At 48.5% G+C, this 123,476-nt stretch overlaps 18 protein-coding genes, 1 long non-coding RNA gene, 8 other non-coding genes and 2 pseudogenes across 35 annotated transcripts in view; 21 read left to right on the top strand and 8 right to left on the bottom strand.

Moving 5' to 3' along the window:
- Positions 1 to 2,340: 2,340 nt before the first annotated feature.
- Positions 2,341 to 6,262, bottom strand: LOC117835347 (phytosulfokine receptor 1). Its single transcript, XM_034714738.1, has one exon. It carries the CDS (start codon positions 5,791 to 5,793, stop codon positions 2,566 to 2,568), a length of 3,228 nt encoding a protein of 1,075 aa, XP_034570629.1. The 5' UTR covers positions 5,794 to 6,262; the 3' UTR covers positions 2,341 to 2,565.
- A 4,964-nt stretch (positions 6,263 to 11,226) lies between these two features.
- On the top strand, positions 11,227 to 14,000 carry LOC117849301 (transcription factor ILR3). Its single transcript, XM_034730859.2, has 5 exons — positions 11,227 to 11,577; positions 12,318 to 12,380; positions 12,765 to 12,845; positions 12,947 to 13,109; positions 13,478 to 14,000. The coding sequence occupies exons 1-5, from the start codon at positions 11,462 to 11,464 to the stop codon at positions 13,769 to 13,771; spliced, it is 717 nt and encodes a 238-aa protein (XP_034586750.1). The 5' UTR covers positions 11,227 to 11,461; the 3' UTR covers positions 13,772 to 14,000.
- Positions 14,001 to 14,345: 345 nt separating this feature from the next.
- Positions 14,346 to 17,908, bottom strand: LOC117849292 (dehydrogenase/reductase SDR family member FEY). The gene is made up of 8 exons (XM_034730852.2): positions 17,444 to 17,908; positions 16,662 to 16,782; positions 16,153 to 16,270; positions 15,913 to 16,049; positions 15,636 to 15,731; positions 15,376 to 15,468; positions 15,010 to 15,082; positions 14,346 to 14,915 (listed from the first exon to the last, which is right to left on the bottom strand). Exons 1-8 carry the CDS (start codon positions 17,746 to 17,748, stop codon positions 14,650 to 14,652), a joined length of 1,209 nt encoding a protein of 402 aa, XP_034586743.1. The 5' UTR covers positions 17,749 to 17,908; the 3' UTR covers positions 14,346 to 14,649.
- A 2,303-nt stretch (positions 17,909 to 20,211) lies between these two features.
- LOC117846342 (protein SPA, chloroplastic) lies at positions 20,212 to 22,247 on the top strand. The gene is made up of 5 exons (XM_034727487.2): positions 20,212 to 20,428; positions 20,511 to 20,594; positions 20,785 to 20,836; positions 21,213 to 21,369; positions 21,879 to 22,247. Exons 1-5 carry the CDS (start codon positions 20,279 to 20,281, stop codon positions 21,898 to 21,900), a joined length of 465 nt encoding a protein of 154 aa, XP_034583378.1. The 5' UTR covers positions 20,212 to 20,278; the 3' UTR covers positions 21,901 to 22,247.
- Positions 22,248 to 22,403: 156 nt separating this feature from the next.
- Positions 22,404 to 25,692, top strand: LOC117846254 (probable metal-nicotianamine transporter YSL8). The gene is made up of 2 exons (XM_034727384.2): positions 22,404 to 23,792; positions 23,881 to 25,692. The coding sequence occupies exons 1-2, from the start codon at positions 23,450 to 23,452 to the stop codon at positions 25,596 to 25,598; spliced, it is 2,061 nt and encodes a 686-aa protein (XP_034583275.1). The 5' UTR covers positions 22,404 to 23,449; the 3' UTR covers positions 25,599 to 25,692.
- A 310-nt stretch (positions 25,693 to 26,002) lies between these two features.
- LOC117846261 (probable metal-nicotianamine transporter YSL7) lies at positions 26,003 to 32,688 on the bottom strand. Its single transcript, XM_072292512.1, has 6 exons — positions 32,370 to 32,688; positions 29,630 to 29,831; positions 28,201 to 29,504; positions 27,855 to 28,105; positions 27,622 to 27,752; positions 26,003 to 27,550 (listed from the first exon to the last, which is right to left on the bottom strand). The coding sequence occupies exons 3-6, from the start codon at positions 28,532 to 28,534 to the stop codon at positions 26,212 to 26,214; spliced, it is 2,055 nt and encodes a 684-aa protein (XP_072148613.1). The 5' UTR covers positions 28,535 to 29,504; positions 29,630 to 29,831; positions 32,370 to 32,688; the 3' UTR covers positions 26,003 to 26,211.
- LOC117853813 (probable metal-nicotianamine transporter YSL18) lies at positions 29,621 to 32,000 on the top strand. The gene is made up of 4 exons (XM_034736103.1): positions 29,621 to 29,815; positions 30,159 to 30,232; positions 30,569 to 30,758; positions 30,885 to 32,000. The coding sequence occupies exons 1-4, from the start codon at positions 29,621 to 29,623 to the stop codon at positions 31,998 to 32,000; spliced, it is 1,575 nt and encodes a 524-aa protein (XP_034591994.1).
- On the top strand, positions 32,609 to 38,770 carry LOC117846324 (transcription factor IIIA). Of its 2 annotated transcripts, XM_072292516.1 has the most exons (8): positions 32,630 to 32,753; positions 33,001 to 34,385; positions 35,130 to 35,273; positions 35,495 to 35,635; positions 37,162 to 37,441; positions 37,593 to 37,828; positions 37,938 to 38,081; positions 38,273 to 38,770. In XM_072292516.1, the coding sequence occupies exons 2-8, from the start codon at positions 33,072 to 33,074 to the stop codon at positions 38,462 to 38,464; spliced, it is 2,451 nt and encodes an 816-aa protein (XP_072148617.1). In that variant the 5' UTR covers positions 32,630 to 32,753; positions 33,001 to 33,071; the 3' UTR covers positions 38,465 to 38,770. The 2 variants fall into 2 exon arrangements, with proteins under 2 accessions (XP_034583370.1, XP_072148617.1); XM_034727479.1 differs by lacking the exon at positions 33,001 to 34,385 and having other exon boundaries at positions 32,609 to 32,753.
- Positions 38,771 to 38,903: 133 nt separating this feature from the next.
- Positions 38,904 to 40,638, top strand: LOC140221591 (putative F-box protein At1g12855; annotated as a pseudogene).
- Positions 40,639 to 42,240: 1,602 nt separating this feature from the next.
- Positions 42,241 to 46,154, top strand: LOC117841548 (luminal-binding protein 3). Its single transcript, XM_034721960.2, has 8 exons — positions 42,241 to 42,401; positions 43,150 to 43,417; positions 43,503 to 43,717; positions 43,798 to 44,040; positions 44,397 to 44,876; positions 44,977 to 45,131; positions 45,238 to 45,320; positions 45,415 to 46,154. Exons 1-8 carry the CDS (start codon positions 42,353 to 42,355, stop codon positions 45,917 to 45,919), a joined length of 1,998 nt encoding a protein of 665 aa, XP_034577851.1. The 5' UTR covers positions 42,241 to 42,352; the 3' UTR covers positions 45,920 to 46,154.
- Positions 46,155 to 48,814: 2,660 nt separating this feature from the next.
- Positions 48,815 to 51,057, top strand: LOC117841557 (catalase isozyme 3). The gene is made up of 3 exons (XM_034721972.2): positions 48,815 to 48,974; positions 49,182 to 50,588; positions 50,713 to 51,057. The coding sequence occupies exons 1-3, from the start codon at positions 48,960 to 48,962 to the stop codon at positions 50,770 to 50,772; spliced, it is 1,482 nt and encodes a 493-aa protein (XP_034577863.1). The 5' UTR covers positions 48,815 to 48,959; the 3' UTR covers positions 50,773 to 51,057.
- A 2,274-nt stretch (positions 51,058 to 53,331) lies between these two features.
- Positions 53,332 to 58,652, bottom strand: LOC117858206 (uncharacterized). The gene is made up of 15 exons (XM_034741232.2): positions 58,377 to 58,652; positions 57,373 to 58,105; positions 57,225 to 57,293; positions 57,027 to 57,150; positions 56,389 to 56,500; positions 56,138 to 56,236; positions 55,748 to 56,047; positions 55,565 to 55,672; positions 55,162 to 55,233; positions 55,004 to 55,090; positions 54,653 to 54,724; positions 54,463 to 54,552; positions 53,883 to 53,990; positions 53,736 to 53,804; positions 53,332 to 53,604 (listed from the first exon to the last, which is right to left on the bottom strand). Exons 1-15 carry the CDS (start codon positions 58,635 to 58,637, stop codon positions 53,530 to 53,532), a joined length of 2,379 nt encoding a protein of 792 aa, XP_034597123.1. The 5' UTR covers positions 58,638 to 58,652; the 3' UTR covers positions 53,332 to 53,529.
- A 4,889-nt stretch (positions 58,653 to 63,541) lies between these two features.
- Positions 63,542 to 65,701, top strand: LOC140222321 (WD repeat-containing protein RUP1-like). The gene has a single exon (XM_072292508.1). It carries the CDS (start codon positions 64,034 to 64,036, stop codon positions 65,375 to 65,377), a length of 1,344 nt encoding a protein of 447 aa, XP_072148609.1. The 5' UTR covers positions 63,542 to 64,033; the 3' UTR covers positions 65,378 to 65,701.
- Positions 65,702 to 66,778: 1,077 nt separating this feature from the next.
- LOC117841507 (large ribosomal subunit protein uL30x) lies at positions 66,779 to 69,096 on the top strand. The gene is made up of 6 exons (XM_034721900.2): positions 66,779 to 66,936; positions 67,017 to 67,199; positions 67,490 to 67,587; positions 67,664 to 67,801; positions 68,477 to 68,579; positions 68,694 to 69,096. Exons 2-6 carry the CDS (start codon positions 67,017 to 67,019, stop codon positions 68,907 to 68,909), a joined length of 738 nt encoding a protein of 245 aa, XP_034577791.1. The 5' UTR covers positions 66,779 to 66,936; the 3' UTR covers positions 68,910 to 69,096.
- A 4,150-nt stretch (positions 69,097 to 73,246) lies between these two features.
- Positions 73,247 to 74,994, top strand: LOC117841506 (transcription factor LAF1). Its single transcript, XM_034721899.2, has 3 exons — positions 73,247 to 73,585; positions 73,881 to 74,010; positions 74,136 to 74,994. The coding sequence occupies exons 1-3, from the start codon at positions 73,450 to 73,452 to the stop codon at positions 74,785 to 74,787; spliced, it is 918 nt and encodes a 305-aa protein (XP_034577790.1). The 5' UTR covers positions 73,247 to 73,449; the 3' UTR covers positions 74,788 to 74,994.
- Positions 74,995 to 75,171: 177 nt separating this feature from the next.
- LOC117841503 (RNA-binding NOB1-like protein) lies at positions 75,172 to 78,300 on the bottom strand. Its single transcript, XM_034721897.2, has 5 exons — positions 77,856 to 78,300; positions 76,534 to 77,464; positions 76,250 to 76,418; positions 75,762 to 75,878; positions 75,172 to 75,529 (listed from the first exon to the last, which is right to left on the bottom strand). Exons 1-5 carry the CDS (start codon positions 78,244 to 78,246, stop codon positions 75,383 to 75,385), a joined length of 1,755 nt encoding a protein of 584 aa, XP_034577788.1. The 5' UTR covers positions 78,247 to 78,300; the 3' UTR covers positions 75,172 to 75,382.
- Positions 78,301 to 78,927: 627 nt separating this feature from the next.
- LOC117841831 (small nucleolar RNA Z118/Z121/Z120) lies at positions 78,928 to 79,022 on the top strand. The gene has a single exon (XR_004637410.1). It is a non-coding gene; the product is annotated as a small nucleolar RNA Z118/Z121/Z120 (small nucleolar RNA).
- Positions 79,023 to 79,077: 55 nt separating this feature from the next.
- LOC117841829 (small nucleolar RNA Z118/Z121/Z120) lies at positions 79,078 to 79,183 on the top strand. Its single transcript, XR_004637408.1, has one exon. It is a non-coding gene; the product is annotated as a small nucleolar RNA Z118/Z121/Z120 (small nucleolar RNA).
- A 164-nt stretch (positions 79,184 to 79,347) lies between these two features.
- On the top strand, positions 79,348 to 79,455 carry LOC117841830 (small nucleolar RNA Z118/Z121/Z120). Its single transcript, XR_004637409.1, has one exon. It is a non-coding gene; the product is annotated as a small nucleolar RNA Z118/Z121/Z120 (small nucleolar RNA).
- Positions 79,456 to 79,615: 160 nt separating this feature from the next.
- On the top strand, positions 79,616 to 79,714 carry LOC117841836 (small nucleolar RNA Z118/Z121/Z120). Its single transcript, XR_004637415.1, has one exon. It is a non-coding gene; the product is annotated as a small nucleolar RNA Z118/Z121/Z120 (small nucleolar RNA).
- Positions 79,715 to 79,814: 100 nt separating this feature from the next.
- LOC117841832 (small nucleolar RNA Z118/Z121/Z120) lies at positions 79,815 to 79,916 on the top strand. The gene has a single exon (XR_004637411.1). It is a non-coding gene; the product is annotated as a small nucleolar RNA Z118/Z121/Z120 (small nucleolar RNA).
- A 160-nt stretch (positions 79,917 to 80,076) lies between these two features.
- On the top strand, positions 80,077 to 80,180 carry LOC117841833 (small nucleolar RNA Z118/Z121/Z120). The gene has a single exon (XR_004637412.1). It is a non-coding gene; the product is annotated as a small nucleolar RNA Z118/Z121/Z120 (small nucleolar RNA).
- Positions 80,181 to 80,325: 145 nt separating this feature from the next.
- On the top strand, positions 80,326 to 80,427 carry LOC117841834 (small nucleolar RNA Z118/Z121/Z120). The gene has a single exon (XR_004637413.1). It is a non-coding gene; the product is annotated as a small nucleolar RNA Z118/Z121/Z120 (small nucleolar RNA).
- An 857-nt stretch (positions 80,428 to 81,284) lies between these two features.
- LOC117841504 (F-box/kelch-repeat protein SKIP4-like) lies at positions 81,285 to 82,841 on the top strand (annotated as a pseudogene).
- A 475-nt stretch (positions 82,842 to 83,316) lies between these two features.
- Positions 83,317 to 83,388, bottom strand: TRNAM-CAU (transfer RNA methionine (anticodon CAU)). The gene has a single exon. It is a non-coding gene; the product is annotated as a tRNA-Met (tRNA).
- A 7,689-nt stretch (positions 83,389 to 91,077) lies between these two features.
- On the top strand, positions 91,078 to 93,670 carry LOC117841463 (glycerol-3-phosphate 2-O-acyltransferase 6). The gene is made up of 2 exons (XM_034721854.2): positions 91,078 to 92,285; positions 92,568 to 93,670. Exons 1-2 carry the CDS (start codon positions 91,617 to 91,619, stop codon positions 93,483 to 93,485), a joined length of 1,587 nt encoding a protein of 528 aa, XP_034577745.1. The 5' UTR covers positions 91,078 to 91,616; the 3' UTR covers positions 93,486 to 93,670.
- A 14,616-nt stretch (positions 93,671 to 108,286) lies between these two features.
- Positions 108,287 to 112,987, top strand: LOC117849626 (uncharacterized). Its single transcript, XR_004639064.2, has 2 exons — positions 108,287 to 108,617; positions 109,634 to 112,987. It is a non-coding gene; the product is annotated as an uncharacterized lncRNA (long non-coding RNA).
- A 761-nt stretch (positions 112,988 to 113,748) lies between these two features.
- On the bottom strand, positions 113,749 to 120,186 carry LOC117849575 (WAT1-related protein At5g64700). 8 transcript variants are annotated; one of them, XM_034731200.2, is made up of 5 exons: positions 119,382 to 120,183; positions 118,317 to 119,259; positions 118,096 to 118,218; positions 116,321 to 117,976; positions 113,749 to 115,009 (listed from the first exon to the last, which is right to left on the bottom strand). In XM_034731200.2, the coding sequence occupies exons 4-5, from the start codon at positions 116,716 to 116,718 to the stop codon at positions 114,130 to 114,132; spliced, it is 1,278 nt and encodes a 425-aa protein (XP_034587091.1). In that variant the 5' UTR covers positions 116,719 to 117,976; positions 118,096 to 118,218; positions 118,317 to 119,259; positions 119,382 to 120,183; the 3' UTR covers positions 113,749 to 114,129. The 8 variants fall into 8 exon arrangements, with proteins under 8 accessions (XP_034587091.1, XP_034587075.1, XP_034587108.1 ...); XM_034731184.2 differs by having other exon boundaries at positions 116,321 to 118,218; positions 118,317 to 118,441; positions 118,966 to 119,259; positions 119,382 to 120,182; XM_034731217.2 differs by having other exon boundaries at positions 116,321 to 116,685; positions 119,382 to 120,179.
- Positions 120,187 to 121,990: 1,804 nt separating this feature from the next.
- Positions 121,991 to 123,476, bottom strand: part of LOC117861945 (protein WALLS ARE THIN 1) — a 1,648-nt gene continuing 162 nt past the window's right edge. Inside the window, exons 1-2 of the mRNA XM_034745460.2 lie at positions 122,424 to 123,476; positions 121,991 to 122,343 (exon numbers count right to left, since the gene is read on the bottom strand). The exon at positions 122,424 to 123,476 is cut by the window's right edge and continues 162 nt beyond it. Coding sequence (XP_034601351.2) covers positions 122,160 to 122,343; positions 122,424 to 123,476 — 1,237 coding nt within the window. The 3' untranslated portion in view covers positions 121,991 to 122,159. The remainder of the gene's footprint in view (positions 122,344 to 122,423) is intronic.

Raw genomic sequence — 123,476 nt, 5'->3', positions numbered from 1 at the left:
CAACCAAGAGGTGTATTCAATCATTTAGGTGATAAAGATGGAAACATGAACACGTTTCGTGACCATCTTGCTGATGCTTTGTTTGCCATGAGAGAGTGAGTGTAATAGACTATTTGTATGGACTGTGGACATATTATAATTAGTTTGAATATCCATGAACTATGAACATTTATCTTGTATTGTATGTCTTTAGCCTTTGAAATCATCCTCTATTTTTTCTGTGTACTCTATGCGAGATACATAGCAAGAGCAGCTCGTGGTGTTATTGGCGATCAACAAAACAAAGCAACAGTAGCTCCTAGCATGTACAGGAAAAGAAACAGAGCAGCAGAACGTTTTGGCGCCAGCTAAAAATTAACAGAACTTGGTCCTTGGTGCCATAAATCTGCAATTAATGAAGAGTAGCATGGGAACTTATTTTTAACAACTAACATTTAGCATTTTAGCTAGTGGATCCAAACACCCCTTGCTAAACTTTAGTTAGCTTCAGGATCACGGATCATGGGCGGAGGAAGAAAAAGAGGACCGCCCATGGGGCTGACCGTGGTCCCACAAGAACAGATTATTCAGATTTTAGATCCATCTGATGATGGTCTTTCTTGCAACCCGAAACCTTGTCCACAATATGAATGGCGTCTGATCCAATCTGCATGTCTCTTGGTTAAGCTGAGCTTCAGCAGCAGGCAGCAGCGCAACGAACAAGGTGGAAACAATTGCCCTCGGTGTGTCTCGGCATTAGCTAGTGACGCAAAGTAACCCGGTGGCTCTTATCAATGGTTAGCCTGCTGTGATAGAAATGGAGTATACATGCCATTCTGTCTATTTTGGTCCCAAATCATGGCCACTTTCTGCTGCTCGGACCTTTTGGATTTCACTATCGCCACTGTTTTTCTCGTAACAAAAAAGAAACGATTTGACGCAAAGTGAATACCCCTCGTTACAAATTTCTCTAACTACTCTTTTTTCCACAAATTGCAATAAAAAGAAAAGAAAAAAGAAAACACAACAGACTATACTCGAACAGGCCTACCACTGCAGGTAGAGTCGGCCCAATAAAGAAAGCCCAACAAGCATGCGGTCAAAATTGTCTATAAACTATTTTCTGCTCCCCTTCACTAAAGAGGACCGCCCGCGAAGGGGAGCAGAAAGTAGTTTGCTAAACTAATAACAAACAAACTATTGTCAAGCCAATCGTTGTACTACAAGTCTACATCCCATGAGCAAGCCATTTATAATCAGTTAAGCTCACGTAGCTCATTCCTTATCATTTGAGTGAGTAGTATTTCCAAATTTTTTATGCATATACCCCCTATTTTGTGTAAATTCATGAATCCAAATAAGTTTGATACGAAAACAAACTTTAAAAAGCTGCAGAGCAAATAACAACCTGATATGTATCGTTGTATCTGACATTGACTTTACGGCTAATTTAACCACCTCGCTCCTCATAATGGGCAGTGCATTTCTATCAAGCCACATGACATATTGGTATGTTATTGGGTATTTGCTTGGTAATGGGATATGAGTTAATTGGATATGTGCCATTGCAACTGTGACAATTCAAAGATATGCCATTAATATTCACGATATTAGAAATATGCCATTATAATTTCATGGGTCTTTGAGATGTACTGTTACCTACCCTTTCGATGCATTTCAAAAACTTTCCTGACCAAATTAACCCTATCTTCCTCCCCCTTAGTCCCTCCACGGCGCCGCTCCCCTCTCTCATGTCCATCTAGTGGCACCGCTCTTGTTGGGAGGCCACCTCGATGAACTCGTCTCCCATGACGGCTGTCGCTAATACACCATCACGAGTGGATACGCAGCAGGTCCCTCCCTCCTCCCATCCTAGGTATTAGGTACGGCGGCGCGGCTAGCACCCGCGTGCATGCAGGGCTGCAGGCAAGCCTCCCATGTCCTCCCTCAGCTGGCACAATGGTGGTTAAATCAATGGCATCCGGCCAAACTACGAGGCCTTCCTACTTCCCTGCGGTGTAGAATTGGATACAACTTTGGTGAAAATGCTACAAAAATGCTGGAGCAGTAAAAATTCATTAAAAATGTATTTTGAAGTAAAAAAAATTAAAATTTAGCACATTCATTGTTCATCTACAGAGTAATTTGTCACAAAAGTTGAGATCTAAATTTTTTTAGGAAAGTTCTTACGAAAATAATAAATTTCTCGTGACGAATTTCGTTACATTGTTGTACGAATATACCGATTACCGAACAGGATTTCACAAGAACCACCACTCTGAATTATTCAAACTAAATGTACCATTGTTAGTGTTGAGTTTTAGCATTTTTTAGTTATGCACCATTGTTGGAAGAGTTCCCTTATCATACAACTGTGGTTTCAACATTCAATCACACTATATATAAGCTATACATGTATATACACGCACTGATGTTACAGTGTCAGCAGTTACTGCATGAGCACGATCAGTGTGTTAAAATGGTCAATACACTTGTTATGTACCTCAAAACTTCAATTTTAGAAGAAGCCTTGTTCAATCTCGAATTGCATTACAACTTTCATCTCGGCTAGTTACAACCATCTATCTACGTTGTGGCTGGTCGGTGTGGGTGGACGAGCTCGGCCGAGGCGGCGATGGCGTCGAGCCACTCCACCACCTGCTGCGCCGTCGGTCGCGCCTTGGGGTTCTCGCTGACGCAGGCGCACGCCACGCCCAGCACCTTCGCCGCCTCCTCCCGGTGCCTCCCCTCGCCGACGCTGGCGTCGATCACCTCCTCGCCCCTCCCCTCCCGCCGCATCCGCACCGCCCACGACGTCACGTCCCGGCCGACGCCCACCGGCCGCGCCATGTCCACGGGCCGCCGCCCCGTGACGAGCTCCAGCAGGACCACGCCGAGGCTGTACACGTCGCCGCGGTAGGTGGCCACCGACGAGTGCCCGTACTCCGGCGGGATGTACCCGAGCGTGCCGACGAGGTCGGTGGTCACGTGCGTGTCCGCCGGGAGCACGAGCCTGGCGAGGCCGAAGTCGGCGAGCCGCGGCTCCATGCGCGCGTCCAGGAGGATGTTGCTCGACTTGATGTCGCGGTGGAGCACGCGCGGCTCCGACGAGGCGTGCAGGTGCGCCAGCCCGCGCGCCGCGCCGCGCGCCACGCCGAGCCGCGCCGGCCACGGCAGTGCGGCGGCGGCGCCGGGGCCCGGCTGCCGCACGTGGAGCCAGTGGTCCAGGCTGCCGTTCTCCATGTAGGGGTAGATGAGCAGGCGGTCCTTGCCGGCGCGGCAGTAGCCCTGCAGCGGCACCAGGTTGCGGTGGCGCACGCGCGACAGCGTCTCCACCTCGGCGCGGAACTCGCGCTCCACCTGCCAAAACTCGCCGGAGAGGCGCTTCACCGCCGCCTCGCGCCCGTCGGGGAGCGTCGCGCGGTACACCATCCCGAAGCCGCCGCAACCCACGATGCGGGACTCGTCGAAGTTGCGCGTCGCCTTCATCACGTCCTCCACCGTCATCGTCCGCTCGCCGCCGTCGCCGTCGCCGTCATCGTCCGGGAAGAGCAGCACCAGCGTCGACTTCGCCGCCGACTCGAGGCTGCCGCTGCCGTCGTCGGCCGCCACCCTGGCGTTGTCCTCCTGCCGCTTCGACCACACCCGCCACGTCACCGCCGCGGCCACGGCGAGGAGCAACGCCGTGCCCACGCTGATCGCCGCCACGACGCCGGCACTGGTGGCGCTCCGCTCCTTGCCGCCGCCGCCATCCGCCTGCGGCGGGTCCTTCCGCGCACACCGCGCCACGTGGATTCCGCAGAGAAACGGGTTCCCCTCAAAGTCCGCGCGCGAGAACGTGGAGAACTGCCCGCCGACGGGGACCTCGCCGGAGAGGTTGTTGTGCGAGACGTCGAAGTGGGAGATGAAGCTGAGCTGCGTGAGCGACGCCGGGATGACGCCGTAGAGCGAGTTGTGCGACAGGTCCAGCGACTCGAGGCTCGTCATTCCCGACAGCTCCGGCGGGATGGAGCCCGACAGCTTGTTCCAGCTCAGGTCAACGATGTGCAGCTTGGTCAGCGCCCCCAGCGCGGCCGGCACGCCGCCGGTGAGGTTGTTGTGGCTCAGAAACAGAGACGGCGGGAAGCTGTCCACCTGGTTGTACTGCCGCCCCTGCACCGACGTGTTCCGCCGCATGAAGAACGGGAAGTCCTGCACCCTCGCGTCTTCGTCGTCGCCGCCGCCGTGGGTGCCGGCGGCGATGAACCCCGGCATCCGCGTCAGGCTGCCCGGTATCTCTCCCTGGAGGGAATTGTTCGATATGTCGAGGTAGAAAAGGCGGTCCAATTGCCCAATCCACGGTGGGATCGGGCCGGCGAGCCGGTTCCACGACAGGTCTAGCACTCTGAGCTTCCGAAGTCCGGCGATCCACGACGGGATCGCGCCGTGGAGCTCGCAGTTGGCGATGACGAGCACCTGGATGCTGGGGAAACCGGCGATGCCGGCGTCGTCCGACGGCATCTCCTCGCCGCCGTGGAAGTTCTTAGTGAGCACCAGGCTCGTCAGGTTGGGGAGGCTCTGCAGCGTCCGGAGCGCCGACGACACGTTGGAGAAGGTGTTGCCGGTGAGCGAGAGGAAGGACAGCGAGGTGAAGTTGGCGAAGGACGCCGGTATCTCTCCGGTGAGCTTGTTCCGGCCGAGGTTGAGCGCGGTCATGCCCCTGCACTTAGGGAGGCTCGCCGGGATGGGGCCCGTGAAGCTGTTGACGCCGAGGTCGAGGTAGGCAAGGCTCCTGAGCGAGCGGAAGTCGAGGCCGATGTCGCCGGCGAACGAGTTGTTCCGGAGGTTGAGCACGCGGAGGCGGCGGCACCGCGAGAGCGTGGGGAGCTCGCCGGAGAGCTTGTTGGAGGGCGCAGAGAGCTCCTGGAGATCGGCGAACGCGTCGAACACGTCGGGGAGCGGGCCGGAGAAGGCGTTGAAGGAGAGGTCGAGGCGGACGATGCTGCTGAGGTTGCGCAGGCGAGGCGACAGCTCGCCGGAGATGGCGTTGGTGTGGAGACTGAGGAACTGCAGCGACGCCGCGCCGAAGAGGTCGTCGGGGAGGGTGCCGCCGATGCCGTTCCCGTCGAGGGAGAGCTCGGCGAGCGACCGGCATTGCCCGAACCCCACGGGGAACGCACCGGAGAGCCTATTCATGGAGAGCCGCAGGACGCGCAGCGCCGGCGACTCGCCGCACAGGGCGACAGCATCGACGGGGCCCACGAAGCTGTTGCCCGACACGTCGTACTCCGTCAGGTTAGCGGCGCCGGCGAGCACCGGGTGGCTGCCGTTGAACGCGTTTCCCGAGACGTTGAACACGCGCACCGCCGGGAGCTCGATCTCCACCCCGGCGGCGGCGCCCAGCCCACCGGCGAGCGCGTTGGCGCTGACGTCGAGCACCTCGAGGCTCCGGAGCCTGAGCAACGCCGCTGGGATCGCGCCCCGGAGCGCGTTGCTGGAGAGGTTCAGCACCCGGAGCGCGGCGAGGCCGGCGAGCGACGCGGACACCTCCCCCTGCAGCGTCCGGTTGGGCAGCACCAGCCCGACGACGGCGGCCGTGCCTCCCCCCGCCGCCGCATCGCACGCAACTCCGGGCCAGTCGCAGCACCCGTCGTCCGACGCGTTGGCGATTGGCCAGCCGTCCACCGCGGCGTCGAGGCCGGCCGAGAACCCCCGCAGCGCGGCGAGGTCGCCGGCGCCGCAGCGCCGCGCGGCGGCGTTCTCGGACCGCGACAAGAGGATCACACACAGCACGAGCAGTGGTATCACCGCTCTGCTCCTGCTCCCCCAGGCCATGCCTCGAGACAGGACAAGGTGGTGGTTGGCGATCGATCGATCAGCCGGTTGCAGCTAGCTCATGATCATATAATAAAGAAGCTCCAAGAATTCACATCTTGGGATCATGGTCCAATCTAAGCTCTGTCTGCTCCTGTTCTTCAATCTTGCTTGCTCTTCCTGTTCCCTTGCAGGAAGGAGAGAGGAACAGAGCAGCTAGAGGACTGCAAGACAAAGGGAGTGAGAAGGAGAGGAGAGAGAAGAGGGAGGAGAGGTGGTTAATCACTCTAGGTTTGACTCTGCAGCTCAAGTTTAATACTTGTCCTAATTCTTCAGGTGAGTGATTATAAAGTAGTAGATGTCATGATTTGTGACCCATCTCTGGAAGAAAAAAAAATAGTATATTTTGTTGGATGCATTTGGACGCTGCAGCTAATTACAAATGCAAGAACAACTGATCTTTCAGTGTGCCATCATCTTCCACTTTGCTTGCACTGTCTCATGCTGTTAACGTTGTTAGTTTATTTAATGGCAGCTGGAGGAGACCTCCTGTAGCCGCTGATTAAGGGGGGGCTAATTGAGGTCAACGGCTGCCTGAGAGTGACACGTGGCGGTCAAGCCTACAGCTGGAGAAGGCATCTTGTCTTGCCTGGGCTTTGGACTGGAGAAGCATCAGCCGTTGATCACGAAACGGAGGGCTTTGACCGGGGGACAGGGTTGACAAAGTTAACACTGAGATGAGCAGATGAGGACAGGCAAGTCAGCAAGTCTACCGCGCATCCCGGCGCCAAATAGAAAGTCGTTAGCTAACAAAATTACCAGTACAATAACAGTGGTAGTTTAGCAGTAAACTACTGCCCACTGGTTATACTGTTTGAAATCATTTGACTTAAAAACGGAGAAACGTTACCGTCATGCTGATTCTGTGAAACAAACAATCGTAGGCAAATTTCATCTTAATTTGAAAATCAACTTGAAAATTTGAATTTGCCTTTTTTTTAAATCGAGTTTGGAAAGTTTACCGGTGCGATGGCAACCCACTCTAACAGAGAACAACTGGCAGAGATGACATTCTCAGATTACACAAGGTTAGTTAGCAGCCTTTGTCATTGCGTGCATATGATTATAAATCTGCAAGAAGTCAGATCAGATGGCATGATCTTGATAGAACTTTATCTGCAATCTAGCGTGTTTCCATGTCGGCTTATAATTGTTTGTGGTACAAGCCAGGAGCTTTCGGTTCAGGTGAAACCTAAGAATAGTTTAGCTTATGGTTGACCTCTGAATAAACAGCAATGGAACATGTAGTAGTAGGTGCAATGAACTGTTCATAATTAATCACGTTTCTGATTATTTTTTTGTAAAAAAATCAGCAATGTTATCACTAGAAACATCAGCTCCTTTTCAATTTGTTCTAGAGATTGTATGATTTTCATGTTCACGGAGCAGAAACCCTTTGACGTGATTGAAAATAATCTAGAATGGTGAATGGTCAGAAACTCAGAAGTCCAGACCCCATGTCTGGGTAGAAGGTCGCTTCCTGAAGCAACCAAGAGGTCCTTGCTTGCAATTCAAAGACTATCACAATGGACTTTCGGTGCTTGAAGAACTGTGGCCGGGCAATTGTTCCATTTCTATTCAAATGATAAACAAAAAATGAACGAATTTCAAAGTCATAAGTCTTGAGATACACGTTACTTGTTGATTGACCAAAATCAATTTATTTTTTAAGCTTAGGAATGAAATGTGTACAATCCAGTCATCACAATAGAAACTCTTACGCATGAATATTTTTCTATGTTCAAATGATGTGTTGCGTGGCCTGTGAGAGCCGACCCACCATTTGCAAAAAAAAAATAAAATAAAAACGGGTCAAGGTAAAAGAGTTTATAAATGGACTGCCAATTCAAAAATAAAACATGAATGAAGTGTATGGCAACATGTAAAATAGTTTAAGACCAAATTTGTATTGTGTAGTCTATCAAAATCCACGAGCAGCGCTTCAATTGCACTTCAGGTTCCGTCTGTACCAGCAACAAGATCAATAAGCGTTTCGCCAAAAGAAAAAAAAATCGATGAGCAGCCAAAAAAGCAGCATGTTCTAGTGCTGCACAAGTAAGTTTCAGTGTTCTTGGATCACAAGGCCAAAAGGCATGCTTCACGACTACTCTGGAAATAAAAAAGGCATGATTTGCAGCTGACCAACTCACCTCAGTAAAGTGGCGGTTAGTTATCACCATTTGGCCTCAAGATAGCTGCACTTATTGTTAACCTTTAGGTAAAACCCCTGCTTTTAACTATCTGCTGCAGCTTTATTTTCCACTCGACAGATAATTTCCAGCCACCTTTCTAATAATTTAATGAATGACCACCCATGGATTTGCAAAAGTCATCATCATCATATCAGACGGCCGAGTGCAAGGCACCACTGCAAAAAGATGCTTTTTTTTTCAAGGATATGGTTAAAAATAGCATGATTTTTCAGGGTCAGCCACATCACTGTTGCCATGTAGGGATGAGGTATATATGGTGTTCCTTTTTTGTGTGTGTTTAACAACATCTCTGTGGTGGTGTTTTCTTTTTGGGCTCATTAGGAGGTGAGATGGTGGTGTCTTTTGCTTTGCATCCAGGGATTAGCTTTCTTTAATCTCATGATGAGCATTGGATCAGAAGCAACGGCTCACAGCATGTCAACCATTTGTACAGGCATAAAATATGTAGGTGGTGGAATCCACTTGTTGTCAAGGCTTGCTTGAGAAGCAGAGATATCAGAGGATGTTGCAAATCTTCTTGGTCACTTCACAATCTCCTGTCCATGCCTAGCTCCCGTTCCACTCAAAAAATTGGGCCAGCACTTGCCCTTTTATTTCTCTTCTTCTAATAAAACTCGTGGCAAAGCTTTTGTTGTCCTCTCGAAGAAAAAAAATGTCTGGAATTTTGTTTCAAAGTTGCCAATTGCTTTATGAAATATACATCTATAATTCCACTGTATGATTCTGAAAAAAGCCTACTCGTGTATATTTACATATTCGTCTATATCTCTTTTCCAATAGCACAATGGTATAGGTGCATCATAAGGTTAGTATACAATTAGGGAAAAATATTTGGGAAATAAATAAAAGCACTAAATTAGTATAGAAGATCAGAGCTAGCTCTTCATTAGCCTTGAAGTGGACTATCTTTTAATTGATTAAAGAAAAAAAAGTAAAATTTCGCTGCGATGACGAGACGCAATTAGGCGGTGCTAGTGGATCATGCATCTAGTGAGTAGCACCCAGCAATAGATAAAATTGCCCGGCACATTTCCAGGTGTTTGCAAGCCCTTGCACTCTTGTAGTTGGTGATAAAAAGGAGAGGGGAATCCATCAATTCCATTCCATCCATCCATAGAACAATTTGCTTTGTGGAATGGGGAAGGGTATAAAGCAGAGGCATGCAGAGAAAGGAATCTGCAGGAAGCACTTGGACTGATGGCAATTTCATTTTCTTTGAGGGTGAGTGGAGCTGGATGCCTCTCAGCCTCTGTGATCTCTCATGTGTGTGTGTAGTGCATGTAGACAGGCATCATGATCAAGTGGAGGGGCAATGCAAAACACATTTGGTTTGGAGGACCGAAAGTCCAAGGCCAGGAAGTTGCTCCCCTTTTTACCAGCCGAATAATCATGGGTCCCTGCAGATTAGGCCCCACTGCTGCTGCCATTCTCTGAGGATTCGGGCCTGTTCGGTTGGACTTATAAGCCGGCTGAAAAGTTGAAACGGCTGATTTGTTAAGAGAGAAAAATATTGTTCGGTGGCTGATAAGCTGAAACGAACAGAGCCAAATATAGATTGTGCAGGCTGAAGGGCTAAGCATCTTCTAGTGGAAATTCAAACCATATCGCTGTGGTTTTATATTCAACCATGTGTTTATGCTTGTGCCCTTTGTGAACCCAACAAATATATATAGGTGAATCTAGAACCAAATTCAATAAATACAAACTTGATAGATACGCAAAATGAAAAATCACTGGAGAGTTAAATTGCAAATTGCAAGATCACTTTTTTTTGTGCATCCAAATTCCGAAACAGTTTGAGATTTTGAATCTCTATATGGAATGCACAAAAAAAAATGTAAACATACGATCGCTGTGAGAAAAGTCAGCTCCATTTTTTCAGCTAGTCTCATGATCTGCTGAAAGGGCATCTGTTCCCTCAGGGAAAAAAAAAGGGGGGGAAAGGTAAAATGAAGGCACCAGGTAGTTTGCATGTCATGTCACACCTGATTTCACTGCAAGAAGTAACAGCCCAAAGCAACCGAAGATAATGGGCTCTAGTAAACAGCCCAACGAAGTCCAGGAAAGGCTATCGAATCCATCAGACAGGACCAGCCCACCACAGGATATCACTGTCAAGTCAGTGTTGACTCCACGTGCTGTGTGTCTGGTCGCCACAGGGCCAATCCTCCTGCATCTTTTGTGTCCCTTGTAGTTTATTATCTTAGCCATGCCACGTTCGGAGCGCGTGTTTCTTCCACACGCAGAGCCCAAGTGGGGAGTCACGTAACTTTCCTATTTTACCATCTTTACTTTATTCTATATAAAATCAAAAGGTATAGAGTATTAACTTGGTGATGATATCTTTTTTTTTCATTTTTAGATGTAATATCAATTGAGATAAACATACAACAATGATGTAAAACCATCGTAATGATAAGTCGTACTACATTGCCATATTTTCTTTGGTAACTTCGTGGCTCAATTTGATCACGCGAAATAAGAAGGTGGCAAATAATGAGCAATATCTCATTGCACCAAACACATAAGATATACTGTTTGAATATTCGTGATGTAGTTTTATTTTTATTATTTATTGTACCACGTTATCGTATCTTCCCTATTGATGAGAGGTGGAACATATTTTTGAATTTTAGTTTTCGATGCAATTTATTATATTATTTATGGATCCATGTTCCACCGTCATATCTTCTTTAGCAACCTTTAAGAAGATAATTTGATCACGCAAAATACAAAAAGCTAGCCAAGAACAATGAGCAGGATCATTTAGCACCGAACACAAACTATCCATCTGCATAGAGAGATCAAAGGAATTTTGAAATTTTAGTTTATCATTTATATCTTTATTTCATTTTATAAAAATAAATTAGGGTTATAACTATATATAAATTTACGTTGTGCCTACATTTCATTCGTTTAATTTGCTATTTAGATACAGTAGCAATTGATAATATATAATGTTGATACAAAATATCACAAAGATAAATCATACCACATTATCATATATCTATTAACGATATCTGTAAATCGGAGCCGATTTGATCACGTGAAACCAGAAGACAGCCGGAAGCCATTAGCAGAGCCGAGTGGCGTCCAACGTAGGCCATCCATCCACGGTCCAACCTTGTTCTTCACGTGATCATATCTCATCACTCTTTCCTCCATTCCAACCTCTTCCCAAACCCACGAGCTCTCCACCTACTCTGCCGAATCAGGTCCTCTAAGTTCCCAAAATTGCAAGCACACCCCTGTCCCTTACCCAAAGGAGGACCTGTTAACCAGAGAGGCCGCATCCAGGGTGCATTCTGCAAAGCGTGAGGCCCCCAATTCGTTCTCGACCTCTCGCTCGCCCGACCCGCGGAACCCTAGCCGTGACCGCAGATTCCTCCGGCGCCGGACCCACGGCCGCGGCGGCGATGGACGGCTGCGTTGGCGGAGACCCCGTGGAAGATTTCCTCCTCGGTGGCGCCGGCGACGACGGAGATCTCGCCCTCTTCTGTGATGGCGTGCCCAACCTGGCCGGCGACGGAGGGTACGGCGATAGCAACCGGAACGATTCTTTCTTGTAGGTGTAGTACTAGATTGCTGTCGGTTTATGGTGTGGTTCGTAGATTTTATACTATCGCGGTCGTTGTCGCTGCGGATGGTTTTTTAATTTTGTGGGCGGTGTTAAATTATATGCTAATTGATTTGGGTGATGTAGTCTCAAAAAGAAAGGAGGCTTATGATATGGCAGGAAACAGTTTTGAGTCTCCGCAATTCTGTAACCTAATCTGCGGTCTTGGTTTATGCGAATTTGGGGAATTTCTCTTGTCCTTGTGCCTGGGGGTAGATTGAATTTGATATGTGCATTTGATGCTTAGGTAACTGCGGTGCTAGTTGGTTCATAGGTGCATCTAAGCAAATCCTGTGATACTACATGTGAATGGTGATATTCTACATTACTTGTTAATTCTTGTTACAAGTCCGTAGATTTTACTGCTTATCTGCGTGCTGTTGCTGTCATCATTACAAGTCTTGCTAGCTACCTTGAAGCAAGCAATCGATGTTTGTGTGCTAGTTTGATAGGCTCTTACGATGTTCATCATGCATTATATGATATATGGAAGTGATTTGCATAATTATGAACCTAGATGTGTGTCCCCTATCTTTCAATTGAAATATGAGCAGCAGAATCTTTTATCAGATACTTGAGCAGCCGCACTGCACTTGCACATGTTCTGTATGTATTCTCTGCTGTTGTATCCGGTACTTACCTTGTGATTGTGGCAGACTTGGGATTGATGGTGTCAGTGGAGATGCTTGTGGGTTTGAACAATCTAATTTGGGGAAAAGGTATGGTTTCTTATCCTTACTCTGAAGGATTTTTCTTGCACATATCTGAATTGTGGGAAGTCTCTATCCCTTTTTTTTGTGTATGTATTTGGGCCTCATGCCCATCCATTTCATGGGTTCAATCTCCAAATGGGTAACCAGAAACTTTAGGGTTTCTAAATTGTTCAGAATGCGACTTTGGAACATTAAGCATGCAAATCTAACCAGATACTCGAGTAGTGACCCTATAGCATAAAGCTACAAAGTTTTTTCAATCTTAAAGTCCATGCAGCACAGTTTGTTTAATTTCTCATGAGTGGTATAAGTAGCACTACCAACATAGCATCGGACTTGTATTATTTTCTTGATCCACTTGTTTAACATAACCATTTCGATTTTGTGCAGGGCTAGAGATGAACCATCTTCATCTGGTCCAAAATCCAAAGCTTGTCGTGAGAAAATGAGGAGGGACAGGCTGAATGACAGGTACAGTGAAAGTGAAACTACACATCTCGGCCATTGCTCTAGGAAGAAAGGGTGCACGTACTTGCATATATCTTAGTTCTGATCTATTATTTGACTTGCAGGTTTCTGGAATTAAGTTCAGTTATGAATCCTGGTAAGCAAGCTAAGTTGGATAAAGCAAATATCTTGAGTGATGCAGCTCGTATGGTGGCACAACTTAGAGGTGAGGCAGAAAAGCTTAAAGAATCAAACGAGAAGCTGCGAGAGAATATCAAGGACCTGAAGGTATCTTGTTCATACAACTTATGCTTCTTACAAATGTTCCTCTGGATTTCAGAACCTTTGATGCTCTCCACATACTTCTTCATGTCTCTTAAAATTGTGTTGTGTGTTGAAAATGTATGATATTTTTGTTCTGCTTATACACACGAGTGTCCATGCAGGCAAGCTTAGTTCCACTGAATTCATAGGCATGCCCACTTTGTGTATCCTGCAGCCAGCCATTGCTTAGTCCACGAATTAGTTTCTAGATATGCTATAATTAATATGCAAGTTTAGTGATCACTGGTCTAACCTCCTCTACATCTATATAGAGCCTACCAGCGAACCAATTTGTAGGTTTTAATTTACGGAATGCTATATTGTTTTTCCAGGAGGAGAAGAATGAGCTCCGAGAAGAGAAAGTGAGACTGAAGGCAGAAAAGGAGAGGCTGGAGCAGCAAGTTAAAGCAATCAGTACAGCTCCTACAGGATATGTTCCCCATCTCCCTCATCCAGCTGCATACCATCCTGCTGCTTTTGCTCCATTCGCACCACCACAGCAAGCTCCAACCAACAAAGGCGCCCCAATCCCTGCAGCATTCCCTGGGATGGCGATGTGGCAGTGGATGCCTCCTACCGTGGTGGACACAACTCAAGATCCAAAGCTCTGGCCGCCAAATGCTTAGGTGCAGCTACTGCATAATGCTGACTCATGGCGCCGTTTCATCCATTGGCAGCAAATCAGAGTGTCCGTTAGGTCCCTGGAGAGGAAAGAAGTTTGCAACTCCGGTCGTGTTTTTGCTGTTACTGTTATTCCCAGCAGCTGTTATAAACTCTTACTTGTTCCATTGAAGGGCGATGTCTGTAATTAATATGGATCTTAACCCTCTAGTTGCAAATGTTCCATTGTGACCTTGTCTCTGTCTCATCATCTGTGAGCATGATCTGCTGAAGCCTGAAGCTGTCTGGCTGATCTTGGTTTTCCAAGGTTCTGCTTTGAGCATCAGCAATTTTTGTATTGGCCTGCTAGTACTCGTCAGAGTTAGCATGTGAGCACATGCCCAGCGGAATAATAAATGTGACAAGTTAAATCATCCCTGGATCCCCATCTATGCACATACAGCTGATCAATGAGTTGGCTGTGTCTCCGATACTACAAATCAAGTTGTTCCCCCAAGGAAACATATCTGAACTTGGAGTGAGCTCACCGCAAAAAAATATATATATTGCTATGTTAACTCCGAATAGGTATCTCTTCAATTCTTGTTTCAAGTATAGCACTATCATTGATCAGTGATCACAAATAACAGGGGAAATGTATTTCTACAACTCTTTACAATATCCTTTTTGCGCAAATTAAAAAAAATCCTCCCCATTACCTCAAACTAGAACAAAGATGCATAACTTTTAACAAACTCAGTTTTCTTCTCTCTCTTCCTCAGTGTGTTTTCCCCCTTCAAATTCAGGATCAGAAAGATACAACAAAGGTGCTCTAATCAAGAACAGGAACAAACCACCACTAACTGCAAACTAAAAGCGGTATGATTTGACTCTGTGTGATATTCTATTCTGCCTCCTGTTGACCATAACAACACTGAACTGATTCCCCAGCGATGAGCTTCTCCAGGGCATCTGGCGGAAGGCCAATCATCTCAAGTGTCTTCTCCCAAACCAGCTCCGACGTTTCAAGGTTGTGTGCCTCTTCAGATGCATTCATTGGATTGCAATCGTATGAGATGCAAGCACAGACAGGCCAGTTTTCAGACTTAAGCATCTCACAGTATTCTGGAACTTGGGGGTCAGATGCTGCAAATAGTGTACTCCTAGAACCTGAATTGCATACAAAACGTAATATTTATGTATATCAGAAGATGTACATGTTGTTAAATGACAGAAGGCGGCAGCAGAAGTTCAATAACTTCACCTTCTTGAGCATTAAATATGAAGTAGGGAATCAAATGATAGGCAGCTACAACAACCTTAGGAAGATCTCTCGCCTGTGTCGCATACAATGAGTGTCAACATTTTGCGAAGAAACAGACAAAAGAAAAGAAGAATGGTTTGATACGTTGTACATGTGAACCACTTATCCAGTAATATATGCACCTTTTAAATAAGGTTTTTCTTCATCTGTCATTGTGTTCAATTAATCAAAAGGGATAATTCCAAGCCTTTATATATTTCTCAAATGTGAATGTTGGGTATGCAGATATGTTATAAGAATTCACCTCATGAAACAGCACAAACGATTGGAGGATTAGAGAAAAAACGAATTGGAAGTTGAACTCACAACATTCGTGTCGACGATCCCAGGGGAAGCACAAACAACATTGATGCCAGCTTCTGCAGGGATTCTCTTATGAAGCATGCTACTAAATTTTACCTGAGAGTGAAACAAAGAATAGTTCAGACCTAACCAACATGAAATAGTATGCATACATGTATAGGTTAAAGCACTGTTATGATAGAACGGATCAAGAGAAGAAAAAACAGTTGGAGAACAAAAGGGGAACGGCATTTTATTAGCAATCTATAAAAAAAATATGATACCTGCGCTAACTTGCTATTTGAATATCCCAACCAACTTCTATATTTCCGCTTTCTCAAGTTCATATCTTCAGCGTCAACAAAACCTACAGTGTGCATCTGTAATAGGAGGCATACATGTGGGATGCTGTTAGTGTACAAAAGAAAAACTGTAGAATTACAAGTTAGTTGAATTCAAATTGACATCAGAATTCAAAATGTTTGGGCTTGGATAAATATTCGATTGCATTCATGGTAGAAAACTGCACACTAGAGCAGAATTGGTGACAGAAGAACTCACAATTGAATTAACATTAACAATTCTGCTGGGAGAACCACGGAGAAGGGAGGGTATAAGCAACATCGCCAGTAATGCAGGTGCAAGATGGTTTACTTGCATGTGTTCTTCATGACCATCCTTTGAAAAACGCTGAGGTTCTACATGAAAGCGAAAGAGCTGGTTATCTCTGATACAACTCATCATCATAAACGAATCCTAGAAGGTCAACATCCAAAGGATTGTGTTAATGATGAAACATACCTCCTATAGCGAAGATTCCAGCATTGTTGATCAACACATGTAGGGGTGCCATACGAGCATTCCAAGCATCAGCAAATTTTACAACCGAATCAAGGGAAAGCAGGTCAAGCTCCATCACCTTAAAGAGTAATATTTAAGAAACATCAAATACCTTGTAGCTAAACCAAATCAATAGTTATGACAAACAAAGTTATAAGCATGCCTTTCGTCTACACCAATAAAGGTATGCATATTTTGTGATTGATTATAGATGTCGAGTGTGAGCATAAATATAGGCAACAAAAGTAGTCCCCCCCCCCCCCCACCCCATTGGACAACATAAATGGTTAAGGGCATACATCTTGATACGATAAAATCAGAAGCTCAAATCAATGGCAGTGCATCAAATTGGAAAAGAAATGCCAGGAGGCAACAAAACAATCAGGTCACACTGTATAAAATATACTTAGCATGTTAAAAGCCCTCATCCATCAACCAGGACCCTATAGCAAGCACCTTTTCAAAATTACCTCAGCATTTAGTGGTGTTCCTGTTTCTGAATTTTCATTCTGCCATTTCTGAATCAACTCTTGCGCCACTTTGGGTCTCCTAACTGCCATAACAACATGTGCCCCAGCCTGTGCAAGTTGTCTGTTACGATCATGAAGGTAAAAAGATCCTGATTAGTATCACCTTCAGAACAAGATGCAATGCAAGCCTCTCACACTTGGAGCCTGCTTGCTGATTTACAGATTAGTACAGTGTTTCGTGCAAGCACGATTTCATGTAAAAACTTCCACAGATTAAAGGAAAATGGAAGCTGGCAAGAAGACTAGTTCTCCAGTATGAAATGGAGGTGAGTAAATGGAGACACATTGCAGTTGAAAGATTGTTTTTTTCCTAATTGACTGAATGCATGAAAACAAGGTTTTAGATCAACACAACACAACAGAGAATTTTAAGCTACTACATAGCCAGATGCAGAGTAGACAAGTTGAGCGCAGTCAGATTGTGAAGTATTTGTTGCCAGGTGTCGTACCATCCTTTGTAGAGGTACCAAGAGTGTACCATCATGAAAACTACCTCGCACTTGTATTAATTTTTGGTGTACCAAGAGACTAGCATGTGCATAAAAGAGGAGACATGCGTGTACTAAAACTAGTGCACTTGTATTAATTTTTGGTTGGCACATAAGTGAATTAACGCTATTTTAAAGCCATGCAGTGCTGCTTGTTTTCCACATACATCAACAAATAAGCAACTTTTAGCACATAAGAAGAAGATACAAAAAGGTAAAATGACGGAAGGGGACCTCGCGATCTCGAGGCCGATGCCGCTGGTGGCGCCTGTGACGACGATGGAGACGCCGTCGAGCGGGGGCAGCTCGAGCGGGTTGGCGAGGTGGCTGGCGGCGATGCGCTGGAAGAGGAACTCCCCCACGATGGCCATCCAGCCGCGGCCCCACTCGAGCCACCCGAGCGCCTCCCTCTTCCCATTCCGCTCTCCCGCCCCCTCCTTGCCGTTATCGACGGCGGCGGCCGACTCCTCGGCGGGGGAGGCGCCCTCGTCCCCGTCCTCCGGCGGCGGCGCGCGGCGGTGGCGCAGGTCGCCGGCCATGAGGGGAGGAGGAGGAGGAGGGAGGGGCGACGGGAATCGAATCTTTGCGGAGAGAGGATGGCGGCGTGGCGAGGTGTGGGGGTGGACTGTGCAGTGGTGGGTCGAGATGGCGATCTCATCTGTGTGTGCTGCCGGCTGCCGCCACGGACACAGCTACGCCAGCTGTGCCGTTCGTGTCGGACCTGCCTCGTGGAGGATTGTTATATCATCTGACAGCAGGCTATTCATAAATTAATTTTTAGTTGGGCCTGGTTTAGTTGCCCGGGTGCTAAAATTATTATAGCAACACTGTAGCGTTTCGTTTGTATTTGTGAATTATTATCCAAATATTGACTAATTAAGCTCAAAAGATTCGTCTCGCAAAGTACAACAAATCTGTGCAATTAGTTTTTGATTTCGTCTACATTCAATACTCCATGCATGTACCGCAAGTTTGATGTGATGGGGAATCTTCTTTTTGCATAGTGCTAAAGTTGGGATTTTGGAGTGAACTAAACATGACCTTGGTCACATCAAATGCTAGAATAGTCTACGTTTGCTAATGATGAATTAATTAGGCTTAATAGATTCGTCTCGCCTCCATCTATATAATAGGTTTTTGTAAATAGTCTACGTTTAATACTCCTAATTAGTATCTAAACATTCGATGTGACACGTGCTAAAAATAAGCAAAAACCAAACAGCCCCTATGATTCATGGAAAGCATGTTAGCGGTCAAGTTCACCAGCTGCAGCATACTGATCAGGACAAGAAGCTGGGCATGTAAGGGGTGATCAGCTGCTGCACCAAGAATCTTCATGATCGATGTTCCCTTGCCGCATGGGCTCAGCTGAAGCAGAGCACAGCGCGAAACTCCCTGTCTGTATCGGCATTGGGCCTGTTCGCTTCAGCTTATAAGCCGGCTGAAAAGCTGAAACGGCTGATTTGTTGTGAGAGGAAAATACTGTTTGGTGGCTGATAAGCCGGCTGAATAAGCTGAAGCGAACATGCCGAATATTGTTGGTCTGGGGACTGGGGACTGGGGAGAAGGTACTTTGCTCAGCTGCTGCATCTTCGCTAGGTTTATCACCGTGCGATTTGGTTGTTCTTGTGAACTGAAAGTATGCCGCAACGGACATGTTCATACTGTTCCCTGAACCCTGCTCGATAAGAACAGACATCTCTTTCTGTATGCGTGTTTTTTCGATTCCCTGCAACTATCCAAGAACCATGTCAAAAGATGTACGCCACGAACGGCTGGTAAATATAGGAAGTCCCTGGAGTTGACGTGACGTCCACTGTGTCTACTCGTCGCAGGCTGGTGACTGGAGCTTGAGAACCCAGCTGGCCATGGGCGGGTGGCAGTTCTTCTTGCTCACGACGGCCTCCATCGCGGGCAATGACGTGGACGGACCCAGGGGCTCTGGGCGCCAACGCCGCGGGCAGGGAGTTCAGCAGAGCCAAGGGAACGGAGGCCATGGCGGCCGTACGCTAGCTGCAACGCCGGAGAGAGCTCAAGGACGTACGCAAAGTGAACGGCCGGAACGCGGCGGCGCTCCGGCGAGCCGCGGCGTGGCGATCCCGAGGGTGGACGGCCTTTGCTGCCGCGAGCGAGCTCCGCGCTGGCCGTGCGTTCTCGATCATCTCCCGTCGTTGACCGCCCCGCCCCGTTGGCCATGAAATCACCACCTGAGGGGAGGTAGGAGGATCTGGACTCTGGAGGGCCTCCTCGGCCATGGCGTCGTCGTTTCCATGGCTCCATGCTGCGGCTCCGTCGGCCCCGGGGGGATCCTGGCAGGCGGGGCGTCGGGCGGAGGCGGCCCGAGCACACGGAGATGGGCGCGGGGTCGGCAGACTCGGACGCTGGCGGCGTTCAACGTTTCTGCGAAAAGCCCCGTCGCGATCCACCCCGATCAATAGTCGCGATCCAATTATTTACGTAAACACCCCTACATATTTGCAGAATGGTCCCTCCGCCATGGCCGCCGGAGGTCTCCCCTCCCGGCGCGGCTCCGGCGACCCGCCACGCCGCCTCGCCGTCGCGTGAGGATCCACCCTCTTCCTCCTCCGGATTCCTACCCCCCCCCCCCCCTCCCGCTGAATATCTCTCGCCTCGTCCGCCTCCCCCCGCCATTGCCATCGTCGGGGCGGCGCGCGTCGCGGCGCACGGGGCGGCCGTGGTTTGGCTGATGGATTCCAATGTTGTTGACATGGTCGTTGACTAGAACAATGATTAGTTAGTTGAGAGAAGGAAGCGGGAGCACTGCGCACCGCCCCTTCCGCCGGTCCTCCGGCCGCCCTCTGCTCAGAAAGGACACGGCGGCGGCGGCGGCGAAGGCGCGGGCCCCCACTCGCGAGCCGGTGCGCATTCCGCCATTCCCCGTGAAGCCACGTCGCCCACCAAAGCACGCATGCCCCTCGTCATCCACAGCCACAGGAAAGCAAAAAACATGCGGTGCAAAACTGTCCTGGCCCCTCCGCTCGGGATGTCCTCCGGACCCAAAACCAACCAGAAGCGGAGCGCCGCGCCGCAGCCAGCGCAGGCGCAGCCATGGCCACCTCTTCCTCCTCGCCGCTCACCACGCTCCACTCCTCCTTCCTCTCCCCCACTCCTCCTCCCTCGCCATGCAGCGTGGCGGCGCTGCCCCGCCGGCGGAGGCGGTGCGCCCGCATCCGGGCCATCGACCTCGACCAGAACACGGTAAAGACACGGAGCAACCGCGTCCTTGGTTCTCTTCTCCCCTCGCGGGGTCTGATTGATTTCTCTTTCTTGGTGGCTCCAGATTGTGGCCATATCGGTGGGCGTCGTCAGCATCGCCGTCGGGATAGGCGTTCCCGTCTTCTACGAGACCCAAATCGACAATGCCGTCAGTTCTCTTCCCATCTCGCTCTTCAATTAACTAGACTCTTTGCTTCACAAGCTCTTGTTCAACAAACGACTATGAATAGTGAAGCAAAATTTAGCTAGGAGACGATTGGCATAATTACTTGACTGTATATTCAATTTAATTCAATGAAAAAGTCAGTTTTTGATGCCTTGTTCTTCTATGCATGCAGTCAAAGAGGGAGAATACACAGCCGTGCTTCCCCTGCAGCGGCTCTGGCGCGCGTATGTCCTGATTATGCCCCAACCTTACAATTGATGCCTCGACTTTGCCCCTTCTGTTTTCCATTTCAAACATACTATATGGTTAGTGTAATTGGCATTATGCATGCAGCTGAGTGTTGCAACACAATGTTGTGGTGGTGGTTACTTGAGGTCATGTGCCTACTTGGTTAAAAAAAACCTAGTCATGGATTACATTCAGATTCAGTGAACTAGCCATGATGCATGAGAATAGATGATGCCTTGGGCATGGATTGATTGTGCAATACAACAGTACTGCCTTTTTGTAGCTATGCTGATTCTCTTTTTTTTTATTACTATTTTTATTAGCATCCACCAGCAGTCCAGAATATTGAACAGAAAATCGTTGATTTTCCAGAGGTATGCAGGTTTTGCACTGGGAAGGGCATTGTTACGGTAGTACTTGGCGCAGGCGAGACTGAAGAATCAAAGTGTGTCAACTGCGATGGCATCGGCTCTTTGACATGCACCACGTGCCAAGGCTCAGGGATCCAACCACGCTATCTTGACCGCAGGTAATATGCTCTTATCCAATGGTTTTTTGATGTAATTAAGCATCTGTGTTTCCTTTTATAAATTGGTGACCTTATTGTTCGTGTTAACAAAAATGTGGGCACCATTTTTGAAATACCAAAATTAAAATCATGTTTCACACGTCCAAATTATGAAACCATACATCTCCATCACAAAAAGATGAAATTGTGCATGAGATGAGGCCCTCCGTGTAGTAGAGGTGGAAAAATTTCATCTCTCAGATTAGCCCATATTGTTTGAGTGAATGGTGCGGAACTTGTCACTTCGTAGAGAAAATAAAAGCAGCTGCTGGATATTCAATTGTGGTTCATTTCCCTTTTTCCTTTGAAATGTGTCCATAAAAATTGAAGGATCCTTTATGTTCTTTCTTCTATGGCTAAAGTTTTGGTTAATAAATGATGTTCCAAATGAAAGTAGTTAAGTAGACAGTATGATGAAACTTTGATAAAGGAGATGTGTAAAGGTTTTTCACTCTTGACTGGCTGATCAGGGAGTTCAAGGATGACGATTGATTGAAGGTTTTGCTTAGTCTTGTGGTGGTGTGCCGAAGATGTTGACATCACTGCCTGATTTGAGGATGGCGTTGCTTATTCAGAAGAGGGTGTACTCATGAGGATCCATGTGCATCTGATTGTTTTGTGTTGTCTTATATTTGTCCCAGTTTGGTAAATATGTATGGCAGTTAACCCTCCAGCGGCACAGATGACGCGAATACGAGTGTTGGACATTTTCCATCAGATGCAACATACCGTGCTCTTTTAACTTTTGGAGTTAATTAGCATTATGCTTGTGCTCGTGCTTATAGTTATATACTTATATGTAATGTGCATACAAATTCGAGTGACCAATATTGCCGTAATCTGTAAGTGCATGCTGGATTGCTGACAGAGAATGCTTTTACCGATCGTTTGTCAGTACGTGAAGCTTGCATTTGGGAAAAGGCATGTGTCTCAAAAAAAAATGGCTTTGCGTGGAAATGAAGTTTGTTTTGTAGGTTCTCAAGTTGAGTGACTAAACTTCTGTTCTACGGGGTGTTGGTTATGGCTGCCTGACAACTTTGTGCCAACTGGTGCTGGTCTCATTCCAATTCATATTATTCAGGATAAAGGAGCTTCAACCATGTTCTTGTATCCTTTTTGCATTCCACTCTACTTTTTTTGTCTTCGTGTTTCTATTTTTTTTTACTTTGGTTTGTCATTTTGTTTGACAAACATGTCATATAACATTAGGTATCTAATCTTGGTATCCATGGCTGCGTGCAGCTAATTCTGCAGGAGAGTCACTGGAACCGTGTCAGAGAAATTGCAAGTGTAACAAGGCAAGAATAGGTATTGTTCGATGAAAGGGAAAAATGTAGTAGATACAGTAGACATTCGTTCAAAAAGTATAATGGCTGACAAAACAGAAGGTATTAGGAAAAAAAAATAGAAAAAAACTGGCTTCGCCCGGACTTGAACCGGAGACCTTCAGTGTGTTAGACTGACGTGATAACCAAATACCACGAAACCCTCTTGATAGGATACTTTAAGAGGTTGATTAATTATTATACTATTAAAATTTTCGTCGCTAAGAAGGCAGCACGTACGCAGCCATGACCCTGCCAAAATTAGCAGCTTCACCACTGAACTGTAGGCATGCAGTGGACGAGATTGCATGACGACCATCCGCTTACTCGCCCTGGAAAGTGGCCACAAGAAACTCTTCATATTATTAGTTTATTGTAAAAATAAAATTACAAGGGAAAAAAATCAGCACTGTTCCTTGCAACATCTGGCTCTCAGTGCCTTGTTATGTTAACCAATGCCATTACCTTTTATTTCTTTGTTATCATTAGGGAAAGAAGTTAGAGAGACCTCTCAGCCACTAATTAACTCGATCCACTGCTAATCGTCGAATCCCCCTTCTGCATGCACTGCTTTCTCTCCTCCTCGATCAGCTCCTCCGGTTTCTTCGATCGTCCGGTCCGGCCGGCCGGGGGAATCGAATCGGACCCAATCCAATCATCCAGCAACGACACTGTTGCATTGCCGATCCAGCAACGAGGGACTAGGTGGGCGATCGATGGCGGAGGGGTCGTCGGAGGCGGCGGCGCGCGAGGCGCTGTCGACGGAGAAGGCGTTCGAGCGGGAGAAGCTCCCGGCGTGGTCTGAGCAGATCACGGTGCGCTCGGTGGTGGTGAGCACGGCGCTGGGGCTGTTCCTGAGCTTCATCGTCATGAAGCTGAACCTGACGTCGGGGATCGTGCCGTCGCTCAACATGTCGGCGGGCCTTCTGGCCTTCTTCCTCATGAAGACGTGGACCAGCGCGCTGGAGCGCTGCGGCATCTTCCCCAAGCCCTTCACCCGCCAGGAGAACACCGTCGTGCAGACGTGCGTCATCTCCTGCTCCAGCATCGCCTTCAGCGGTCGGTGCCGGCGCCGGTGGTTTTTTATCAGCATGCAGTTACATGTATGTATATTTACACATATGTATATATGCAACCATTGATGCAGGTGGGTTCGGCACGTACATCCTTGGCATGAGCAAGAAGATCGCCGAGGGCTTCGACGAGGCCAAGACGAGCATCAACGTGGAGGAGCCGTCGCTGGGGCGGATCATCGCCTTCCTCTTCCTCGTCAGCTTCGTGGGCCTCTTCTCCATCGTGCCGCTGCGCAAGATCATGATCATCAGCTACAAGCTCACGTACCCGAGCGGTTCCGCGACGGCGCACCTGATCAACAGCTTCCACACGCCGCAGGGCGCGATCCAGGCGAAGCAGCAGGTGTCCATCCTCTTCAAGTCCTTCGCCGGCAGCTTCCTTTGGTCGCTCTTCCAGTGGTTCTACTCCGCGGGGCCCGGGTGCGGCTTCAGCTCCTTCCCCACCTTCGGCATGGAGGCCTACCGGCGGCGCTTCTTCTTCGACTTCTCGGCGACGTACGTCGGCGTGGGGATGATCTGCCCCTACATCATCAACTTCTCGCTGCTGCTCGGGTCCGTCGTGTCGTGGGGCCTCATGTGGCCCTACATCGAGAGCAAGCGTGGGCTCTGGTACGACGCCGAGCTGCCACGGAGCAGCCTCCACGGCCTCAACGGCTACCAGATCTTCATCTCCATCGCCATGATCATCGGCGACGGCCTCTTCAACTTCCTCTCCATCCTGGTCCGGACGTCCTACGACATGTACCTCAAGCGGACCAAGCCCGCCGAGGCCGCCGCCAAGCCCTTCGCCGGCGTCGACATCAGCGAGCGCCAGGCGCTCAGCTTCGACGACCGCCGCCGGACGCAGGTGTTCCTCAAGGACCAGATCCCGACGTCGATCGCCGCCGGCGCGTACATCCTCCTCGCCGCCATCTCGGTGGTGGCCATCCCGCACATCTTCCGGCAGCTCAAGCCCAAACACGTGGTGTGGGCGTACGTGGTGGCGCCGGTGTTCGCCTTCTGCAACGCCTACGGCACGGGGCTCACCGACTGGTCCCTCTCCAGCAGCTACGGCAAGCTGGCCATCTTCATATTCGGCGCCAGCATCGGGTCCCAGGACGGCGGCGTGGTGGCCGGCCTCGCCGCGTGCGGGCTCATGATGGGCATCGTCTCCACCGCCTCCGACCTCATCCAGGACTTCAAGACCGGGTACCTGACCCTGACCTCGCCGCGGTCCATGTTCGTGAGCCAGGTCATGGGCACGGGGCTCGGCTGCATCATCAGCCCGGTGGTGTTCTGGATCTTCTACAAGGCGTACGACGTCGGCCTCGAGGAAGGATACCCGGCGCCGTACGCCAAGATCTACCGCGGCATCGCGCTGCTGGGGGTGAACGGGTGGAACCAGCTGCCCAAGTACTGCCTCCGATTCTGCCTCGCCTTCTTCCTCCTCGCCGTCGCCATCTGCGCGCTCAAGGAGGTGGCCAAGGCGAGAGGGTGGTGGGTGCAGGACTACATCCCGAGCGCGCTGGGCATGGCGGTGCCCTTCTTCCTGGGGTCCTTCTTCACCATCGACATGTGCGTGGGGAGCATCGTGCTCTACCTGTGGAGCAAGTCCGACCGCGTCCGGGCCCACACCTTCGCGCCGGCGGTGGCGTCGGGGCTCATCTGCGGCGACGGGATCTGGTCGCTGCCGTCGTCCATCCTGTCGCTGCTCAACATCAACCCGCCCATGTGCCTCAGGGTCTTCTCCGCAGACACAAATTACCAGGTCGAGGAGTTCCTCTGGACGCTCAGAAACCCAGCAGCCACATAGCTTTCCATTTCATTCCAAATCCTCGATTAATTTGCAGGAACGAATTGAATGAATGCGTACGTAGTTTTAGTTTAGTGCATTTTATTTGTAATTTTTATTTGCTAGTCTTGGTTACCTCAGTCCCTGTAGGGTTGCAGACAGCATGCTGTACTTTCTTCTTCATTTTGTTGAGCTGTTAACTGTAGAAGATGGAGATTGGTCTTCAGGTTTACAAATTATTCAACTCTAGGCTGAACGATTTGCTTTGCAATATGTTCAGGTTCTCTGCTTGGAAATTGCTAAAACAACTTAACCTGCAGTTAACATTATTCGATTCTTGGCTGAACGATTTGCTTTACAGATTAACACTAACATTACGCATGACAAGGTTCACTGCTAAAAAAAAATTGACCTGCAATTCAAGATCAATTTAATATCAACTAGGAATTAATCAAATTGAAGTCTTATCTGCGAACAGAACAGACAGTGCTCAGACACGGTATATTGTGCATTGAAATTGCATTCACTTGTAAATTCGACCAGACTGAATCCCGATTACAAGTGCATGCAACACAACAGCTATGGTGTCCCCTAGGAAAAAATTACAAACATCCCAAGAAGGAAGAGGAAGCTGCTATGATATCTTTGGCAGTGTCGCCAGGAAGGCGTCCAATCTCACGTTGTCGCTGCTCGACACGAACTTGATGCAGATGGGCGCCCTGGCGTGCGTCAGCGCCACCACCGACGACAGCAGGATCCCGAGCCCGTCCCCGCAGATGAGCCCCGACGCCGCCGCCGCCGAGAACGCCCGCGCCTTGCGTGGGTCGGCACGCCTCCACAGGTACATGGCCAGGCTCCCCGTGAACATGTCGATGGGCATGTGCGCCGGCACCACGAAGGCGATGGCCACGCAGATGGTGCTCGGCAGGTACTCCGCCACGCGCCACCGCCTCCGCGCCGCCACGTCCCGGAGCACGCTCAGCGCCAGCGCCAGCGCGAAGAAGGTCCTGCAGAGCCACAGGCTGTGCATGGGCAGCCCGCGCTGGCCGGAGCTCAGCATGGCGATGCCGCGGTACACCCGGGCGTAGGGCACGTCGAACAGCTCGGACTCGTCGTCCTGCACCTTGTACAAGGCCCAGAACATGAGCGGGTTGACGACGCACCCGAGCGCCGTGCCGATCGCCTGGCTGATGAACACGGCGCGCGGCGAGGTCAGGGTCAGGTACCCCGTCTTGAGCTCCTGCATCAGGTTGTTGCTGCTGGACATGGTCCCCATCACGACCCCGCAGGAGACGAGGCCGGCAATCACGCCGCCGTTGGCACGGCCCACGACCGAGCCGACGACGAGCATAGCCAGCTTGCCGTAGGTGCTCGACAGGTTCATGTCGGTCACGCCGAAGCCATAGGCGTCGCAGAAGGCAAACACCGGGGCAGCCAGGTAGATGAGCGTCACATGGTGGGGCTTGATCTGCGGGTAGAGGTATGGGATGGCGATGGTGGAGACCACCGCCAGGAGGATGAAGCAGAGGATGCTGACCGAGTTGGGTATATGGTCCCGGACAAACACCTGCGCCCTGCGGCGGTCATCGAAGCTCTGCATCGCCTTCTGCTGCTCAGCGGCGTTGAGGTTGTGGAACGGCAACTGCGTGTCACCGTCATCATCAACGCCACCACCTTGCATTGGCTGGCTGCGCCTGTTGTACATGGCGCACAATGTGCAGAACATGATGGATAGGAAGTTGAAGAGGCCATCGGCGAGTATCATGGACACTCCGATGAAGATCTTATAGCCCCTGATGCCGCGAAGGCTTCCGGGGCTAAGGTCAGCAGAGTACCAGACACCTGCCTTAGTTGCAAGGTATGGCGTAACAATCCCCCACGAGACAGCACTCCCGATGAATAAGGAGGCAGTGATCATGTATGGGCATAGCATGCCGATGGCGACATTGGTCATGCAGAAATCGAAGTAGAATCTGCCCAATGAAATTGAATGTTAGTTCCATACAACATCAAGGTGAAATGGCTGGCGGTGCTTGTTGCGTACCCGCGCTTATATGCCTCAAGGCCGAAAGTGGGGAAGGCTCTGAAGCCGCAGTCCCTCGCAGCAGAGAAAAACCACTGGAAGACATCCCACAAGATGGTTCCCCCCAGCGATCTGAACAGCACGCGCACTTGCTGCCTGTAAGTGCAAGCACACAACTGAATATATAAGCATGCATACTTGTTCGATCCGACAAATGCATTTATTCATTTTTGAGTTCATTCAGCAGAAGATACGTGCCTTGCGTTGCTGGCGCCTTGAGGGGTATGGAAGCTATTGATAAGGTGTGCTGTGGCCACGCCACTAGGGTATGTCAACCGGTGTCTAATGATCATGACCTTCCTCAGAGGCATGAGGATGAACAGGCCAGAAAAACTGACAAGGAAGAGGAAAGTGATGGACCGGCCAATGTTTGGCTCAACAATATTCTTTGTGTCCCCTCCAGCTGCACTCTTGCCCATTGCGAGGATGTACGTCCCAAACCCACCTGAATATGAAAGCAAAACATGTTACAACCATATAATAGGATAGCGACATGAAAGAGTAACCAAAATTTTGCATGCTGTGCTTATAAACATATACCACTGAATGTAATAGCGGAGCAGGCGACGACACAGGTTTGGATGACGGTGTTCTCCTGGCGGGTGAATGGCAGGTGTGGCACCTTAAAGCTATCGAGAACACGGATCCATGCACGGGAGAGGTAGAAACCAATGAGGCCGGCTGGGATGGTGAGCGGTGGGAGGAATCCGGAGTTGAGGCTGATCTTCATGGCGATGGCGCTGAGCCCGACACCAAGGATGAAGCTAACCACCAAGGACCGCAGGGTGATGGTCTCTGACAGCGAAGGGATGGGGTCTGCCTCAAAGGCGCGCTCCGTTGAGATTCCTTCTTGGGGATCATCTTCATGCTCCATGGTGAGGACCAATATAATTAGTTCGTTTTGATGGAGCAATAAGCTCCAATTGTTTGTTTGATTCTGTGTGCATGCCTTGGTTTATTAATTAAAAATTAATAAACCAAGGCATACACACAGAATCAAATGCTGGATGCAATGGGAGAGAAGGGGGGCACAAGGCTTATATAGGGAGCCTGGTAGTTAATTTTGGAGCGCTGTTCCTTCTAAGTATAGTCTGTTTGCCTTTGCAGCCTTAAAGCTTACCTTAGCCTGCCTTGCTCACAGTTGTGGCCTTCTTTGAGGGACTAATCTGCAACACACCCCAAAGCCAACAGACTAGCCATGCAACGAAAATGACAAGAATGGATGCGTCGCTACTAAAAATAGCAGGGAAATAGAGTGGAACATGTGAGACACAATTAAATTGAAATATCTCTTCTAGCCACCTTTTAATTACCTGCAACTGCACTGTACGGTTGGAATTGTCCCTCAATAAGCAACCTCGTTCTTCATATAAATAAAGATCCAAACCTTCTTAGCCAATCAAAATTCTGAAGATCGGCTTGAGCAATTGATGTCTGAAGACAATCTTCCACCATTTCACGCAGCCCATCAAACTCTGCCTGACAAGTTGTCATATGCAATTTGTTGGAGAGAGGAAAGGGAGGAATTGAAGCATGGAGTCAGTTGGCGATCCAAGGGAGGGCCCATCAACAGAGCGCGCATTTGAAGGAGAGCCAGTTCAAGCATGGACAGAGCAGATCACCGTGCGATCAGTGGTGGCTAGCATATTACTCGGCACCATATTAAGTACTGTGGGCATGAATCTTGTCTTCATGTCTGGGGGGGTGTCACCGCTCAACATCCCAGCAGCCATGCTAAGCCTCTTTCTCCTTAAGATTTGGACGCACATATTACGGAGATTTGATGTGTTCCACCAGCCCTTCACTCGCCAGGAGAACACCATCATCCAGACATGTGTGGTTGCCTGTGCCAGCATGGTGTCCAGTGGTGAGTATATAGATGCATCTGAAAAACTGGATGACAGCTTGTAGCAGTTTCTTCATTAACGCGATCATCATTAAATAAAAAATGGATGCGACCATGGCTCACCTGTATGCTAACAAGTTATCAGGTGGTTTTGGATCGTTCATGCTCGCAATGAGCCCAAGAGAAGCAACGGAGACCAAAGCTGGACCGGATGAAATAAATGTCAGTTCACCGAATCTAGGAAAATTGATAGTCTTCTATTTTCTCATCAGCTTTGTTGGCTTGTTTGCCATTGTTCCCATGAGGAAGGTAATAATAACTCCCACTGCAATATCAGCTACCATATTAGCTCATACAAAATAATCAAATCAATATCAGTTCAGTTAATGAATAAACGCAGGCAAGGTTACAAACTTGGCAGCTGGGCTCCTCTCTAAAAAAATTCTTGATTTTTTTTGCATGTTCCTAGGCCATGATCATCCGCCATCGGCTAACATATGCAAGTGGCACAGCTACAGCACACCTCATCAACAGCTTCCACACCCCCCAAGGAGCCCAGGAAGCAAAGTGAGACATTAACTGCTATAATTTGGCTAACGAACTTGTAATCGTATTACTAAATTGCTTACATTTCTGCACTTTCTGGTTGCAGAAGGCAAGTGTCTGCCATGTTTACATCCTTAGCAGGAAGTCTGTGCTGGGATATTTTTCAATGGTTCTACACAGGTGGACGTAACTGTGGACTTGCTGCCATCCCAACGTTTGGACTCAAAGCATACCAAAAAGGGTAAGGGATAAGTAAAACAAAATTTAAAAATATGAGGGAGGGAAATCGAATCTGATGTGTATCTTACTAGGAAACTAGCAATCATATGTGCAATTTTATTTGACAGAAACTAAGGAAGATCCTTTCAAAGACATTTCAGTAGTAATGCTAATAAAAATGAAAACCAATTCTAAAGGCACATATTTTTTTTTGGGAAGCATATGGCATACCTTCCAGTAACACACAATCTGCATGAAAATTTTAATTAATCATGAGATTGTTTTATATTCTTGCAGCTTCTACTTTAATTTCTCTGCAACTTATGTTGGTGTTGGAATGATCTGCCCAACAGTAGTAAGTATGTCAATGCTCGTTGGTACCATCCTCTCCTCGGCAATCATGTTGCCTTACATTGAATCCAAGAAAGGAGTATGGTACAATGCATTTTACAAGGAAAACAGTATGATGGGCATCTATGGGTACAAGGTAACAATGTTACTTACTTTACCAACATAATAGCATTGTTAACAATTTGACAGCCAACTAGTTTTTTTTCCTGTTAGGGATTTGCCTTCAATGTTTACCTATGGAAATCTCATTCATGTGAAACAGGTGCTGATAACCATAGCAATGATGCTTGGGGATGGTCTATTCCAGCTTCTCATGATACCATTCAAATCAATGAGCAATTTGCGTAAGAAACAACAGCAGTTAGCAGCAACAACCAATGCCTTCAGGAGTGTGGATGCCATAAGACACCCTGTCCTTAGCTTTGATGATCGCCGCAGGACACATATATTTCTCAAAGATAATATTCCCTTCTCGTACGCCATCATTGGCTACACTATACTGGCAACTGTTTCCACAATTGCGATTCCACACATCTATAGCCAGATAAAATATCAGCACATCATCGTTGCTTACATGTTTGCCCCTCTCTTGGCATTTTGCAATGCCTATGGTACTGGTATCACAGACCTAAACCTCTACACTCAATACGCAAAGATTGTGATCCTGATATTTGGGTTCTGGATCACTGCTGCAAAGGGTGGGGTGATCGGTGGCCTTGTGATTTGTGCAATCATGACGATAATCATTGCCACAGCTGGGAACTTCATGCAAGATCTCAAGACAGGCTATCTCACACTCACCTCGCCAAGGTCCTTGTTCCTAGCTCAGGTGATTGGAACAGCGATAGGTTGCATCATCAACCCAATTATTTTCTGGGTGTTCTATTATTGCTACCTAAATGACTCCATGGGAAGCTACCCAGCGCCATTTGCCAGGGTCTACCGCATCATAGCCCTGGTCGGTGCTGGAGGCTTCATCAAACTACCAAAGCATTCCCTTGCACTCAGCATACCCGTCTTCTTCATAGCAATAGCCACGAGTGCTATCAAGGAGGTCGCCATACATAAGAAGTGGCGCATCCAACACTACATCCCGAGCGTCGCCGCAATGTCAGTGGCTTTCCTCATACATCCTACCTTGTCCATAGACATGTGCGTTGGCAGTTTAATACTTCTAGCGTGGAACAAGGTCGACACTGAAAGTGCAGAGCTTCTTGCACCAGTAGTGGCATCAGGACTGATCTGTGGTGAAGGGATATTTGCAATACCATACTCATTGTTGGGGATCTACCATGTCACTCCACCAATGTGCATAAGGTTCTTGGCTTCGGATGTGAACTCGAAGGTAGACGCGTTCCTAGCAAAACAAGCTCCCTGAAGGTCATAAGGAAACAAATTGACAGACAATCCTTGTCTAAATTCTCCTCCTTATTCCATTTTTGTAGTGAGGTTACTGACCATATGTAAATGCCCCGTTCCTCTTGGATTTTTGTAACGAGGTTAACTGTAGTTACCAGCTACTGTAAATACAGAATAATTTTTCCCCAATTGTGGTTCAGATCGAGACCAAGGATTTGATGACCGATGCGAAGCAACATCGGTTGGCGAGGACTGGGGAAAAGAGGAAAAATTCTAGGTTTTGCGATTTCCCCTACTGATTACTGCCCGCGTCTCGAGACCATCTAGACGGCAACGCATTGGAAGTAGTGAACAAGATTACAGGAAAGATGGGAAGGGATTTTCTTACTGTTCAGCGCACGCCGCCTGTCGCCGCCGGTGTACGGACACGGGGGACACGCCGAGCATCGCCGGTAGGCAGGGAGAGGCCGAAGCGAGGTAGATGGGCTGGTGGGCTTCATCCTTGCAAGAGGGAATCAGAAATGGGGGCCCAGATGTTGTCATACGGCCGCACGTGAGAGAGATTAAGGTAGGCTTTCGGCCCACAACAGCCCAGGCCCATCTGACCTCTAGGGTTTTCGAGGTGACCAACCACGTTATGAAAGAGAGCCTCCCTCCCCTCTCCCATTCGCCGCCGCCGCCACCAGGCTCTGGTCGCTCTCCACTCCATTCTCACTCAAGCTGCAAATTGCAAGCGAGGCGAACGCCGGTGTGCTCAGACTCCAAATCCGAGGTGAGCATCACCCGCGTCTTCCTCGATTCGCTCGCCGATCTCGTTGGTCGTAGTAGTCTCGGGTTTGCCTGTGTTGTTGTATGTCTCATTGATCTGGCTGCTAGCGATGGTAATTTGAATCCCTGTTACTGAAATTGATTGTGGGTGGTGAAACAACGATGAAAGAAGCTGCAGATCGTCTTTATTAGCCTACTAGGTCGCTTTGTAGTTGTTGTTGTTTTCCCAGTAATCTCAGCTATAATTCCAGGTGTCGCCGTTCGAGAGAGCAAGATCATAGACCTGGACAGATTATGTTGCCTTGAGGAGACGGGGAGGTAGATGAATAGAAGCATTTGCCACCACTTTCTCGCCCAGTGCAAAACGCTAAGAGAGCTCCAGAAAATCCACGCCCAGGCCGTTGCGCATGGTCTCCACCCACATCACCAGTCCGTTTCCTGCAAAATCTTCCGCTGTTATGCTGACTTTGGCCGAGCAGCTGACGCCCGCAAGTTGTTTGATGAGATCCCCCGCCCTGACCTTGTCTTCTTTACTAGCCTCATGTCCCTCCACATCCAGTTAGAGCACCACCGTGAGGCTGTATCCTTGTTCTCACGTGTTGTTGCTGATGGTCCCCGCCCCGATGGCTTTGCTGTTGTTGGTGCCCTCTCGGCTGCTGGTGGGGTTGGCGACCAGCAGGTTGGTAGGGCGGTGCATGGCCTGATTTTCCGGCTTGGATTGGACTCTGAGGTGGTCGTTGGAAATGCGTTGGTTGATATGTATAGTCGATGTGGGAGGTTTGAGTCCGCGGTAATGGTGTTCGATAGAATGTTTCAGAAAGATGAGATCACTTGGGGTAGCATGCTGCATGGTTACATCAAGTGCGCTGGTTTGGATTTGGCATTATCATTCTTTGATCAGATGCCTGTGAAGAGTGTAGTCTCTTGGACAGCACTGATCACTGGTCATGTACAAGGCAGGCTGCCCGTACGGGCTCTAGAGCTTTTTGGTAGGATGGTACTGGAGGGCCATCGTCCTACTCATGTCACAATTGTAGGTGTACTCTCAGCTTGTGCTGACATTGGCGCTCTGGATCTAGGACGTGTCATTCATGGATATGGAAGCAAATGTAATGCCAGCACAAACATAATTGTTAGCAATGCTCTCATGGATATGTATGCAAAGAGTGGAAGCATTGAGATGGCATTTTCCGTATTCCAAGAAGTTAAATCAAAGGATGCTTTCACATGGACTACTATGATCTCATGTTTCACTGTCCAGGGGGATGGGAGGAAAGCTCTTGAACTTTTTTGGGACATGATTAGGTCTGGGGTAGTTCCAAACACTGTAACCTTTGTCTCTGTTTTGTCTGCGTGCAGCCATGCTGGATTAATAGAAGAAGGTAGAGAGTTGTTTGGTACAATGCGTGAAATATACAATATAGGTCCCCACCTTGAGCACTATGGATGCATGGTTGATCTGTTAGGACGGGGAGGACTGCTAGAGGAAGCAGAAGCTCTAATAGCTGATATGAATGTGGAACCTGATATTGTTATATGGAGGTCACTTCTTAGTGCTTGCCTGGTTCATCGCAATGACAGGTTGGCTGAGATTGCTGGAAAGGAAATTTTAAAGAGAGAACCAGGGGATGATGGGGTTTATGTCCTTCTTTGGAACATGTTTGCCTCGTCAAATAAATGGAGAGAAGCTCGAGAGATGAGGAAGGAAATGTTGTCTAGGAAGGTCTTCAAAAAACCAGGGTGTAGTTGGATAGAAGTTGATGGTGCTGTCCATGAGTTCTTGGTAGAGGACAAGACACACCACGCTCGAAGGGAAATTTACGAAACCTTGGAGTGCATGACCAGGCAGTTTAAGATGGATCTTAGATCATACTCTGTTGATGGAGAAATAATAGTCTAGATTCTATAATCATATACTGTCCATTTCTAGCGTGACATATGGGTCGTCGCACTAAATAGCCTTTTTGTTCCTATATTGTGTTTGACAATCTTATTGTACTTGGTATCTTATCAATTTGTCTCCATGTGACTCTAGATCAAAATTGTAGAGATTCAGTGCTTGTACATTGATGGCAATATGTTGCAATTGTTTCAGTTATTGGGTGTTTTATTGCGAACACAATGTTTTCAGAGAAATTTCTTCTAAATAGCATGCTGTTCTCCTTTAGTTTATGAATCTGGTACAGCTGTATTTCATTAGTTGTGTAAAGAAGAGCAGGACAGCTATATACACGAGTTTTATTTATTAACTTGATTCCTCTTATTTTATTTTATTGCATTGTATTCTTTATCTGGAAATGTTTCGTTCAGCTGCTTCCTACATTACGGCACATGATTATGCATGCCACCTATTTTTTAATTGTGATTCTCTTATTGTTAGATGTGTTCTGGAGATGAGATCGATGGAGATGCAAGTGTCGGGCAGAAGGGTTTCAAGGATATAAGGCGCTACAAGTGTGAATTTTGCACTGTTGTCAGGTCAAAGAAATGCTTGATTCAAGCTCACATGGTTGCACATCATAAGGTACAAGCATTCTGTGATTTACTAGATGCATGTGCCAGTACATGCCTTTAGCCTTAATAAAGACTATTGATATCCATATCTTGTTTGTATTCTAGTATCCGTTTGCTCTCTTGAGTTATATATATTGACATCATTTTAACTTTGTAGTGCCTACCTTTGTATTATCATTGTTTTGTAGCATTGCAATAATCTCCAGAGTTTTCTCCAAAATTTACCTGCAGGATGAACTGGACAAATCAGAAACATACAACTCAAATGGAGAAAAGATAATTTGCGAGGAGGAACATAGGTGCCCAGAGTGCGGAGCTTGTTTCCAGAAACCGGCTCATCTGAAGCAGCACATGCAAAGTCACTCTAATGAGGTTGGTATTCAATGTTGAATTGTTCATCCTCTGTGAGTCCAGTATGGGCAGACTTGTTTCATTGTGTAGGCATTGATGGACTAAAACATGTCCGATTTTTAAATTTTACAAGGAACATGCTTTAAACATACGATCTGCATTTATGAGGCTAACTGTAGCATCGTTACTTTTTAACGTATGATTCACTAAATAAAGTTGTTTTGCAGGGTATAGATAGTTAACAGCGTGAAGCATTGGATCCCATTTAAAGAACTCCAAAATGCGATGAGGCAATTTTTCATCTTGTCTGAACTAGTAGCAGGTTGGGATGACCACCTGTGAAGCTTCAACAAGGTTGCCTCCTTCACGCTCATTGAGTAGGTTTGTCCTTGTACAAAATTTCGTTTTCTTTTTACCATGATGCTCCTTGGATAAACATTGCACCCCTTAATATCTAATGAAGGAATTACTTCTCTTCTCGCATGACTGTTTTATGGTTGACGGTGCTAGTTTACGTTGCACATTTTGTTATGGATCAGTTCAGTGAATTTGGGAGTTCATTTCCTCCTATGTTGCCTTATTCTCTATTTATTTATTTGGGTTTCTAACTTTGGGGGACTTTGACAATCTGGTGATCCTACATCAAGATATCATCTCAGAAAGGTTGGGTCGCTAAATGGGCTCCTTTAGCTTGTTATGGTGTCGAGTTTTGTTCCTTGACATTAAGCAGTTTTGTGCTGCAAATATTAGATGGGTATGGATCTTTTGGAGATAAGGCTGGAAATATCCTCCCTTCAGTCTGCTATATCTTCATGGGCTTCCTTATGGGAGCTTTGAGAAGATGCTTGAGGATCCGATATCGAAATGTCATCTCAGAAAGCTAGGGCCATTCTTCATTGGTTTTCAGCTCGCTATGGTGACGATAGTCCTTTTACATTGTCACCATGCAAGGAAAATAGTGTACTGATGCGAAGTGCTGAACTTGGTCTAGTGCTGTGATATTAGGTGGGTTATGGATTCTTTGGAGATAAGGGTGGAAATATCCTCCATTCTGCCATGTCTTCACAGGCTTCCTTGTGGGAGCCTTAAGCAGATGCTTGAGGATCCAATATTGAAATGTCGTCTCAGAAAGCTAGGACCATTCTTCATTGGTTCTCAGCTCGCTATGGTGACAATAGTCCTGGTATAGTAGTAGTCACAATTCACAAAGTTGACATTTATTTTTTTTGCTTTGTTATGTTACTTCTGCTCTCATCACATGATGTTACATAGTTTAGAAGCATATGCTTTTTACCTATTTTGTTTGAACAGCTTTTCTTCCATTTTCTGTGTCACACCGTTTCTTCTGGATGCTATTCTCAACATGATGGTACATTCCATTTTAACGGCCACAGTGAAATGATGTTGCTAACAGATCCTGTGTGTTTAGAATTCTGAGTTGTTTTAGATAATCGATTAGTTAAAATGTTCGAAGCATCTAGCACACCTACAAACAAACCAACATGGAAATATTTTGTTCTTAATCCATATTCTTGTTTTGATTGTAGAGACTCTTCATTTGCCCACTTGAAGACTGCCCCTTCAGCTACAAAAGGAAAGATCACTTGAATAGACATATGCTTAAGCATCAGGGCAAGTTGTTTGGTTGTACTGTGGATGGTTGTGATAGGAGGTTCAGTATCAAGGCAAATATGCAACGACATGTTAAAGAATTCCATGAGGATGAAAATGTCACTAAGAGCAGCCAGGAGTTTATTTGCAAAGAGGAGGGCTGTAACAAGGCTTTCAAGTATCTCTCAAAGTTGAGGAAACACGAGGAGTCACATGGTATGTTGGTACTGACAGAAATATAACTAGGATATTAAATTGAATGAACTGAAACTTAGTTGCTGTTAAGTTCATGAGGTCTGCAGTTTTTTTCCCCCAGCTTTTTGGGATCCCCAAATTTGAGTGTTTTCTTTGTGATATTTTCTTGCAGTTAAATTGGACTATGTGGAGGTAGTGTGCTGTGAACCAGGCTGCATGAAGATGTTTACAAATGTTGAATGCCTGAAGGCTCATAACCAATCTTGCCATCAGCATGTTCAGTGTGAGATATGTGGGGAAAAGCACCTGAAGAAGAACATCAAGCGGCACCTACAAGCCCATGATGAGGTGCCCACTGGTGCAAGGATGAAATGCACCTTTGAGGGTTGTGAGCGCTCCTTTTCCAATGTAAGCAATATTTATAGATCCCAAAATGTATCTGGCAATCTTTTCAGCCCAATACTTCACCATTTTGCAGATTTTGAATTGAGATATTCATTTATGTGTTTGTTTGCAGAAATCAAATCTGACCAAGCATATGAAGGCATGCCATGACCAACTGAAGCTTTTCATATGCCGAGTTGCTGGGTGTGGCAAGGCGTTCACCTACAAGCATGTCAGGGACAACCATGAGAAATCCAGCGCTCATGTATATGTTGAAGTGAGTCCCACTACTGACCTATGTTATTTTTTAAAAAAGATTATAAGTGGCCTTTGCCACTGTGCCTGTCTTTAGAGTTAAGCCCTCAATTGACCAAACTACCAGCTAGTGAATTGTATGTTGGGAGCATAATTGCTCATGTTTTGTGCTCAAATCATGTGAAATTGTCAGTAACAAGCTACCACGTGCAGGGAGACTTTGAGGAGATGGACGAGCAGCTGCGCTCGCGTCCGAGAGGTGGGCGAAAGAGGAAAGCATTGACGGTGGAGACATTGACACGCAAGAGGGTGACCATTCCTGGAGAGGCGTCGTCATTGGATGACGGAGAGGAGTATCTGCGCTGGCTGCTATCGGGCGGTGATGATTTAGGACAAGCTCAGTAGTGGTGGCATCTTTTTCCTATGTTGGGGAGGTGTGCCATGCTGTTCTGTACATGTGTGTATATTCTAGGCTATATGTAAGTTGGTATAGTTAGATGAGAATGGTGTGTGTGTGTGTGTGTGTATGGTAATGCAGCTGATCTAGTCTTGATAGTACTATAGTAGAGTGGTGCTCGAGTTTTATAGGGAACTTGTTATCTGTGTTGTTTGTGGTAGTCAATGTAATGTCCTTACCCTATCAGTGTATTTTGACGATGGCACTTTTTAATGGAAAGTCTGATCTGGACCATTATTGTTGGTAGAATGTTAGTTAATGCTGTCTCTTGCAAGATTCTTGCCTTTGAATGACATATTTTCTTTTCTTTTTTGAGTCCTTTTATTATTATATAATATATAATAATCCATTTAGTGGTTGTGAAGAACTCTGGAAGAATCCTCGCAAAAAAAAAAACAAAAACGAGAAAAACTCTGGAAGAAGGAAGTTTCTCTGCTCCGAGACTGTTGCTGAAGCCGTGTCCTGCTCGGAGTAGAAACATGGAGCGTATCGCGAACATAGATACAGGAAGTCCATGTATGCTGTACGCTTGCCCTTGCTGCATCCATGTGTAACGCCATGAAACTGCAGAAGACGGGCATGAAGCGGAAGAAGGGCAGCATTCCAAGGCGGCGGACTCCTGAATTGTCCGAGGAGATCCTGGCGCGGCTGCCTGTCAAGTCCCTGGTGCGTTGCAAGTCTGTCTGCAAGGCCTGGCGAGCCACCATCTCCGACCCCGTCTTCATCCGCGCGCACCTCCAGATGGGAGCAGGACCCGAGCGTGATCATCACCCTCGACACCCTGGACTACCTCATCCCGGGGGAGCGCTGGCCAAGCACCTTCTCCAACCACGTCCGCTTCTACCAGTGGCAGCCGTCCAATGGTCAGGCGGCAAAGTTCCTCCATGCCAAGGACTTTAGTGGTGACTTCAGCCGGCTGTGCTACTTCACCCACTGCGATGGCCTGGTGCTCGTCCCCACGACACCAAGCTCTACCTCTTCAACCCGGCCACCAGGGACGCCATCACGCTGCCTGACAGCCGCAACAATCCAATGCGAGAAGAAGAAGCAGCCTGCCATTGCTCCGGTCTGGACCTGGACCCGCGCACCGGCAGGTACAAGGTGGTTCAGGCATTCTTCCGGTCAATCGACGCCGACGCGAACATCTACCGTATGGGCATGGAGGTGTTCACCGTCAGCGGCGGCGCGTGGAGGGAGACGCCGGATGATCTGCCGTGCCCCATCAAGAGATGGCAGACTGGCCTTATACCATCAAAGGGTTTTTGTTCTGGCGCATCGACAAGTCTCGCCACCAGCAGCAACAGACTGCACGGGGTGGCCTCCTCCGCTTTAACCTGGCGGACGAGTCGTTCAGCGTCACCGCGCTGCCGGACTGGGATCGGTGACGCCTGCTTGATCGACGAGCTGCGCGGGGAGCTCTGCCTGACGGCCCCTACCAGTGGGACGCCTGCAACCATGACTGTGTGGGCGATGGCGATCGACGACGATGGGAGGCACGGCCAGTGGGAGCGGCGCTACTCCTACCACTTCCCGCGCCTCTGCCACCCGATGGCGCTTCTTCCCGGTGGCCAGGTGTTGCTCTGGAACCAACTGGATCTCTACAGCTACGAGGCACCGAGCTCGGAGCTCAAGGTGCTGTGCGAGATGGGTTGCATGAGGTACGAGGGCGCGCAGCAGGGCGCGGAGGTGGAAGAAGCTCTGGAACGTCAACGTCAGGCCCTACACCGAGAGCCTCGTCCGGATCACTGCTTGATTGATGGGGTCCCTTTGGCTCCACTCCATGAGAAGGATGCAATTAAAAATTATAATGGCTTCCTGTTCTGCCATCGTGCACGTTACTTCTTTGATCCTTCACACGTGTACTACTATAAAAGGATCTCCGGCCTGTTCGGCTGGACTTATAAGCCGGTTGAAAAACTGAAACGACTGATTTATTGTGAAAGAAAAATACTGTTCGGTGGCTGATAAGCCGGTTGATAAGCTGAAGCGAATAGAGCTGAAGTTTTGTTGATCAGTTTTGTTCTTTTCAGATATTATATTACTCTACATTACATTGAATGCTTTTGCTGATGAATCCTGGCATATTATCCTCTTCCGGGCCACTTCTAGTCAAATTCACTAATCTCGTGTCAACCCTCTGAAAATTCACTCAAATGCATGGATGCTTTTCCTAATGATTGGTAGCCCGCATGCTAAAGATCCATTTCAAATTGGGAAAAAAAAACATGGTGCTTCAGCTTCAAATCAAATAATACGAACAGCACGTACTCCCGCAGATCAAATTCATAGACTAATACTGCACATGATGACACGAGCAACAACGGGGGACGGACGGCTTGAGGGCATAGAACAAAAAGCCGAACGGGTTCATCGTTTGAACCGGAAAAACCATGAACGTGTGACCAGATCTGTTCAGTTAAATAAAAAGATCGGTCATGCAATTGGATGGGCGTGAACAGGTCAAACCGGCCACTTTTGTGTCAAACCGGTGAACTAGAACCGTTTTTTAGTGAATCAGCAAATAGTTCGGCATTATTTTTTATGTTATCCCATCTTATTATGTCATATGTGGTATGGTTTGGTAATAAAACATGCAAATTACTGGTATAAATCATGAGAAACAAATATTATATTAATAAATAATGAACCATTGGTTGGACCGTTTGACCATTATTCTGATCGGTTCGATCTTCGTCCGACTTTTTCATTTTATGCTCGAGGGACACCACAATTATATTAAACTTAGTTTTCCCAAGAAAAGCTTAGTTTTGGGGGATGTATGTCATTAATGGGTCCAATAATAGTAATTTCATATTTTAAATATCGTTAAGTTTTTGTACAAGCTTATAGTTAAACTAAAGATGGATCCACTTCGGATAAATTAGAGGTGCTCATTATTTTGGAATAGAGCAAGCAATATTTTAAAACTACTCCATATGTTTCAAAATGTAAGGTAAATAGCAAAATCTATGTATTTAGAAAAGCTAAAACGATCTACATTTTGGAACTGTAACGGAGGGTGTACTTGTAAAAAAAATCGGCATGTACCGTTTTTCTTAAGCTCGTTTGAAATAATCAAGTAAATATCCGACTAAAGTACAGATATATTGGATGCACATGTCCAAAATGACAGCGGGAGTAGTACGAGAAAAAAGGGCAAATTAGAGAAAAAGAAAAACACGACATCGGAGCACCGAATGATATCATGCCACGCGATCCAAAAGCTTTACAAAGTCTGTCTGTTCGGCAACCTAGAACATGCAGTGGAAATGCTTTCCTTTTAGCAACATCTGGTCTATCAGAATCCCCTGTAAAAGCGAGATCAGATCAAGTTAAAAGTATCTTAAAATTTTCAACCGATTAATCGATATTTTGTTGACACTGGCGCATGTGACGAGCCCCGGGCCCACGTGTCAGCTGGCTGGTAGCAGCACGCGCCACGTGTCCCGCCCACTCCGACGCCGCCACCGTGCGAGAGGGCCTGTGCCACGCGACCCCAACCAATCCCACAACTCCGCGCGTCGGAGGCCATCCGGGCCGTCGGATGCGCGGCACGGACGGCCGCCGCGGCCCCAGCACAGAGTCCACCGCGATTGGCTCGGGCGTCCACGCGTCGCACCCCTACTGGTCCAGGTCGGACTCATGACGTCCCGGCCAACGCGACGGTCGCAGCGGGATCCCGAGCCCCGCTCACGGCACCCCTACTTTATAAGCCTCTCCCCCTCCTCTCTCCTCCATCAGACTCGTCAGGCGCAGTTCGAAACGCGGGGATCACAACAGAAGAGGAGAGAAGCTTCCAGAGGAGAGGAAAGGGAGCGCGTTGGTGGTGTGCGGCCATGGATCGGGTTCGCGGATCCGCGTTCCTGCTCGGCGTCCTGCTCGCAGGTACGATGCGGCGCGATCTCGCCTCCCGCCTGCGGTTTTGTCTGGGGGGTTTTTGCTTGTCTGTTTGTGTTCATTCATGTGGGATCTGAGATTGGGTCAGATTTAGTGGTGCTCTTGCCTCGATCTGGGGTGTTTACATACGAATTGATTTGGGTTGTGAATTGAGGAGGTATGCTTGGTGGTGACACTGATGGATCAGGAAAGTTGGTCACTCGGGGTTCTAGGAATGGGCGTTCACTGTTCAGTTTGAATTGGTAGAATAGGATCCCGTACCCTGTTCCTGTGATCTAGGGCTCTAGGCCTTTGTTTTTAGTTCCGCTTTGATCTAATACCTGTAGGTTGTTCTGTTCCGCGAGGAATGGGTGTAGCTGTGCGATTTGTTCCCCCGAAACTCAGTTGCACTGTCTCTGACTGACAGTAGCTAGCGATTTCATTTCATTTAATTACATTGGTGCCTCGATCTGTGATTGGCTTGATCGTAACCGTGTGAAAGTTGTAAGGGTATGAACCAAACCCGGTGATTTCATTCAACTCCTAAACATCAAGGTCATACAATTTGTACTTAATTCATCAGAGTTGGACTAACTTTAGAGAATCGTTCAGCTTCAGTGGAATGATTGGAATGTATCTGAATCAACTCTTTACTGGTGTCAGTATTGCGTCAATTGCATTTCAGTTTTAGCTGCTGGTAACATTTAGAGCAATTGGGTGAACAATGTCGATTAAATCATTCTTGTCCTGTATGCAGGATCCCTGTTTGCATTCTCAGTTGCAAAGGAGGAGACCAAGAAGCTCGGCACCGTGATCGGTATCGATCTCGGTACCACCTACTCCTGTGTTGGTGTCTACAAGAACGGTCATGTCGAGATCATCGCCAATGACCAGGGTAACCGTATCACACCCTCATGGGTTGCCTTCACCGATAGTGAGAGGCTCATCGGTGAGGCTGCCAAGAACCAGGCAGCTGTCAACCCTGAGCGGACCATCTTCGACGTCAAGCGTCTCATCGGAAGAAAGTAATACCTCTAGCCCACAATCTCATTATCTAATTTCTTCTTCCTATGGATATCTGGTGTCCTAACTGTAATGCCAATTGTCTAGGTTTCAGGACAAGGAAGTCCAGAGGGACATGAAACTTGTTCCCTACAACATTGTTAACAAGGAGGGCAAGCCCTACATTCAGGTCAAGATCAAGGATGGAGAGAACAAGGTCTTCAGCCCTGAGGAGATCAGTGCCATGATTCTTGGCAAGATGAAGGACACCGCTGAGGCGTACCTTGGCAAGAAGATCAATGATGCTGTCGTCACTGTTCCTGGTCAGTAACCATTCTGCAGGTTGCTTGTAGTGATTGTTGTATCAATGTCATGGCTTACATCTTTCTGTCCTTGTTTTCAGCGTACTTCAACGACGCGCAGAGGCAGGCGACCAAGGATGCTGGTGTCATTGCCGGCCTCAATGTTGCTAGGATCATCAATGAGCCAACTGCTGCTGCTATTGCCTACGGTTTGGACAAGAAGGGTGGCGAGAAGAACATCCTTGTCTTTGACCTTGGTGGTGGTACTTTCGATGTCAGCATCTTGACCATTGACAACGGTGTGTTTGAGGTGCTTGCCACCAACGGTGACACCCATCTTGGAGGTGAGTGAAATGTTTTTGTCAATAAGCTAGCTGACTAGTGACTACCAACGCATCTAAGCTGCTGATTACTGCTGTCACCTTATTAGTTGATTGTATTTTAACATTGACATAGCATAAAATCATGACAATGCCATACATTCATAGGCTTATGCTATGATTTCAGACATCATGATAATTGTATGCAAACTACCTGCATTGAAATAGTATTATGATACATGCACTGATTTGAGATAAATTCATCATTCGTCATCAATACATGTTGTATTTACCTTGAATCTGAGCAACTTGTCAGCTCATTTGCTGTGTGCTTGCATTGTTGTTGGCATGATTGATACTGAGTTGTACCATCTCTTCAGGTGAGGACTTTGACCAGAGGATCATGGAGTACTTCATCAAGTTGATCAAGAAGAAGTACAGCAAGGACATCAGCAAGGACAACCGTGCTCTTGGAAAGTTGAGGAGGGAAGCTGAGCGTGCCAAGAGAGCCCTCAGCAACCAGCACCAGGTCCGTGTTGAGATTGAGTCCCTCTTCGACGGGACCGATTTCTCGGAGCCGTTGACCCGTGCCAGGTTTGAGGAGCTGAACAATGATCTGTTCCGCAAGACCATGGGCCCTGTCAAGAAGGCCATGGAAGATGCTGGCCTTGAGAAGAGCCAGATCCACGAGATTGTCCTTGTTGGTGGAAGCACCAGGATTCCCAAGGTCCAGCAGCTCCTGAGGGACTACTTCGACGGCAAGGAGCCCAGCAAGGGTGTAAACCCTGATGAGGCTGTTGCCTACGGTGCTGCGGTGCAGGGAAGCATCTTGAGCGGCGAGGGTGGTGATGAGACCAAAGGTTTGTCTCTCTTTTTGTGCTCCCTTTTCTGACTGCTAGCAGATTTTTCAGTTCATTAGTGATCATTGCTTACACAAGTGTGGTTTTGCCTTTGGTGCAGATATCCTTCTCCTTGATGTGGCTCCCCTCACCCTGGGTATTGAGACTGTTGGTGGAGTCATGACCAAGTTGATCCCCAGGAACACTGTCATCCCCACCAAGAAGTCGCAGGTGTTCACCACCTACCAGGACCAGCAGACCACCGTCTCCATCCAGGTAACAATTAGCATCCTGCTCTCTCCTCTGCTGGAACCTCCAGTATCAGCTGTGGTCCACCTTTTTTTAGAAGTGTCATAACTTGTGTTGTCTGTGATCCATGCAGGTCTTCGAGGGTGAACGCAGCATGACCAAGGACTGCCGTCTTCTCGGCAAGTTCGACCTCTCTGGCATTCCACCAGCTCCAAGGTGCGTTGCTGCTATCCGGAGTAGTGTGTTTGTTGAACTAGTGAATGAATGAATGCAGTGTTGCCTGACCAATGATGAAATGTGAATTCTGCAGGGGCACTCCCCAGATCGAGGTGACCTTTGAGGTTGACGCCAATGGTATCCTAAACGTGAAGGCCGAGGACAAGGGCACTGGCAAGTCAGAGAAGATCACAATCACGAACGAGAAGGGCCGCCTGAGCCAGGAGGAGATTGACCGCATGGTCCGGGAGGCGGAGGAGTTCGCCGAGGAGGACAAGAAGGTGAAGGAGAAGATCGACGCCCGGAACCAGCTTGAGACGTACGTGTACAACATGAAGAACACGATCGGCGACAAGGACAAGCTGGCGGACAAGCTGGAGAGCGAGGAGAAGGAGAAGGTTGAGGAGGCCCTCAAGGAGGCCCTCGAGTGGCTGGACGACAACCAGTCGGCCGAGAAGGAGGACTACGAGGAGAAGCTCAAGGAGGTGGAGGCCGTGTGCAACCCCATCATCTCGGCGGTGTACCAGAAGTCTGGCGGCGCCCCGGGTGGTGGTGCCGACGAGGAGGGCGGCGTCGATGACGACCACGACGAGCTGTAGATGATGCCGGAGAAGCCAAATTTTTGTAACAGTGTTTAGGGGGCTTATGAATGACTCTTGGGGGCCGGCGGTGACGGAGACTAATCTTCTTCCTCTGAATGGGTGTATCGCTGCTCTTTTAGCTGCTGAGTGTAGAACTCTGTTTTTTTTTTTCAACTTCCTTGTGATTTTTCTTGTTATTATAGCGGATTCGCATCGGAATTTATGTGAAGAAAAGAAGATGCTTCGGGATTTATCTCTGTTGCTGCCTCTGCTAGTTAAGTAGTGGCAGTTTATGAAGCTGGGGGAAATGGCGATGCGGTTGGGGTAAAACTGGCTGCTAGGAACGCATCCGAACTCTAGTTCAGAATTGGAACAAGTCTTCTTTCCCCCTGTGAGGACCGAATCTGTCACAGAATGAACTCAAAAGGATAAGCCAACAGAGATTGCAGATGAAAAAAAGAGCAAATTAGCCTGAAGCCAAGGCGAGCTGATGGTAGAGAGGCAAGGATGAGCGCGGATCGGCGACTCAATTTGAAACAAAAAAGTAGATAATCAAATTGAGAATTTGAAACTAAAGATGTGCCATGCATCTCCTGTGTGAGCGAGCGACCATCTTGCTATCTCGTCCGCGTCGTGAACCAAAAAAAAAAAAAAAGGAGTAAGAGGCCGAGCCGACCCAGAACGTACCTTACGGATGGCCCAGATGTAGTAGATGGGCTGGGCCTTCTTTCTTAAATGACTATGTGTTTGTTTCCTCCACTTTCCAGGGCGCCAGTCCGCTCGCATGGAGCAAGGCACCCCTGGCAAGGTGAACACGCGTTTCCATGGCCCAGCATCTCGGCGTACGTTTTACAGCCGACCTAGAAAATGCTACCTCCGCATGCATGTGCAAACGATTACTAGTACGTGCGTAAGGTCTAGTTATTGGATTTTTTTTAAACGAAATCAGCTGGAGAGCTGCCCGCTGTATTAAAAAGAGGAAAGATCAGAAAAACAATATAAGAACAAAAAATTACATCCTATTTACAAGGCTGCAAAGGTGTTTAATCCAATTAGCCGCTTCATCCTTAGGCCAGCACTGATAGGGGTGGTAAAGAAAATGCGCTCCTTCCATACTTCCCAACCAATCAAAATGAATGCTCTCTGAGAAGCTAGACGGCACCAAGAGCCGCAGTGACCAGCTAATTGAGCTAGTCTCCTAATGAGACGACGAGGCCAGGTCTCTTTTCAGACGGATCAGGGACAGGTTTGTCCGTGCGCTCATTCTTCCAAAGCCAGACCATTCTTCCAAATGCCAGCAACGAGAAGACAATCCAATTAAGGAGAAGAAAAATCTTGAGCTGAGTAGATCGATCGATGGAGGAGATGGCATGCACACATATGCTTTCTTAGAAATCTCCATCTCGATCAGCTCAGCTAGCTAGCTTGCTACCTGTACGTACTGTGTAGGGTAATACAGCTAGCTGCACGTACATATCAGCCCTGTTTAGAGCATGCATGTTTTTTTATTATTGCTACTATACCAGCCCTTACGTAGTGTGTAATGTTTTGCACATGCATGCATGCATGCGAGGCATTTTCAAGGTCGGCTGTTTTGGGTAGCATGCATGGATGGATGAAGGATGCAAGCAAGGAGATATTTCTGGGTCCTCATCATCTTATCCCGTCCCGTTCATCTTTTGGATCCGTATAGCATGCAGTCACCCATCGAGGCTGGCATCCTTGTCATGTACCCGACAGACACGAATCTCACGTCACCTAGGTAGGCAGCTACCACCACTATCCACTGCTGCTAGTCAAGCTCGTGCGTGGACCTGCACAAGCCTGCTCATCTCCACGCTCAGCTGCTCCTCCGATCCGATCCCATCCAACCTAGCTTTCCTGATCGATGAATCGTGTAATTTCCTCTCGATCACCGCAAAATAAAATATCTGATCCACTGCACCACGATGGAAACATGCATGCACTGCACCTGAGTGGCTGGTGGGTACATGATTGCCCACTTTTCTTATGCAATGATAATACGGCCTCAAATTCAATAATTCGAAAAATTAACACTTGAAATTCAAGCCAATAATAACAAGAAAACAATACCAGTACTGCCTTATTGATGCTGTGCCTGCATGTACATACGAAAATCATTCAGATCTTGTCAGCATGCTATTTTGCCTTTTGCATTGCTAGCTAGGTCCACTCGCGCGCTCGTCGTCAGCTCCATCAGAGGAATAAGGGCATAACCATGCATACAGGACGAAAGGCCTTGCACTTTCATCAGTACAGCCTGATACCAAATCTGCTATACACGACGTACGATCATCGGTCGATGCTCCATAACTGTTATGCTAAGCGCCACTACTCTCTGTAAGTAGACGCTAGCACATGTGATCGAGCTAGTGAAGTGACACCACACCACACGCCACGCAAAACAATCAAAGGGTTATCGCTATGATTCTGTGCTCGAGCCTCATTGGTTTGTGGCTTCTTGCCTCTCCAAAATCCAGATTAGTTGATAGGTGATCATCAATCATCATCAGCCCTTTTGTTGGGGAAAAAATATAAATTTGAATAAAATAGTACTGTCTTTCCCCCAAGATCGAGTTAAATATGAGTTTTTAGCGGCGAATTCCAGCATCCCTGAGTCACAGACGCACTACGAAATACGAATCCATCCCTGGCCCAATCATGCATGTTAATACTAGCTGCGCCAATTACATTAGCACACATGGCGCATGATTATCACCACCGGCGATCCTCTTATCCTCTCCAGATTTCACCTGGCCCACTCGATCAATTACCGTAGCAGTAAAACGCAGCGCACCCGGTCGTACTCGTACACCGTAGGCGGCCTAGGAGTAGTATGTTTTTTCCACACGGCCACCTCATCCGTTCCCCATCTTCCTGCTGGGCCCGCCTGCCATCCCTGCGAGCTCACCGGGAGGTGACGCCACCGCTCGCCTCGCCGCTATTTAACGAGCTAGCTAGGAGATGAGCAGCAAAAGATTCAGACTCGACAGGGAGTGAGCAAGCCACACTGCAAGTTCCGCTCCTACTCGCAACCATGGATCCCACCAAGGTGAGTGAGCTGCTGTTTGCATCTTCTGATGATTTCGATCGGCACCATATCGATCTCATGTTCCTAGCTAATTAATTCCTACAGTCACATCGAGTTAATAATTAATAAGCAATTAATAGAATCATATATTTTAGCAGTACTGAATCTAAGCAGGAGCCATGCATGGCTGATGAATCTCAGTAACTACTATACGTATTGCAATTGCAGTTCCGTCCGTCGAGCAGCCACGACACCACGGTGACGACGACGAACGCCGGCGCCCCGGTGTGGAACGACAACGAGGCGCTGACGGTGGGCCCGCGCGGCCCGATCCTCCTGGAGGACTACCACCTGATCGAGAAGGTGGCCCACTTCGCGCGCGAGCGCATCCCGGAGCGCGTCGTCCACGCCCGCGGCGCCTCCGCCAAGGGCTTCTTCGAGTGCACCCACGACGTCACCTCCCTGACCTGCGCCGACTTCCTCCGGTCCCCGGGCACCCGCACCCCCGTCATCGTCCGCTTCTCCACCGTCATCCACGAGCGCGGCTCGCCGGAGACCATCCGCGACCCGCGCGGGTTCGCCGTCAAGTTCTACACCCGGGAAGGGAACTGGGACCTCCTCGGCAACAACTTCCCCGTCTTCTTCATCCGCGACGGCATCAAGTTCCCCGACGTCATCCACGCGTTCAAGCCCAACCCGAGGTCCCACGTCCAGGAGTACTGGCGGGTGTTCGACTTCCTCTCGCACCACCCGGAGAGCCTCCACACCTTCTTCTTCCTCTTCGACGACGTGGGCGTGCCCACCGACTACCGCCACATGGAGGGCTTCGGCGTCAACACCTACACCTTCGTCAACGCCGCCGGCAAGGCGCACTACGTCAAGTTCCACTGGAAGCCCACCTGCGGCGTGCGGTGCATCCTCACCGACGAGGAGGCGGCGCTGGTCGGCGGGCGCAACCACAGCCACGCGACCCAGGACCTCTACGACTCCATCGCCACGGGGACCTTCCCGGAGTGGAAGCTGTTCGTGCAGGTGATGGACCCGGACACGGAGGAGCAGTACGACTTCGACCCGCTGGACGACACCAAGACGTGGCCGGAGGACCTCCTCCCGCTTCAGCCGGTGGGGCGGCTGGTGCTGGACCGGAACGTCGACAACTTCTTCAACGAGAACGAGCAGCTGGCGTTCGGCCCGGGGCTCGTCGTCCCCGGGATCTACTACTCCGACGACAAGATGCTGCAGTGCCGGGTGTTCGCGTACGCCGACACGCAGCGCTACAGGCTGGGGCCGAACTACCTGATGCTCCCCGTGAATGCGCCGAGGTGCGCGCACCACAACAACCACTACGACGGCGCCATGAACTTCATGCACCGGGACGAGGAGGTCGACTACTACCCGTCCAGGCACGCGCCGCTGCGCCAGGCGCCGCCGGTGCCGATGCCGGCGAGGCCGGTGGTGGGGAGGAGGGAGAAGGCCACCATCAGGAAGCCCAACGACTTCAAGCAGCCAGGGGAGAGGTACAGGTCGTGGGACGCCGACCGGCAGGAGAGGTTCGTGAGGAGGTTCGCCGACTCGCTGGGCCACCCAAAGGTCAGCCAGGAGCTCAGGTCCATCTGGATCGACCTCCTCTCCAAGGTCGGTAACAACTTACTTGCGATTATATTCTTCAGTGATTTGATCGATCGATCATATCATCTAGTGTAACAGTACTGATGATTACTAAGTAATTAACATGATCTTGGATGGGAATTAATCGCAGTGCGACGCGTCGCTGGGGATGAAGATAGCCACACGGCTGAACGTGAAGCCAAGCATGTGAGTTTCGAGTGTCATGGTCCTGCGACCTGCAGCAGCAGCAGGCAGAGGCCGAGACGTGTACGAGTTGTTGTTGAGTCCTCGATAGATGCAATGCCTTATTGGGTCCTTCTCCTTATCGAGCAATAAGACAAGAGAAAAGACGACGCGAGCTGAGCCTGCACACTAGATGATGGTTATTACGTCGTCGTTACTGTGCCAAAGTCTGTAGCATGTTACATGCATGCATGTGTACTACCCTAATATAAGCTACTACCTGAATGCATGTGTGTATCGACGACTTACATTACATATTCTCACTTCCTGGATGGGTCGTCTTCAAATTATATTGGCGCTGTTATTTTTGCCAGATGTTCAGAGATGCCCATCACTTGATCCAACTCCGCCGAGCTAGTTGGGCCATTTTTTTTTTTAGGAGCTCTAGTTGGGCCAATTAGACCGGACCAACCAGTTAGCCAACTCATCGAATTTTTTTTATTTTTTATTTTACGAATTTGTAGAAATAAATAGTGATCCAAAAATTTGCCCGTGAAATGGCGGCTGAAGCGGTGGACCTAGCTACCGCCATTTGAAATGCCGGTAGCCGGTTATCGCCGCTTGCTGGCTACCGTTGTTTCAAGCTAGCCAATCCGCTGCAACGGCCAGTTGCGTTGTGCGGAGCCAGCTATAGTCGGTTCAAACAGTATTTTATTTTCGTATAATTTTGTCTCCAAGTGAAAAATTATCCGAGTTACATTGGAAGCACTTAATATTCAGATATGTCACTATTAGTTATAATATAAAACTTCATAATTTGAGAGAGAGGTAGAGCGCAACTAAAGCTTGGCAGCGAATGATAAGAATCCGAGCCCGGTGCTATGTATTCACAGCTCCAAGGTACATGAGGTAAATATTTGCCCACTGTAGCTCTATCAAAGATAGGCTAGAGGCTCAACATCCTGTGGATCAAAAAACAATGCTCAAGGCCTGCTTGCTTCTGAATTGATTGACTACATAGCACCTAATATACTGACAAAACATTAACATTAGCGAGATATATAAACCTATTGTTGCAACATGGTTCTACAATATGTAATCCTACATCTTTAGAGTGCAAATTTATCTAGAAACCAAAAGTAAATTACGTACGTGTTGGAGTCGATCGGTTCCAGTGCAAGGATGCTGATAAAAGTGATGATCCATAGCAATGCCCAGCAACGTACTGTCCAATGAAAGCCAAAATATTCTAGCTAAATTATCCCATAGCTGCACACATACGGTTTTTATTAATCCATTTACTTCTCACAAAATCACAATATCTCGATTAAGGCAGTATCAAATAATATATTTTCCTAACAAAAATTACCGCCAATGCCAATCGAATTACTGAAGGCTCAGAGAAGGAAGAAGAACACACCTTTATAGATCTGATACTCCACGATCCGATTGATGTAGACCTCCTCCGCTCTCCCCAAGAAGCCCGTCAAAACCTAGAACACAGACAAGGGTGAGGGTTTGCAGTAAAGATTGGGGTGGAGACAGAGGGAGAGGGGTGTGGGTGGTCCTCTCCGGCGAGGATTCGGTGGAAGCAGTAGTCGCCGGCTGCTGCAGATCTCTTCGTGTACGAGGGCAAGCTCGTGAAGAACGCCAGTGCACCCAGGTCTCTAAGCAGCGGCATGGTGTGGAACAAGGACTGGACAGTCACCTCTGATGAGCTCTGGACTGATGATCGCCTCCCGCGCGAGGTTCCCATGTTCCCCCAAGTGAACATCGACAGGCCACATCTAGTGCATTTCCTCGACTTCACATACGTGATGAGGAAGATGTGGCTGGTCACCATTGACATGAACACCAGAACCGTCGAGTCATTTTATCAGTATATCAATGGTGAGGAGGACATTGGAACTGAGGATGAGTTCTTGACCAAGGAAAGGTCCATGTGTCCCAGGCCCTTCCTCCCCAGTGAGTTCTCCAACCGCAGCTGGGCATCAAATAGGTGATGATCGAAGAAGATATGGCTGGTCGTCGCCATTGACATGAGCACCAGGACGGTGGAGTCATTTGCTCAGTATACCAATGGGCAAAAATTACTAACCTTGTTGGCATTATATTTCACTACTGGGAGAGCAGCCTATTGCTCCAACCAGAACCAGTTAGCAAAAGATAAGCAATGGGCTTATGAGTGATGAATTATATGCAAGCTAGCCTTCTCTTGCTAATACTAGATGCAAGTTAAATTTGAACATCATCCATCTAGAATTCGAGATCGTTTTTGACTTTTTGTACTGCTGGAAGAGGCAGGATATGCCTTTATGCCAACTCGTGGAAACATAGGATATTTTCTAAATCCTATGGTTCGTAGATGTGACAACACGTAGCGTAAGAGATAGGTTGTCAATGATGCATGTGTACCATGATCTAGCTAGCGAACGGCATGCATTCATTTTCTTCCAGCTAGCAAATCAGCAAAACATTCTGCCATCATATCATCCCCTCACTCACCCCTGCCCTCTATCAAACTTGTAAGATCCGGGGGAGGCCTCCACAAACATATAACAATATAACCCAATCCCGAGAGAACATATACAGCATAAAAGAACGAAACGCATTTCCGAACAGCCTCAGTATTTCTGTACAGACAGACCTATGCAATTCCTCCAAAAAAGAAAAGAAAAGAAAATAGGAAGAGAAAGCAAAAGCAAAACAACATGATTCTCAAACTATCCTGGGAGAACAAAGAAAATTGGTCCCGTCCAATGCGCAGCACCGAGATCCTAGCTAATCAGCTAACCCTATTTGTGCACGTCAAAATTGCCTCCTTCAACCGCTCTTTGTCCAGCGTCGTCTCCACCATCACCTGCGCAGGAAAAAAAATACACATTCACCATGTCACCAACTACTCTTTTGAATCTATGGAAACGATATTGTTTTCAATCTACTTAGCAATTGTGCTCATGTAAACCTGCTTGTGACCTTAAAAGTTCATACCTCTTGCACATTGTTCCCGTATCGTGCGAGGAGCTTGTATTTTGGACCAATCACTGGTGCCATGTAAACCTGGCGAAAGAAACCAATTTATTCAGAAAACAAAAGATTTCAGTGCAGGGGTTCCAAGAACCAAGTTGCAGATGTTACCTGAAAGGTTGGAGCTAACCCTGGGCTTTGGAAGAATCGTCCTTTATAAACATCTCTTACTTCCTCTATTTTCCGCATCTCCTCCATAAGGGCATCCACCTCAGGCCACTAGAAATATTTCAAATCGTGCATCAAAGGGTGAGTCCAACTTTGCAGAACAAGTGCACTTGTTGAAGGAGAAAGGAAACATGAAACGAACAAAAGTAGATCAGTACAATGCCTTATACTTGATACATACAAGTACAGAATCATTGCAGGACCCGAGTTATCTAGGCATTCGTACACTCAACACATATTCACATATCTCTGAAATGAACATGTGACTTTGATCGAAGACAAACAAAGAAAAGGACTCTATGATTCTAAGACTCAAGAACCACAAGTAGGAAGGTCCCAAGCTTCTTTTTTTAATCGAGGTCATGTGTGGTGTGTGCAATACAGATCCCACCAGTGCAGACAGAGTAACATGTGCCATTGCAGGAAGGAAGGCTTGGTCCTCATGGTGCACAATGATTTTGCAAGACAGAATTTCAATCTCTCAAAAATATCCACATTAAAAGAAAGATGAGCTCGTGCAAACCTCAACATCTGCTTGTACAGGTTCGAGAGCTTCACCTAGTGATAAATCCTCACCAATGACTGCTTCCAAAGCACCTACCGATGGATTTGGCTGCATAGCACAGGAAAGGGCAAGAATTAACAAAAGAAATTCTGAAACCACCAATTTAACATGCTGAAAACTTATGAGATAAAGGGATAAGCCCCAGTACCTTTACATCTTTAAGTGACAAAAATATGCGGTTATTATTATAGTCCAGTTGAATAACTTTAGCATCCACAACCTGCAAATGAAAAAATGTATCTCAAAAACTATAGCATTATGAGCATTTTTAGCAGTATTAAACAGAAAAAGTATAGCCATTTCAGTGAGATTTGAAGGTAGAAAGATAAATCAGAAAAAAGATGACAAAATCTATGAGTTATTCTCTCACATTTTGTCGAATAATTGTATCTCAAAATGATCAGAGGCAATATTTCCAAGCAAAAGATATTCATCTGAAGTACCAACAAAAAAGGGAAGAAGATCAATAATGAGAGCATCACAACTGCAAACTGCCTACCTGACCAATTTTGTAAGAAACTGCTGGATCTAAGGTATCATCCCAAGACACTTCCCATTGCTGAATCAATGCAGGAACCCCTTCAACCTTTGAACGCAATAGTCAGCCGCCAATACTTGATAAAAAAATCATACATCGATAGACGGAACTGGACCTACCTCAACAAATATCCCAAAGTAAACAAATCGCTTGATAGTGCATTGAACAATATCTCCAACATTAAGCTTAGCCTGCATAATAAGGCAGCAGTGAATACTGTGCAAACTAATTAGAGTAATAGAGAAAGCGTATTTCCGTTTCAGCTACAAGTACGACTACAAAAACATTATGGATTTCAGTCATGAGCTCAAGATGAGCAAAGACTGAAAGAGTTATATATTCCGTACAAGACTTCTCAATTCCCCTCCTACTTGCTGTTGGATATCAGTGCTTTGCACTTAGTTTAAAAAAGTCATTATGCTTTGCACTTAGATAGTTTAAACTTTTGCTGCTAATTTTTTTAATGTTCGGTGACATAAATATATTCGTAAAAGTTGGAGCATATAAACAAGAGGAAAGTACCATCAGACTTTTCTTTTTCTGAATCAATTCTTCACTCTCTTTTGGCTTCATAGAGAAAAATATCCGCTTTGAATTTCTGTCAGCCAGGACAACTGATACTCGGAGTCTCTGTGAAACAACAGCATAATAACTACAATAATATAAATGCAACAGAATGATAGGAAAATAAATCTGGATGCATACTTGACCAATAAATGAAGATAAAAACTTGGATTTCTCTTGGTTGTATGCCCGAAGAAGATCTTCCAACTTTGGCTTAGATGGAAGAGATCCTTGATCCTCACCAGCTACTTCTAAGATGGAGCTAGATTCTGGTTCTATATTCCTGTCAGGAACCTCAAAGCCATCTTCTAATCCCAGACTCTGCTTGTACAAGGAAGGATCACCACCCTTCCTTCTTAACCAAGTCTCAAAAGCTAAGAATTTCCATTTCGTAGCAAGATTTCGGTATGGCAAGAAACCTATCAGTGAGTCAAGTGACACCTGGCAAGGAAGTTGAAACAGAGATCAGAGAAGAACAATGCCACAGGTTAATAAAATAGGCGAATATGCAAAAACTAGCTAAAAACTTACAACAAATCCCTTTGGACTGCAATTTATCAGCTCCACCTCAACTTTTTCCCCAGTACTTGCATAATGCTCTAACCTAGTCCAGTCACTCTCGGTGATGTCCTGCATTAGTGACTCAGTAACTTAAGATTCATATAAATGTCAAGTCCAATCCTATAGGGAGAACATCTCATCACTGAAGCCACATCCACTCTAAGAAGTTATGGTGTTCTGAAAAACATTGAGGTGCTGAAGCTAAAATATCAGTAAATTACCTCTAGTTTTGATGGTAACACATTTCCCCCGTCATCAACATAATTCCTGTTACCAGTAGCATTCATCTTTTCATCAACTGGAGATGGCAAAACTTCAGCAGATTGATTTTCTCTACAAAGTAATAATCACCATGTTAGTTTTAAGGTGACAGCATGCACGAAACCTTAATGATATGATATTTCAAAAATCACAAGATCAGGGAACAAAGAAATGTTCAAATTATTCCAACCACATGATGTTCTTAATAAGTTAAAAAGTGATACATGTGTACATGTCATAACCACCTATCTAGTATGCAACTGCAAGTCTATGTACGGAGTAAGCAACAAAATGTGCACGAAACATGGTAAGGAACATCTTAACTTCCTAGAAGTAAGTTTTTAGGACATAAGCACAAAAATAGCAAGATGCATGTGTATTAGATAATTTTGTAACCTTATGATTAGCACGTGAATACTAATGAAAAAATACAGGCATGAAAAAGATCTTTCATAACCACTGTAAAAATCCCTACTTTTCAACTATCATCCCAGTAATATTTCCATGTGAGCTCCAAATAAGGATCCAGATAATATCAACTGGTCTGGTACAAGTTATATGCTAAAACATAATTGCGCTGTCCCAGTTCCAGAAGTACCTTTTAGGTCTTCCTTGTAAGAAAGCCTGCATAGAGAAATTGTTGCTAGTTGCTGATTGGTTATCCACTGAACCAGCAGAAGTATTAGTTTCTTGCATGACAGTTTGACTGGATGGCTGTGGTCCTTGAAAACACCAACATTATATTAGCATAATAGTTGAAAAGAAACAAACTACAGCTTCTTTATGCCTTCCTTACCTGCACTGGAATTATCATCAAGCCCAGATGATTCATGAAAGTTTTCAGTCACTAATTTTGCGTCAAGACCTGAAATTTGGAACATATGCATCAGCTTCAAAAGAATAGTTTTCGTTTTGAGTCACCATTTGGGGGCATTGCAACTCACCATTAGTTTCTGGCTCAAATTCGATGTTATCCTCTGCAGAAGAAATTGTGGTAGAGCTAGCGGAGGCATGGTCCTGGTCTGGATTAGCAATATCTTTTGCAACATCTGGCTTTTGAAGAAGAGAAATTTTTGTTAAGTCCTCATTCATATCTTTCCTCATTTTCAGGTCAATGTTTGGCTTCATTTTCAGCTTTGACTTCAAATCATCATCCTCACTCTGATACACAGTGGGTTTCCGCAAGGTGACATCCACATCACTTGTTCTAGAGATGCTCCCCACCTCACTGTCATCTGTTGCAGCAGCTAAACTCTCTTTGCTAGGCCAACTATCTTGTACCACAGTGCCCCTTACTATTGGCTTGCTCCCAATTGGCCGTGACAAGGTCAACAGGGGAATATCTTCCTTTGCCTTGCTTCCTACTGGTCGCAACTGAGCCAGAGAAGAGCCATCTTGCTTAGGTTTGCTTCCTGCTGGTCGCAGTAAAGTCAACGGAGGCCCGTCTTGTTTCGGTTTTCCCATTACAGGCCTTGAAATATTCAAAGAACTCTTGCCTTCAACTGGCTTGCTTATTGTTGGTTGTGGGGATACACTTTCTGGTGTTTTGAAATCCTGATCCTTCTTATTAGCATCCATGAACTCCCTCAAAATATCATCTAGCTTGTCCTTTTTAGTGGCGATCAGTTTCTCTACATCGAGGGATGAGGCATCTGGGTCAGACTTCTTAACCAGAATCTGAAAGAATGATCGCGGGAGAAGCAAGTCATGCTAATTGTGGCGAAAAAAAGATGATGCAATATACTTTCATACATGGGTGGTGTCACAGTGTACATCGGATAGTAGCATCACGCATAACATTACTGTGAAGCGAAATTTAACCATTCGTCTATTCCAATAAGAGAAATCCATAATGAAGAAGACAGACATTTTTAATCCTACTCAATACTCATAGTACTATCTAGGCATGAGATAATTTGCAAAAGGAAATACATAGAAATGGGGCGACCTTTGCGAGGGTGAGCTTGGGGTCCTCCCCGAGGAAGCGTCCGAAATCCAGCTCCATCATGTCCCACTTGTCCAGCGGCGGCAGGTCCCCTCCGTTCCCGCCGCCTGCTGCTCGAGGCGGCGGCGCCCGGAGGAGGCGTACCCGGCCGGTGGCGGAGCGGGAGGCACCGCCGCGACGGCGTAGGATGAAGGGGCGCGCCGCGGCGGTCCCGGAGCCCGCGAAGACGCCGGCCGCGGGGGCGGCGCCGGCGAAGGCTTCCATGGCCGGAGCGGGTGGGGGAAGGCGGAGTGGGGGGTTTAGCGGAAATGGAAGCCGTAACGGATAAAAAGCGCGTGCGGGCTTTCCGGGTGCGGGCATCAATGGCTGGATGTCGGACGCGTGGCACTATCTAAGCCGTCCGATGGGCAAACAAAGGTTATTTGGAGCTCGTGTATTCTTCCAATTGCATGGATAAGAAGCTCTTTTTATCACTGCTGACTCACCTATACATCATTTTTTTTTAACGTACCACAACACTAAACTCCTCTATCTGCCACTTGTAGGTACCATTGGCCTTGTCTCTCCTAAAACTTGCCCATCATCACCATTTTGTTGATGTTGGTAGGTTTCATTGTTCAACAAGAGTCCGAATAGCCTATCATATGACATGGGCCTTAGTTTGTGATTTTATAAAAAAAACATGTTTTTCTCAAAAAAACAAAACAAAGAACATGCACTTCTATATTTATATGAAATGGAGATCAGCAAGAATTGTTTTTTGGTTTAGCCTTTTTTTTATTAAAATAGCAATTAGCAAGTGCAAAGCTAAAATTTGAAAAAGTAGTTGTTTCTGTCACGCCAATCAATTTGGCGTGACTTGTGAGGTGGTTCACGTGAAAAAGAATCAGCATGATATTCAATATTGTCACCCCAAGTATTACGGAGCGATGACTTGCATAATAATTTGAGGGTTGATTCTTTTTTAAGAAAAAAAAAGGAAGCATATCATAGATATTATTATACACCTAGACATACACTATATCTAGATGAATAATAATATCTATGAATCTAAAAAATCTAAAACAACTTATAATTTGGAACGAAAGAATGCCCATTCCCCCGCTTCTCCCCTCCCATGCGACTCGGGGGCGACTAGTGCGTCGCCACCAGCCTCCCCCTCCATCGGGCCGTCGACCGGCGGGTGGCGGCGGCAGCCCCACCCTCCGCCCCCTACTCTCCTTTCCTCCTCTCTACCCCTCCCCTCAGCCCTAAATCCCGGTGAACACCGGTCGCTTCTCCGGCTGACGCCGGCCATTGGAGGTTAGATCCGCACATCCCATGGCCGAATCTACCTTCTCCACCACCGAATACGAGCTGGGCTCGTCCTTGCTCCTTCCTGCCACCGCCATGGATGCACTGCCCACCTAGCGGCACTCCTCGCCGCCCCCCTTGGCTGGGGCTTGGCGGGCACCGCTCGACCTTGCGCAGCACCATTGTCCCGTGCGGCCCTCCACCGTCGGTTTGCCCGGCTGGCCACCGGCGCTGCCGCGACCATGTCGATGAAGGACCGACGGTTCGGCCGAGGGCAGGGGCTGCCAGTCGTTGCCATGCCCAGATCCACGTGAAGGGGCCTCGGTGGTAGCGTCCCAAACTTGCCGCGGTGGTCTCGGCAGCTACCACCGCTGTGGGTCTTCGCTGTTGCCGGATTTTGGGGAAGACGACCCGTCCACCATGGTGGATGGTGTACCGTGCTGGCCATTGACCTGCGCCCCACTGATTGCCCTCTTTGGTGCGTGGCGGTGGCTCTGGAAGGTTGACGGCGTGCTCGGGGGTGGGGGAAAGGCGAAAGCCTTTGCTTGCTCGCGAGCATATGACGGCAACGCCCTCGAGTGCCGTTTACCTCCTTGGAGGCGTCATTCTTCTGCCTCCCCCCATCCTATACCTACAAGCTTCCTGGGTGTAAACCCTGACCGTGTAGGTCGGGCGATGGCGGCGACAGTGGCGTCGTCTCGGAAGTTCATGCAGTTTGCAGTTGTCGTGGTAGTGGTCGTTATCAACTCTCCAACAGAATTTTTTCTTTTGTGCCTGCCTTTACTTTGAATTGTTCATCATCACCTTGGTTGCCACTGTCGTGCTGTTGGTGCTTCCACTGAGGGATGCTTCGCCGCTCAGGTTGTGATCATTGGGTGGATGCTTTGCCACTGTTCTTCGTTGAGGTGGATGCTTTACCACCGTGTGCTTGGGCGGATGCTTTGCCGCCATGATGTCGTTTGGGTGGATGCTTTGTGACCACTGATACTGTGTTGATTGGGTGGATTTTGTGCCACCGTTGGTTGGTCCGGACAGATGCTTTGCCACTGCTCTTCTGCTCTGGCAGATGCTTTGTCGCCGTGGTTGTGCTGTTCAGTGGATGTTTTCGCCATCGTTTTATGCTTCGAGCTTCCTCTCCTTAGGCATCTTTGACGACAGTGTATCTCTTTTGCAGGTTCTGCTCTTAGGTTAGCCTGTTAGGGTGGCGGGGGTGGGAGTGTCCTCCCCTCTTCGTGCTTCTTCTGTTGTCGGTTTGTTGTGGTTGTCGCTTTGGTCGCTTGCCTGATATGAGTTTGGTTATACGTTTCTTTGTTTTTAGTCCTTTCACTCCTTTGTACCCTTGTGTTGGTCAAACCTTGTTTGGCTGCATCAACATCTGTGTCTGTAATTTGCTTTCCTCTTAATGAAATACATGCTAATGTACAGCTGTGGGAAAAAATTTTTGGAACGAAGGGGGTATCATATATCGTGAGGTCTGAGCTGAGAACACCGCGGCAGTGGACTTACGAGCGCCGACGGCGGGCAACTTGCTTGGGAGGTTATACGTACGGAGTACTGCTTATAAATAGCCTAGCTAGCTCCGCCCGACGACGGCGACCGGCGACGGCGAGGTGGGCATGTTCATTCGAGCGTACGTGGCGCGAGACCATCCACGTACGCGTGCAGGTGACGGAGCATCAGGACTGACCGGCCGGCCCGGCACAGCTAGCTCTGCATGCAGCTAGCTGGATGCTGGTGAAGAGCTAGTACTGTGTCTATTGATTAAATTACTCCACTACGAGTACACTTTGAAAATGTTTTTTTTTTATACTACCAACGCCCCAGCAGGTCCAAGTCATGCATGATGAACTGACGACGTACGTGCCAATCCGGCCGGAGTACGACCGACCGCCGCCGCAGCTCATCTCTTGTCGTCGGTGAAGCTGCTGGCGATCCATCTGACAGCTGCGGCTGTTAATTCCATCCTTCTGAGGTGAGGATGAACATGTGTGGTCCACCTTGTGGCACGTGCGCAGCAGCAAAAGAGAAGAATGACCCGGCAGGTACCAGTGTGTAGTCTGCGTCGTCTCTCCTGTTATTCTCAACTGTTTGCTGGCTGCATCTCTTGTGCATGTAAGTAGTATGTGCCCAATTGTGCCAACTGTTAATATGTACCACAGCTAATTAACATTTTTCACCGCTAACATTTTTCACCGCTAATTAACATGTTAACGTTAGTTGTTATATGTAGCTAGGAGCAAGCAAGAGGACCAGAAAAGGAAAGAAACTTTTGTATTGTATTTGGTGAAAGGTCATTGAGCGAGAGTGTCCAAATCAGCACGAGTTTGGAAAAGAAATATCCCCGGAGAAAAGAACGGGACCGTTGCATTGCTTTATTTCCCCATTCATCATTGATTAATGACTTATTTGGTGTGGATGACATCGACTCGATAATGCCACAGAGTTTTTTTTTAAAATCATAAGCTGCAGATTTTTTTTAAAAAAAATAAATAAATCATAAGCTGCAGATGGAGCAAAATAAGGGACGGCCACAGAGTTGAGGGGGCAGAGGGGATCATCGATGTGGTGGATGCCTGGATGGAGATCTGCAATTGGGCGGGGTGCATGCACGAGCGGCGTACGTGAGCACACGTAACCACACCACTGACCACCATTTTCTCTCCTCTTCTCCTGATTCATTCATTCATTCTCTGTCTAATCCGGTTGCATTGCAGGTGAACCCTTCAATAGTCTATTTGGTTCACTAATTAGAAGTATTAAATATAGATTAATTACAAAACCAACGGATGGAAACTAAACTTTATAATTAGCTCATGTTTAATTTTTATCGTAGATGTCACGTAACAAAGATATACAAACAGCTTGTTAAATCCATCGATAACTGGATGGCGTGGCCTGCTGCATCGATTCGACGTTGCAACGGCATCTGATCCGAGTCCCCTTCTCATCGAATCTTGCACTGCACAGCCTTTTCTCCTCCAAGTGTCAGTGTGTGTGGGCCACTGCATGCCCCACAGGTCCACTTCCTCTCTCTCACCCTATCTCTTCTTATCCACTCTGACATCAATTGCATGCAAGCTTATTAGTTACGTCGTCTGTGGCATCGAGGATCAAGCTCAGCCATGCATGTTGTGATACAATATCAATATGAGTTACTCCGAGTTCATGTTGCATGCATGGATCAGCTCACAGAAAATGGATCTAGTCCAAGTCCATACACGCCGTCGTTTCAAAAAAAAAAGTCCATACACGCCCACTGGGCTGCCGTACGTTGACAGTGTTAGTGTCACCACCCAAAACACTTGGACGCATTCGGATCTCATATCTAAACGTAACTTAACCATACTTATGCCCTATATACGTGCGGCTATCTTGTACATAGAAATAACCTATTAATTATCTTCATTAATTTGCACAACAAGATTATTCATGAGACATGCACATAAGCTACTTTTTTTTTTCTTAAAAGAACCTTCGTGCATGGAGTCTATTTAACCCCTTAAAATGATCTCCTTTTTTGAATAATTGAATAAAAAGAACAAAAAGAATAAAAAAGAATCAGAATTTGCTCTGCTAAATGTCAATGTTGACAGAATTAAGTCATGCGGTTTGCACCTGCTTCTTCTTTTATTCCACATGTTTGCTTTTTCTTTTCATGTTAAAGAAAATGCATATACTCGACGACCTACCTAACACTGACGGACCTTTTAAAGGATCATCAATCCAATACCACAAATATATATGTAAAAAAATTGTAAAAATCTCTAAACAAAATAAACCAGTAGACAATATTAATGATCCGAATTAATCGGAGCACACCACTTCTTAATTCTTCCAGCTGCTGGCTAACCTAACTAACTAAACAGCCACGTACGGCAAGGCTAGCTGTATCTCTTCCTCTCCACTTGCATTGGTTTGCCGCCACTATTTGCAATTGCAGCCACGACATGACCACAGCTCCAACCACAGAAACCATCCAACCTCCCAAAACCTCTCCGTGTCCTCCCATTGGCCGGCTAGCTCCTGTGGCTGCCCACTGCACCACACATCTCTCTTCCCATCTCTCTCTCTCTCTACCTCTCTGCTGTCGATGCTCATCTCCCTCCCTCCCTCTCTCTCTAGGCTGGGCCGTTTGGGTAGGGAGCTAGTACTTCAAGTAATTAAAGCAAAGATTAGCCCCGGTCCAGCCCCCAAAACTAACAAGAGGTACCAAACCAAAACCAAGAAAAAACCAAACTTTCTCATGCATTGTTCAGCTAAGATTGTAGTAGCACAGACGACACAGCATGATGAAGAGGAAGCAGAGCTGGTAGCTAGATATACACAACAATCCAGCTGCAATGCTCGCCTATGAGGAGCTCTAGTCCATGAGCAACCCCTCTTCTCCGGCCTCTTCCCGCGCCGCCGCACAGCACCAAGAAACGACGACCTTGCAGTTGCAGCAGCAAGAGCTAGCCGCCGGAGCCAGCCAGGCCGCTGGCATTATTACTCTTCCCCCTGCTGCAGCCGCCGCCGCCGACAGGGACGACAAGGACGACAACGGCGAGCTGTCGCCTCCGCGGTGCGAATGGGAGTTCCGGCTGGCGGCCACCGTGCCGTCCACCGCCCTTCCGGGGGCGTCGGACGCCATCGGCAGCGTCGACTTCGACCCCACCGGCTGCCTCCTCGCCACCGGCGGCATCGCCCGGAGGATCCGGATGTACGACGTGGCCTCCCTGCTGGCGGATGTGGATAGCGGCGGCGGCGGCAGCGTCACCGGCGTCCCCGCGTCGTGCATCTGCGTGCCGGCGAAGCTGAGCAGCGTGCGGTGGCGCCCGTGCGGCGCGCCGTCGCCGCCGGTGGTGGGGTGCGGCGACTACGACGGCGTGGTGACGGAGTACGACGTGGAGCGCGGCGTGGCGGCGTGGGAGCGCGACGAGCACGCGGGGCGGCGCGTGTGGTCGCTGGACTACGCCCCCGGCGCGGCCATGGCGGCGTCCGGGTCGGACGACCGGACGGCGCACGTGTGGGACCCGCGCGCCCCGTCGGCGGGCTGGGCCACCGCGCGCGCCGGTGGCGCCGTGCTGTGCGTGGAGTTCGACCCGTCGGGCGCGCCGCAGCTGGCCGTGGGGTCGGCGGACCGGCGCGCCGTGGTGTACGACGTCCGCGCGCTGGGCCGCGGCGCCGTGGCGTGGATGGACGGGCACGGGCGCGCGGTGACGTACGTGCGGTGGGCCGGGGCGGCGCCGGCGCGGCGGGTGGTGACGTCGGCGGCGGACGGGACCCACCGGCTGTGGGAGTGGGAGAGCGCCGCCGCCGCGGCGGCGGCGCGGGAGGTGCGGTCGTACAGCGGCCACGCGAGCGCGCGGAGCTTCGTGGGGATGGGGGTGTGGCGCGCGGCGGGCCTCGTGGCCAGCGGCTCCGAGTCCAACCACGTCTTCGTCTACGACCTCCGGTGGGCCAAGCCCATCTGGGTACACCCTTTCGTTGTTGGTGGGGCCCACGGCCCAGTCACCACCACCAGCACCTCTCCCTCTCCTGTTGGCGAAGCTGCTGCTGCTGCTGCTGGTGGTGGTGGGTTCGTCAGCGCGGTGGCGTGGCGACAGGGCAGCGACCACGACGGCGGCGGCGCGCTGGTCGCCGGCGGGTCGGACGGCGTGCTCAAGATGTTCACGTGCCACCGGCGGAGGGCAGCGGGCGACGGCGATGATAATGCTTCTCTTCTCCTCTGAGTGCTTTGAGCCGACGGAGAAGAATGCTAAGCATCGACCGCTTTCATTGCTGTGCTCCTCTATTGCTTGTTTTTTCCCCCTCTTTTTTATTATTTGTTTTTCCTTTTCTTCAGACAACGAACAGAAGAATTAAGCAACGACGGTAAGTACATGTTAGACTGAAATTGAGGGGAGAAAAGGGAGGAGGACAGAAGAGAGATTGATGATGTTGAAGATGATTCTTTTTCTTTTTTGATTTTCTGAGGTGATGATGCACGCATCCCTGACGGTGTACTGATCTATTTTTTAATGAATAATAAAAATCCATGATGACCCGATTGTTTATATGCCTGCTGTAATGTGTTGTACGCTTGCATTTGCATTGCACGGTCTCATCATTCATCAGGCATTTTCGCTCTGTTGTTAATTGCACATGCCTTGTACCGAGCGAGGTTCTACACAAACAAGAAGTCTGGAACTTCAAATGGACACGGCCCAACTGAGTAGTATGTCCAACTTCTTTTTTGAAAGGAAAAGGTCCTTTTGACCCCTCGCCTATCATCGTAGTCTAAGTTTCGTCCATCATGTGCAAAACTAGGTGTTGGCTATCCCTTTAAAATCCGTTTATTTTTTCCCCTCAGCTGTTTTGAGAGTGGTTTGGCATGACGTGATGCTAGGTCACACATGTTTGACGGTGGGTCCAACATGCAGGCAATGCAGGTGCCTTTCTTCCTCCTTAACCTTTCTTCCTTCTTAACCTCTCTTGATAGTGTTCCGATATCACCGTGCAGGTTCGGGGGACGCAACGAAGCCCGGCGTGGTAGCCGCGGAGGAACCGGCAGCGAGGCTCGGAAAGCACGGACGCGGAGGCCGATGCCTCGGGCAAGGCAACGAGCTTGGAGATATGCTTCAGGGTCTGGGGAACCGTGTTGGAGTCGAAGCGGAGGAAGGCCACGAGGTCGAACGTGACGCCGGCGTCCGCGAGGGAGGCCAACGTTTGTGCCTGCCTAGAGGAGCTAGCGATGAAGGCGGTACATGGCGGCCGGTGGTCAAGGGTGGGTGGGGTGGAGTGCAGATGGGGAACACGCGGCGCCGATAGGCGACTCGCGCCAGAGCTGTCTAAGCCCAAGGTACATGACTCCTCCATCCGTGAGCTCGAGATAGGGGGAAGGAGGAAGAGAGGGGAGGAAAAAAGCCACCTGGTATGTGGGATCCACCATCAGGCATGTGGGATCTAGTGCCACATCATGCGAAACCACTCTTAAAACAGCTGAGGGATAAAAATAAAGTTGGGATGGCCGATACCTGATTTTGCAACGAAATTCAGAATTATGAGGGCATTTCGAAAATGAATATGGCCAACTTCTCATTCACACAGGCCTCAATAACTAAAAAGCCCAACCCAATCGCCGTTCCAGTCGCAGGCCCAATCTTCTGACCTCCTCACAGCCAGCTGCATCAGACAAGGCCCAAACTCGAAACCCTAAGGCTCGCAATCCCCGGCGCCACTTCTTCCCTCTCTCCCACCTCGGCGGCGGCCTCTCCACTCTTCCTCTTCCCCCACGCGCAGGTCATCGGAGGTAAGCTTACTGCGCCTGCGCCATCCCAAGCCCTAGAGCGCGCGCGCGGACCTGAGGCGGCGTGTTGTTGTTCTGCGCAGATGTCGGCGGCGGAGGCGAAGGCGGCGGTGGTGCCGGAGTCGGTGCTGCGGAAGCGCAAGCGCGAGGAGCAGTGGGCGGCGGACAAGAAGGAGAAGGCGCTCGCGGACAGGAAGAAGGCGCTCGAGAGCCGCAAGACCATCTTCGCGCGCGCCAAGCAGTACGCGCAGGAGTACGACGCGCAGGTGAGCGACCCCCCTTCCCCGTCTCGTGTCCGGGTCCCTTCGTTTCTGCGCTACGCGCCCTCTGGTTTCTTGCGACTGATTTGATCCGACGGTGCGCCATTTAGTTTTGGAAACGGTTTGGTGGATACTGAATACCTTGTTGATTAGCAGTGCTGTGATCTAGTAATGAATTGCTGTTTCTTGAATGAGATAAGGCTGCCGATTTTTAGACCAGTTATCAATTGGACTTTGTTTACTGAATTAGGAACTTGTGTGGAATCTGTCCTGATGGACTTGCGCTTTGTGTGCAGGAGAAGGAGCTTGTGCAGCTCAAGCGTGAGGCCCGGTTGAAGGGTGGGTTCTATGTGAGCCCTGAGGCCAAGCTTCTGTTTGTGATCCGCATCCGTGGGTATGGCGCTGTCTCATCTCATATTAGTCGCTTGATTCGCTTGCCGTGCTAAAATGCTAATTTCTGGCGACTGTAGTATCAATGCCATGCACCCCAAGACCCGCAAGATCTTGCAGCTCCTGCGTTTGAGGCAGATCTTCAATGGTGTTTTCCTCAAGGTTAACAAGGCCACCATTAACATGCTGCGCAGGGTGGAGCCATATGTTGCGTATGGGTAAGTTCAAATCTGTTTGGCTTCCATGACTGAGTGTATTCTTTTTTCAAATTTAGCCACGTCAAGCTATATATGTGTAGGAATGTGGTGCATTTCAAAGATGCAGAAAAGGAACTGTCGCAATCCTTCACACCATACATCAGAAATAACTGCTAGAGTGGCTGTGGCACACTTAATGACTATGATGTGAAAACTGCCTGGTTTCTTTAACTGGTTGTGTTGTATGTACCATGGTGTTGTGATATCATGAGTTCAGTAGAAAGATTTGAGGTCTTTGTGAATCTTCTGCTTCTAGAGAAAGCTGCCATTATTCTTGTCCTTATTTATCCAGTTAGTGGTTTAGATTGGTAAACATGATTGTCTATTTGTTTAGTCACAACTCCTTTATCGGACTACTTACCTTGCTACTGGCATATTGACATGGATGTTTGTACACTTGTACCGAGTTAGATTGATTACTCATAATGTGACATGGCTCAGCCCAGTTGTGCCAAATCTAGTTCATATTCTTTAACGGCTTGATCATAAAGCTGAGTGACCAGGGGCAAGAATAGTATTAGATACCAGTTGTCATAAAGTGTTGTTTCAGCTCCTCTGTATTTTAGGTCTCAATGATTTTTAGTTTTTATGCTTCTATTCTATGTAGCCTGAAACATATATTATTATTATTTTCAGGTACCCAAACCTGAAGAGTGTAAGGGAGTTGATCTACAAGAGGGGCTATGGGAAGCTGAACAAGCAGAGGATTCCTCTGAGCAACAACAATGTCATTGAGGAGGTTAGCCATAGCCCATGCTGATTCTGAAGATATATGGGTTGCCTATGCTGATTCTGATGATACATGCGTTTCAATTAGAATATAAGTAATTTTTCTCTGCTTCCTGCCTGTCAGGGCCTTGGGAACCACAACATCATCTGCATTGAGGATCTTGTCCATGAGATCATGACCGTTGGCCCACACTTCAAGGAGGCCAACAACTTCCTATGGCCATTCAAGCTGAAGGCACCTCTGGGTGGCCTGAAGAAGAAGAGGAACCACTATGTCGAGGGTGGTGATGCCGGTAACCGTGAGAACTACATCAATGAGCTCATCAAGAGGATGAACTAGGCTCTTCTATCGTCTAGGTCTGAGAAGTTGTTTTACTCTAGGGAGTCATGTTGGGTAATGACAGATATGCAACTTTGACATTCCAAACAGAATGTTGAACTTGGCTCTTTCACAGCGAGACTTCCAGTAGGAAATCTGTACTGTTTATGCATCTGGAGATATTTGTGTTTATCCACTCATGTTGCCATTGCTGTGTGTGTTGTGCTTTTCGATTCACTCTGATCCAGGATCCAAGTCAGTCGTCATGATGTTAAGCAGCAGAACTGATTTGCCTTTCGTGCCCAGTTTCTAATATCAGCCATTGGTACTAGTTGGTTTGTGTAAATTTGCCCACGCAGTTCACCAAGATTTTTTTTGATTGGTGTGGTTACAGCTTTGGAATTTCATGTAAATCTTTGGCCAAACTGTGGGCAAGCAAAATTTCTGTTGGACAAGTTTGAACAGGAACTGAACAGACGGTGTTAGCAATGTACATCAGCGTATAATTGCATCGGAATCTGTCACTGAAAGGTCAATGTATTTAGAGATGGTTTCTTGGCGAAATCGACTGACTCCACCACATGAATCTACATCCACCGCTTACAAATGATCTCTCAAGTTATCACTGGTGCAAAAGGCCGCGTAGTTGCAGTAAGAGGCCTCTGTTCTGTCATGGCCAATTGGTTTGATTCCAAAAGATGTAAACTCGTTCGTCATGGCTGACGCACAATCGGAGCACTCGTGTGGCTACTGAATAATAGTTATGATATCTCCCCCTTTTTTTTTTCTCTCGGATATATATAACAAGTAGCATTATGCGATCTGCATTTTTGGCTTCACACTGGCTTGAGAACTTGTGAGCAATGAGCCTGCTCATACATGGATGGCCTCATCTCCTCCACTTTGGGCTTTGGGCACCGCCCCTGGCACTGGCAGGCATGCTAGGATAATGCACCTGCGCACACTTGGATAAGCTTTTCTTTGCTTGCATTGCAGGACAGCTCCACCTACATGGTATAAACATGCCACTATGCCAGGGGTTCCTTTTTTTCTGAGACCAGAAACATGACATTCTTAAAAAGGCATAATCACCGAGGCAATCTCGATATGCTATTTCCTAGCTACTATGATCCATCATTAGATGAACAAAACCACAGGGTCAATGGCAACAATTTCCTATTTTTCAGTTCTCCATGAAGTTTTGCGTGATTTCCCCCCTTTTTCAGAGGATCCAGGATTTTTTTACTAATAGTCTAATACATACGGCAAAGAGCATGCATAAGTAATTAAGTAGGGATGAAAGCGGATCGGATCGGAGTGGATAATACCTTTTTCATATCCTCATCCATTCTTTTTTATCGGATGCGGAGCGGAGTGGATATTACATGGATGCGTTTACGGATGCGGATTTTCTCGGATGTCGGAATTGGTGTAGAGTCGGATCAGTGTTGGAGTGTCGGAGCGGACGTAGATTAAAATAGTCGGATAATACATGCTCACGTTTAGTTTTTATGGTGGTCAATAATTCCTAAAACAAAGTTGTAAAGTAGGAACATAATATGAAAAATATTTGTCTTTATTCACAAATCATGACATGGTTCACAAATCATATCAAAGGTGACCTTAACTATTGACACCGACACATCACGCTTGACATCGAACAAAAATTATTACAAGTTCCCAATTCGTTCAATTATCGGATAATTCATATCCATCGGATTTCACTAAAACCATACCCTACTCCGCATCCACACACAATCGGATTCGGATTCCATATCCGCATGGAATATATCAAAAACATCTTCCCCGTATCAGCAAAATACGGATCTGAATCGGATTGGATGCGGAAATTATCCTTACCATTTTCACCCCTACAATTAAGCATGTTTTCTTTTTGACGAACACAACCAACATCACAAACCCAAACTGTCATTAAAGTGTCACTTGTTCTTCATGATACAAGCACAATACCACCATGATACAAGCAAGATGACATAGTTTTCTCAGCACCCCCCTACTTAATTCTGCAAAGATATACTGACAATTTGCAGTGAGGCCGCCCTTGATTATTCGGCGCGTATGTCCTCGTATGAGCTGGACCTGCGTATACAATCCCCCCATCTCACCTGTCCCTCTGTGGATTATAATTCTTAAGCAAGGAAGCATTGACTTGCATCCCATCATTGCAAGTACAGATGAGCCCTAGTGCATGTTCCTAGTGGCATTGTTTAGTCCCCAGCATATTTTGCACATCACCATCGTTTCCGTGTTCTTTTAATCGTCGGTGAGCTTTTAATTAAATCGTTTCTCGTATTTACTTTACGTTCTAGATGGATGGATGTGACAAGAAGAACAAAAAGTCCTGCTGCTCAGGAAGTTGTTTACTGGGTTGTGGAGTTCAGACTTCAGAGGGCTCCCATTCAGACAAAAGATTCCTTTTATCATCCCTCCATTCAGAGCAACGCAGATAGTTTAAGCAGTTGCTCATAATTTTATAGCGCAAGATGTGAATTTGTATGACAATTAGGTGTTTGTCCACATGCAGCTGTGCCCAAGTCAATTTGCCAACAAATATAGTTTTGCATAGCTCCTACTAGTTTATAGCTGTCGGCTAATGTTGAGAAAGAATTGTTTTGATTGTTCTCGTAAGCGAATCGCCGTGTTTGGTGCTGAGGCAGAGAAGAATAGGGGATTAGGACACCCCTTGAGTTGAGATCACATGGAATTGTCCTCTCTCGTAGGACATGGTTGCTTATTAAAATAGGACAGAGATATCAAGCATGATAGGACCCTCACTCATGGCATATTATTAGCTACCTCTAATTTCTTTCCAAGGGGATAACAAATTCTGCTAATATATGTCTCCCTCTCTTGTGGGGGCAAACTATAGCTACGCACTGGATCATGCCTCTTTGTTTTCGGTTCGCGTGCTGCGCGAGCTTGAGTGCATGTTGGCTCCTTTTGATTTCAGTTTTTCAGAGGAAGTGTAGTTGCCAGGTATATACACTTGTTGAAGTTTACTGTACCGGTCTAGTGGTGGCAATGTGGCCCGATCTATAATGTTTCTGAATAATTTACAGTAGGAAAGGAGACATTGGAGTGATCTCATTTGATTCAACTTGGTCAACCTTCAGAGGATTCAAATAATTTATGTTATTCTTGCAGTAGAAAATCCTATAGGAATTATGGACCATAAATGTCAGCAGTGTAAGAACATACAAAACCTCCCAATCTAAAGATTTACGGGTAATTGTGGTTGAACTTCATCATGTAGCAGAGTTGGCATCGGTTCATCTGTCGTTATAGAGGTGGTCTTTTCTTTTTCCTAAGTGAGGAACTTAAAAAGGAAAGAGAAAAGTAGTGCCTGCACTTAGATTCCAAACAACTACTGCCAGGAAAGGACAAGAACATCAAGAATTCATTATGTTTAAGTTGTCAGACTGAAGCCATTAGTTATCCTGGAATTGAGCATCACATCATCACGTACCAGTACTCAAGCCAAGTTCTTGAAACAGATCGATGTATCACCAAGAGGAAGAGGACACGGGTTTATGCACTATATGAAATTATGAACACACAAAAACGCGTAAACCGACCTGATTAGGATCTCTGAACAAGCTATTCTGCCAACTCAATTGTTCTGACATTGGGTGAAAACAGCGCTGCGATTGGCATCCAAGCTTCCCATCATTGCTGGTATGTTCTTTCAGAGGTCATTGTTTATGCATATACCCAAGGTGCAGTGCATTTCACCATCTTGATCCTTGCAACGCAAATCCTTCTGGATCCCAACTAGGCTGTCGTTTCTTGTGGCCATGGCTCCGGTTCATCCTTGGCCTTCTCTAGACAGATGCCTCCCAATGATTGCCATCAGAAGAGGGATGGATTAGTCAGTCGGGTCCTGTCATTGCCAATCCAAGTGTCCGTTCATTGCAAGAACAGCTCATGTCAATGCTCTCCACTCATCATTGGTGGAGACAGTCTGACCTTCATCACGCTGATTATTGGATAACGGTGCTCTTTACTAAAAAAATGGAGTTATTACCTGATCACTACATCTGAAACTAGGACTTTTAGTTACAGTCTCTGAAAGTGAAAATACTGTATCTGAACTGCTGTGCCAGTAAGTAAAACTCAGATAACTCCACACCGAGTGACCGATATTGGCACCAGTGACAGCAGTATTTTATTGCTGAATGCTGTAACAAAACAATATGTGATCCTAGTGCCAGCAGGCATTTATATTTCATATCATCATTAGATGATTAGAACGAAGCCAAAGTTTTAGCGAGGTACTCTGAGAATCTTCCTTGTGTAATGGCGAGATAGAGGTGACATCCTCTGACCAAGCTCCCCCCTCATAATCTCGAGCATGTGCAGGCCGCCACCTACTCAATTCCCCTCAATTAAACTAAACCGAGAAGCAAAATGTGACAGCCCTTTAAATCACAAGGGGCACATGGTGCCGAGGGACTGCTACTACTGCAACAGCTCATCTTCAGAGACACAAGAGGCACAAGAACAAGCCTGAAGAAGGAAGACGACGGCGACGGTGGCGGCGATGGGGTGCCGGTCCTGCGAGAAGCCCAAGATGAACTACAGGAAGGGGCTGTGGTCACCTGAGGAGGACCAGAGGCTGAGGGACTACATCCTCAAGCATGGCCTTGGCTGCTGGAGTGCTGTCCCTGCAAAGGCTGGTGAGAAGATGCTCTGATCTCTCCTATCCTTCCATGCACATTGCAGCATTCATGCTCATGCATTCAGAGCAGCTTGCTGCTGAGCTGAATTCTAGTCTCGTCTGCAATCAGCATGTAGGTCTTCCCGCAGCACCATGAAAAATTGGTTCAAATTCGGCTATGGTGTTTCATTTGGAAAACCTTTCGTTTGACTAGGAACAGCCGAAGAGCTGAGCAATTCATAATTTCATCAACTGCATTGTTTCTGACTTTCCTTTATCTTTTTGGAATGCAATTTGGATTTGGTTCCTCAAAGGTCTTCAGAGAAACGGCAAGAGCTGCCGCTTGCGTTGGATCAACTACTTGCGGCCCGGATTGAAGCGTGGAATGTTCTCTCAGGAGGAGGAAGACGTCGTCATCAACCTTCAGGCCAAACTGGGCAACAAGTAATTCTCTTCAGAGCTAATGTTTTTCTTTTCTAAGGAAAAAAAGATTTAGTTTTAAAAAGAAAACAACAACAATTCACAGTTATACCAAGCATGTACATGTCGCTGATGAATTGGGATCTCAGGTGGTCTCAGATTGCGATGCATCTACCCGGGAGGACCGACAACGAGGTGAAGAACTACTGGAACTCGTACCTGAAGAAGAGGGTGATGCAGGCCCAGGGCGGCTCCAACCCCAAGAGCCCACCCGAGCTCACCTCCATGAGCACCACCGAGCCAGCCATGTCCATGTCCATGCCCCATCATCACCACGTCAAGAACAGCAGCGGCGGCAGCACCACCACGTCGCACGACCAGGACGCCACCAACATCAGCAGCAATGGCGGCGGCAGCCATGGCCTCTCAGCCCCTGCGCCTCTGCTGACGGCCCAGCAGCCTTTCGATCACCAGGCCCAGCAGCAGCCCAAGAACTTCGTCTTCTCCGACTGGGGGGTGCCGGCGCCGGCGCCGGCGCCGGAGAGTTACTCCGTGTCCGCGCACTGGCCCGCCTCCACGGCGAGCTCCGGCAACGTGACGCCGTCGCACGGCGGCGCCTTCGGGGACCGGATGAGCGGCAGCTACGGTGCGCTGCCGCTGCACCAGGACCACCAGATCAGCGCTGCCGCCGCCGGCCATGGCGCGGCCACCGGAATTGCAGGCAGCGGGTACTTCGATCTGCTCAACATGGGGGACATCTACGGCGGGTTCAGCTCGACGAACGATGATCTGCTCTTCTGATGAACTGATGGTGTTGGTGGGAGGTGCAATGTGAACAGTGTTTTGTGTCGTGCATGTGTAAGCATGAAATGCCGCGGTATACTTGTTCGATTTGATTCTTCTTCTTTTGTCAGAAATTAATTGTGATGTAGAGAGCACACCCTAGGCTGGACATAATTCTTTGGTTTCTTTTCTACAATAAAAATGCGTATCAATCTGTTTGTGCAAGTGTAAAAATGCTTATATGATAGAACTTTCCAGTGTAAAGAAGTCATTATTCAATTACTACTTCCCAAAAGTTCTGCAGGTACTTATTTGACTCATATGTTTTAGTTAACAGACATAAGTATTGTATAAGCCCGATGGAAATAACCGTAGATTAATGCTTCTCAGAGACATCTCCTGTGCTCAAGTGAACCAACTCATTCCAGCTGAAAAATGTGCAGTAGTAGCATAAGAACCTTACATAGATGTCGCAAAAACTGCATAGCTTACATGCTTTCTCACAACCACGAAAAAGTAAGTCTGGATCACATACTCTGCTTCAACTCATATAATGGGACTAAGGTATCGTAGGTAGATGAAAACGAACAAAAAGGCAGATGAAAGCTTCATCTCAGTGCTTCTTGCGTGAAAAGTGGTTGTCGTTTGGATTTCTTTTCCCACTGAACATCGAAAGGGCCTTCCTAACAGGAGGTTTCAGCGGTGCCTTCTTGTCACCACTGTGTGAAAATATGTCATCGACGCCCAAGAAATCGTCCTCCTACAACAACCAGCGAGTGTCATTTGAAGTACTTGTAACAAAGACCAAAGGGGAGAAGTCATGCACCCACAACTTCACAACTATGATATATAATATACAAGTACTAGAAAGACCCCACAGTAGCATAGGAAACTTAATTGTGTTCATTAAATTAAGCACCGCAAGTATGTCCAGTATCCTACTGTGATTGAAATATGCTTTTCATTTACGTTAAGAATGCTAGGGTACTGACCAGCTTGCTGGACTTCTTTGATTTAGGATGAAGAACCTTCTGAGGAAGTTGGTCTTCTCGTAGAATGGGGTTCTTAGTTATGGCATCTCTTCCACCTTGGGGCATTGGGAGTGAAAACTGCAAGAGAGGAGGCAAACTGTTAATAGCAGGAAAAGACTTTTTCAAATGGTCAGGTTGACACATGGAAAGAGCATGCATGGAAGACACCATACTGCAAGAAATGTAGAGCTTAGGAAGGCATCATACTGCAAGATGTGTCTGCCTATTAATATCACAGTAGATTTCCAACTATCCTTCAAACCTAATTGAAGGAAACTATTCTTCACTACTGCACTACTGAACGTCATTGACAATTAGAAGCATGAAAAGAATTCCCACAAAAACGTATGTAAACTGGCAAGTAATTGACCACCCAACACTTCAAGATTTAAGAACACACATCTAGGCCACATGAAAGAAAAGCAGCAAAGTTGTGTAGCTACACTCACCTTTGTGCCTCGAAGTGTGACGCGTGGGCGTCGTGAGGCCATAGTGATCCCATTTTCACCAACTGTTACTGACACTTTCCGCAAGGTTCCCCCGTTGCCACACTTTGGACAAAATATTTTGCCAACCTCTTGGGTCACCTTATAGCAAGCATGACACCTCAAAACCCACCTGTTACATAAAAATCCAAATACATGTTTAAGAGACCTAAAACAATATAAAATGGATATGGATTTGAATAGCTCTGGTGTAGCCAAACAGGTCTGAGAATGTTAAGTTCACATACCTATGCATCTGGCGTATTTGCATGCCACCTGGTGCCAAGAGACGAAGGCCAATCTGCAGGATGACATTTTGCATGGCATAGTCACTAGTAACACATGCTACACTAGATTCAGATAAAGACCTCAGAGCCCAACTCTGCTCACTGCTCTCATCATCCACAGAATACGCATCATCACCTCCCTCAGCCTCGCTTTTTATGTCCAGGTTATCCAATTCTTTAGTGCATGCATCAGTTTCATCATCATTGGCTTGATCAGAATGCAAATGTTCTCCAGCAATTTCAAGTTCATTCTCTACTTGATGTTCCAATCCATCGGTACTTGAATTGATTTTCTCAGGGACAGAAGAAGGGCCATCTGTTGGAGTCGAATCATGCTCAACTCCACCATTTTCAGAGAGGACTTTATCAGCATCAATTGATGGAGCAACAGAGCTTGTCTCAAGACTTTGTCCAGATTCCTTAAGGGCGTCACGCCTTGCCTTCCTCCGCAGATATCTTCTGTGTGTGCTGCGGCTAACAGCAGGTGTCCAACCTTCATTATTTTCATCATCTTCCCAAGCAGTGCATGCATCTTTGTTAGGCTGGTGTCCTGCGCCCTCTTGTGCCTCACAAACACTGTTGGTCTCACTCATGGGAATATCTTGATTCTCAAGATCCTTCAGTGGAAGTATCCGAGAATTGATATCTCCACCTGCTTCAGACATCTGATCCAACTCTTCCCACTCTTTCAGGTTTGGCACGTTAGAGCCCCAACCAGGCAGTGGAGCTTCTGACAGCTTTCTGACATTCACCTCACGCAGAGGAGGAGGGTGCTCCCGCAAATGGCTAGTCCCATGTATCTCGGCTTCTAACATGTAAGCCAAAGCAATAATCTTGATATCAACATCTGAAAGTGTTTGGATGTCACCTGTCTCCCTGGCAAATTTTGTAACTGCAGGCAATAAGGATACATAAGTTAGCTTCCCATATGGATACACAATTACACAGTGCTCAGATCAGGACAATTTGTAATAGAAGACTAATAACTATATCAATGTGATTTCTAGTTTGGCAAAGCTAAAGACATTGCAGTAAGAAAGCAAACAATAACAACATCAGCAAGAAAGGATGATATGCCAAAGCTGGAGAGGTTTCAGTCCGTCAGGAATCAGACAACACATAACCTGAAACGCAACTAGCGGTTCAACAAGCATGCTATTTCAGCAATCAAAATGCAAATTAACGACCACGAGCACAAAGCTTAGGGGAGATATCAGATATAACTCAGATTTTTTTTTTGTATCTACAAAGAGCTAACAGGCATATGGGCAAAAATTTGTGACCTTTCTTGACGAACTCCGGCGGAGGCTCAACGGTCTCGACGGGGACAGGGAGGAGCCCCAGGCGCCGCCGCGCGGCCGCGTCACGGACCTCCTCAAGCACCTCCGGCACGGTGACCAGGCGCCCGGCGGTCGTAGAGAGAGCAGAGCCGCCGGCGATGACGGCGTTGGCGTCCACCACGGCCACGGCCACGCCGCTGGAGTTGGCGCAGCTAGCCACGAGCCGGCTCACCGCCTGCGCCGCCGACTCCTCCGTCACGGCCTTCCTCTGAGCCGTCGCTGCGGCCCCCCACGCCCAGGCGGCGGGAGCGGGCGGAGGGATCGCTGCATCGTCGGAGGCCGCGGCCGCGGCAGTGGGGGTGGCGGCGGGGGCGAGAGGCGGCCACGCTTCCATGGGGTCTAGGGTTTGGGGCTCACTTTTCTCTTTCGCCCCCTTTGGTTTTGTGGTTTAGTATTCCCGCGGGATGAGGCTCGCTAAATATATATTGCAGTTTTACCTTTCAGTACTCAACTTGACATTTAATTCGATAATCTCCGCACTGCAAGGCAGGAGAGTCACAACAACCGGGCCTGATTAGAATATCATGGAGTTAAAGGGACTACTGGTGAATAATCACATCGTCCTCACCAGCAATAAAGAAGAGCGCCCCCTCGCAGCCCATTCCCCTCCTCGCCTCCGCATCTGGCCCCGGCTCTCGCCGCCGCCAACGGCCGCCGGCCGAAACCCTAATCCCTTCGCCGCCGCCGCCGCCCCTCACCAGATCCGGGGTTTCCTGATCCCCTAATCTGTCTCCCAGGCCACCGTAGCTCTTGCCGCTCCCCCGCCCAAATCTGTCCCATCCACCCACCCGCCCGCTCCTGCTTGTCTTCAGATTCGGCGCGCCGCAGCGTGTGATTCGTTATTTTAATGGTATTGTATCGTATACTTATCGGTGGATGGTGTATTCTCTTTCGTTCATTGTCGCGATTAGCCAGCTAATTTCGAGTATGAACTAGTGGCCCTACTGTATTGGAAAGCTTGATTTTAGGACTAGTGAGGTGTAGATTTATTTGTTTCATTGTCGTTTTTGCGCTGGAATTGCTGTGATGACTTACCAAGGACGGTATCTGAGCGAGGCATCTATCCTCGCATGATTATACCTGATCTGAGACAAAATGTCTGAGCAAATTTAATGAAAACTACAATACTAGTTCTCTTGGGAAGTTTCATGCTTCCCCGTTAACTTGTTTGCTGTGATGACATCTACAAGGACGGTATCTGAGTAAGGTGGCACTTAATAAGATGCCCCTTCAGTGATTACATCCAATCTGAACGAGATTCTGAGCAAACAGGTGCAATCTGCAATTGAAGAGCGTGTGCTGCGCTAGTCGAGCTAACAGCAAAATGCTACCCCTGCCTTTTTTTAAAAAAGTTTTGCACCCCTTTGGTCACTTATTATACAACTTATAGCTGTTAAGCATGGGTGGCTATGCAAGTTCAGATTTTATTTTCCCTTGCTTGCGGTGATGACTTGTACAAGGACGGTATCTGAGCGAGGTGGCTCTTGAAATGCCATTCCTTGCATGATTACATCCAGAACCGAGACTGATATCTGAGCAAAATTGAATATGTGAACAGAATACTTAGAATTGTCGTTCCATGTAGCTGTGTTCTCCTTTTGCTGCTTGTGTTTTATGATTGGGTCAAATGTTTTGCAGCAGTTTACATCTTTTTGGTTCATGATGTGTATGTGTGAACACAAGCTGTTTCTTTTTACAACAATTGTGTGCTGTGATGACTTGTACAAGGATGGTGTCTGAGTGAGTTGGATTCGCTTTCCTTGCTTGTTTACATCCAAAACTGAATAGTCTCTCAGCAAAACCATTTTTTCAATCTGATCATTGTTTGTCCTTAAGATCCTTTCCGTCTTTGAAACTTGTGATTGTTCTGTAATATTTTGATTATTGTAGGTTGTCTATGGATGATTGCTGTGATGACTCCTATTAGGACGGTATCTGAAGGGAGTGACTTTAAGTGCACCCCATCTGATTATACCAAAACTGAATATGGTTTCTGAGCAAATTCAGGCATATCACCAAAGAACCCAACCATGGATTTACCTTTTTTTGATAAACCCTGATTAATAACCAAGGCCTACATTATTATAGCATTGGATTGCCCTTTTTTTTTACTTCCTAGCACAGTTTTATCTTGTGTCCACTTCTGGGTCATGCTTGGTCTGTATATTTGCTGTGATGATTCCTGTTAGGACGGTATCTGAAGGGGTTGATGTCTAAGTGCACCCCCATCTGATTATACCAAAACTGAATATGGTTTCTGAGCAAGTCCAGCCATATGACCAAAGAACCCAACCCGTGATTTATAATTTTTGATTGACCAGATTGGTGTAATTACTTTACTAATGTTGTGATCATTATAGCATCCCTTTTCTATCCCCTTCTGCACCCTGTTTTGGATCATGCTTGTTCTTTTTATTTGCCATGATGACTCCTATTAGGACGGTATCTGAAGGGGGTGACTTTTGAGCGCATCCCTTCTGATTATACCAAACTCAATGTGGTTTCTGAGCAAATCCAGCAATACCACCAAAGAAGCTTTTCTCTTTTTGTCTCGTCTGATTGATGTAATTGCATCCTTTTGTTTTTCCAATGCCAATCTTACTATAGAATTGTGTTAGACCTTTTCCATTTTCATTCACTGTTTGTCGTCTTCTCTGTCCTAATTTGGGTCATGCTGGTTTTATCTGAGTGAAGTTGTGCTGGAAAAGCCTTTCTCCTAATGATCCAAACTGACAAGGAATTCTTAGTATAATTTGACAAAGTAATAAAGCAGGGAGTCATAGTTTGTTTTCTGCAAAAATACTATGTTGCTACAGTTTTCTCTATTGTTACTTCATTTATCCATTTGTAGCATTCTTGTTTTCCTGTGTGCTCAATTACATTTATATTTATATTCAGAAAATAGTAATGAATTTCCATGCGAGCTTTGCTAGCATTGCCTGTTATCAGGTATTAATCCTTAGAATATTGAGATATTCTGAAGTATTTTCACTTAGCCATTTATACTTTGTACCTGCCACTCTAGCAGTGTATCATTACTTGGATCTGCTTCCTCACTGTTTAATAACATTTTCTCCTTTGAACTTTGTAAACATTTTTCTTAGTAGTTGGTTATCGCACTTACAATCTCATATGGTACATGTTGTCCATGAGCTGAACTGCTTAAAGCTGAACTTCTTTCTAACTGATGAGAAATTTCTCATGCTAACATGTCATGTTGGCTATATTAGGAAAAGTTAATTTCTGTAAGCTTCTTTCTAAATGATGTGATTGCATTTTTTTCCTTACTGAATTGATCGCATCAGAATGCCACTCTGATTTGCCTTTTTATGCTAGCACTGCATAACTTGTAACGCTCTTTATTCTGTCAGGATGATCAACCACCACCAAATTAGTGCATCTTGGAAAGCTGTCCATTAGAGTCATGGAATCTGCTCCTGGTCATACCCCTCTTATACATGGTCTTCCTGATGAGATTGCTCTCATTTGCTTAGCAAGGGTTCCTCGTCGGTTTCATAATGTTCTCAGGTGTGTCTCAAAGAGATGGAGAGAGCTGCTATGCAGTGAAGAATGGCGCACTTGCCGCAAGAGGAACAACTTGGATGAGTCCTGGATCTATGTAATCTGTAGAGAATCAGGCATCAAATGCTATGTATTGGCTCCAGATCCTTCAAGTCGGTCCTTGAGAGTCATGCATATCATTGAACCCCCATGCTCAGCGAGGCAAGGTGTGACCATTGAGGCCTTAGACAAGAGGCTATTTTTTCTTGGTGGGTGTAGTTGGCTAAATGAACCTACGGATGAAGTTTACTGTTATGATGCATCCTCAAATTGCTGGAGCACAGCAGCTCCAATGCCTACACCTAGGTATTTCTAATGACAATGTTCATTGGCATCCCATGTTTTCCTTTAATTGATATTTGTATATGACATCACATATTTACCTTAAGCAGTATCCATATGTACCTTCTCAGTACCTATATATAGCGTCTCATGTTTTATAAGTTGTATATACAGCATCTGATACAAAATTGGCGACCACTTGCTGATGCGCTGTTACTTTATTTTCAGGTGCTATTTTGTGTCTGCATCTCTCACAGAGAAACTATACATAACTGGTGGACTTGGTTTGACAGATAAGTCACCAAATTCATGGGACATCTATGACTCAGCCACAGATTCCTGGTGCGCACACAAGAACCCAATGCTCACCCCTGACATAGTCAAGTTTGTTGCATTGGATGAGGAGCTGGTGACCATTCACCAGGCTGCCTGGAACAGAATGTACTTTGCTGGCATATACGATCCACTGGACCGCACCTGGAGGGGCACAGAGAACGAGATAGCACGCTGTTTCTCTAGCCCAACAGTTGTCGTGGATGAGACACTGTACATGCTGGAGCAGAAGCTCGGTACGACGCTGATGATGTGGCAGAAGGACACCAAGGAGTGGGTCATGCTTGGCAGGCTCTCGGACAAGGTTACAAGGCCCCCATGCCAGCTCGTGGCTATCGGCAGGAAGATTTACGTGATTGGAAGAGGGTTGAGCGTAGTAACAATCGATATGGATACAGCGGCCAGAGTTGATGGGTTCGTGGTCACCTCTTCCACTGGTCCATTGGTGGAGCAAGACTTGTCTCCCGAGAGATCCAGGGTTATCACCATCTGAAGGTGGCCTATGAGCTTGATATGACTGACACTGATTACCATCCATGTTGCCCATATTTTTGGGTAACAGGAATTGTTCATGCACATATACCGTGAATTCAAATATTCAATAAGGCTTGACACCACACAGTCAGTTTCTTTTGGTTCTTTTGTAGTTTGTGCTCTTTGTTCCTGACTGTAAGAAAAAGATCTGAGCTTGTTTGTTGAGCATCAGCTATACATGCTGTGATACTTGTTAATAGATGAAAGGATTGCTACCTATTTATTGCTGATTATCGTGATGATTGATACATGTTTATAGCCGATGATATGATGCATGTTTGTGGTGAAAATCTTGACTCTAGTCCAGCACCGGTGGGCGTATAGTATGTAATAAAGATTTGGCTTCATGCGGTCTTATGGTGATTAGCAGATTCTACTCTGTAGATGACTTGAGCAAATATTTTTCCTCCTGAAGGATGTTGAGATTTGGTTGACTGTAGAGCCATGATGCATGTGCTTGTGCTCATACTTAGGATGCCACTTGTTAGTAGATTCTTTTCCACTGGCGATGGCGATGTGCATTTCCATTTATGCTGTTTTTGGTATAACCGTGGATTGGATTGCGACTGCGATGCATGAGTATGTTGCAGAGGATCCGTCGAATTTGAGGGCAGGGAAAACGTGGATGGATATGCCAAGTGGAAGCAAAATTGTAGAGAGAAAAAAAAAACCTAAAAAAAAAGAACAGCGAAACTATCAGAGCCAGGTTTCGATCCTGGGACCTGTGGGTTATGGGCCCACCACGCTTCCGCTGCGCCACTCTGATTATTTTGTCCGTTATGAAGATATAATTACTTATAGTTTATGCTCAGGAGGCATACTAGCGGTAGCGGCTACTGGAACCCGGGAGGTACGTACATTTTTCACGTCTCCGAAAACGAAATTGGCAGTCCGTTTGGCCAGGTCCGCAACAGGACATAAAGAAAGAAGTAGGTTGTTGGTAGGCAGGAAGGCTAACAAACAAATCCATCCAACGACAGTGATGCCTCCTTGTTCACAGCAATGTTGAGGCATGGTGCTGCTCATCCGCATCGCGTCGCCTCACGTCTCTTCTTTCTACCCTTGTTAGGAATCAATGCAGTCAGTCAGCAGGGTGGGTCGAGTCTGGCCACCTCCCTCCTCCCATATTCCCATCCGAATCAGTTCAACAGTCATGGAGTCGGCAGGCAGATACCAGTTCACGTCACCGCCTTCATTGCTCCTACTCATACAGTAGTAATCCTTCTTCCATTCACATTTCACAGCCAATCAATCAGCCATTCTCACACCTTGAAATTTTTGAGTTCGAGGATGTGATTAGAAAGAATAATTAAACAATAATTTTCTCATAATTTTAAAATTTTCCAAAATATTTATTTTCTTTACAGGAAATTTAGTATAGGAAAATAATTGTTTGTTTTTCGTAATTAAATAATGTTGTTCTGTGTCTGTGCATCCATGCCGATGCATTTGGGTGTTTCATGAGTGCAAATATTTTAAAATGCATTTAGATGACGACTAGGTTCTTCTGAGAATTTTCTAGCTTTTTCTGGAATTTATTCTCATTTTCCTAGAGATTTTTTTATTCGAAGGCTCTAGAATCCTTTTCACGAGCTCCAAATATTTTATTTGGAATCCTCGTGTCCCAAACTATCTCTAGGAGTTTTCCTGGAATTTTTGGATTTTTTGGATATTTTTCGTGCTTTAAAAACATTATCTAGATTTTTCTAGATTTGTTTTCGCACTGGAAATTATATTCCGGAAAATAACAAAATCCTAAATCCTTATCGGACCGGATCCAACCAAACTCTACCCAACCCACATTAGTCCAATCCAACCCGGTTCCCTCTCTCTATCTCTCTGACAGTGGGTCCCGCACCACCTTCCCTCCAGGCTGAGCCCGTGAGGTCCAACTAGAGCCCAACTAGGCCCAGCTGCTCAGCATATTCTCGCATCTGCACGGCGTGCGCCGCCACCACCGGCCTAGGCGTGCACGCCACGCCCGTGCCCTGTCCGCGCCCCTATATAAGGCGAGGATCGAGGCCTCGACCTTGCCTCAGCAGCCCACTGTCCATGCCTCACCTCTGCGCAACGCCGTCGCCAGCAGTCGCCGGAGCCGCGGAAGCAGAGCGCCACCACCGAAGCTTCGCCGGCTCGTTTCGGTGGGACCTGATGCCGGAGGAGCTGGGGAGTACCACCAAGAGCTCCGCGATGTTGAGCCGCCGCTCTACTGCCGGTCACCATCCTTGCTCCGCCACTAAACCGCCGCAAATCGAGCTCACCGTGCTGAGCACCGCTAGGGTGTGATCGTGCCTTGGACTGCCTGATTCGCTAGCTCCGTCGCCCGCCGGAGGAGACCGCGGCCACGGGGAGCTTCGCCAGGACATTGTGCAGCTCCACTGCCGGTTGCCGTTGTCGTTTCGTCGCCGGGCAGCTCCATCGCCGTGAAGACCGGCCACCATCTTCTTCATCCGCTGTTAGTATTTGGCTGTCTCCGACCACCTCTAACCCCGACGAGCACACCCCCGGACTCTCGTCGACCTCCTCTCTCCAATGCGCCACCAGCTCGAGACCCTAGGCCACGGTGCACCGACAATTTGGCCGCTAGAGCCGTTGTTGGCCATTAGGGAAGCGGCCCTCCGCTTTTGCGCTAAGGCCCTTGAGGAACTAGCTAATCTCGGTTTGTTTCTTGTTGCCTTGGATCTTCTATAGATAACCCCCTGTGTAGACTAGGTTCTCACAAACAGATCCAATCCGTGGCCTTATGTAGATCTAACCCTAGTCATTTGCAAGCATTATTTATAGTGTCTTGTTAATCTTATCTGCTAGCCTTTTAGATCTACGGTTAATTCTATTTAGGTCCTTGAAACCTTGTTTAGTTCATAGAACCTTTGTTTTAGATCTGTTTAGATCCGTTCAAGTTACGTTAGGTTCATGATAACATAAATTACGTTAGTGGTGATTTTTTCCATCATGCATATCTTTAAAAATAAATTCAGTATTAATTTGGCTAATGACGGTTAAACGTGTCTTCTCTAAATAAAAGGTACTTATAGTTATACAACGCTTTTCATAATAAATGTTAATTTGATTAATGCTTACTCTCAAATATTTTTTCTAATTAAAAGCTAATTAGGTTTATACATCGGTTTACTTTAAGCAAGTGTTAATATGATTAATATCAACATGAATGAGTTTCTAATTATTACTTGTCTTGTTCAATACGACATATAAATATAATGATCGGATGTTATTGCATATAGTCTATTTTTCCAGAGTTAAATATTTAAATGGCATAATTTGTACATAAATATTTATAAATAAAAGTTGACTAGGTTTTACATCCTATTTTCAGATACAAATGTAATTTGAATTAAATCTAACTTAGGGTTTTTTCTAAAAGTATCTTTTACATATGCTTTCTAATTAAAAATAAATGCAGTATATAGCTCTTGTCTTTTCCTTTACAACCAATGTTTCCTCGATAGATGTGTGTCTTCAACGATAGTATCCTTCTTAGTGTTTCACGCACCTTCGTGATCCTAGAATCGAGCCCTATCGTACGTTCTTTTAAAGCTTTCTTTTGATTGGTGTATTGTTCTTAGTTGTAATTGTTTGTTTGTTTTGTATCCTTTTGCTGATGTTTGCTTCAAGTAGAATGATTGCGGTTCGAAAGCTTTGAAGATTAAGAGTTTCAAGAGAGTAAGAACTAAAGAGCAATAAGAGTAACTTTTCGTTGGAGAAAGGCAAGTGTCCCTAACCATCCTTCTATCTATACTTATTTACAAGAATACCATGTATTAATTGGAACATGGAGCGACCACACAGGAAAAGCAACCACAAGAACTACATGGCTCTGGTCTTGGCTAATTAATTAGAAACTCTAGTTTGTGGTAGCTTTACTTGAAAGAGGCAAGAGGGGGAGACATTAGTTGGTGTATAGCCCGACCCTCGAACTGATCTGCTCTATGGTAGCTTCGTAGTTTGAGAGAGGTTTATGCATTGCGCTGATAATGAAACCTTAGCGAGCTATCCTTACTAGGGAATCTTTGTAAAGGCTCCGTAGCGTCCCTATACAGTCACACCTTGGTAGTGTGATAAGTGCCTACTTTTGCACAGGATGGTTGGGTCTAAAGTTCTACTGAACTTTTACACGACTTATGGTGAAAGTGTACAACATCTTCAGAGTGTAAAACTAATATATCAGCCGTGCTCACGATCAAGAGCGGCCTGAACCGTCACATGATTAATAAACTTGAAGATGGACTTAAATCGTTATTCTAGTTATTTCTTGTGACCTTGCTAAGTACCAACCATCAACCATAAGTGTACTCACCCTTACTTACTGCTGCTCAGAAGAAGGTGTGTGAAGTTTTCTGAAGATGATGTTGAGTTCTAGATGTACGTAGCCCCCAGTTGATTGCCTGTGAAGTTTGGAGCCTTTGTTTGCAGGATTAAGCGTAAATCTCTAATATATCCTCTTGTTCTTTACTAGCAGAAATGTCCGTACGTTGCTACGGGTCATTACTTGCTCTCACGTTATTATACGTTTGTACGTAATATGTTAGCTTCGCTTCATAATATGTGGTAGACAATTCATCAAAGATGAGTGGTAGAAAAGACCATTACTCCATCACCATTGTGAAGGAAACAACAATTACCATCCAAATATAAAACTTATAGGAAGATATCAGCAAATACTACATATCAAACCACAGTGACATCATCAGTAATACTGAATGCCTTAACAGATATCTAAGTGCACAGCACATGCATCAACTGCAGTAAACTACAGTAGAAGTCGTGGCAGGGCACAAGTGCAGTGAAGCACAGTCATCCATCCACCGACCACCATCTGCTTTCTCCATTTTTTCCCGACGTGGCGACAACCAAGCCTACCCAAGGATAATAGACGGCCCAATAGGGCATTCAGTAGTCCCTAAAGGCCAACAGCTCAATACCAAACTATCGATCCTTGCCTTGCTCCTAGCCAGAAAGTCGTATAATCACAGGCTACGTTTTATGTGTCTTGGCTTATCTTATATCTACCTTACAGGGCAAACTCATGGCATGTACAGAATAATCTGGTAATGCTAAGATTCACGTATGGCCTACACATCCTCATGTCTGTCTGACCGCTTGAACTGTGCTGTGTAACTAGGAATCGGCAAAACTGTAGATCAATTTCGTCACCTGGGAGTCACGGGTATCACGAAGCGTAGTTGATCAGCCACTCTAAGCTCTGCATGAAAGAAGATTGCACGGGGTAATGAATGTTGGATGGTGATAAAAGTAGATTTCTGCCTATTGCTGGAACTGTAAGAGCATGGTTCATGGTGATTTGTGCCCAGTAACTTATAAAAAATCAGAGGAGAAAAATGTCCATTAGGCATTCAGGTCATCCTGCATCCTCATGTGAGTCTACATACATGCAAAGAGCTACTCGTTAGGCATTTCCAGTCTAGCTAGAATCAGAACATGTAAAATTGGAGTTGGTGTATGTTTAGAAGCTGACTGACTGCCGCAAAAGGTAAAAAAAAAACCATTGCATATTCAGGCCCTGTTTGGTTACTCTTGCTAAAGTTTAGCAGCTAAAATTTGCTAAACTTTAGTTGCTAAACTTTAGCAAAAGCTGTTTGGATACTCTTGCTAAAAGGCATTTAATGAGCTGTAAAAAGACCTATCTACCTGTCGTTGTCGAGATTAGTGGATCAAGACTTAGACTAGTAAATTTCTTTTATGCGCGTAAGGCTTCAGATGGTTTAAAAAAGGCATGGGAGACACGGGGTTTAGACTAGTTCGGGCAAGGGAATGCCCTATGTCCAGTATCAGGAGCTGCTCGTGTTGCCCACGCGAGGTTCTATAGTAGGGGTTACAGGAGTGCGAGAGAGGGAGCTGATCCCAGGTCTCTTGGGTGTACACTGATGCTCTAGATGGGTGTCGGTGTGTTCCGTTCGCTTGAGAGCGTTTGTTGTGCTTTGGGTTGTCTCTCCAGCCTCTCCTGTCTCAGGCCCCTGGTTCTCCTTTTATAGCGTAAGAAGGCCATCGAGGTTACAGACGAGACTGGGTGTCAAGAGAAGTAAAAGAGGTAAACATAGCTACGTAAAATACAACACGAGGGGAGGAACCAAGTCCCCAGATCACCGGCGTTCTCGCCGGCCTTTGACTTCTGCCGGCGCGTTTGCCGGAGGAGGGCGGCCGCCGTCGCGTCCCGTCGACGGTCTCCTCAGTGGCCGTCGCAGCCAGGTGCGATGATGGTGTTTCGTCGGGGCTCTTGTGTCCGTTGCGGGAGGCGGCGAATCCCGCCATCCTGCTGACGGTCCGCGGAAGGCGGGCGTCGCGTCCCTGCCGCCGGACGCGCGGGGCGCGAGAACGGGCGAGGCCTGCTCTGAGCGGTGCAGGCCATGAGTACCCTGTAGCGAATCGGAGGGGGTCGCAGCCACTGTAGCTTGTATTGTGCGGCCGCGCATTGGTACTTGTGGCGGGTTGCGTCGGGGATGCGGATATCCTTCTTCCTGATAGAACTGCGGCGCATTTATGGCGAGATCGACAGGGGGACCCACGAGATCCGTGCCCAAGGCGGACACATGTCTGGTGGGCTCGGGTTAGCCCGAGCCCCCGTGCCTGGAGTCGGGCGAGGCGGAAACCTGCGGCGGGGGGTCGGGCGCTCCCGATCCCAGACCCGCGGTCAGGCGAGGCGGAGCTTTGTCTTCCGGGGGTCGGGAGCGTCCGACCCCGGGACACGAGGTCGGGCGAGGCGGAGCGTGGCTCTCGCCCTCCATGTTGGGCTGACAGCAGTCTTTATTCCCTTAGGTGGGCCTGGGCCTTTGTGTTTTGTTGTTTTCATGGGCTTCGACAGGTCGTTAATATTTCTCCCCAACAGTAGCCCCTGAGCCTGTGGTGGAGCAGGGATGCTCCTCCAGAGGCTTTTGTCGCTGTCCGTAGGGGGTCCTCGCAGTCGATCAGGGACAGGAGGTGTTGTTTGCGCGGCTTGACCGAGGGGGTTGATCAGGCGAAGCATCCTGTGAGCGACTCAGCGCGGGAGGATTTCTTGTCGTTCTCTTCTGTTTGAGAGCCGTAAGTCGAGACCACCCGCGTGGTCTTTGGTTGCGAGGCTAGCCCCTGAGCCCCCGCGCGTTGCAGGGGACGCAGGAGGGGGGAGACAAGCAATAAATGAGGGGTATAGGTTATCCAGCCCACCTTTTAGCAAGTTTTAGCAACCAAAAACTTGCTAAAGTGCTAAACTTTAGCAACTCAACTTTAGCAATTTTTAGCAAGGGTGTTTGGCAGTTTAGCAGCTAAAAGTTGCTAAACTTTAGCAACTAAAGTTTAGAAAGGTGGAACCAAACACCCTCTCAGTCCTCTGTTGACCACTTGGATAAAGCATCAAAACTGAAACAAAACCACCATGACGCTTCTGCCAAATCAATACATTTAACACCGTCCCCTATTATACCAAATGCCTTCGATTAAATCTCTGTACCCGAATCTCAATACATGTTAATGGGGCTGCCAATTTTAACCAACTACTGCTTCAAATTCATGCCAATGGTATGAAAGGCGAACAATTCAATCCACCACAAACTACCCTTGTCCCACATCCGAATGCATTCACTTCGCTAAATCACCGAGATGGTACGGCGAGATCAAGCTGCGCCGCAGCTAGAGCGAAATTAAAAGGGATCTGAGGCGAAGACATCAAAGGGGAGAGAAACGAGGGGGTGATGATAGCGTATGGATCTCGGAGAAGAGGAGGAGGAGGATGGCGAGGGAGGAGAGGATGGTGATGAGGACGCCGGAGAGGGTGCGGCTGTAGAAGTCCTCGTTCACCTTCGGGTAGGCGTCCAGGTTCCGCACCTTACTCCAAAGCTCCATCGCTTGAGCTCATGCTGCCGGCGAGACCGCCGGAAACCTAGGACGAGGTAGCTCCGCTTGGATCCGGCGTGCCTCTAGTGCTCGTAGCCATGCTCCCCCGACGGCGCCTTCCCAAACGCCGACGAGCTCCGGCTGAGGCCGCGCGCAGGGGTAGCGCGGGGGAGCGTCGGGGCGCCCCGCTCCGGCCACCGCCCGCCAGTCCACTGCCGGGCGGCGCCAGACGGCCGGACGGAGTGCGGCAGATCTCGATCCCCCGAGGGAGGGGGACGAGGGAGCTAAAGCTCTTTTCCCTTTAATCCCTCGCTTTCCTCTTTTTTCCACCTGAGCCCCCTATATTCACAATTGGACTGCGGGTTGATTTCACGAAAGTCTGAGGGGTTTTTTCGAAACGAGCGCGACGGACGAAAATTGCTGGCAGAGACGTTGCTTGCTTTAATAATAGGTAGGTATACATAGATATGATACCGTTCACTTATCATATCATTATATATGTATGAAATTAGATCCTACCGTATAGATATATGTAGCACTTAGTTTTGTTTTAAAACCAGGTGCCATCAAATCAAATCAACGTCGGTCAACAGAAAAACAACCAGATTGTCAATTCTTCTCAACACAAACACGACCACTAATCCGTCCTCTTCCTTGAGCTCTGCAATCAATCTGGCGGCGTGCGTGCCCGTGTGTGTATTCTGCTGTACCACCCGCATGACCTTCCTTCTCCTCCCACCATCGCCGCCGTCCTAAGGCAAACGTTTCCAATTCTACGTCCTCCGCATCTTTCACGTCCCCCCTCCACACGGATCCAATCCGCACCAGCGCCTGCCGCATGCGACTCGGAATCGGATCGGACCCGTACCCTGCACTACTGCTCCGATTCTTCTTCTTCCTTGCCCACGCCTCTGCTCCCAGTCTCCGACCAGGACCTCTGCTCGTGCCGCCCGCCCCATATAATCGCCGTCCGGCCACCTACGACCAGCCTCCTCGGCAGTTCAACAAACGCAGCAGCCACCGCTGAGCGCCACCATATAGCCGACGCCCGCGTCTCGCCAAGTCGCAGCCTTTTTCTTCCCCCCTTCCGTTCGGAGGCAGGCCTCACCGCGGCGCAGGGCGACAGACACCTAGAGCCGCCGCCGCGCCATGGCCGTGCCGCCCGCCGGCGCTGAGGCCGAGGCGTCGCCACCGCCTCCGCCGCCGGGCTGCGCGCGGTTCCCGCCGGTGCACGAATACGACCCCTCCGCGCGCCCGCGCCGCACCGTGGCGGCGGACCTCGACGGCACGCTCCTTGCCTCCTCGTCCGCGTTCCCCTACTACTTCCTCGTGGCGCTGGAGGCGGGGTCCTACCTCCGCGCCCTCGCGCTCCTCCTCGCCGCTCCCCTCCTCCTCCTCCTCTATACGGCCGTCTCCGAGGCCGCCGCCATCGCGCTGCTCGTCTTCATCACCTTCGCGGGGCTCCGGGCCCGCGACGTCGAGGCCGTGGCGCGCGGCGTCCTGCCCAGGCACTACGCCGCGGGGGTGCGCGCCGACACATGGGCGGTGTTCCGGGGCTGCGCCGAGCGGAGGGTCGTGGTCACCGCATCCCCGGCCGTCATGGTGGGCGAGTTCGTGCGCGAGTTCCTCGGCGCAGAGGTCGCCGGCACCGAGCTCGAGACGTGCGCCGGGGGGAAGAGGTTCACGGGGCGGATCAAGGCCGTGCTCGTCGGGGAGAGGAAGAGGGAGGTCGTCGAGAGGATGTTCCCCGCCGGCGACATGCCCGACGTCGGGCTCGGCGACCGCGAGAGCGACCACGACTTCATGGCCATCTGCAAGGTACTCATCCGTCCAACTACCTACCATCCATGACCCATGCTTTTGCTTAGAAAATTAGTTGATTTGATTGCAAATTGATTGAACTTTGTTGTGGGATTAATTAACTATGACTACTGCTCCAGTCAGAGTAAGTAAGCACTAGGGAGGGATTTGCTATTCTTCCAACCAAACCTTTCTAGAAAACATGTATAAAGAATTCTTTTTGTAGAGAAAAGACTTTTTCAAAAACATATTTTTTTCGAAATAGCAGCAGCTAATTAAACAATCACCCAACTGTCGCAGGAAGCTTACATGGTGCCGCCCGACCGCCGCGCCCCGCGCGCCGCCGCGGACACGCTGCTGTCCCGCGCCGTCTTCCACGACGGCCGCCTGGTCCGCCGCCCGGACCCGGCGCACGCGCTCTTTGCGCTGGCCTACCTCCCGCCCGGCTTCCTCCTCGCCCTGTTCCGCGTCTTCTTCAACCTCCTGTTCCCGGTGTGCCTCGTCCGCCACACGTACCGCCTGACGGGCATCAACCTCACCGTCCGCGGCACGCCGCCGCCGGCGCCGCGCCCGGGCTCGCCGGGGTCGCTCCTCGTGTGCAACCACCGCACGGCGCTGGACCCGATCATCATCTCCATCGCGCTGGGCCGCCCCGTGACGTGCGTCACCTACAGCGTGAGCCGGCTCTCCACGGCGATCTCGCCCATCCGCGCGGTGGCGCTGACGCGCGACCGGGCGGCGGACGCGGCGCGCATTGCGGAGCTGCTGGAGGAGGGCGACGTGGTGGTGTGCCCGGAGGGGACGACGTGCCGGGAGCCGGCGCTGCTGCGGTTCTCGGCGCTGTTCGCGGAGCTCACGGACCGGATCGTCCCGGTGGCGCTGGAGGCGCGGCAGGGCACCTACTACGGGTCGATGGCGCGAGGGTGGAAGTGGCTGGACCCCTACTTCTTCTACATGAACCCGCGGCCCGGGTACGAGGTGGCGTTCCTGCCGGCGCTGAGGGCGGAGGAGACGTGCGGCGGCGGAGGGAGGAGCGCCGTGGAGGTGGCCAACCACGTGCAGCGGGTGATCGCCAAGGAGCTTGGGTTCGACTGCACCACGCTCACCAGGAAGGACAAGTACATGAAGCTCGCCGGCAACGACGGCACGGTCGTCGTCGGGAAGAAGGGCTGCAGGGATGATGACGATGCTGGCTCGGGATCCAAGAAGCTTGCATGAAGAATAATGTGTATTGTCAAGCTGCTGGACTCATTGGAACAGTTCTGTGACAACATGTAGTTAGGCTTAAATTATACTTGTGTTTTTAAAGATTACGGATGGGAGCTGATCTCGATGGTATGAATCTTACTGTTTTTTTTAAAATGAATGATGAAAGGAAACTGAGAAGAAACATTGTTGTAGCAGTTGTTTGTTTTACTTAGCTGTATGTACACAGAAGAATTAGGGCGCGTTTGGTTTTTCGAGCTAAAATTTAATCCGTGTCACATCGAATATTCGGAGGCTAATTAGGAGAACTAAATATAAGTTAATTATAAAACTAATTGCACATATAGAGGCTAAATGACAGAGATCAATCTATTAAGCCTAATTAATCCATCATTAGCTAATGTTTACTGTAGCAACACATTGTCAAATCATGGACTAATTAGGCTTAATAGATTTGTCTCGCCGTTTAGCCTCCACTTATGTAATGGGTTTTGTAAATAGTCTACGATTAATACTTCTAATTAGTATCTAAACATTCGTGATGGGAGCTAAAATTTACGGGAGGAACCAAACACCCCCTTAGCATAGTAACAAATTAAATCGTTAGCTAGTCACACCATTAGAGGCAACTAAAAGCCCAATGGCCCAAACTGCAGATGGCCTGCCTCGTATATATATAGAAGCACCCGCCGCTCGGCCTCTCTCGCACGCCTCTTTCTCCTTGCCGGCCGCCGCCTCTTTCTTGATCTGTCCCCTGTCTGAGAGAGATTACGTCGCCATGTCCGCCGGCAGCGGCTTCCCCAACTGGGTGCTTCTAGAGCCCTTCGTCTTCCGCAGGGACGACTACGAGTCCTTCACCATCAAGTTCGTCGATGTCGCCCGCGACGATGGCATTGGCTATGGGGCACTCAAGCCCGGTGCTGCCTTCACCATCACCTGCCACACCCTCACCCTCCCGTTATTAGGCAGCATGGAGTCGAAGGGCACGTAAGCAGCATGGTGTGGAACAAGGACGGCCCGGCCATCACCTCGATCCGGTGAGCTCTGGACCAATGCTCGCCTCCCGCGCGAGGTTCTCATGTTCCCCCCAGTGAACATCGACAGGCCAAATGTAGTGCACTTCCTTGTGAGCTCAGACGGATACGTGATGTTGAAGACGTGGCTTGTCGCAGTTGACATGGAACACCAGGGCTGTGGAGTCAGTCACTCAGTATATCAACGGGGAGGAGGACATTGGAACTGAGGACGCTGACTTTGTAGGAAACTACATTACTGAGTCTTAATCTATACAGGATCTTACGCATCTAAGAACATGAACACCACTTAGAGTAGGGATGAGACATCCAACCAACAACCATAGTTTGCGATGATCCGGCCATGATTGTCGTGGACGAGGCCGGGATGGGAGCTGCCGTACATGTACTCGCCGTAGGTGTACAAGCTTGACGTAGATCACGCCTGCCTTCGGGCCTCCACCTCGTCTGTCTAGGGACGGTGATGGTGGTGTGGCGGTAGCCTTCAGGCGATTCCAGCGCTCCCACCATCGGGTTGGCGTGTAGGGGGAGTTCTCTGGAGGTTTTGGTGCGTTAGCAGTCAACCCAAAACCCGCCAGCCCCTCCACTTCTTATAGCGCAGGGTCGCTCGGGGCCACAACCATAGTTCGGTTGCGCCTCCGATCGAGGCGCGAGGTGGACGTTCGCGAGGGAAACGTAGTCGGGCATCACCTTATCCCTCCTATTTTTCCTCTCTGTTAGTTTCCCTTTTGACCACCTTCAAAGTATTTCCAACAGACTTGACCGATGACAGGTCCAGCTGCCCCATGCCCTTTCTCTCCTGTCAGTTCTCCAAGCACCTCCGTTCCTCAGTTCCAAGGTCCTACACCCCATTGTTCATCACTTTCATCCTGTTGGCATTTCACTATTGCTTATAGTGAAAGATAAACATTAACGACCTGCTAATGACCCCTAAGACAACAATCATGAAGGTCCAGGCCCACTTGCGATACTGACGATTGCCGTCGGCCCAGCATGGGCAGGGAACATCCTGCTCCGTCTTGCCCGACCCAAGGCCCCGGGGTCGGATACTCACGACCCCTCGATGGCAAAACTCCGCCTCGCCCGACCCCGGGCGTAGGGGGTCGGACTCATTCGGACCCACAAGACAAGAATCCACCTCGGGCGCAGACTGGCAGACGAGGGCGCGGATCTCGTGGGCCCCTCATCGATCTTGCCATAAATGCGCCGCGGCTCTGACGCGCAGAAAGGCACCCACGCCCCTCGACATGACCGCCACAAGTACCCGGGCGGAACACTGTAGCCGCGACCGCATAGGCTACAGTGGCTGCCGCTCCCCCTGATTCGTCAAGAAGCACTCATGGCCTGCACCGTCCGGCGCAGGAGGGAGTTCCATCCGCTCTCGCGCCCCACATATCTACAGACAGGGACGTGACGTCCGTGTTCCATGGGCCGCAAGCAAGACAACAGGGGTCAGCCGTCTTCCCCGACACGCACAGTTGCCACAACCGAACACCATCATCATGCTTGGCGGTAACGGTCGCCAGGAGGATCGTCGACAGGATCCAAAGGTAGCCGCCCTCCTCCAGTGGACGCGCTGATAGGGGCCGAAGGCTGGAGCAGCCGGCGGTGACCCGGGGACTTGGTCCCTCTCCTTGTATTTTACTTTACTTAGCTTATCTCTTTTACTTCTCCTCACACCTGACTCATCTGTAACCCTGAGCTCTCCTTGCGCTATAAAAGGAGAACCGGGGGCCCTGAGATAGGGGGACTCTCAAGCCAACAGAACTCACATACACTTTCCTCTAGAGCATCAGTGCACACCCAAGAGACTTGGGACCGGCTCCCTCTCTTGCCCGTTTGTAACCCCTACTACAGACCCCGCGTGGGCAACACGAGCTGCACCTCATACTGGACGTAGGGCCTTCCTTGACTGAACTAGTCTAACCCCGTGTCTTCCCACGCCACCATCCGAAGCCTTACGCGCATAAAAGAAATTTACTAGCCATAGTCTCGATCCGTAAATCTTGATAACGACAGTTGGCGCGCCAGGTAGGGGACCTTTGCGCGTACATCACCGACTTCAGATGGCCACACCAGCTTCGCTCCGGGCTCCCACGTCCGCTTCGGGAGCTTGGACTTCCTCACCACGGGGGAAGGGATCGAGCTGATCCCTCTCCTTGTCTTGCCCGCTCGCCCCATCATCTTTGGCTCCGCCACCGGGATAGTGGCAAGCGGCCGGGCGCGCACTGAGGGGCCTCCTTCAAGGGAGCGGCCCTTCGGACTGCGCAATGCCGCGGCGACCTACGGTCGTCTCCTAGCATGGTCCATGACTGTGCCACCCGCGAGCAACGAGCTCGTGGGCGTGGCGAGGACCACTTCTAATGCCGGCTCCAACAACGGGAGCCACCACCCCTCGCGCGAGTGCTTCATGGCCGACGCGCACTCCGAGGGGTCCAGTGATGACGGCACCGAAGGGAGGCAACGGACTTCCCCACCGCGCACCGCCGCTACGACTGGGGCCCTAGCAAGGGCCCCAGTGCGACCATGACAGCCGGAGGCGCGCGCGGCGCCCCACTAGGAGGTCGAGCGCCCCCGCAACGAAGGCGAGGCACGACAACGGGCGCGCGACGTCCAGCAAGGCATCTGCACGGACGAAGATCGCCCTCAGCTCTTCGCCCGCGCCAGCTAGAATATTGCCGCAGCGGCGGCCCTACTCCGACGACTCCCCGAGCCGGCGACGCCCAAGGAGCGTCAGGCACACCAGGAGGTGCGCAACCTGCTCGAGTGCGCCACCGTCCAGCAGGTGGAGAGCTCCGCGTCCCGGCGACGCGGGCAAAACACCAGCAGGGTAGCTCCCACCGCACCTCCCGAGAGGCGGGGGTAGTCTATCCACTAGCCTCCCCCAGGGCGAACAAGGCCGCGCCCGCTCGACGGACTCCGCCGCCCGCAGGAGGCAGGGCTCAATCCGTTCACCGGCACTGCGGCCCCGTCCGCGACGCCCGTGACACTCTGGACGCGCGGAGGTGCTCCCGCGCGGACAGGGAGGAGGGGGTGGACTGCGGCTATCGCGTCCGCTGTGGTGGCCGCTACGACAGCGAGGAAGATCGCAGCCCGAGCCCTGACCCAGTGGGGCCCAGGGCCTTCTCCGCACGCATCCTAAACGCGCCATTCCCGACGCGCTTCAGGCAGCCTACAAACATGGCCAAGTACTCCGGGGAGACAAACCCCGGACTGTGGCTCGATGACTACTAGCTTGCATGTCAGGCCGGTGGAGCGGACGATGATCTGTTCATCATCCGCAACCTCCCACTCTTTCTGGCCGACTCGGCGTGAGCCTGGTTGGAGCACATCCCTTCGGGTCGTATCTGTAGCTGGAACGACCTAAAGGAGATCTTTGTGGGGAACTTCCAGGGCACGTACATGCGCCCTGGCAGTTCCTGGGACCTCAGGAGCTGCCACTAGGGGTCAGACGAGTCCCTCCGGGACTACATCCGACGCTTCTCAAGGAAGTGCACCAAGCTCTCCAACGTCGCGGACGCCAACGTCATAGGAGCTTTCGCGGCAGGAACTTCCTGTCGGCCTCTTGTCCACGAGCTGGGACGCCGGGGCCCGCGGACCACGTAGGAGCTCCTCAACATTGCCACCAGCTTCGCCTTGGGCGAAGAAGCCGTCGGGGCGATCTTCGACTGCTCGAAGGGCAAGGCGAAGCAGGAGGAGGACGCCGACGAGGGCACCTCCAACCGCCAACAGAAGAAGAAGAATAAGCAGCTGCGCGAGGCTCCCCTCGCGGCCGTTGCTGAATGCAAGTGGGGACAGCCGCTCCCAGAGGGCACCCCCAGTTTCTTCGACAAGCTGCTTGAGGGACCGTGCCCGAACCACGAGTTCCCCGCGAAGAAGGCCTACAAAGATTGCAACCTCATGAAGAGGTATTTTGTAGGCAACCCGGTGAAGGGCGACCGGAGACGGAAGCCCGAAGAGGAGAAGAAGGATGATGAAGAGAAGGAAGACGGCTTCCCCAAGGTGGACGGCTGCTTCATGATCTTTGGCGGACCGGCGGCTTACGACTCCAAGCGCCACCAGAAGCTGGAGCGCCGCGAGGTCTACACGGTCGAGCCTGCTACACCGGCCTTACTCGACTGGTCGGGATCCGCCATCACCTTCGATCGGTCCGACCACTCGGGGCGCGTCCTGCAGCCAGGACGCTACCCGCTCGTCGTCGACCCCGTCGTCAGCACGACGCGCCTCACCAAGGTGCTCATGGACGGAGGCAGCGGCCTCAATATCCTCTACGCCGAGACTCATGACACCATGGGGATCGACCGCTCCCGCCTCCGCCCCAGCAAGGCGCCATTCCATGGCATCGTGCTGGGGAAACAGGCGATACTTCTCGGGCAGATCGACCTGCCCGTCACTTTCGGGACTCCTTCCAACTACAGGAAGGAGGTCCTCACCTTCGAGGTGGTGGGTTTCCGTGGAACCTACCAAGCCATCTTGGGGTGGCCCTGCTACGCCAAGTTCATGGCCATCCCCAACTACACCTATCTCAAGCTCAAGCTACCGGGGGCCAACGGGGTCATCACCGTCGGCACATCATTCCAGAGGGCATACGAGTGTGACGTAGAGTGCTGCAAATACACCGCAGCCATCACCTGCACAGAGGATCCTGCGGTCCAGCTCGCGGAGAGTGCCGAGGACCAGCCCGACTCCAAGCAGTCAGACACCTCCTTCGAAGCCACCGAAGGCGTCAAGGAGGTCCCCCTCGACCCCAGCAGCTCCGACGGCCGGACCGTACGGATCGGCGCTTCCCTATCTCCCAAATAGGAAAGCGCACTCGTCGACTTCCTCCACACGAACAACGACGTCTTCGCGTGGAAACCCTGGACATGCCCGGCATTCTGAGGGAAGTCGTTGAGCACTCCTTGAACATCAAGGCTAGCTCCAAACCGGTGAAGCAAGGCGCGCTACCCGCAGATCCAGAAGCTCATCCACGCCGTCCTCATCACGAAGAGGAAGCTGCACCACTACTTCACCTCCCATCCCGTGACGGTTGTCTTGTCGCTCCCCCTCGGTGAAGTGATCCGGAATCAAGATGCCACGGGACGAATCGCGAAGTGGGCACTCGAGCTCATGGACCAGGGCATCACGTATGCCCCCTGTACAACCATCAAGTCCTAGGTACTCGCCGACTTTGTCGCAGAGTGGACGGAGATCCAAACGCCATCCGCGCCAGAGAAGCAGGAGTACTGGACAATGTACTTCGACGGGTCGTTGATGAAGGCCCGTGCCGGAGCGGGTCTGGTCTTCGTCTCTCCTCTCGGCGTGCGCATAAGGTACATGATCCGCCTCCACTTTCCTGCATCTATTAATGTCGCTGAGTACAAGGCTGTCCTCAACGGGCTTCGCATCGCCATCGAGCTGGGCATCCGACGGCTGGACATCCAAGGCGACTCTCAGCTAGTCGTCAAACAAGTCATGAAGGAGTGGAGCTGCCACGAACCCAAGATGGCGGCGTACTGCGACGAGGTCCGCAAGCTCGAAGAAAAGTTCGACGGACTGGAACTCAACCACGTCGCAAGACGTTTCAACGAGGCAGCTGACGAACTGGCGAAGGCGGCATCCGGCCGAAAGCCCGTCCCCAACGGCGTCTTCGTCAGCGACCAGTACAAGCCCTCCATCTGCTACAAAGAGCTGGGAAGGGTCGGCGACGCGCCACCTACCCAAACTCGGACGCCGACCCCGGGGAGGGGGGGGTCGGCAATGCGCCACCTGTCCCGGGATCGAGCGCCGACCCTGAAAGGGTCGGCAGCTCTCCATCTACCTTAGATCCGGAGGCCGATCCCTCTATCCCCGAGGTCATGGAGATCGATGCAAACCCAGTAGAGAGGCCCGACCCTCCGTCTGACTGGAGAACTCTGTACCTCGACTAGCTCATCCGCGAGACGCTCCCGGCGAACAAGACGGAGGCACGTAGGATTGCGCGTCGCACCAAATCCTTCGTCATCATTGACCAGGAGCTCTACAAGCGGAGCCACACCAGCATCCTCCAGCACTGCATCCCGATCGAGCAGGGAAAGGTGTTGATTCAGGACATCCACGCCGGAGCCTGCGGCCACCACGCGGCGCCAAGAACCCTCGTTGGGAACGCCTTCCGGCAGGGCTTCTATTGGCCGACGGCGGTCACCGACGCCACCCACGTGGTACGCACCTGCGAAGGGTGCCAATTCTTCGCGCACCAAACTCATCTGCCCGCACAGGCGCTCCAGACCATCCCCATCACGTGGCCCTTCGCGGTCTGGGGTCTGGACCTCGTCGGGCCCTTCAAGAAAGCACTCGGGGGCTTCACCCACCTGCTTGTCGCCGTCGACAAGTTCTCCAAGTGGATCGAGGCACGACCAGTCACGAAAATCAAGTCCGAGCAGGCGGTACAATTCTTCACCGACATCGTCCATCGCTTCGGAGTCCCCAACTCCATCATCACGGATAACGGCACGCAGTTCACCAGGAAGAAATTCCTCCAGTTCTGCAACGACCACCACATCCGAGTGGACTGGTCGGCCGTGGCGCATCCCCACACGAATGGGCAGGTTGAACGGGCCAACGGCATGATACTCCAGGGTCTCAAGCAGCGGATCTTCGACCGCCTCAAAAAGTTCGGCGGCCGGTGGGTTGCGGAGCTCCCCGTGGTGGATTGAGGTGCTGCAGCTCGAGCCCGTAGTAGTGCAGTAACCCATGGAAGAAATGGCTCGGCGGGGACGCGAACCCCTTCTTGTGGAAGTGCGCGAAGGAGATGATGTAGCCGTCGCCCGGGCTCGGCACATCTTCATTCCCGGGGAACTGCCATTCGCCCCTGTCGGTCCTCTCACAGAGGAGGCCCTTTCTCACAAGGCCATCGGCGCACGAGGACCCGAAGTTCGAGCGCGACTCCATCGCTAGGGGGTGGAAAGCTCGACGGTGGAGGGCGAGGGAAGCTACGGCGCTAGGCGGAGGAAGGCGAACGGCGCGCAAGAAGGCAAAGGGCGCGCGAGAAGGCGAAAAGACTTGGGAGTAGTTGCGGGCGGAACCGGCGAGGCGGACTCCCCGTCTTATAGGGAGGCGCGTGGGAAGCAGAACAGGCGGCCCCATCACAGTAAATGTGGCGCCAGGTACGCCCCGTCACGCCCGCCTTTTTTGGAAGTTGTTCGCACGACCTGGTGCAGGAAACATCCCCTCCTCCCTCGTTTCACGGGCCAGCGTCTTCCGCCAATTCACCTCCCGGGGAACGTACGCGCACAACCTCCTCCATGTCCGGCCCAAGGCCCACCAAAAGGTAAAAATGGGATACGGGGCTGAAAACGCCCCTATGGCCTACGGTCCAGGGGTTCAAAGGCTGGCCCACTACGGATTCGACAGCCGCCCCAAGACACCCCCGAGCGAGGGGTGAGAAGGGACGGGTCTGCTAGCGATGATCACCTGGGCAAGCGACAGCCTAGGGCGTCCCAACCTCACATTCGAGTCCAGACCGGCACCAAAGTTCATGGTTTTTCCCCGAAGAAAGGCAACGAGCCCCCGGATCCGATCGAACGGACTCGAGAACTATATGGACTGGCCGACCAGAATCTGGGGTACGCCACCAGCTTGGCCCAAGCCGGACCCCTCCGAACGGGGACCGGGACCCCACTCGAATCGACCCATCTGTAGCTCAACGAGCACCACGATTCATCCGGCGAGGATAGCATGGCACGGCTCAACCCCTCCATCTTAGCAAATGGACGCTTGAGGGGTAACGTTCAAAAGTCGATCTAGCCTCCCGACCGGTCTCCTGCAACGCGCGGGGGCTCGGGGGCTAGCATCGCAACCAATGACCAAGCGAATGGTCACGACTTGAAGTCTCCAGACGGAAGGTGCCCTATGGAACAACAAGAGATCCCCACGCGCCAAGTCACCCACAGGACACCTCGCCTGATCAATCTCCCCGGCCAAGCCGAGCAAACAACACTCCTTATCCCTGATTAACTGCAGCTTGCAGGACAAGCAGAGATCCCCGATGACCGACGAAAGCAGCCTCTAGAGGAGCATTCACGCTCCACCACAGGCTCGGGGGCTACTATTGGGGGGAAACATTAACGACCTCCTAATGACCCCTAAGAAAATTATCTCTTTTACTTCTCCTGACACCTGACTCATCTATAACCCCGAGCTCTCCTTGCGCTATAAAAGGAGAACCGGGGCCCTGAGACAAGGGGACTCTCAAGCCAACAGAACTCACATACACTCTCCTCTAGAGCATCAGTGCACATAAAAGAGACTTGGGACCGGTTCCCTCTCTCGCTCGTTTGTAACTCCTACTACAGACCCCGCGTGGGCAACACGAGCTACTCCTCATACTGGACGTAGGGCCTTCCTTACCCGAACCAGTCTAACCCCGTATCTTCCCACGCCACCATCCGAAGCCTTACGCGCATAAAAGAAATTTACTAGCCGTAGTCTTGATCCGCAAATCTTGACAGCGACACTTATCCCTCCTATTTTTCCTCTCTGTTAGTTTCCCTTTTGACCACCTACAAAATATTTCCAACATTCTCCCCTTTGGTCTAAAGGCCTATAACTTATGCCATTCTTAAAGCAGAATTATATAGGGAGACAATGTGTGACAATGGTGATTAAAATCCCACTGTAACAACAATATATAAAACTACTTATCATGATGGGAGATGGTTATCTTATGACCCTCTAAGATCACAGGCTATCTGATAACCCCATGTCGGCAACATGTTCACTGAATATAATGGGAGGTAAGCCTTTTGTTAATGGATCCGCAAGCATTTTCTTAGTACTTATATGCTCTAACTCAATGGTGTGATCTTGGATTCTATCTTTCACAACAAGATACTTAAGCTCAATGTGCTTTGCAGCATCACTTGACTTGTTGTTATTTGAATAGAAAACTGCTGACTTATTATCGCAATATAATTTTAGTGGCCTGCTTATGCTGTCTACCACTCTTAATCCTGGGATGAAAATTTTAAGCCATACAGCTTGGCCCACAGCTTCATAACATGCCACAAACTCAGCTTGCATTGTCGATGCAGCTGTTAGTGTTTGTTTGGAGCTTTTCCACGATATAGCCCCATTTGCAAGTGTGAAGACATAACCTGATGTGGATCTTCTTGTGTCAACACAACCCGCAAAATCAGCATCTGAATAGCCGATCATCTCTAATTTCTTAGTTCTCTTATACGTTAGCATGTAATTCTTAGTGCCTTGCATGTAACGCAAGGCTTTCTTAACTCCTTTCCAATGGCCTATTCCTGGATTAGACTGATATCTTCCAAGCATCCCGCTTATAAAGGTCAAATCAGGGCGTGTACACACTTGTGCATACATTATGCTTCCGACAGCTGAAGCATAAGGAATCGTTCTTATTTGATCAACTTCTAATTGATTCCTGGGACTTTGAAATAACCCAAACTTATCGCCCTTGACAATCGGAGCAGCTGTGCCTGAACATTGGCTCATATTGTATCTCTCAAGGACCTTCTCTATTTAGGCTCTTTGAGAGAGTCCTAATACACCTTTGGACCTGTCTCGGTGAATTTCAATGCCTAAGACATAAGTGGCATCACCGAGGTCCTTCATGTCAAACTTCGATGAGAGAAATCCTTTTGTCTCATGCAGCAAGTTCTTATCGTTGCTTGCTAACGAGATGTCATCCACATAAAGCACTAGGATGATTATAGAGCTCCCCTTAGTCTTAACATATATGCAGTTATCCTTCTTATTTTCCATGAAGCCAATTTGCTTAATTACTTCATCGAACTTAAGGTACCATTGCCTGGATGCTTGTTTTAATCCATAAATGGATTTTCTTAGTTTGCATCCCAAATGTTCCTTGCCTTCCATGACGAAACCCTCAGGTTGCTTCATGTATACATTCTCATGCAAGTCACCATTAAGGAACGCAGTCTTAACGTCCATCTGATGCAGCTCAAGATTATAATGAGCTACTAAGGCCATAACGATTCTAAATGAATCTTTCTTGGAGACAGGTGAGAAGGTTTCATTATAATCGACTCCTTCCACTTGAGTGAAGCCCTTAGCTACGAGTCTTGCTTTAAACCTTTCGATCTTCCCTTTAGAGTCATATTTCGTCTTGTAGACCCATTTGCAGCCTACTGTTTTGGCTCATTCAGGAATCTCTACTAAGTCCCATACTCTGTTTGTTTCCATGGATTTTAACTCTTCTTCCATGGCCTCACACCACTTATGCGAGTGCTCACTTTCTATGGCTTTCTTAAATGAGTTTGGGTCATCCACCCTTCCCATGTCGTGTACTTCTTCACTTGTGTACACATACTCATCGGAAAGGTTGGACTTCCTCTCACGTGTTGACCTTCTCAGAGGTTGTGGTGCTACTACCTGTGGTGTTTCTTCTTGAGTAGGTTCCTGCTGAACCACCTCGGGATCATCAGTTGTCTCCCCTTGCAATCCATCAGCAGGTTCTGTCACATCTTCACTTTGATGCTCACTTATCATAGGTGCATCTACATTTTCGCTTAAGGTAGGTGTTACCTCCCCTTGCATTACTGGAGGTTCCACAACCTGAGACGTAACTATGGTATGTGGCATAGGAGCATAATAATCCTGTCTTATGGGTAACGGCTCATAAGTCCGAACCTCCTCAAGATCAATTTTCCTAGCCTCAACACATCCGGTTTCCTCTAAGAAGACAGCATGCCTTGTCTCCACAAACTTAGTGGTATGCTTAGGACAATAAAAGCGGTACCCCTTTGACTTTTCTGGATATCCAATAAAGTAGCAACTTTCAGTCTTAGAGTCTAATTTTCCAAGTTGTGGATTGAATATCTTAGCTTCAGCTGCACAACCCCAGACATGTAAGTAATTCATGCTGGGCTTCCTACCAGTCCAAAGCTCATAGGGAGTCTTAGGGACTGACTTACTAGGAACATGATTATTAATGTGTGCGGCAATCTTTAAAGCTTCCATCCACAAACTCACTGGCAGCGTAGAGTTACTGAGCATACTACGCATCATGTTCATAAGGGTGTGATTTCTTCTCTCAGCAACACCATTTTGCTGAGGCTCACCAGGAGTGGAATACTGAGCTGCTATACCATTATCTTGGAGAAATCTGGCAAAGGGTCCCAGAACTTGTCCATATGTGGAGTGTTTCCCATAATACTCCCCTCCACTGTCTGATCTTACCACTTTAATCTTTAAGTCATGCTGATTTTCTACTTCAGCTTTAAAGATTTTAAACTTATCAAGTGCTTCAGACTTTTCGCATATGGGATAAATGTATACATAGTGGGAGAAATCATCAGTGAAGGTGATGAAGTAATTATAACCATCCACTGATCTTACATTAAATGGACCGCATATATCAGTATGAATTATTTCTGATAATCCTGAACTGCACTTAGCTCCATCCTTCTTAATCTGTTTTGCAAATTTTCCCTTAATGCAATCAACACATTGATCTAAGTCAGAGAAATCTAATTTTGGAAGTATCTCTTCTCTAATGAGACGCTCCATCCTCCCCTTCGAAATGTGGCCTAAGCGGAAGTGCCACAATTTCAACGAAGTCTCAGTGTTTCTCTTACGCTTATGATTGACATCGCTTACATTCATCACAGAGGAATTAACACTTAGAGGTAATAAGTAAAGCTTGTCATGCAAAGGGGCATGACCAATAATCTGATTATTAAAACTTATTACACACTAATTGTTTCCAAAATTGCAAGAATATCCATCACAATCTAATGCTGAAACTGAAATCAAGTTCCTCTTAAGTGACGGTACATAAAGGACATTACTTAAATGAAGTATAAAGTTATTGCTAAGTTCTAAAGAGAGATCTCCAATAGCCTCAACTTCAGCTTCAAGTCCATTTGCAACTTTAACGGCGCGAGTCCCCCTTCTTATAGTCCGCGCGCCACGTAATCCCTGTGAGGAATTAGTAACATGAATGGTAGCCCCAGAGTCAATCCACCATGAACTTAATGGAAAATTTACATAAAAAGACTCATTGATTATAGAAATCAAGTCATCATTACCATTCTTGATGCACCATTCCTTGAACTGAGCACAGTGCTTCTTAATATGTCCATAATCCTTGCAGTGATGGCATCTAGGACCCTTAGACGAGGATGACCCATCATTCTTAGGAGGAGGAGGTTGATTAGGTTTCTTATTTTTCTTAATTTTCTTAAAGGGAGCGATTTGCTTATTCTTGCCTTTGTTCACCTCGTGCCTGATGAGGTTGGCAAAATCACCCTTGTCTGATCTGAGCCTTTATTCCTCCTGAGAACACTTCGCGATGAGTGTGGGAATATCCCACTTCGTGTCGCTGGCATTATAGTTTATCTTAAAGGGTTCAAACACTGAAGGCAGCGAGAGCATGATGTGATGAAGCAGTGTCTCATCATTAAGGGGGCAATTCAAGTCGTTGAGCTTATCCCTTAGGTCAATGAGACTCGTGATATGCTCCCTAACACTACCTTGTCCATCATACTTGGTGTTCATTAGCTTAGTCAGGAGGGTGCTAGCATTAGCCTTACTGGAGCCTTTGAAGTACTCCTCAACCTTCTCCATAAAATGTACGGCACTTTTGGGATGTTTCTCAATGGCTCCCCTTATTGCCGGGTTTATCGTCTGCTCCATGATCATTAGGGCTACCCTATCTGATCGCTCCCACCGCTCCTTTTCCTTCTCATAGGCAGCAGTGCGCTCAGGCCTCAGGGAGGGTGGTGTCATTATCCCCTTGAGCAGTAGGAGCAACATGATACTTATCCCTCATGGAATGGTCCCTGTCCATGATGCAAAGGACCAACCCAATATCATTCTTCCAGTTGGTAAAGTTATCTCCCCCAAGCTTCTGTATGCCGTTGACATAGCTTATGACACTTGATGGAGTCAAGTCTGAGTAAAATAAAGAAATTTCTTAATTAGTAATGATGACAACAGTGCGTTGGCTCGATTAAAAACGTAAACAACTTTGCATCACCGTTGGGCAGAAACAAAGACATAATTAAAATGACATAAAATAATTTGCATCACCATTGGGTAGAAGTAAATTACTGAAAAATTTTAAACAACATAACAAGAATCAATTTTGCAACACCGTTGGGCAGAAGCAAAATACTTAAAACTTAAACAAAATGCACACTCAATTAATATCAACGTTGGTCAGAAATTAATTGCGTGCCTTAATAAATTATTCTGAAATAAAATTCGCGTTGGCTCTATTTATTCAGAAATTCATCATTGAGTTAACTAATTATGCAACTGAGAACTTAATTGGCGTAATTAAGTAGCTTAACTTATAATAATTAGTGGACTGTGCGAAGAACTCAAAACGCCCAGACTCAACTAACCATCCCGCAACCGGCCCTATGCGCACTAAGCACAAACAAGACTTGCTCGGTCCAACTTAAAGTGCCGCATACTCGTGTCGCGGCTTGTGAACGGCATGGCGCATCGTAGTCTGGCAGCAGCCCACTTATGGCCCAGCGAATTTGCCACGCAGAAACGGAACAGCCTAGGAGTATTTATGGCCTAGCTATGCGTGACGCGCGGCCCAACTTATGGCCTGGTCCATACGTTCTTTCGGCTCGGACCTTTCAGTCACACTCATGCATGGGCTCTCAGCCTAGCAGCAGACGGGCAGGCAACCAATTCGGCCCGTGGGACGCGCCCGCCTGAATCTCACCCGTTGGATCAATCCAACGGCTGTGCGTGGGTTTCGGAGGAGCAAAACCAGCAGCCGTGCGCATCCCGGTGAACCCTAATTCATTTTGCTCCTCTTCTGCGCCGCAAGAGCCCCGACCCGAGCAGCTGTTCCCCTTCTCTTCCCCTTCTTCTCCGCCTCCAGCAGCACCCCTCGCCACCGATGGCCGCCCTGCCGTCGCCCCAACCATGCCCCACTGCGGGCCCTCTCGCTGGAGCCGGCGTGCGATCTGGTCGCGCGCGGATCCGTCGAGGGGCTCCGCCGTGGAGCCTGATGGCGAGGCGGGTGCGTTTTAGGCGCCAGTGTCCGGCGGCTCTGCCCGGCGACGATGACGGCGGCCAAGGCTGATGGCTGCGCGAATTCGAGGTGTTCCGGGCGCAGCGATCTGAGGCTGCTTGTTGGGTGAGGTTCTTTTGGGATTTCTTTCTTATGATCTTTCGATCGATCTCCCCTCCTTCTAAATGCTTTCGCGATTTAATTGCTTATGCACGTGGGGTACTAACAGCGCGGGTTTGGATCTGAACAGTGGGTAGTCGGGGAAAAACAGTAGCCGAATCCTAACCTTAATCACTTACATGAATTAGGATCTGATCTAGTAGCTTAGGCATGAAATTTGGCTTAACTAAGATCTATTTCGGTCTAATCTTAACTTAATAGATCATGCTAGTGAACTAAAACTCGAGCAGTGACATGTAGCCGAATAGGGATAAGCCTAATAACATAGCAATTCATACTAGACAGCTACTGTGTAGATCAAAACAAAGAAAACCAGTACAATGCGACTCAATTGCACACTAAGATTCAATCTACACAGCCTTAGGGTCCATGTCTAGTCCATGTCTAGATGCATTGGCTAACTGATAGCAAATGTAGGAAACTACATTACTAAGTCTTAATCTATACAGGATCTTACGCATCTAAGAACATGAACACCACTTAGAGTAGGGATGAGACATCCAACCAGCAGTCATAGTTTGCGACGATCCAGCCATGATTGTCGTGGACGAGGCCGGGATGGGAGCTGCCGTAGATGTACTCGCCGTAGGTGTACAAGCTTGTCGTAGATTACGCCTGCCTTCGGGCCTCTACCTCGTCTGTCCAGGGATGGCGATGGTGGTGTGGCGGTAGCCTTCGGGCGATTCCAGCGTTGCCACGATCGGGTTGGCGTGTAGGAGGAGTTCTCTTGAGGTTTTGGTGCGTTAGCAGTCAACCCAAAACCCACCGGGCCCCCCATTTCTTATAGCGCAGGGTCGCTCGGGGCCACAACCATAGTTCGGTTGCGCCTCCGATCGAGGCGCGAGGTGGACGTTCGCGAGGGAAACGTAGTCGGGCGTCACCTTATCCCTCCTATTTTTCCTCTCTTTAGTTTTCCTTTTGACCACCTTCAAAGTATTTCCAACAGACTTGACCGATGACAGGTCCAGCTGCCCCATGCCCTTTCTCTCCTGTCAGTTCTCCAAGCACCTCCGTTCCTCAGTTCCAAGGTCCTACACCCCATTGTTCATCACTTTCATCTTGTTGGCATTTCACTATTGCTTATAGTGAAAGATAAGCAATACCGGTGTCTGTTTTTGGTACGTAATTCTAGCACTACTACTTTACAGCACCCCCTTTTGCATTCTAGCCTTCGTTCGATCTCTTGCTAACAGAAGCAAGTTTAATTTGAACATCATCCATCTAGATCATTTTTGTCACAGTATTTATGTATTGATTTTTCTGTCTAAAAAAATTATGGATGTATATATATATATATATATATTTATTTATTTATTTATGCTGTATGAACTTGATATGCTGGTGGCGTGTTCCGTAGGTTCGTCTGTGGTGTGTCGAGAGTAGAATTAATCTCTAAATTGTTTTCAGTAGTATCTTATCAATGCATTAGTACTACGACTGCATGTTTAATTTTCAAACGAAGAAGAAACCAACCATAAGATCACATCCTGAATTAATACATCATTCATCATCTGTGCCAAGTTTTGCCAGATTCTGCATTTCGAGAGCAAGATGTGCTCAAGTCAGAGCTAAGGCAATCGATTATTGCTGTGTCCATGCACCATCATCATCATTTGTCTTTGTGCTTGCTCGGACTTGGTGTGGGTTCATGTATTGTCGTCAGTGTACGTACGTGCCCATGCATGTCCTACAACGCTTATAAGAGAACTAACCTTCCATCCAACATTTTTAGTTTCATATAATTTTGAACCCGGGATTAAAGGTTCATCAACCAGGATTAAAACTCAGCCACTAGCGGGGGCTCTTCAGTCCCGGTTACCCTTCAGTCCCGGTTGGTGTTTCCAACCGGAACAAAAGGATTCCTATCCTCGTTCCGCGCGCCCCTCCTCCACCTCCTCTCTCTCTCACGCCTTATCTCCTCCTCACGAGCTCCTGCGCCTCCACCTCCTCTCTTGGCTCATCCTTATCTTCTCCCTCCTCTCTACCTCCACCTCCACTCCTTGCGCCGCCCCCCATCCCTTCCCTTCCCCCTCTGCTTGCCCCTCAGTGGGAGTGAGGAGCGGCAGCCGGGCGAGGGTAGGGCTGGCGCGGGTGCGGGCGGCGGGCGGGCGCGGGCGAAGCGGCGCCGGCGGAGCGGGTGGAGGAGGTGGAGCAGCGCGGTGGGCGTGGATGAGGCGGAGCAACGCGGGGTAGAGGCGGCCGGGTGGTGTGGGGGTCAGGCGTGGGGGTTGTGCGGCGGGGAGGAGGCAGGCGTGGGAGCATGCGGCTTTTTTTATTTTTTTCAAAATTTTTTAGTCCCACCAACCAGGACTAAGGGGCCTTTAGTCCCGGGTGGATGACCCGGGACTAAAGATCCCCTTTTGTCTCGAAAAATTTATCCCAAGCTTTTAGAGAGATTTGAGGTCTACCAACCGGAAGTAATGCCGAGATTTCTACCACTGAATTACTGTATGTACATGCATGCATGCATGCCATGTCCACTGGCTGGCAAGCTATGCACTTCCATACCAGTACCATAAAAGGTGTTTGAGAAAATATATGCTGCCTGATATTACTATTTATATTTGTTTGGAAATATCATGCTGCGTGCACTAGGCCAAAAAAGTTTTGTAGTAGCGCTGTTTCTGCTGGCGGGTCTGTCACCCGCCAGACTCACTGTCAGCACAAATCACCATTTGCGCTGGTGGGTGTCCGTCCGCCAGCACAAATGCGTCCTATGCTCATGGGTGCTTAAGTAGCCGCCAACACAGATATTTTTTAGGAAATGAAAAAAAAATCTAGTTGTAGCCATTCGTGCGGCCGCATCCGTTGCCGTGCCGCAGTGCATGTCGCCTGAGGCTGCCATGCCACGAGCCGTCATGCTCACGTCGTCCTAGGAAGTCTGCATCCTCCATCCCCACGCTATGGTCGACGCCGGCCGTGCTGTGGTCCCGCGGCTTTCGGCGAGCTGTCCTGCTCGCACCATCCGAGGAAGCCCACCGTCCTCCTTTGTGCCGCACGGCCAGTTACCTCCGCCTATAGCGTCATCGTGCCGTTGCGCCTCCATGCCCAGCCTCTGCAGGCTGCCTGCACAAGCCGTCGTCCTCACCGGAGCAGCACCTCGGTTTTATCTGAGGACGAAGCATGAGGAAATTAATAAAAAATAAAAGGATCCCCCTTGCATGAATTGAACCCATGGATCTAAAGTTACTACATCATGCGAGGAAGAGGAAACTAACAAAACTAATCGTACTTGCCGCTGGACGTGGCGCCGAGCCTCCATGGCTGCACTGTGCCTCTGCTGGCCGTGCCACCGAGCTGACTCAGACCTGCGCAGGCCGACCGCCGTTGCCGTGGCCTGCACGCGGCACGCGCCGACTGCCATTCCGGCGCCTGTAGGCCGGCCGCCGTTACCGCCGCCTGGACGCGCCAACACCTAGAGAGATAAGGGAGAGAGATGTGAGATGGGAGAGTAGCAGTAAAAGAAAGAGATAAAGGGAGAGGCAGAGAGACGAGGAGGAGATAAGGAGTGGCATCTATGCTGGCGGGTGCTTATGTCGTCCACCAGCACAGTGGTTTCTGTTCTGGTGGGTGCTCCTCCAGCTGGCTGAGGAAACTTTGTGCTGGAGGGTATCAATCATGCCCGCCAGCATGCTAAATTTCTTGTGCCAGCACAAATCAAATCTGGCGTAGCGCTGATAACGTGTTCAGGTTGCTTGGAGTGACTTTACATATTACATTTTGAAATAAACTTTACATATTCAACCTGAGAACATTTTCAAATAAACTTTACATATTCAACCTGAGAGCGGCAAAGAGCTAGTTACGTCCAGATCATTGTGTGTTTGGCGGTTTAGCCCTTCCAAGCTACTTCCAAGCTAGGTTACATTCAGATCATTTTATTTTAGAATCTGTTAGAATAAACACGCGGAACAGTACAGTACTGTGACAACATAGACAGAAAGTAATTAGGCTTATATATTGTTTATTTTTTCCATGAAAGGAAAGGGAAAACAATCGGAGTAATGGATTTGTGCTTTTTGTGGGTAGTAGAATTCAGCGTGCTAAAGGCACAACGGCAAAATGTAGCAGCCCTATTGATGTATACTTGGTGGAACATTTTCAAGAGAGAAACCGGCGCATCTTTCGGCGATGCCCCTTCAAGTGTTTTCGCTCATCAAGAAGGAGATTAGCATACGGAATACAGCAATATATGAGAGGGCTCCATGAGCCATAGTTTCCTTATGATTATTGTTGCTTTAATTGAGTTTCAAGCTTCTAGCGTTTTATGCACTATCAACGTACTATAAAAGAACGAGCTTGCTATTCCTCTTAAATGATTTGGCAGGGCTGCCGTTACTTTTTGAAAAAAAAAAGTGTTTTCGCAAAAGAAAGGAACAAGGTAGTAATAGGATTGTATGTAGAGGGATTAATTTATCACTGATAAAATATCAATAAACCCAATAATCCCGTTTATCAGTAAGGTTCGGTAAACTATTTTATCACCCGAAATTTTAATCTTCAGCTGAATTCGCATGCAGTTCCCTAGTCGACCCTCATAAACGTGGCATTATGTTTAGTTTTGTTATGTTAAATGGTTTGGGAAACAAATATGTAATTTTTTTGGAGAAATTGAGACAATTTTTTGTTTAAATTTGGATCGAAAATCAATCCGATAAACCGATAAAGCTGGTGACCTCCGGTAATTTTTTCTTACCGGTAATGTTAACCCCTGAATTGTAGAGAGAGAAAATAGAGGATTGTTTTCTTCCTTTTAGTAGTCCTATTCGTGTACATTCATGGTAGCTTCAAGAGTCGATTTAAGGTCAACCGTTTAGCATGCCTAAACCAGTTGATGACGGTGCATCTAATGCCCCTGGCAACGGTTCTGAACCTCTTTTGGTTCTTGTTTTATTTTTTTTGTTCTTGCTTAATATGAGATTGAACTTCAATACATGCGCATGTCTCGAAAATCCAACCAAAACTAATTATTCGGGACTAAAGGTATCCATCTTTAGTCCCGGATCTTTCATCCAGGACTAAAGACAAACCTTTAGTCCCGATTGGCATTACCAACTAGAATTAAAGGGTTTTGCGCTAAAAAAATATTAGAAATTTTCTAAGAGGCTTTAGTCCGGGTTTGTAACACCAACCGGGACTAAAGGGTCATCTTTAATCTTGGTTGGTGTTACCAATAGGAATTAAAGAATCCTCACATGTTACAAAATTTAGGCCGGCGATTAAAGCCTCTTTAGTGATTTTTTCAAAAACAACTAACATTTTTGTTGACGATGGAAAGTGGTTTCTAACTCTTGAGTCTTTTAAGATCTTCCCTGTGCCCTTCCACCCATGACTCATCACCTCTGTTCTACTCGGTCTCTCTCACGGTGCAGCTCCCCACCTTTCGTATTTTGCCTCCCATGAGCGGCATAATGCTTAGCACTTGGCATGGACTGGCAGGTACAACCATGCGATGCAGCTAGGTACTAGTAGCGGTGGTGGCGTGGCCATGGTTGTCGCCGGCGGCCGGCGGTTGCTGCTGCAGGTGGTGTATCTCCGTGGCCTTTCCCCAGAGGAACGCGTAGAGGCCGACGACGATGAGGAGTGTACCCAGCAGGCTGCCGACGGAGACGAGGGTGCCCAGCAGCAGCGAGTCCAGCACCGTGGTGGCCACCAGCGCCAGCGAGTTGAACATGGACGGGTAGATGGGCCCCCGGCGCGCGATGGCCCAGGACATGAGGCAGAAGGTGGCGCCCGTGTTGAAGGCCCCCATGTAGACGACGGCCGCGAGCTGCAGGTTCCAGCCCAGCCGCCACGACGCCGCCGAGCCGCCGCCGCCGGCCTGGAAGAAGGTGACGGCGGCGCCGATGAGCAGCGCCTGCAGGGCGCCGGAGACGCAGGCGAGCACGGTGGAGAGGTACTTGCAGGGGAACTCCCTGCCCACCCGGGCCTGTACGATGAACCACAGCGCGTAGGCCACGCAGCTGCCGCAGAGGTAGACGGTGCCCAGGCCCATGTTGTGGTGGGCCGCGGGCATGGTGGCGGCGGGGTGGTGCCGGAGCAGGTGCGTGGGCCACGGCGGGCGCAGCAGGGGGCCCTTGTAGAGGCTGGCAACCATGGTGCCGCCCACGCAGATGGCCGTGCCCGCCAGCTTCATCCGCCCCGCCAGCTTCTCCTGCCGGAGCACCACCGCCATAGCGAAGGTCACCACCGGGATGAGGTTGAGGAAGTCGATGGAGTAGGCGGCGGTGGTGGCGCGCAGACCGTAGTAGTGAAGACCCATCGCCAGCACGATCCCCAGCAGCGCGCTGATCGACAGCCAGCCAAACACCCGCAGGTTCACCTTGCGCAACATCCCCCTGCATATGCAATATTGCTCTGTGTTATGTATCTTACTTTACTTTTTTTTATTTTTTTATTTTTTTATTTATTACAAAGCCAAGTTGTTAAAAGCAGGCAAGCAAGATTAGCATCTGGAACAGCATGCATCCTTGTCTGCCTGTAACAGCTATGAATTCAATTGTATTCTGTCTCCATCATATCGTCCGAATGAAGATATCTGTATATGTTAGGCAAGGCAAGCATTGCATTCTGCATGTCCTAGTGCTTAGCCGAGCAAGGAAGCAAATGCCACAACTGCCGCTGCACCACAGCACCATGGCAGCACGGCACATCGGTCTGTCCCATGCCTTGTTGCCTTCAGATCGATATGAGCAGGCACATGCTGAAAGCCTGAAACTAGCTAGCTTGTTTGCATTATATTGCATTGCTCTTGCTCACGTACACGTAACGTAACCAAATCAGTTATTCTCCTCCCTCCGAAAATAGCTAAAAGTCATGGTAGCGTCTGGCATATTTTAGGCATTTGCACGTGAACCTATATAGGATGTGTACGTGTTTCGGTTTCCATTTTGCTTCTCAAGACAAGGCATGCAGTGCGCCATGCATTTTCATAACAAAGCAGGCAGCAGACGCAAACGCAACCGTGCCGGCATAGCACAACGGTGATGCAACCCCTGGTCGGTTGGCCGATGCAGTGCATCATGCTATTATGTATAGTATGCACACACATACTGTACTAGGAGTACAATACAAGGGTCCTCATAATCTCTTTTTTAGTGGCCGATAGTTTTCAAGTATTTATTTCTTGTTTTTACAACCAGTTTTAACATATATAAGACTACAAACTACTGTCCATGTTATTGCTCTCTTGCAGTGTATTATGTCTGAAAAACCTATTAACATGAACTAGAGCAAACTTACACGCATATATAAGCATAGGATCCAAAAGAAAGATATCTTAATTCTGAGGAGCGTATGAAGAACTAATTGAAGTAAACTAGATCGATGCCTGCAAATTTAAAACTTCTCCAACCCCTAGAAATGTACAGAAATAGACCAAAGATTCAAGGGTAGTATATGTATACGCAAAATAAATTAGCCAGAAATTTTTAATTTCACAACAAAATGGTAAGATATTTAATTTGTCACCGGATTTGCTTCTTATAATAAATAAAGTAATGCTAGCTAAACATGTGCACTAGCTAATACTATATAATAATGATACATGTCCTAAATGACAAGAGTTTTGCAGTGTCAAGGTACGTACTATGAGCATGTATGAATTGAAGTTAGTAATATTAAGTTGCACACAGTTGGAGCTAGCGTACCTGTCGAAGTAGAAGGCGAAGGGAGCGACGATGATGGCGCCGATGATGTTGCGGTAGGCGAGGAGGACGAAGGGCTCCATGCCGACGTTGAGCATGAGCTTGGAGAGGAGGAGGGCGCCCATGGTGAAGGCCTGCACCAGCACCATGCTCGCCGGCAGCATCACCGCCTCCATGGACCACGACGACGAAGCCATCGTCGGCGTCGGCGTCTTCTTCTCACCCTTCTCCACGGAGGGCATGCTGATCACCACCGCCTCCTCCTCCACCTCTGAAGAAGAAGAAGGTATGTATCCCTCCTCCACGACGGCCATGCTGATCACCACCGCCTCCTCCTCCACCTCTGAAGAAGAAGAAGCTATGTATCCCTGCAGCCCAGGCGGCAGATGATCGATGCCCATATATATATATAGCTAGCTCAACTGCCTATCGCGCATGGTGGATACATACGATGGACGCAATATAATGCAATGGCTACTAGTCCAATTCGATCAGTGACAGCTTGCCTAGCTAGTATACCTGAATAGCACTTGCGTAAGTGCAGGGCAATCTTATTAAGCCATGTCTGTATACCTATACTAGGAGGAGGAGGAGGGGGAAAACTCTCCGTCTGCTTTCCTCATCGACAGCAGATCCATCTATTATATATACGTATCATGAAACAGTTGAATTGTTGCCTGGCCAATCCGTGCCTATTATCATTCAAAGCAGCAACAACACGAGGAGGAGGAGGGAAAACTCTCCATTTGCTTTCCTTATCGATAGCAGATCCGTCTATTATATATACGTATCATGGAACAGTTGAATTGTTGCCTGGTCAATCCATGTTTATTACCATTCAAGCAGCAGCAGGAGGAGGGAAAACTCTCCATCTGCTTTCCTCATCGATAGCAGATCCGTCTATTATATATACGTATCATGAAACAGTTGGATTGTTGCCTGGCCAATCCGTGCCTATTATCATTCAAGCAGCAGCAGGAGGAGGAGGGAAAACTCTCTAACGGCTTTCCTTTCTTGTCCATTGTATCTTTAATCAATTTATATAAGTCGTTGCATCATGTCATCTATGCAATGGGCAGGATGGAAGTGAGCTAGTGAGCACCGGCAGAGTTTGGTTTGGGTGGACAACATATACAGCAAGCAAAGCATGTCAAAAAGAGCTAGTATATAAGTCACCAGCTAGTCATTCAAAAAGCTATCCCTCCCAATAGCTGTTCCAGTGTGGTGCACGCAAGTTAATATATGATGAGAATACGCATGAAGGACCAAAGATTATATTATATCACGCACCTAGCTAGCTAGCTTGCATTGGTACTTTATTTACTACCTAGTGAGCTAGTTAGACAGTTCAAACACTACCAACGGAGAATGAACAACAACTAAGTGCATCCAGGCCTTTAATTTCAAACTTCAGTTAGGCTGCGCATCTTTTGTTAGCTAGGTCATATATGCACGCGGTCAAGAGCAAGAATTAAGTGGCGTATACATTGCTCAATCATCACATATATAGGTATTAACATGTGCAAATCATGCATATAATGATGTTGACAAATCTTTCCTATGAGTGAACACACTCCACACAACATTATTTTATTTCAACTGCTAGCATGAATATTATTAACAGCATTTGCCTATTATTATCAGCCTTCTCACTGGATCCTGCATCCCAAGATCATTTTGTTATATATACTTGCATGCAATGCAAATGGGAAAAGAACGATTATATATGCACTTATGAATTGGATGCTTTTAGTATTTGATCCCCATGAATCTATTACCTTGGATGTTGATGCTGCTGGCATTGTCCGCCTCAGATCGATGATCAACCACAACCAGTATAATCCAATATCTCACCATTCATCCCCGCCTTGCCGGGTTCCTAGCTATCTCTATTGATTTACCTATATATGAATTAAATCCAGAAGCAATAAGTCCAGAAGCAGCTAGGAATGAATTAAATCAATCAAAAAATTTGACCAAACAATCTGAGGGAATTTACCTTACTGATGTTTAATTATCCCTCTGTGTGTTGGATCGGAGGCTGGTGTGGACTTGGAATTAACAATATGAAAATGGTTTGATGTAATTAATCATATCCATTTGCCACATGCATGTTTTAGGTAGCTGGGGAATCAACAAGGGGAAGAAGGAAAACCTTTTACTTTTAGTAGTAAACCTGATGACAAGCATAACACTATAACTAAGACGACGGAAGGGATTGATGAAAGGCGACCAAGACGAAGAAGAAATGTGTGTGTGGTTGAGCATGCGCATGGAGGCTAGTTGTTGGTTTGTTGGAGATGAAGAAACATGGTCGTCAGATATGGAGCACATGGAAAATAATCCTATATGACTAGGTCTTGTGCATCTGGGGTTTGCATTTCGGTTGTCGGAGTTCAGATTATATAGGATCTGAGTGAAACGTATGAATTTCAGCCTCTAACTTTTTTTTTTCAGTTATAAACTGGAGGAGACACGGAAAAGGTGGAGCTTAGCAAACATTTGACATGCATGTGAGACTGCCAGGAGCTATGTATTTTTTTAGGTGAGAGGTGCTATGTGTTTTAACTGTATGGAAAATTTTTCTTATTTTTTTTGTATTTGTTTTTTTAAAAAATTCGGTGGCTGAGATTCATTTGAAATCTTACCTCTAGGAGGTAACTTGGCTGATCCAACAATCGTCGGAGTAGTAGGGGAGCTTGTCCTCCGGCGGCAGCGCGAAGAACTCCGCCGCCGCGTCCCTGAATGCCCGGACCATCTCCTCAGCCACTCCATGGTTGACCACCACATTTTGTGCTGGCAGGAAGTGTTTGACGCGATGGTTCACGATCTCAGCCCTCCAAATCACATGAGTGTTTGACGCCAACAAGAGGCAGGTGGGTGCAGGCCTGCTCTCGATGCGCGCCACGTGGATCCGGTTTGATGCTTGGCCTTTAACAGACCTAAACATGACGAGCAAGGAATGCTTTTTCAGAACCTGAAGTTGTTTCGTTTTCGTTGGATCAGAGTTCAGGCTAAGGCTAGTCACAGTTGATCTACGGAGGTCCAAAACTGATGAACTCACCTTGATGCAGCTATAACCATTCTGCGAAACGTTGATCTTTCTCCATCTAAAATGATGGTTTGACCTCCTAGATTTACAACACCGAACGGCTATTCGGCAACATAGGGCTGAACAAATGTGTATCTTCATAATCTTCAGAGAACATAAGGAAGTTACAGATGAAGCACTACAGCATTTGTTCAGAAACATACATACAGGTATGTATCTGTCACTCAACGTGTACATGCCAAAGGATTCGACTTGCCCTGCAGAAGCGAAGCCACAGAAGAAACACCACGGATCAGATCCCCCTTCCTCCCTCTCTCCAGGGTCCCCGCCGCCACCGCCGCCGCCGGAGAAGAGCGGAAGCCATGGTGCCACTGCCGCCGACGCTACACCGACAGCTCCCTCGGGCTGTCCGGCACAGGCAGCTCAAGGTTGAGGCCGCCGACGCATTGGCGACGGCGACATGGCGGCTGAGCAGAGCAGCACTGCCATGGCGGCTGCCACTACCATGTCAGGATATGATCCAGATCGAAGCGAACTCGATTTATAGATGATGAGATTTGGGGGTGGGGGCGAGATAGGAAGATAGACACGAGTCGAGGAGGGAACGATATGCTGCTTCGACGGCATCTTCCATGGATATGCTCGTGGAAATGCTTCACAGTTCACCCCACCTTGGTCCTGAATCCCCCCTCCTGATGCTGCCTTTTCTCGTCCTTTCTCTCGTGCCGGCATCCGGCGTGTGTTTGTTCGATTCTTGGTGCTTTGCTTTTGTTCCTTTCTCCTCTTGGGCCCTCCTCTCTCCCTCTTGGACTCTACAGTGGAGCGCAGTGCCCATTGGTTAGTGCTCTTCGTTTGGGGAAAAGATATTGCTTGCCCTCTTCTTTGTTGCTTTTTTGGTCCTTAAATTTATTTTCTCTCTGTCCTTATATTTCTTTCTTTTGTGTCGATTTGGCTTTTGAGAAAAGCTATATCTTATTGGGGTATTTAATAAAGGAGCTAAAACCTGAAGATGAGCCTTTTCCCTTTGCCTTTCGCTTCGGATTATCCCTTGGTTTGTTCCGGGAAATTCTGCTCCTGTAGTCGAGGGGTGTCGCTGATTGCAAGTTGCAAGTTTTTTTTTTTGCACACACGTACTGTTTTGCTATATTGCACTTGGGTGCATTCTGCGCACCCAGGCCAACCGGTGCGCCTAGTCCGTGCAACCGGCCGAATCAGCCCAATATCCAGGCGCGCCTCCTGCACGTGAACCATCACCTCAAAAAATATCATGCGTGCGCCCTAGTTAATTTGTATCATCCACCTACCATGTAACCAGAGTAGCTATTGGGTTACAACCGTGTAGTAACTGGTTATATATACAACTGTGTAGTAACCGGTTCTGTACGGAATGCACCCAAGCTGGTAAGCGAGTTGGAGCGAACCAACCAGCATGCATGCACCTGAGGTAACCAATAGCTAATTTGCTACTTCTCACCACTCATAGTTAGCCACTTGCAACAAATACAACTAGCAACCAGCATGCATCCATGAATAGAATCTTTTGTGAATTCGATTCTTTGAAATAAATTTACTCATAAACCGTAACCCTGATTAACAAACCGTTTGCCGCATATTACTCAAAAAAATATGCTTAACAAAACTGGATCCAATATGGATATAGTTTATTATTTTTACAACGAGTTGCATCTTTGTGTCTTACCGATTGCAACTCCGTATACTACCGAGTTGCAACTAGTTATAAGTCTGTGTATTGTTTGCAACTAGTCACAATAATCATATCAAGTTGCAATCATACCTTATTGCAACCAGAGTACCAACCGTATTGCAACTGAGCAGTAACTAGCTACAATCAGTAGTCACTGGTTGCAAGTGGGTATTCAGTAGGAAACACATCTGGTTGCAATTAACCGGGTTGCAACTGAGTAGAAACTAATTGCAAGGAAAAGGGTTACATTAGGTTAGGTTATAGCTACTTGCAACCAATGCTAAATAGGGTACAACCAAGTTGCAATTGTGTTGCAAATGTGCTTGCAACTCATAATACAACTTAGTTGCAATTACATACTTAAAATTTTTTCAACAAATATAGCCTTCATGGATCTCATTTTGTTAAGCACATTTTTTCGAACAACCTACTTCAAACGGATCAAAAAACGGATGTGCGGGTTAGGAGATATCACATTTTTTCGAATCAAATCAAGAAAAGATTCCATCCATACATGCTTCCTGGTGGGTGTGTTGACCTGTGAGATGATATCACGTGCTCGGTTGTGTCCATTTAATTTTGCATGTATGAGGGCAGGTTCAGCAGGAAAATGCAGGGTCTGCGCTCTGCGCAGGTATGGCTCATGATCGCCACACTCCGCAAGTCTCACGGTTCGCGCTTGCGGTCGGGTGCATTTGTGGCACAGAATGCACCATGTACATTTTAGTCTCGTTGTGTGTGTATATACATAGGAGGAGTTTGCTGCTCGAAAAGTAGTGAGATGTTTGGATTTCTTTTGCTTTCATCTTTTCTGATGGCATCTGCAGTTCTGAACCTTGCTCTGCCACTCTGCATGCTGGGATGTATAAAGCATCATCTGAGAATGTTCCACGGCACTCTGTTCATTCAAAAAAAATTCCATGGCAATCTCTCTACCCAACAAGTAATTAAATTTAATCAATCCGTACACCGTTACAGTCTACAGTTTAATGACAAAAGGGTAGCACTGAACATGTGACGAACTACAGCTACTGCTAGACAAGTACATGGTAGCATCAGTTTGAGTGCCCCATGATTGGACCGGATCACACGGCCTCCGAGGTCGCCGGCGGGAGCAGTGGCTGCTTCAAGCAGGAAGCAGCAGCCGCCTCGTCACAAATGGTGCCGGCAGCAGCGGCGGCGTCTTCTTTAGCAGCGAGCGCCCGCTCCTCGCTCTTGCCCCAGAGCACCAGGTACAGCCCGGCGATGATGAGAACTGCCCCGATGATCCTGCACAACGCCCAGCAAATGAAGATCAGCGAGCACGACGACGAAATATAACTGAAGAAGAGGTACTATACTATACGTACCCTCCGAGGTAGAAGCGCTCGCCGAGGATGAGCGACGCCATGACGGCGACGAGGAGCGTCTGCACGGGCTGGTACACGGCCACGAACACGGGGCCGCTGCGGTCGATGCACCACGTCTGCACGGCGAACGCCACGCCCGACGCCACCAGGCCCGCGTAGAGGACGGTGAGGAGCTCGGCGCCGGAGCCGAGCGCCCAGGCGGCGGCGTCGCGCTCGGCGACGGCGGCAACGGCGAGGAACTGGAGCAGGCCGAAGAGGCAGGTGTAGGAGGTGACGGAGAGGCGCGCCGGGTAGCGCTTCAGCACGGGCGCCTGCAGCACCAGCCACCCGGACCACGACACGCAGTGGCCCATCAGGTACAAGCACCCCAGCATCCAGCTCTTGCCGCCGCCGCCGCTCGCCGGCGCAGCAGGCTGGTGGTGGTGCGCGACGTCGAGCGCGGCAGCTGGGCCGAAGACGGCGGGGCCCTTGAAGAGCGTGATGACGGAGGCGCCCGCGACGCAGAGCGCGGTGCCGGCCACCTTGGCGAGGCCGTCCAGGCGGCGGAGGCTGACGCGCTCAATCCCCAGCGCGGCGGCCATGGCGAAGGTGATGGCGGGCACGGAGTTCTGGATGGCCGAGGCGAAGGTCGGCGACGTGTTGTCGAGGCCCAGCAGGTAGAAGCCCTGGTTCGCGGTGATCCCGCAGAGCGCGAGCAGGAAGAACTGGAGCAGGAGGCCGGGCGTCATGGCGGGCCTGTCCTTCTTCTCGAGGTAGTAGGCGAAGGGGGCGAGGAGGCAGAGCGCGATGAGGTTGCGGTAGACGGGGAAGACGAGCTTGCTGACGCCCATGTTGAGCGCCAGCCTCGACACCACGTGGAACCCCGCGTACCCGAACTGCAGCGACAGCATCGCCACGTGCAGCCGCGCACGCTCCGGCGCAACTCCGGCGGCGGCTCCGGCGCCATGGCCACGCAGCGTGTCGTCCCGGGCCATTGATGGATCAGAGCACGGTGCGCTTGCAGTGGCTGGCTCTGTCTGAAAGATGGATGGTGCAGTGGCAGTGCAGGTGCAG

Source organism: Setaria viridis, chromosome 1 (genome assembly GCF_005286985.2).
Source record: "Setaria viridis chromosome 1, Setaria_viridis_v4.0, whole genome shotgun sequence".
Taxonomy (NCBI): Eukaryota; Viridiplantae; Streptophyta; class Magnoliopsida; order Poales; family Poaceae; genus Setaria; species Setaria viridis.
This window is presented reverse-complemented; position numbering and strand designations above follow the sequence as displayed.

Excerpts from the sequence above, each read along its gene's own strand:
- LOC117835347 (XM_034714738.1), bottom strand. The coding sequence starts at position 5,793 with ATGGCCTGGGGGAGCAGGAGCAGAGCGGTGATACCACTGCTCGTGCTG.
- LOC117849301 (XM_034730859.2), top strand. The coding sequence starts at position 11,462 with ATGGACGGCTGCGTTGGCGGAGACCCCGTGGAAGATTTCCTCCTCGGT. Across the intron at positions 12,846-12,946 it reads AGGGACAGGCTGAATGACAG|GTTTCTGGAATTAAGTTCAG; the intron begins GTACAGTGAAAG and ends TTTGACTTGCAG. Across the intron at positions 13,110-13,477 it reads AGAATATCAAGGACCTGAAG|GAGGAGAAGAATGAGCTCCG; the intron begins GTATCTTGTTCA and ends TTGTTTTTCCAG.
- LOC117849292 (XM_034730852.2), bottom strand. The coding sequence starts at position 17,748 with ATGGCCGGCGACCTGCGCCACCGCCGCGCGCCGCCGCCGGAGGACGGG. Across the intron at positions 16,783-17,443 it reads ATCGGCCTCGAGATCGCGAG|ACAACTTGCACAGGCTGGGG; the intron begins GTCCCCTTCCGT and ends TGATCGTAACAG. Across the intron at positions 16,050-16,152 it reads TGGAATCTTCGCTATAGGAG|AACCTCAGCGTTTTTCAAAG; the intron begins GTATGTTTCATC and ends GCTTTCATGTAG.
- LOC117846342 (XM_034727487.2), top strand. The coding sequence starts at position 20,279 with ATGGCCACCTCTTCCTCCTCGCCGCTCACCACGCTCCACTCCTCCTTC. Across the intron at positions 20,429-20,510 it reads TCGACCTCGACCAGAACACG|ATTGTGGCCATATCGGTGGG; the intron begins GTAAAGACACGG and ends TGGTGGCTCCAG. Across the intron at positions 20,837-21,212 it reads CTGCAGCGGCTCTGGCGCGC|AGGTATGCAGGTTTTGCACT; the intron begins GTATGTCCTGAT and ends TTGATTTTCCAG.
- LOC117846254 (XM_034727384.2), top strand. The coding sequence starts at position 23,450 with ATGGCGGAGGGGTCGTCGGAGGCGGCGGCGCGCGAGGCGCTGTCGACG. Across the intron at positions 23,793-23,880 it reads CTCCAGCATCGCCTTCAGCG|GTGGGTTCGGCACGTACATC; the intron begins GTCGGTGCCGGC and ends CCATTGATGCAG.
- LOC117846261 (XM_072292512.1), bottom strand. The coding sequence starts at position 28,534 with ATGGAGCATGAAGATGATCCCCAAGAAGGAATCTCAACGGAGCGCGCC. Across the intron at positions 28,106-28,200 it reads CTCCGCTATTACATTCAGTG|GTGGGTTTGGGACGTACATC; the intron begins GTATATGTTTAT and ends TTTCATATTCAG. Across the intron at positions 27,753-27,854 it reads GCGCCAGCAACGCAAGGCAC|CAAGTGCGCGTGCTGTTCAG; the intron begins GTATCTTCTGCT and ends ACTTACAGGCAG.
- LOC117853813 (XM_034736103.1), top strand. The coding sequence starts at position 29,621 with ATGGCTCACCTGTATGCTAACAAGTTATCAGGTGGTTTTGGATCGTTC. Across the intron at positions 29,816-30,158 it reads CCATTGTTCCCATGAGGAAG|AAGGCAAGTGTCTGCCATGT; the intron begins GTAATAATAACT and ends TTCTGGTTGCAG. Across the intron at positions 30,759-30,884 it reads TGGGCATCTATGGGTACAAG|GTGCTGATAACCATAGCAAT; the intron begins GTAACAATGTTA and ends CATGTGAAACAG.
- LOC117846324 (XM_072292516.1), top strand. The coding sequence starts at position 33,072 with ATGAATAGAAGCATTTGCCACCACTTTCTCGCCCAGTGCAAAACGCTA. Across the intron at positions 34,386-35,129 it reads GAGAACCAGGGGATGATGGG|ATGTGTTCTGGAGATGAGAT; the intron begins GTTTATGTCCTT and ends TCTTATTGTTAG. Across the intron at positions 35,274-35,494 it reads ACATGGTTGCACATCATAAG|GATGAACTGGACAAATCAGA; the intron begins GTACAAGCATTC and ends ATTTACCTGCAG.
- LOC117841548 (XM_034721960.2), top strand. The coding sequence starts at position 42,353 with ATGGATCGGGTTCGCGGATCCGCGTTCCTGCTCGGCGTCCTGCTCGCA. Across the intron at positions 42,402-43,149 it reads GCTCGGCGTCCTGCTCGCAG|GATCCCTGTTTGCATTCTCA; the intron begins GTACGATGCGGC and ends TCCTGTATGCAG. Across the intron at positions 44,041-44,396 it reads CGGTGACACCCATCTTGGAG|GTGAGGACTTTGACCAGAGG; the intron begins GTGAGTGAAATG and ends CCATCTCTTCAG.
- LOC117841557 (XM_034721972.2), top strand. Across the intron at positions 50,589-50,712 it reads GGATCGACCTCCTCTCCAAG|TGCGACGCGTCGCTGGGGAT; the intron begins GTCGGTAACAAC and ends AATTAATCGCAG.
- LOC117858206 (XM_034741232.2), bottom strand. The coding sequence starts at position 58,637 with ATGGAAGCCTTCGCCGGCGCCGCCCCCGCGGCCGGCGTCTTCGCGGGC. Across the intron at positions 56,048-56,137 it reads GCAGTCCAAAGGGATTTGTT|GTGTCACTTGACTCACTGAT; the intron begins GTAAGTTTTTAG and ends CTTCCTTGCCAG. Across the intron at positions 54,553-54,652 it reads TGTCACTTAAAGATGTAAAG|CCAAATCCATCGGTAGGTGC; the intron begins GTACTGGGGCTT and ends TGTGCTATGCAG.
- LOC140222321 (XM_072292508.1), top strand. The coding sequence starts at position 64,034 with ATGAGCAACCCCTCTTCTCCGGCCTCTTCCCGCGCCGCCGCACAGCAC.
- LOC117841507 (XM_034721900.2), top strand. The coding sequence starts at position 67,017 with ATGTCGGCGGCGGAGGCGAAGGCGGCGGTGGTGCCGGAGTCGGTGCTG. Across the intron at positions 67,588-67,663 it reads TTTGTGATCCGCATCCGTGG|TATCAATGCCATGCACCCCA; the intron begins GTATGGCGCTGT and ends TGGCGACTGTAG. Across the intron at positions 68,580-68,693 it reads ACAACAATGTCATTGAGGAG|GGCCTTGGGAACCACAACAT; the intron begins GTTAGCCATAGC and ends CCTGCCTGTCAG.
- LOC117841506 (XM_034721899.2), top strand. The coding sequence starts at position 73,450 with ATGGGGTGCCGGTCCTGCGAGAAGCCCAAGATGAACTACAGGAAGGGG. Across the intron at positions 73,586-73,880 it reads TGCTGTCCCTGCAAAGGCTG|GTCTTCAGAGAAACGGCAAG; the intron begins GTGAGAAGATGC and ends GGTTCCTCAAAG. Across the intron at positions 74,011-74,135 it reads CAGGCCAAACTGGGCAACAA|GTGGTCTCAGATTGCGATGC; the intron begins GTAATTCTCTTC and ends TTGGGATCTCAG.
- LOC117841503 (XM_034721897.2), bottom strand. The coding sequence starts at position 78,246 with ATGGAAGCGTGGCCGCCTCTCGCCCCCGCCGCCACCCCCACTGCCGCG. Across the intron at positions 75,879-76,249 it reads TCACACTTCGAGGCACAAAG|TTTTCACTCCCAATGCCCCA; the intron begins GTGAGTGTAGCT and ends CCTCTCTTGCAG. Across the intron at positions 75,530-75,761 it reads CAAAGAAGTCCAGCAAGCTG|GAGGACGATTTCTTGGGCGT; the intron begins GTCAGTACCCTA and ends TGGTTGTTGTAG.
- LOC117841463 (XM_034721854.2), top strand. The coding sequence starts at position 91,617 with ATGGCCGTGCCGCCCGCCGGCGCTGAGGCCGAGGCGTCGCCACCGCCT. Across the intron at positions 92,286-92,567 it reads ACTTCATGGCCATCTGCAAG|GAAGCTTACATGGTGCCGCC; the intron begins GTACTCATCCGT and ends CAACTGTCGCAG.
- LOC117849575 (XM_034731166.2), bottom strand. The coding sequence starts at position 116,718 with ATGGGCATCGATCATCTGCCGCCTGGGCTGCAGGGATACATAGCTTCT. Across the intron at positions 115,010-116,320 it reads TTCGCCTTCTACTTCGACAG|GGGGATGTTGCGCAAGGTGA; the intron begins GTACGCTAGCTC and ends TTGCATATGCAG.